The sequence below is a fragment of the Phyllobates terribilis genome, unplaced genomic scaffold (genome assembly GCF_046119375.1).
Source record: "Phyllobates terribilis strain yellow unplaced genomic scaffold, ASM4611937v1 Scaffold_7__3_contigs__length_470593459, whole genome shotgun sequence".
NCBI lineage: Eukaryota > Metazoa > Chordata > Amphibia > Anura > Dendrobatidae > Phyllobates > Phyllobates terribilis.
The window spans coordinates 135478222-135622400 of record NW_027362767.1 but is presented as its reverse complement, the minus strand read 5'-3'; the positions used below and the strand labels follow the sequence as shown (position 1 = coordinate 135622400).

General features: G+C 50.6%; 1 protein-coding gene across 2 annotated transcripts; it reads left to right on the top strand.

Annotated features, from left to right (window-relative positions):
* The first annotated feature begins 81136 nt into the window (after nt 1-81136).
* On the top strand, nt 81137-143809 carry SHE (Src homology 2 domain containing E). 2 transcript variants are annotated; one of them, XM_073639232.1, is made up of 6 exons: nt 81137-81529; nt 126807-126933; nt 141677-141970; nt 142124-142274; nt 142358-142477; nt 143404-143809. In XM_073639232.1, exons 2-6 carry the CDS (start codon nt 126900-126902, stop codon nt 143585-143587), a joined length of 783 nt encoding a protein of 260 aa, XP_073495333.1. In that variant the 5' UTR covers nt 81137-81529; nt 126807-126899; the 3' UTR covers nt 143588-143809. The 2 variants fall into 2 exon arrangements, with proteins under 2 accessions (XP_073495333.1, XP_073495332.1); XM_073639231.1 differs by lacking the exon at nt 81137-81529 and adding an exon at nt 125558-126472.
* Nucleotides 143810-144179: the final 370 nt, after the last annotated feature.

Genomic DNA, 144179 nt, shown 5'->3' with positions numbered 1-144179 from the left:
CTTTGCACAGGCCAACCCTTTCCCTCAGGGTCAAAGACCAACCCCTCCATTGGTCCACTCTTTGGGCGACACCTTTGATTCTGCCTTCCCAGTTTTTCGTGGGGTAATCACCCTGGCCGAATTCGATGCCCAGGACTTTGGCATGTTCTTGGGGTTCGGGGAGGGTGTCCGGAAGATCAAACCCGGGATCTCTGCCTCCCAGCCAGAGACTCTCACACTTATCCTGGTTGACCTTGGACCCGGATGCCTCCGAGTAACGTTCCACTTCTAACATCACCACCACTGCCTCCTCTTGCGAAGAAACAAAGACGGTGACATCGTCCGCGTAGGCCACCACCCTCAGGATAGCCTCCGGCGCCGCCCCGCCCATCCGCACCCCCGCCAACGGTCCACAATCGATCCTTCTGAGGAAGGGATCGATCGCAAACGCGTAAAGCAAAGGGCTAAGAGGACAGCCCTGACGGACACCGGATCCTACCCTGAAAGGTCGTCCAATCCACCCATTCACCAGAGGGAAAGTCTCAGCCCCTGCATACAAGGTCTTAAGCCAGTCCACAAACCCTCCAGGCCGACCATACCTCAAAAGAGTGGACCAGAGGTACTCGTGGTTAACCCGATCAAAGGCTTTTGCCTGATCCAGGGTCAGCAAGAACCCCTTCCAGAGGCCCTCCCTGCCTTGCTCCACGGCCTCTCGGACACCTAGAACAGCACTAAAAGTGCTACGGCCAGGAACGCAACAGTGCTGAACCTCCGAAAGGAGCCGGGGTGCAAACTTCACCAGCCTGTTGAAAAGTATCTTAGCCAAAATCTTCCTGTCCACATTGAGAAGTGCTATGGGACGCCAGTTCTCAATGCGTGACGGATCCTTACCCTTTGACAAAATGATCAAAGCTGACCTCCTTAATGATCTCGGCAGAGTGCCCGAGGAGAGACACTCGTTAAACACCTGAGTCAAGAGGGGGACCAAAGAGTCCCTAAAGGTCCTAAAGAACTCGGATGTTAAGCCATCCGGACCTGGCGACTTTTTGGGCCTAAGCCCATCGATCGCCAGTCTCACTTCCTCTTCTTTGATCGCTTCTGCCAAATCGCCCAGCGAGAGGTCAGCCCCTGGCTCAGGAACAGATTCAGCCAGGAAAGCCGACATCCCGTCACGATCAAGCTCCCTCCTTCCCAAGAGGTGCGAGTAGTAGGAACTGACAACCTCCAAGATCCCTGATCTGGACCTTCTCAGGGACCCCGTACTGTCCACCAGCCCCGTCACTATCTTACTATTCACTGACATCTTACAGTTTCTGTAAGGGTCGGGCGAGCAGTACTTCCCGTAGTCCCTCTCGAAAACCAAAGATGCGTGCCTATCGTACTGACACCTCTTCAGCAAGGACTTCACTCTGGAGATCTCCTCGCGGCTACCTCCAGTCGAGACAAGATGCTCGAGTTTCCTCCTCAGGCTCTGATACAGGCGATCCCTGTTCAGGCTTCTGAGGTTCGAGAGCTGCCGGAAGAATCTCGCCACCCGATGTTTGAACATCTCCCACCACTCCGACTTAGTGTTACTTAGGCCCAGCAATGGTATCTGGCTCTGAAAGAATTCCTCAAAAGACCGTCTTACAGCTTCTTCCTCAAGGAGTGATGAATTCAGCTTCCAATAGCCTCTTCCCATCCGAGGAGTCTCTGTAACGTTGAGAGAAAACATAATCAAACAGTGATCGGAGAACTCCACCTCCACAACCGACAACGGTGAAGAGACGGCCTCCTCCTTCAAATAAAACCTGTCTAGCCTAGACCTGCACTGACTACCTCTAAAAAAGGTGAATCCCGTGTCGCCCGGGTTGTGCCGGATGTGGACATCCACCAGGCGAGCCTCACTCACTATCCTGTTTAACGCGACGCAGTCATAAGCCAGCCGGTCTCCGGAACCTCCTCTATCACAGGATCTCGTGACATTGTTGAAATCCCCTCCGAAGACCACCTGCCGACTCGAAAATAAAAAAGGTTTGATCTTCAGGAAGAGACATTTGCGGTCCCACTTGGACTGGGAACCATAGATGTTAATGAGCCGAAGCTCTTGTCCCCCCATGGAGACATCTAGGATCAAGCATCTCCCCATTTCTAATTCGATCACTCGTCTGCATTCAACCGCTGCGGTCTTAAAAAGGACCGCCACCCCGCTATACGGTTCGGCCGCAAGAGACCAGTAGGAGGGCCCATGCCTCCACTCCCGCCTTGCTTTATGCAAGGTTGATATATCGGTCAACCTGGTCTCCTGCAAAAACAAAATGTCGGCGTCAAGTTGGCCGAGAAAATGAAAGGCCGTGTACCTTGCCGCATCTGACTTTATGCTGCAAACATTAATAGTTGCCAGCGTCAACGGGGTGGGTGCCGCCATCATGATTGATTGAATTAGATAGCCTTTTTCTTCCCACCACTGACAGTCCCAACCTCTTTCTCCGATAATGACGGGTTTTTAGTGCGGTTAAGACAAACAGACTCGTCCATTCTCTCCTTACATACATTCTTGCCCTCGTCTGGTGGTCCTGGGTTAGTCGTCCCCCCAGAGGGCTTTGTATTTGCCCCCCGAGAGGAAGACCCAGCCATCTCCTGAGCCCCAACCACCTTGTCCGCAACCTCCGGCCCCGGGTCCCCACTTCCCCCCTCCAGAGGGAGGTCCTGGAGAGCCCCGAACCGGTTGGAGAGATCCACCAGAGGGGGGGCGGCTGAACCCTCCAATGGCGCTTGGATCACGGCCAGAGAGTCAGAGGGGTCGCACTCCAAAGAGGCAGCTCGAGACCTGGTCCCCCTCCTACCTCTGGCCGTTTTTCTGTTACCCTTTTTCTTTTTCTGTGACCACTCCCCCTCTCCCTCATCTAGACTGTCACCAGAAGAGGGTTCCTGGGAAGACGTGGCGTCCTCTCGCCCTTCCCTTTCAAGTCTCTTGACTTCCTCGCTCAATTCACTGTCTTTAGGATCCTCAGCTGCAAGTGAAGTACCTGGGTCAGAGTTTAGGGACATTACTCCCTGCCCCCTGTCCCCACGGCGCTTCTCCTGCCGCCTGATGGTGGATGGCGGCAGCTTGCTCCTCACCGGTTCCCTGCCTCCCCCGCCCCTAATGGTCCCTTCACCGGCAAGATTAGTTCCAGCTTTCGCCTGTCCCGCACTCGCCGCTTTCAGGACCGCATTGGCGAAGGAACGCGGACAGCGACTGAACGGGTGACCAAGGTCACCACACAAGTTACACCTAATCCTGCGACAGGCAGCAGCAAGATGACCGAGGTCCCCACACAGTGCGCATTTCTGGGTGGTACACTGCGCACTGAAGACCTTAGGCTGCCCCCGGTAGAAAATCAAGATCCTATCCCTCCCCAAAAAGGTTGAGGAGGGGATATGGGTAACAGTGTTTCCCGAAACCTTCAATCTCACCATGAAGGTCCAGGCCCCTGACCAGATACCATGGTCATCCAGATTCTTTTCGGGAATATTGGTGACCTCTCCGTATCGACTCACCCAGGTGGTAATGTCCATACAGGAAAGCGACTCATTACTAGTCAAAACGGTCACTTTCCTGACTGAATCTTGGCGGGTTATTGCCAGGGGAAAGAGACCATGCCATTCGGGGCGACTCCGAGCCAGCTCATGGCGAGACCAGAAAAGCTCAAGGCCCTCCGGTCTCACGAAGCTGACATCGAAGTAGGAGGTCCCGTAGGGATGGATCAAGGCAAAGATGTCATATGCCGCAAAGCCCATCCCCAGCAGGAGCTCAACCACCTTCGACCTATCAGGACAGGCATCCTTGCTTACCCACTGGAGACGGACCACGTTCCTACGGTTACTCCTCTGCCCCGTTGTCGGCAGAGACCAGACAGTCTCTGCCCCTCTATCTCGGAAGGCTGAAAGACCATGTCTCTCTATCCAGAAAGACAGATCAACCTCCCTCCCCTCTACAGTGATGGAGCTCTCCCCTCTCCTCAGGGATTCCAGGAGCTGCTGTTGCAAGTCACCATCCCCAGGGCCACCAGACGAGGGCGCACTACAACCCCCAGCACTGACAGCTCCTGAATAGCTTTGGGCTGAAGCCCCCGCCAATGCTGGGAGGGCAGCGGGACCAGCGCCTACTTCCCCCCCACCAACACCAATGCTGCTCCCACCATTCACTCCAGTACTATTTACACCATTCGCAGGACCATTACTCCCACCATTCATTACACCACTACCCCCAACATTTGCTACACCACAACTCCCACCATTCCCACAACTCCCAGCATTCATTCCACCACTACCCCCACCATTTGCTGCATCATCATTCACTGCACCATTACCCCCACCATTTGCTGCATCATCATTCACTGTACCACTACTTCCACCATTCCTACTACTCTCACCATCTGCTCCACCATTAATCCCATCATTCATTGCACCACTACTTCCATTCCCTTTACTTGTAACCCCATTACCTCTGCTGTTCTCTGCACCTTCCACAGTCACCTCCATTCCTTCCTCCCTTGTGTTTGGTGTCTCTGCACTCACACCTGCTGGGCCGGGGGAGGGGAGCACTCCCAGAGACTCCTTTCCCTGCAGCACCACACCCGTTTCCCTTTGGTTGCTGCTGGCTTTCTGCAGGTCGTCTCCTGGAGCGCCCCGCCCCCCTACTGCAGCATTTTGGTCCTTGTTCTGGCCAGACTGTTTTCTCGGCACCTCTGCCCGCCCTGCACCCACAGACTTTGGGGTCTTAGTGTCCTTTTTGGGCGCTGGGGCACACTGCCCCCCTGTCGCAGCAGTGTGCCCAGTGTTCTTTGCAGATGTGTTTTTCACATCCTTCCCTGCCCCCCCAGCCCCGGTGATAACCGGCTTAGCCGCAGAGGGCAGGGTGGGAAACTCCACAGAACTTCCTATGTCCGGCGCTGTGAGTACCTCCACAGCCTCGCCCCCTGCACTGTTCCCCGCACAGATGGCAGCATCGCCGGACGTCCTCCTCTCCCCACCTTGCCTCTGCCTCGAGCCCACTGCAGAGCCCGTGCCTTTAGGTTTGGTGGGATTTAAACAGAAGGTGGCAGGCGCAACATTAGACATTGGTACATACTTGTAACTCACCACCTCCTGTGCAGCTCCTCCGGTCTTCCTCTTCCTCCTCTTGGTCTCCTCCACTGGTTTGTCCTCACCGAAGGAAAACCGCGTCAAGTCCACTGGAGACTCCAGCAGTCGGATCTCCCTCAGCAGTCCTCCTTCCTCCTCCTCCCCCGACACTCCAGCCTCTGCTGTCGGAGTCCTCTGCCCTGCAGGGAGACCACTTGAGCTCCGGCTCTGCCCCTCACTGGCTCCAGCAACTGAGACTCCAGTCACCTCTTCATCCTCCTCCTCCTCTTCACTAAGGACGCCGGCTGGCGGTTCTCCTGAGGTGTTTAACCCCTTCATTTCTGAGAACCGCCGCTGGTTCTTAAACCTCTTCAGGAAGGGACCTGCGCTTTTCTCAATCCCCTCCCGGAGGAGCACTAGCCTGACCACCTCGTCTCTGAGGGCTTTAAACCTCTGGGAGGTTGCGGGTCTTTCCTTGTTGGACGCCCGGGTGTTCAGGACCCGGGCCTCCCTCAGCTCCTCTTTCAGCTGGGTTAGTGCTTTGCCGGCATCCTCGTACTCTCGCAACGTGGCGACCACTCGGGAGGAGAAGGAACTTGTGGACTCGCTGGAGCTCATCTCCCCCCAGGATCTTGCTGGGCTCTTGTTCCTGGGGCCTGGGGTGCCCCGGTCTCCCTCTCTGGGCGGGCGGTGAACAGTCTCGGGGTTGGAGCAGGTGGATCTGCTCTTCCTCACCCTTCCCGATCTCCTCACTCCCTCCTGAGCCGGTTGTTGAGGCTCCTTCTCCCCCGCCGGCATAGACCGGGGGATAGGAGGCTGGGAAGCCATGCCGGCCTCCCAGTAGGCCTGCCTCTCCCTGGGGAGAAGAGAGGCAGACGACGACCCTCCTCCTGGAAGTGCTTGAGCTCAGGAGGCAGGTGCTACTCTCAGCACCACTCCTCCTGTCTTGTGTTTATACACTGCACAGTACCACATCTCCTGTCCTGTATACTGGGTGTAATTCTCAGTATCTGTATTATTCTGTATATATACACTGTGTAGCATCGGCGTCTCTGCCCCGTTCTAGGCAGAGACGCCGTCCCTCTCACCTCCCCGCTCCTGGCGCGGCGTCCTCCAGCGCTTCTCTCCCCGCTGCTTCCGGCACGCGCTCCTTCCTCGGTAGTGTGCTTAGGGCGCGCGCGCGCGCGCTCCCCCTCTCTTAAAGGAACCGCGCGCGCCGTCCTAAGGAGTCCCCGGCCAATTGCCGGAGGACCTCCCATATAAAAGGCACCTCCTCCAAAATGGAGGTGCCCGAGCAATGTTGTAGCACTGTTCACTACTCTGCTTCAGCCCTCAGGTCCCGTTGCCAGTTACCTGCCAGATACCTGCCAGATTCCTGCCAGTCTGCTGTCTAATTCCTGCCTGATATCCTGCTACCTGCCTGCTAGCCTGAGGTCCGACGGTCTGCCTTCCAACTTCTGTCAGTCTGTCTAAGGACCAGCCTGCCCGCTCACCTGGGAGCGCACATCTTCTACCTGCCTGCTTGCCTGAGGTCCGACGGTCTGCCTTCCAACTCCTGTCAGTCTGTCTAAGGACCAGCTTGCCCGCTCACCTGGGAGCGCTCATCTGCTGCCTGTCTGCTAGCCTACCAGGAGGCTCTGCCGTCACGTGCTGTGACCACCCGCCTGTCCAGAGACTCCTGCCCGCTCACCTGGGAGCGCTCATCTGCTACCTGTCTGTTGGTCTTCCTGGAGGCTCCGCTGTCACATGCTGTGACCACCCGATTATCCAGAGACTCTCGCCTGCTCACCTGGGAGCTCACGTCTATCATCTGTCGCCACAGGTCATACCAATCCTTTACCCAGAGACTGCCCCGGTCACTTGCCGTGACCTCCTGCCCGTTCATCCAGAGACTGCCCCGGTCACTTGCCGTGACCTCCTGCCCGTTCATCCAGAGACTGCCCCGTTCACTTGCCGTGACCTCCTGTCCGTTCATTCAGAGACTGTCCCAGTCACCTGCTGTGACTGCCTGCCCGTCTACCCTGGTCGCCACCCGCTCCCTTACAAGGACCGCCCCCTTGTATAGTAGCTCAGAGGTTCCGCCTCCCAGACCCGTTACAGTTTGCTCGGGCCATGGAACCCGGTGGCACCCAAGCTCCCTCGCTCTCGGACCTGTGTCATGAACTGTCCCGTCAGAGGTCCCAACAGGAGTCCATCCTGGGTCACCTGCGGAATGTCAATTCTCGCCTGGACACTCTGACTGCTCTGCCTGCAACCACCGCCAGTGCCATGACTCGCAATCCGGCAGCTCCACTGCTCACTAATAACATGGTATCCTACCCCGGACCCCGGCTTTCTGCACCTCCTCGTTTCGGAGGCGACTCCGCCCAGGCTCGGGGCTTCATAAATCAGTGCACCCTGCACTTTGAACTCCTGTCTCACCAGTTTTACTCCGACCGGGCCAAAATTGCCTTCATCATGTCCCATCTCACCGGAGAGGCCCTGGCCTGGCTAAATCCTCTATGGGAGAGAGGAGACCCCCTGGTGTCCGACTTGCCTGCCTTTCTCACGGCTTTCCGGAAAGTCTTCGACGAACCCGGACGGAAGACCTCATCCGCATCATCTCTGCTACGCCTCCGTCAGGGAAGTCTCACCGTGGGCCAATATGCCATACGGTTCCGTACCCTTGCCTCGGAGCTGGCCTGGGATAATGACGCTCTGGTTTCCGTCTTCTGGGAGGGTCTGTCCGGCCGTATTAAAGATGAACTTGCCGGTCGGGACATTCCTACCACTCTCGATGACCTAATAACTCTTGCCACCAGGATTGACCTGCGGTTCCAGGAGCGTGCCAAAGAGGTCACCCGTGAGAGGAGGTTTCCACGTCTAGCTCCTACTTTTCAGAAACCCGTCACTCCCTCCGTCTCTCCTCAGCTACACTCTCCTGAGCCTATGCAGGTCGACCAGACCAAGATGGTCGGTTCTCGCCAAGAATCTCGCCGAGCCGAGGGAAGCTGTTTCTATTGTGGCAGTATGAAGCACTTCATCCGTTCCTGCCCGGAAAAGCCGGGAAACGCCAGTGTCTAGGACCACTCGGAGAGGTCGTCCTAGGCAAAAGTAAGCCCTCTCCGTCTCTGACCTTACCGGTCTCTATTGCTTGGGGAGAAAACCGTCTCTTTGAACTCGCCCATCTGGATTCAGGAGCTGCTGGAAACCTCATCTCCCAGTCTCTGGTTGAGAGATACCATATTCCCACCAAGTCCCTGGCTGAACCATTGTCAGTCGCCTCCGTGGATGGAAGACTTCTCTCGGAGACCATCCTGCTCGTCACCGAACCCATAACCCTGCAGGTGGGAATGCTGCACTCTGAGGAGATCTCATTCCATGTGCTGTCCGGACTTTCTCACTCCCTGTTGCTAGGTCTACCTTGGCTCCAGACACATGAACCCGTATTGAACTGGCGGTCCGGTGAAGTACTCCGATGGGGTCCTGACTGCCATAGGACCTGCCTGGTCCCGGTCCGTCCACTTCGCCCTCAGCCTACTCCAGCTAACTTACCTGGTCTCCCGGCTCCCTACTGGCCCTATGCGGACGTCTTCGGTAAGAAGGAAGCTGAGACGTTGCCACCCCATAGGCCATACGATTGCCCGATCGACCTGGTACCTGGCACCACTCCTCCCCGTGGGCGTATCTACCCGTTGTCTGCAGCCGAGACCCGAGCCATGTCTGAGTACATTGAAGAGAATCTGGCTAGGGGATTTATCCGAAAATCTACCTCCCCGGCTGGAGCCGGATTCTTCTTTGTCAAAAAGAAAGACGGCTCGCTACGTCCCTGTATTGACTACAGAGGACTCAATCTCATCACGGTAAAAAACAAATATCCCCTGCCACTCATCTCCGAATTGTTTGACCGTCTCAAGGGCGCCAGGATCTTCTCCAAGCTGGATCTACGAGGAGCGTATAATCTGGTCCGTATCCGTCAAGGAGACGAGTGGAAGACGGCATTCAATACCCGGGACGGTCACTACGAGTACCTTGTGATGCCCTTCGGTCTCTGTAATGCTCCCGCGGTCTTTCAGGAACTAGTCAACGACATCTTCCGTGACCTCCTGTACTCCTGCGTAGTGGTATACCTGGACGATATCTTGGTCTTCTCTCCGGATCTCCCCACACACCGGAGGGATGTTCGTCAGGTCCTGCTTAGGCTTCGGCAGAACCACCTTTACGCCAAATACGAGAAGTGCCTCTTCGATCAGACCTCCCTTCCGTTCCTGGGCTATGTCATCTCCCAAACAGGTCTGCAAATGGATCCCGAGAAGCTCTCTTCCGTTCTAAAATGGCCTCGTCCTGAAGGTTTGAAGGCGATACAGCGATTCCTGGGCTTCGCTAATTATTATCGTCTTTTCATCCCACACTTCTCGTCTCGGACTGCTCCCATATCTGCACTTACCCGTAAGGGGGCTAACCCCAGGACATGGTCGCCTGAAGCCGAGGAGGCCTTCCTTTCCCTAAAGAAAGCCTTCGCCTCTGCTCCCGTCCTGCACCGTCCGGACTGTAATAAACAATTCTACCTGGAGGTTGATGCCTCCTCCTCCGGAGCCGAAGCGGTGCTCACCCAGAAGTCTTCTACCGGGAGAATGGTAACGTGCGGCTTCTTCTCCAAAATCTTCTCCTCGTCGGAGCGCAACTACTCCATTGGAGACCGGGAATTGCTAGCCATCAAATTGGCACTGGGAGAGTGGCGCTATCTGCTTGAAGGGGCTCTCTACCCGGTAATTATCTACACGGATCACAAAAACCTGGCATATCTCCAAAATGCCCAGAGACTCAATCCTCGCCAGGCCCGGTGGTCGTTGTTTTTTGCCCGCTTCGACTTCATTCTTCATTTCCGTCCGGCGGACAAGAACGTCAAAGCTGATGCCTTGTCCCGGTCCTTCCTGTCCTCCGATCAAGAGGAGGAACCTACGCACATCATCGACTCCTCCAAGGTGATGAATGTGGCCCCCTTGGATCTGACTCGTCTTCCACCCGGTAAGACGTTCGTAGCTGTGCCAGATCAGGAGAGGGTTCTTCGCTAGGGACATTCTTCTAAACTAGCTGGCCATGCTGGCCAAAAGAAGACCTTCCAACTTATTACCCGGCATTACTGGTGGCCTACCCTGCGTAAGGACGTGGTAGACTTCGTCGCGGCCTGTTCATCCTGTGCCCGTAACAAAGTTCCCCGACATCTACCTGCCGGCCATCTCCTGCCCCTTCCCGTACCTGCTGCTCCTTGGCAACACATCGCTATGGACTTTATCACCGACCTTCCAGTTTCTGCCGGTTGTACTGTCATTTGGGTTGTCGCTGACCGTTTTTCTAAGATGGCCCACTTCATTCCCCTGCCTGGTCTTCCGTCTGCACCCGAGCTGGCTAAAGACTTTATCCGCCACATCTTCCGTCTCCATGGTCTGCCCCTCCACATCGTGTCGGATCGTGGGGTTCAGTTCACCTCTCGCTTCTGGAGAGCCACATGTAAGCTGCTGGACATTACCCTGGATTTCTCCTCCGCTTACCACCCTCAGTCCAATGGTCAAGTGGAGCGGATCAATCAGATCTTGTCCAGCTACCTCCGGCACTTCGTTGATGCTCACCACTCGGACTGGGTGGATCTCCTACAAGTTGGGTCCTCGATTCATCGGCCCCTTCGAAGTCCTCAGGCAAATTAACCCTGTGGCCTACAAATTAAAACTCCCGGCCACCCTACGGATCCCCAACTCCTTCCACGTATCTCTCCTCAAACCCGTTGTCTTTAACTTTTTTTCCAAAAATCCAGGTGCCCCTCCTGCTCCGGTTTCCGCTGATGACATCTTTGAGGTAGAGAATATTCTGGCCTCCAAGAGGGTAAGAGGAAAAACCTTTTTTCTGGTAGATTGGAAGGGGTTTGGTCCTGAGGAGAGAACTTGGGAACCCAGGGAGAACATCAACGCCCCGCTTCTCCTTGAGAAATTTCTTTCTGACCAAAAAAAGAGGGGGCCTAAAGGGGGGGTACTGTAGCATCGGCGTCTCTGCCCCGTTCTAGGCAGAGACGCCGTCCCTCTCACCTCCCCGCTCCTGGCGCGGCGTCCTCCAGCGCTTCTCTCCCCGCTGCTTCCGGCACGCGCTCCTTCCCCGGCAGTGTGCTTAGGGCGCGCGCGCGCGCGCTCCCCCTCTCTTAAAGGGACCGTGCGCGCCGTCCTAAGGAGTCCCCGGCCAATTGCCGGAGGACCTCCCATATAAAAGGCACCTCCTCCAAAATGGAGTTGCCCGAGCAATGTTGTAGCACTGTTCACTACTCTGCTTCAGCCCTCAGGTCCCGTTGCCAGTTACCTGCCAGATACCTGCCAGATTCCTGCCAGTCTGCTGTCTAATTCCTGCCTGATATCCTGCTACCTGCCTGCTAGCCTGAGGTCCGACGGTCTGCCTTCCAACTTCTGTCAGTCTGTCTAAGGACCAGCCTGCCCGCTCACCTGGGAACGCACATCTTCTACCTGCCTGCTTGCCTGAGGTCCGACGGTCTGCCTTCCAACTCCTGTCAGTCTGTCTAAGGACCAGCTTGCCCGCTCACCTGGGAGCGCTCATCTGCTGCCTGTCTGCTAGCCTACCAGGAGGCTCTGCCGTCACGTGCTGTGACCACCCGCCTGTCCAGAGACTCCTGCCCGCTCACCTGGGAGCGCTCATCTGCTACCTGTCTGTTGGTCTTCCTGGAGGCTCCGCTGTCACATGCTGTGACCACCCGATTATCCAGAGACTCTCGCCTGCTCACCTGGGAGCTCACGTCTATCATCTGTCGCCACAGGTCGTACCAATCCTTTACCCAGAGACTGCCCCGGTCACTTGCCGTGACCTCCTGCCCGTTCATCCAGAGACTGCCCCGGTCACTTGCCGTGACCTCCTGCCCGTTCATCCAGAGACTGCCCCGGTCACTTGCCGTGACCTCCTGTCCGTTCATTCAGAGACTGTCCCAGTCACCTGCTGTGACTGCCTGCCCGTCTACCCTGGTCGCCACCCGCTCCCTTACAAGGACCGCCCCCTTGTATAGTAGCTCAGAGGTTCCGCCTCCCAGACCCGTTACACACTGCACAGTACCACTTCTCCTGTCCTGTATACTGGGTGTAATTCTCAGTATCTGTATTATTCTGTATATATACACTGCACAGTACCACTTCTCCTGTCCTGTATACTGGGTGTAATTCTCAGTATCTGTATTATTCTGTATATATACACTGCACAGAACCACTTCTCCTGCCATGTATACTGGGTGTAATTCTCAGTACCTGTATTATTCTGTATATATACACTGCACATTACCACTTCTCCTGTCCTGTATACTGGGTGTAATTCTCAGTACCTGTATTATTCTGTATATATACACTGCACAGTACCACTTCTCCTGTCCTTTATACTGGGTGTAATTCTCAGTACCTGTATTATTCTGTATATATACACTGCACAGTACCACTTCTCCTGTCCTGTATACTGGGTGTAATTCTCAGTATCTGTATTATTCTGTATATATACACTGCACAGTACCACTTCTCCTGTCCTGTATACTGGGTGTAATTCTCAGTATCTGTATTATTCTGTATATATACACTGCACAGTACCACTTCTCCTGTCCTGTATACTGGGTGTAATTCTCAGTACCTGTATTATTCTGTATATATACACTGCACAGTACCACTTATCCTGTCCTTTATACTGGGTGTAATTCTCAGTACCTGTATTATTCTGTATATATACACTGCACAGTACCACTTATCCTGTCCTGTATACTGGGTGTAATTCTCAGTATCTGTATTATTCTGTATATATACACTGCACAGTACCACTTCTCCTGTCCTGTATACTGGGTGTAATTCTCAGTATCTGTATTATTCTGTATATATACACTGCACAGAACCACTTCTCCTGCCATGTATACTGGGTGTAATTCTCAGTACCTGTATTATTCTGTATATATGCACACTGCACAGTACCACTTCTCCTGTCCTGTATACTGGGTGTAATCCTCAGTATCTGTATTATTCTCTATATATACACTGCACAGTACCACTTCTCCTGTCCTGTATACTGGGTGTAATTCCCAGTATATGTATAATTCTGTATATATACTCTGCACAGTACCACTTCTCCTGTCCTGTATACTGGGTGTAATTCTCAGTACCTGTATTATTCTGTATATATACACTGCACAGTACCACTTCTCCTGTCCTGTATACTGGGTGTAATTCTCAGTACTTGTATTATTCTGTATATATACACTGCACATTACCACTTCTCCTGTCCTGTATACTGGGTGTAATTCTCAGTACCTGTATTATTCTGTATATATACACTGCACAGTACCACTTCTCCTGTCCTGTATACTGGGTGTAATTCTCAGTACCTGTATTATTCTGTATATATACACTGCACAGTACCACTGCTCCTGTCCTGTATACTGGGTGTAATTCTCAGTATCTGTATTATTCTGTATATACACTGCACAGTACCAGTTCTCCTGTCCTGTATACTGGGTGTGATTCTCAGTATCTGTATTATTCTGTATATACACTGCACAGTACCACTGCTCCTGTCCTGTATACTGGGTGTAATTCTCAGTATCTGTATTATTCTGTATATACACTGCACAGTACCACTTCTCCTGTCCTGTATACTGGGTGTAATTCTCAGTACCTGTATTATTCTGTATATATACACTGCACAGTACCACTTCTCCTGTCCTGTGTACTGGGTGTAATTCTCAGTTTCTGTATTATTCTGTATATATACACTGCACAGTACCACTTCTCCTGTCCTGTATACTGGGTGTAATTCTCAGTATCTCTGTTATTCTGTATATATACTCTGCACAGTACCACTTCCCCTGTCCTGTATACTGGGTGTAATTCTCAGTATCTGTATTATTCTGTTTATATACACTGCATAGTACCACTTCTCCTGTCCTGTATACTGGGTGAAATTCTCAGTATCTGTATTATTCTGTATATATACACTGCACAGTACCACTTCTCCTGTCCTGTATACTGGGTGTAATTCTCAGTACCTGTATTATTCTGTATATATACACTGCACAGTACCACTTCTCCTGTCCTGTGTACTGGGTGTAATTCTCAGTTTCTGTATTATTCTGTATATATACACTGCACAGTACCACTTCTCCTGTCCTTTATACTGGGTGTAATTCTCAGTATCTCTGTTATTCTGTATATATACACTGCACAGTACCACTTCTCCTGTCCTGTATACTGGGTGTAATTCTCAGTATCTGTATTATTCTGTATATATACACTGCACAGTACCACTTCTCCTGTCCTGTATACTGGGTGTAATTCTCAGTATCTCTGTTATTCTGTATATATGCACTACACAGTACCACTTCTCCTGTCCTGTATACTGGGTGTAATTCTCAGTATCTGTATTATCCTGTATATATACACTGCACAGTACCACTTCTCCTGTCCTGTATACTGGGTGTAATTCTCAGTATCTGTATTATTCTGTGTATACTCTGCACATTACCACTTCTTCTGTCCTGTATACTGGGTGTAATTCTCAGTATCTGTATTATTCTGTATATACACTGCACAGTACCACTTCTGTCCTGTATACTGGGTGTAATTCTCAGTATCTGTATTATTCTGTATATATACACTGCACAGTACCACTTATCCTGTCCTGTATACTGGGTGTAATCCTCAGTATCTGTATTATTCTGTATATATACACTGCACAGTACCACTTCCCTGTCCTGTATACTGGGTGTAATTCTCAGTATCTGTAGTATTCTGTATATACACTGCACAGTACCACTTCTCCTGTCCTGTATACTGGGTGTAATTCTCAGTATCTGTATTATTCTGTATATATACACTGCACAGTACCACTTCTCCTGTCCTGTATACTGGGTGTAATCCTCAGTATCTGTATTATTCTGTATATATACACTGCACAGTACCACTTCCCTGTCCTGTATACTGGGTGTAATTCTCAGTATATGCATTATTCTGTATATATACTGCACAGTACCACTTTTTCTGTCCTGTATACTGGGTGTAATTCTCAGTATCGTTATTATTATGTATATATACACTGCAGAGTACCACTTTTCCTGTCCTGTATACTGGGTGTAATTCTCAGTATCTGTATTATCTTGTATATATACGCTGCACAGTACCACATCTCCTGTCCTGTATACTGGGTGTAATTCTCATTATCTGTAGTATTCTGTATATATACACTGCACAGTACCACATCTCCTGTCCTGTATACTGGGTGTTATTCTCAGTATCTGTATTATTCTGTATATATACACTGCACAGTACCATTTCTTCTGTCCTGTATACTGGGTGTAATTCTCAGTATCTGTATTATTCTGTATATATACACTGCACAGTACCACTTCTCCTGTCCTGTATACTGGGTGTTATTCTCAGTATCTGTATTATTCTGTATATATACACTGCACAGTACCACTTTTCATGTCCTGTATACTGGGTGTAATTCTCAGTATCTGTATTATTCTGTATATGTACACTGCACAGTACCACTTCTCCTGTCCTGTATACTGGGTGTAATTCTCAGTATATGTATTATTCTGTATATATACACTGCACAGTACCACTTCTCCTGTCCTGTATACTGGGTGTAATTCTCAGTATCTGTATTATTCTGTATATATACACTGCACAGTACCACTTTTCCTGTCCTGTATGCTGGGTGTAATTCTCAGTATCTGTATTATTCTGTATATATACACTGCACAGTACCACTTCTCCTGTCCTGTATACTGGGTGTAATTCTCAGTATCTGTATTACCCTGTATATATACACTGCACAGCACCACTTCTCCTGTCCTGTATACTGGGTGTAATTCTCAGTATCTGTATTATCCTGTATATATATGACGCGCCCCCTGGGCCAGTGTTGTTTGGGGGATACCCGGAGCCGGATCAGATGGGGGTTGTAGTCTCCGAGTGGCTGTGACCCGGTCCGTGCCCAGGGTGTCAAACTCAGTGTGTGGCAGTCCTTATGATGTTACTAGATGTTCTTTTGTGTCGACTACGCCACCCGTTGAATTGCGGTCAGTACGGCCGCCGCTGAAGCAGGGTCCGCTGAGGCTGGTGATGTATGTGCAGCTCAGGTAGTATAACCCCCAACGGGAGGGGTATAGCCTCAGGGGGTCAGTTGCAGAGGATGGGGGTTGTGGTGGTGCAGCGGGGATGGAAATGAGACTCAGAGTGGGGCTGTGCAGTTCAGGGTTTGTTTACTTACTGCAGTTGTTCTGGTCACTCCGGCCTTAAGTGACCACCCGAGCCGTGCTGCATCCACCAGGTCCCGGACTCGGCCAACCCCCAGGTGATTCTGGAGCGTGGTCCTGAGCTCCCTTTCTGTCCTGTCCTCTTCTCTGGCCTTCCCCACCAGGGATCCACCTATGTCCGGCTCCCTCGGGCCTCTTGGTGGTAAACCCTTGTCTCTGGGTTCCCTGACCCTATTCCTGGTCTGCCTTCCGGGTGGATTTAGTGGGTGATCGTGGCAGATCGGTCCTGCCCACGACCTCCGGTTCCTGGCTAAGGTGTGCTGTAGCCTCTGCCAGCTTGGGATCCGGTACCCTGTTGCCAACTCTTCACCCTCTGGTCTAATTTGGGCTCTTGGAGTTCCTTCTTTCTCCCCCTCTGGGTCTTTCTTTCTCCTCTCTCTCTCTCTTGGCCTTGGAGCTGCTCTTCTCCTCTGCTCTGACAGACTGACCTCACTCTGCAAAAGACCATGTCCTAAGATGGTGCCCACCTTATATACTCCCTCTATGTGTGAGCTCAGGTGACCTGCACCCAATGAGCTCCTAGCACTACCCAGACTGCTCCCCCTATCTGCCCCTACACTACTGGGATGTTCCACCCCCCTCCCACTCCAGCCAGGAACAGACACTGTCGTACCTGCACATTTCTCTAGTGGGAGTACCATCGGTCTGTTCCTCGGAAATGGGATGTGTGTAGTGCATGCAGCCTACTGAGCTCAGTTCCACACTCCATCCTTACCCGGGAGTGGAATACCACACCTCTGGGTTGAGGTGCAATACCCCTGTAGCAGCCGAATCCTCAGGGTGCTACATTCCCCCCTGGTAAATCACAGCACGTCCTCGGGCTGTAAGATATAAACATCCACAAACATACATTTTTTTTTTTTCATAAAACATAAACATATAAAACATCATATATTATCAGCATAAACTTTTCATATAAACATTCTTGTTTCTGGTTCCTCCGGTCACGGTGCAACTTGTGACCGGGTAAAGTGCGACAGTCTCTCTTGGAATAAAACAGTTTCCTATAAAACCGGTAGGGGGCGCTTTAGGAAGCGCAACTATATACAAAGGGGTAGTGGCCGCTCTCAGTCCTCGGCCAGGTATTAGGGAGGATTGACCGCTCTCAGTCCTCGGTCAGTGGGAATAGGGACACACGGGGTTAACAGTTCACTCTTGTCCCAACGGGGACATATTTTAAGCAGCAACAGTTCTTGGTACCCCGACGGGCAACTTTATACAGTCTCTCTCTACCGTACTTCAACGACGGCGTCCTCCTGCTCCTTCTTTAGATTCTTCAGACCCGTCTGGGTCCTCTTGCTCCTCCTCACACCGCAGCTCCTCCTCCGTCAGGCGATGCACATGGAGGGCGTAGGGTCCTTTGGCACACTTGTGCCGGGTGAAGGTGACCTCGTCCCCTACATACAGGTCACGACCTCTGTGTCCCTCCGGCAGATGGCTTTCTACATCTCTGCGGGTTACAAAGACGTCGCCGGGGGTATGATGGTCTCTAATGAAGCCCCACCCATGCTGCATGTTGAACTTTATCACAGTCCCGGTGGAAGGGGGACCATGTGCTGCACGGGGATTCCTCCTGGTCCGGCTCTTCTGCTCCGCGCTCCTTATCTGCGCTTGCTGTTCCCGGACCCGCCTCTCTCTCCGCTCCCTCTCGAAGACCTCGAGCTGCTGCCGGCAGCACTCTGCACGCTCTGCTGCGGCCGCCCGAGTCTCCTGAGTGAACCCCATGAGGTCTTCTCCAGTGGGGTCCCACTCGAACTGTGCCTCCTCCAGCGGGGGCGAGGTCCTCTTTACGGGCTTCGGAGCCGGAATCAGGGGCTCGCACATGGGCCTTGCTCTCTGGAGTTCCAGCTGAATGTACTCCTGGGGCCATATGAAGGGCTGCCCATCCGGGCACGTATGCTGGGCAAATAGATTTTCACCCAGGTGCGGCACTCTAGATGTTGAGGGCGCGTTGATGGTAGCGGCGCCCGGGTTAACCAGGCCTTGCGACCAGGCCTGGGGCACCTTAAAGGCAAAGGGCACCGTAAGAACGGCGGCGCCCTGGGTTATTCGGCCCTGCGACCAGGCCGGTGGCTCCGCGGAGGTAGGGGGCGCTGTTGGTATTGCGGCGCCCGGGGGTACTAGGCCTTGCGACCAGGCCGGTGGTATTTCCTGCTTGGCCACGCTCGAGGTCGAGGCGTGTGACGTCACAGGGGTCGCGGCCGCGGTTTCCGGTTGAGGCCTAGTCGGCGGCGGTGACGATGCAGCGACGGGCACGGCAGGGGGAATTTCGGGCTCTGCGACGGGGAGCTGGGGCAGGCACGCGGTTTCCCGGCTCGGGGTAGAGACGTCCCCTTTACCTGCCTCCGTCCGTTCAGCTCCCTTCTCGGCGCCGTCTCCTGCCTTCATTCCTCCTGCGCCATCCTCAGAGGCGGTCTGTCTCCTCGTCTCGGGTGGCGTGCTCCGCTGACGGGTTTCGGTCTGCTGGGCCATCTCTCGGCTCCACTCCGCCAACGTCTCCCGCTGCACCCGGGCCATCCTCCGTGCGAGGCCCTCCAGCGCGGTCTGTGCACACTCCCGGTCTCGGGGGAGCTGTGCTAGGATCTCCAGCAGGCCTTCTGGAGTGGCGACCTGCAACAGGCTCCTGACCACTGGGTCAGTGCTGCCTGACTCTCCCTCCATCTCCGGGTAGGCTCTCTCTGGACTCTCTTCCAGACGTCTTGTCTCCGGGTGCGCTCTCTCCAGACTGCTCCAGGCGACACCCATCTTTGTTCTCTTCTTCTGTCTCCGCCCACATCGAGGGTGGTCCCGGGGCAACTTCAGTTCCAGGGGCAGTTCTCTTACGCTGATGGACACTTCCAGCATCACAGTCTCTGTTGGTGGGCGCGGTTTCCGCTTTTGGCGCCATTCTTCGACCTGGCCCACGATGGGAGGTGGCCTCTTGCCACCCTCTGGCACGCCCATAATGGCGTCCGCTCTTCCAAGGCGGGAAATCTTCGGAAATGGCGGGAATCGTCTCCCAGTGGCGGGAAACTCCATGGATGGCGGGAAAAAGCTGCAAATGGCGGACAACCGGCGGGAAACGACCTGTGATGGGGTCCGTTGGCGGGGACCCTCCGGAACCGGCGGGAGACTTCTTTTTGAGGTAACGGTGAACTTTTCTTCAGGCACGCAGTACCCGGTTGTTGCGGGCACGTTATCCTGCCGACTACGCCAAAGTTGACGCGCCCCCTGGGCCAGTGTTGTTTGGGGGATACCCGGAGCCGGATCAGATGGGGGTTGTAGTCTCCGAGTGGCTGTGACCCGGTCCGTGCCCAGGGTGTCAAACTCAGTGTGTGGCAGTCCTTATGATGTTACTAGATGTTCTTTTTTTGTCGACTACGCCACCCGTTGAATTGCGGTCAGTACGGCCGCCGCTGCAGCAGGGTCCGCTGAGGCTGGTGATGTATGTGCAGCTCAGGTAGTATAACCCCCAACGGGAGGGGTATAGCCTCAGGGGGTCAGTTGCAGAGGATGGGGGTTGTGGTGGTGCAGCGGGGATGGAAATGAGACTCAGAGTCGGGCTGTGCAGTTCAGGGTTTGTTTACTTACTGCAGTTGTTCTGGTCACTCCGGCCTTAAGTGACCACCCGAGCCGTGCTGCGTCCACCAGGTCCCGGACTCGGCCAACCCCCAGGTGATTCTGGAGCGTGGTCCTGAGCTCCCTTTCTGTCCTGTCCTCTTCTCTGGCCTTCCCCACCAGGGATCCACCTATGTCCGGCTCCCTCGGGCCTCTTGGTGGTAAACCCTTGTCTCTGGGTTCCCTGACCCTATTCCTGGTCTGCCTTCCGGGTGGATTTAGTGGGTGATCGTGGCAGATCGGTCCTGCCCACGACCTCCGGTTCCTGGCTAAGGTGTGCTGTAGCCTCTGCCAGCTTGGGATCCGGTACCCTGTTGCCAACTCTTCACCCTCTGGTCTAATTTGGGCTCTTGGAGTTCCTTCTTTCTCCCCCTCTGGGTCTTTCTTTCTCCTCTCTCTCTCTCTTGGCCTTGGAGCTGCTCTTCTCCTCTGCTCTGACAGACTGACCGCACTCTGCAAAAGACCCTGTCCTAAGATGGTGCCCACCTTATATACTCCCTCTATGTGTGAGCTCAGGTGACCAGCACCCAATGAGCTCCTAGCACTACCCAGACTGCTCCCCCTATCTGCCCCTACACTACTGGGATGTTCCACCCCCCTCCCACTCCAGCCAGGAACAGACACTGTCGTACCTGCACATTTCTCTAGTGGGAGTACCATCGGTCTGTTCCTCGGAAATGGGATGTGTGTAGTGCATGCAGCCTACTGAGCTCAGTTCCACACTCCATCCTTACCCGGGAGTGGAATACCACACCTCTGGGTTGAGGTGCAATACCCCTGTAGCAGCCGAATCCTCAGGGTGCTACATTTACACTGCACAGTACCACTTCTCCTGTCCTGTATACTGGGTGTAATTCTCAGTATCTGTATTATTCTGTATATATACACTGCACAGTACCACTTCTCCTGTCTTGTATACTGGGTGTAATTCTCAGTATCTGTATTATCCTGTATATACACACTGTACAGTATCACTTCTCCTGTCCTGTATACTGGGTGTAATTCTCAGTATCTGTATTATTCTGTATATATACACTGCACAGTACCACTTCTCCTGTCCTGTATACTGGGTGTAATTCTCAGTACCTGTATTATTCTGTATATATACACTGCACAGTACCACTTCTCCTGTCCTGTGTACTGGGTGTAATTCTCAGTTTCTGTATTATTCTGTATATATACACTGCACAGTATCACTTCTCCTGTCCTGTATACTGGGTGTAATTCTCAGTATCTGTATTATTCTGTATATATACACTGCACAGTACCACTTCTCCTGTCCTGTATACTGGGTGTAATTCTCAGTACCTGTATTATTCTGTATATATACACTGCACAGTACCACTTCTCCTGTCCTGTGTACTGGGTGTAATTCTCAGTTTCTGTATTATTCTGTATATATACACTGCACAGTACCACTTCTCCTGTCCTGTATACTGGGTGTAATTCTCAGTATCTCTGTTATTCTGTATATATACTCTGCACAGTACCACTTCCCCTGTCCTGTATACTGGGTGTAATTCTCAGTATCTGTATTATTCTGTTTATATACACTGCACAGTACCACTTCTCCTGTCCTGTATACTGGGTGAAATTCTCAGTATCTGTATTATTCTGTATATATACACTGCACAGTACCACTTCTCCTGTCCTGTATACTGGGTGTAATTCTCAGTACCTGTATTATTCTGTATATATACACTGCACAGTACCACTTCTCCTGTCCTGTGTACTGGGTGTAATTCTCAGTTTCTGTATTATTCTGTATATATACACTGCACAGTACCACTTCTCCTGTCCTGTATACTGGGTGTAATTCTCAGTATCTCTGTTATTCTGTATATATACACTGCACAGTACCACTTCTCCTGTCCTGTATACTGGGTGTAATTCTCAGTATCTGTATTATTCTGTATATATACACTGCACAGTACCACTTCTCCTGTCCTGTATACTGGGTGTAATTCTCAGTATCTCTGTTATTCTGTATATATGCACTACACAGTACCACTTCTCCTGTCCTGTATACTGGGTGTAATTCTCAGTATCTGTATTATCCTGTATATATACACTGCACAGTACCACTTCTCCTGTCCTGTATACTGGGTGTAATTCTCAGTATCTGTATTATTCTGTGTATACTCTGCACATTACCACTTCTCCTGTCCTGTATACTGGGTGTAATTCTCAGTATCTGTATTATTCTGTATATACACTGCATAGTACCACTTCTGTCCTGTATACTGGGTGTAATTCTCAGTATCTGTATTATTCTGTATATATACACTGCACAGTACCACTTATCCTGTCCTGTATACTGGGTGTAATCCTCAGTATCTGTATTATTCTGTATATATACACTGCACAGTACCACTTCCCTGTCCTGTATACTGGGTGTAATTCTCAGTATCTGTAGTATTCTGTATATACACTGCACAGTACCACTTCTCCTGTCCTGTATACTGGGTGTAATTCTCAGTATCTGTATTATTCTGTATATATACACTGCACAGTACCACTTCTCCTGTCCTGTATACTGGGTGTAATCCTCAGTATCTGTATTATTCTGTATATATACTGCACAGTACCACTTTTTCTGTCCTGTATACTGGGTGTAATTCTCAGTATCGTTATTATTATGTATATATACACTGCACAGTACCACTTTTCCTGTCCTGTATACTGGGTGTAATTCTCAGTATCTGTATTATCCTGTATATATACGCTGCACAGTACCACATCTCCTGTCCTGTATACTGGGTGTAATTCTCATTATCTGTAGTATTCTGTATATATACACTGCACAGTACCACATCTCCTGTCCTGTATACTGGGTGTTATTCTCAGTATCTGTATTATTCTGTATATATACACTGCACAGTACCATTTCTCCTGTCCTGTATACTGGGTGTAATTCTCAGTATCTGTATTATTCTGTATATATACACTGCACAGTACCACTTTTCATGTCCTGTATACTGGGTGTAATTCTCAGTATCTGTATTATTCTGTATATGTACACTGCACAGTACCACTTCTCCTGTCCTGTATACTGGGTGTAATTCTCAGTATCTGTATTATTCTGTATATATACACTGCACAGTACCACTTTTCCTGTCCTGTATGCTGGGTGTAATTCTCAGTATCTGTATTATTCTGTATATATACACTGCACAGTACCACTTCTCCTGTCCTGTATACTGGGTGTAATTCTCAGTATCTGTATTATCCTGTATATATACACTGCACAGTACCACTTCTCCTGTCCTGTATACTGGGTGTAATTCTCAGTATCTGTATTATTCTGTATATGTACACTGCACAGTACCACGTCTCCTGTCCTGTATACTGGGTGTAATTCTCAGTATCTGTATTATTCTGTATATATACACTGCACAGTACCACTTTTCCTGTCCTGTATGCTGGGTGTAATTCTCAGTATCTGTATTATTCTGTATATATACACTGCACAGTACCACTTCTCCTGTCCTGTATACTGGGTGTAATTCTCAGTATCTGTATTATCCTGTATATATACACTGCACAGTACCACTTCTCCTGTCCTGTATACTGGGTGTAATTCTCAGTATCTGTATTATTCTGTATATATACACTGCACAGTACCACTTCTCCTGTCTTGTATACTGGGTGTAATTCTCAGTATCTGTATTATCCTGTATATACACACTGTACAGTATCACTTCTCCTGTCCTGTATACTGGGTGTAATTCTCTGTATCTGTATTATTCTGTATATATACACTGCACAGTACCACTTCTCCTGTCCTGTATACTGGGTGTAATTCTCAGTACCTGTATTATTCTGTATATATACACTGCACAGTACTACTTCTCCTGTCCTGTGTACTGGGTGTAATTCTCAGTTTCTGTATTATTCTGTATATATACACTGCACAGTACCACTTATCCTGTCCTGTATACTGGGTGTAATTCTCAGTGTAGCGCCGGCGTCCCTGCCCTCTGCTAGGCAGGGACGCTGTTCCCCTCACCTCCCTGCTCCGTGCCCGGCGTCCTCCTCCCGCTCTGCTGGCAGCGCGCGCTCCTTCCCGGCGAGTGTGCTTAGGGCGCGCGCGCGCGCTCTCTCTCCCTCTTAAAGGGGCCGCGCGCGCCGTCCTAAGGAGTCCCCGGCCAATGGCCGGAGGACTTCACCATATATAAGGCACCTCCTCCAAAATGGAGGTGCCCAAGCAATGTTGTTGCACTGTTCACTACTCTGCTTCAGCCCTCAGGTCCCGTTGCCAGTTACCTGCCAGTTACCTGCCAGTTACCTGCCAGATTCCTGCCTGATTATCTGCTACCTGCCTGCTAGTCTGAGGTCCGACGGTCTGCCTTACTTCTCCTGTCAGTCTGTCTAAGGACCAGCCTGCCCGCTCACCTGGGAGCGCACATCAGCCACCTGCCTGCTTGCCCGAGGTCCGACGGTCTGCCTTCCAACTCCTGTCAGTCTGTCTATGGACCAGCTTGCCCGCTCACCTGGGAGCACACACCTGCTACCTGCCTGCTAGTCTACCTGGAGGCTCCGCCGTCACGTGCTGTGACCACCTGCCTGTCCAGTGACTCCTGCTCGCTCACCTGGGAGCGCTCATCAGCTGCCTGTCTACTAGCCTACCTGGAGGCTCTGCCGTCACGTGCTGTGACCACCCGCCTGTCCAGAGACTTCTGCCCGCTCACCTGGGAGCGCTCATCTGCCGCCTGTCTGTTGGTCTTCCTGGAGGCTCCGCCGTCACATGCTGTGACCACCCGTTCATCCAGAGACTCTCGCCTGCTCACCTGGGAGCTCACGTCTATCATCAGCCGCCACAGGTCGTACCAACCCTTTACCTAGAGACTGCCCCGGTCACTTGCCGTGACCATCTGCCCGTTCATCCAGAGACTGCCCCGGTCACTTGCCGTGACCATCTGTCCGTTCATTCAGAGACTGCCCCGGTCACTTGCCGTGACCATCAGCCCATTCATCCAGAGACTGCCCCGGTCACTTGCCGTGACCTCCAGCCCGTTCACTCAGAGACTGTCCCGGTCACCTGCTGTGACCTCCTGCCCGTCTTCCCTGGTCGCCACCCGCTCCCTTACAAGGACTGCCCCCTTGTATAGTAGCTCAGAGGTTCCGCCTCCCAGACCCGTTACAGTTTGCTCGGGCCATGGAACCCGGTGGCACCCAAGCTCCCTCGCTCTCGGACCTGTGTCATGAACTGTCCCGTCAAAGGTCCCAACAAGAGTCCATCCTGGGTCACCTGCGGAATGTCAATACTCGCCTGGACACTCTGACTGCTGCACCAGCAACCTCCGCCAGTGCCATGTCTCGCAATCCGGCAGCTCCGCTGCCCACTAATACCATGGTATCCTACCCCGGACCCCGGCTTTCTGCACCTCCTCGCTTCGGAGGCGACTCCGCCCAGGCTCGGGGCTTCATAAATCAGTGCACCCTGCACTTTGAACTATTGTCCCACCAGTTTAACTCCGACCGGGCCAAAATTGCATTCATCATGTCCCATCTCACCAGGGAGGCCCTGGCCTGGCTAAATCCTCTATGGGAGAGAGGAGACCCCCTGGTGTCCAACTTGCCTGCTTTTCTCACGGCTTTCCGGAAAGTCTTCGACGAACCCGGACGGAAGACCTCATCCGCATCATCACTGCTACGCCTCCGTCAGGGAAGTCTCACCGTGGGCCAATATGCCATACGGTTCCGTACCCTTGCCTCGGAGCTGGCCTGGGATAACGACGCTCTGGTATCCGTCTTCTGGGAGGGCCTGTCCGGCCGTATTAAAGATGAACTTGCCGGTCGGGACATTCCTACCACTCTCGATGACCTAATAACTCTTGCCACCCGGATTGACCTACGGTTCCAGGAGCGTGCCAAAGAGGTCACCCGTGAGAGGAGGTTACCATGTCTAGCTCCTACTTTTCAGAAACCCGTCACTCCCTCCGTCTCTACCCAGGTACACTCTCCTGAGTCTATGCAGGTCGACCAGACCAAGATGGTCAAAACCCGTCAGGACTTACGCCGTGCCGAGGGGAGCTGCTTCTACTGTGGCAGTAAGGAGCACCGGATCCGTGCCTGCCCGGAGAGGTCGGGAAACGCCTGTGTCTAGGTTCGCTCAGAGAGGTCAACCTAGACAAGAATAAATCCTCTCCATCTCTGCTGCTGTCAGTCTCAATCGTCTGCGGGGAAAACCGTTATTTCGAACTAGCCCAACTTGACTCTGGAGCAGCCGGGAATCTTATTTCACAGTCCCTGGTAGAGAAATACCGCATCCCCACCAAACCTCTGGCTGTACCCTTGTCTGTTGCTGCTGTGGATGGGGGCCTCTTACCACGCCCCATCCAACTCATCACTGAATCCATTACTCTGCAGGTGGGAATGCTGCATTCTGAGAGTATCTCCTTTCATGTTCTGCCTGGACTCTCTCACGCCCTCTTGCTAGGCCTACCTTGGCTCCAGAGACATGCACCTGTGCTTGACTGGCAGACCAGAGAAGTCCTTCGCTGGGGACAGGACTGCCATAAGACCTGTCTGGTTCCCGTCCATCCCGTCCGTCCTTCTCCTACCCCAGCTAATCTACCTGGACTTCCGATTCCTTATTGGTCTTATGCTGATGTCTTTAATAAAAAGGAAGCAGAGACACTACCTCCTCATAGACCATACGACTGCCCTATCGACCTGTTACCTGGTACTACTCCTCCCCGTGGGCGTATTTATCCTTTATCCGCTGCTGAGACCCGGTCGATGTCCGAATATATTGAGGAGAATCTGGCCAGGGGATTCATCCGGAAATCTACCTCCCCGGCGGGAGCAGGCTTCTTTTTCGTCAAAAAGAAGGACGGCTCTCTCCGTCCCTGTATAGACTATAGAGGCCTTAACCAGATCACGGTGAAGAATAAGTACCCCCTTCCGCTCATTCCGGAGTTATTTGATCGTCTGAGGGGGGCTAGAATCTTCACCAAACTGGACCTCCGTGGGGCGTACAACCTGGTTCGTATCCGTCAGGGGGATGAATGGAAGACGGCATTCAACACCCGGGACGGCCACTATGAATATCTGGTAATGCCCTTTGGTCTCTGTAACGCTCCTGCCGTCTTTCAAGAGTTGGTCAATGACATCTTCCGGGACCTTCTCTACTCCTGCGTAGTGGTGTACCTGGACGACATCTTGGTCTTCTCTCCGGATCTCCAGACTCACCGGAGGGACGTTCGTCAGGTCCTGCTCAGGCTCAGGCAGAATCACCTCTTCGCTAAATACGAGAAGTGCCTCTTTGAGCAGACCTCGCTTCCGTTTTTGGGCTACATTATTTCTCAGACCGGCCTACGAATGGATCCAGAGAAACTGTCTGCCATCGAGAAATGGCCTCGACCGGAGGGGTTGAAGGCCATTCAGCGATTCCTGGGCTTCGCCAACTACTACCGCCTCTTCATACCGCACTTCTCTTCCCGGACTGCCCCAATTTCCGCGCTCACCCGTAAGGGTACTAATCCCAAAGAGTGGCCGCCCGAAGCAGAGGAGGCCTTTCTTTCCCTAAAACAGGCCTTCTCTTCCGCCCCGGTGCTGCATCGCCCGGAGGGCAACAAGCAGTTCTTCCTGGAAGTTGACGCCTCCTCCTCTGGAGCCGGAGCGGTACTTACTCAAAAATCATCTTCCGGGAGAATGGTAACTTGTGGCTTCTTCTCCAAACTCTTCTCCTCTTCTGAGCGCAACTATTCCATAGGAGACCGAGAGTTATTGGCCATCAAACTGGCATTGGAGGAGTGGCGTTACCTACTCGAGGGGGCTCTTCACCCGGTAATAATTTACACTGACCACAAGAACTTGGCTTACCTCCAGCATGCCCAGAGACTTAACCCGCGCCAAGCCCGGTGGTCCTTGTTTTTTGCTCGCTTTGATTTTGTTCTTCATTTTCGCCCGGCTGACAAAAACGTCAAAGCAGATGCCTTGTCCCGATCCTTTCTAGTGTCCGATCTCGAGGAAGAACCTAAACATATCATCGATCCCGCCAGAGTAATGCAGGTGGCTCCCGTGAGCCTAAATCGTCTCCCTCCCGGTAAGACGTTCGTATCAGTACCTGATCGGGAGAAGATCCTACACTGGGGTCACTCGTCTAAACTAGCTGGCCACGCCGGTCAGAAAAAGACCCTCCAGCTTATTGCCCGGCACTACTGGTGGCCTACCCTGCACAAGGACGTAATAGACTTTGTTTCTGCCTGTGTGTCCTGCGCCCGCAACAAAGTCCCGAGACACTTGCCAGCCGGTCGCCTTCTTCCGCTTCCTGTGCCTGCTACCCCCTGGCAGCATATTGCTATGGACTTCATAACTGATCTCCCCGTCTCTGCCGGTTGTACGGTCATTTGGGTGGTCGCTGACCGCTTTTCCAAGATGGCTCACTTTATTCCCCTGCCTGGCCTCCCGTCTGCACCCGAGCTGGCTAAAGACTTTATCCGCCACATCTTCCGTCTTCATGGCCTGCCCCTCCACATCGTGTCGGATCGTGGGGTACAGTTCACCTCACGTTTCTGGAGAGCCACTTGTAAACTGCTAGACGTCACCCTGGACTTCTCTTCCGCTTACCACCCACAGTCCAATGGTCAAGTGGAGCGGATCAATCAGAACCTGACCAGTTACCTCCGGCACTTCGTTAATGCCCATCATTCTGACTGGGTGGATCTCCTACCATGGGCCGAGTTCTCCTATAACAATCACGAGAGCGAATCCTCCTCCAAATCCCCGTTTTTTGTAGTCTTCGGTCAGCATCCTCGGATTCCTTTTCCTGTCTCCACCTCTGTGGACAACCCGGCTGCGGAATCTCTCGTTAGCAAATTTTCCTCCATTTGGGAGAGTACCCGATCCGCACTCTTTCAGTCGTCCGAACGGATGAAAAGACACGCTGACAAAAAACGCCTGGATCCTCCACAATTTCGTCCTGGAGATAAAGTCTGGCTCTCGTCTAAATATGTCCGATTCAAGATACCTTCTTACAAGTTAGGGCCTCGGTTCATCGGTCCTCTGGAGGTCATCAGTCAGATCAACCCGGTGGCCTATAAATTAAAACTCCCGGCCAACTTACGGATCCCTAACTCCTTCCATGTATCTCTCCTCAAACCTGTGGTACTTAACTCTTTTTCCAAGTCTACAGGTACGCCTCCTGCTCCAGTTTCTGCTGAGGACGAGTTTGAGGTAGAGAACATTCTTGCCACCAAAAGGGTAAGAGGAAAGACCTTTTTTCTAGTAGATTGGAGGGGGTTTGGTCCTGAGGAGAGAACGTGGGAGCCCCGGGAGAACATCTATGCCCCTCTTATCCTAGCTAAATTTCTGTCTGACCTAAAAAAGGGGGGGCCTAAAGGGGGGGGGACTGTAGCGCCGGCGTCCCTGCCCTCTGCTAGGCAGGGACGCTGTTCCCCTCACCTCCCTGCTCCGTGCCCGGCGTCCTCCTCCCGCTCTGCTGGCAGCGCGCGCTCCTTCCCGGCCACTGTGCTTAGGGCGCGCGCGCGCGCTCTCCCTCCCTCTTAAAGGGGCCGCGCGCCGTCCTAAGGAGTCCCCGGCCAATGGCCGGAGGACTTCACCATATATAAGGCACCTCCTCCAAAATGGAGGTGCCCGAGCAATGTTGTTGCACTGTTCACTACTCTGCTTCAGCCCTCAGGTCCCGTTGCCAGTTACCTGCCAGTTACCTGCCAGATTGCTGCCTGATTATCTGCTACCTGCCTGCTAGTCTGAGGTCCGACGGTCTGCCTTACTTCTCCTGTCAGTCTGTCTAAGGACCAGCCTGCCCGCTCACCTGGGAGCGCACATCATCCACCTGCCTGCTTGCCCGAGGTCCGACGGTCTGCCTTCCAACTCCTGTCAGTCTGTCTATGGACCAGCTTGCCCGCTCACCTGGGAGCACACATCTGCTACCTGCCTGCTAGCCTACCTGGAGGCTCTGCCGTCACGTGCTGTGACCACCTGCCTGTCCAGTGACTCCTGCTCGCTCACCTGGGAGCGCTCATCAGCTGCCTGTCTACTAGCCTACCTGGAGGCTCTGCCGTCACGTGCTGTGACCACCCGCCTGTCCAGAGACTTCTGCCCGCTCACCTGGGAGCGCTCATCTGCCGCCTGTCTGTTGGTCTTCCTGGAGGCTCCACCGTCACATGCTGTGACCACCCGTTCATCCAGAGACTCTCGCCTGCTCACCTGGGAGCTCACGTCTATCATCAGCCGCCACAGGTCGTACCAACCCTTTACCCAGAGACTGCCCCGGTCACTTGCCGTGACCATCTGCCCGTTCATCCAGAGACTGCCCCGGTCACTTGCCGTGACCATCTGCCCGTTCATTCAGAGACTGCCCCGGTCACTTGCCGTGACCATCAGCCCGTTCATCCAGAGACTGCCCCGGTCACTTGCCGTGACCTCCAGCCCGTTCACTCAGAGACTGTCCCGGTCACCTGCTGTGACCTCCTGCCCGTCTTCCCTGGTCGCCACCCGCTCCCTTACAAGGACTGCCCCCTTGTATAGTAGCTCAGAGGTTCCGCCTCCCAGACCCGTTACACTCAGTATCTGTATTATTCTGTATATATACACTGCACAGTACCACTTCTCCTGTCCTGTATACTAGGTGTAATTCTCAGTATCTCTGTTATTCTGTATATATACACTACACAGTACCACTTCTCCTGTCCTGTATACTGGGTGTAATTCTCAGTATCTATATTATCCTGTATATATACACTGCACAGTACCACTTCTCCTGTCCTGTATATTGGGTGTAATTCTCAGTATCTGTATTATTCTGTATATATACACTGCACAGTACCACTTCTCCTGTCCTGTATACTGGGTGTAATTCTCAGTATCTGTATTATTCTGTGTATACTCTGCACATTACCACTTCTCCTGTCCTGTATACTGGGTGTAATTCTCAGTATCTGTATTATTCTGTATATATACACTGCACAGTACCACTTATCCTGTCCTGTATACTGGGTGTAATCCTCAGTATCTGTATTATTCTGTATGTATACACTGCACAGTACCACTTCCCTGTCCTGTATACTGGGTGTAATCCTCAGTATCTGTATTATTCTGTATATATACACTGCACAGTACCACTTCTCCTGTCCTGTATACTGGATGTAATTCTCAGTACCTGTATTATTCTGTATATATACACTGCACAGTGCCACTTCTGTCCTGTATACTGGGTGTAATTCTCAGTATCTGTATTATTCTGTATATATACACTGTACAGTACCACTTCTCCTGTCCTGTATGCTGGGTGTAATTCTCAGTATCTGTATTATTCTGAATATATACACTCCACAGTACAAACTCTCCTGTCCTGTATACTGGGTGTAATTTTCAGTACCTGTATTATTCTGTATATATACACTGCACAGTACCACTTCTCCTGTCCTGTATACTGGGTGTAATCCTCAGTATCTGTATTATTCTGTATATATACTCTGCACAGTACCACTTCTCCTGTCCTGTGTACTGGGTGTGATTCTCAGTATCTGTATTATTTTGTATATATACGCTGCACAGTACCACTTCTCCTGTTCTGTATCCTGGGTGTAATCCTCAGTATCTGTATTATTCTGTATATATACACTGCACAGTACCACTTCTCCTGTCCTGTATACTGGGTGTGATTCTCAGTATCTGTATTATTCTGTATATACTCTGCACAGTACCACTGCTCCTGTCCTGTATACTGGGTGTAATTCTCAGTATCTGTATTATTCTGTATAGATACACTGCACAGTACCACTGCTCCTGTCCTGTATACTGGGTGTAATTCTCAGTATCTGTATTATTCTGTATATATACACTGCACAGTACCACTTCTCCTGTCCTGTACACTGGGTGTAATTCTCAGTATCTGTATTATTCTGTATATATACACTGCACAGTACCACTTCTCCTGTCCTGTATACTGGGTGTAATTCTCAGTATCTGTATTATTCTGTATATACACTGCACAGTACCACTGCTCCTGTCCTGTATACTGGGTGTAATTCTCAGTATCTGTATTATTCTGTATATACACTGCACAGTACCACTTCTCTTATCCTGTATACGGGGTGTAATCCTCAGTATCTGTATTATTCTGTATATATACACTGCACAGTACCACTTCTCTTATCCTGTATACGGGGTGTAATTCTCAGTATCTGTTTTATTCTGTATATATACACTGCACAGTACCACTTCTCTTATCCTGTATACGGGGTGTAATCCTCAGTATCTGTATTATTCTGTATATACACTGCACAGTACCACTGCTCCTGTCCTGTATACTGGGTGTAATTCTCAGTATCTGTATTATTCTGTATATATACACTGCACAGTACCACTTCTCCTGTCCTGTATACTGGGTGTAATTCTCAGTATCTGTATTATTCTGTATATATACACTGCACAGTACCACTGCTCCTGTCCTGTATACTGGGCGTAATTCTCAGTATCTGTATTATTCTGTATATATACACTGCACAGTACCACTGCTCCTGTCCTGTATACTGGGTGTAATTCTCAGTATCTGTATTATTCTGTATATACACTGCACAGTACCACTTCTCCTGTCCTGTATACTGGGTGTAATGCTCAGTATCTGTATTATTCTGTATATATACACTGCACAGTACCACTTCTCCTGTCCTGTATACTGGGTGTAATTCTCAGTATCTGTATTATTCTGTATATATACACTGCACAGTACCACTGCTCCTGTCCTGTATACTGGGTGTAATTCTCAGTATCTGTATTATTCTGTATATATACACTGCACAGTACCACTGCTCCTGTCCTGTATACTGGGTGTAATTCTCAGTATCTGTATTATTCTGTATATACTCTGCACAGCACCACTTCTCCTGTCCTGTATACTGGGTGTAATTCTCAGTATCTGTATTATTCTGTATATATACACTGCACAGTACCACTTCTCCTGTCCTGTATACTGGGTGTAATTCTCAGTATCTGTATTATTCTGTATATATACACTGCACAGTACCACTTCTCTTATCCTGTATACGGGGTGTAATTCTCAGTATCTGTTTTATTCTGTATATATACACTGCACAGTACCACTTCTCTTATCCTGTATACGGGGTGTAATCCTCAGTATCTGTATTATTCTGTATATACACTGCACAGTACCACTGCTCCTGTCCTGTATACTGGGTGTAATTCTCAGTATCTGTATTATTCTGTATATATACACTGCACAGTACCACTTCTCCTGTCCTGTATACTGGGTGTAATTCTCAGTATCTGTATTATTCTGTATATACACTGCACAGTACCACTGCTCCTGTCCTGTATACTGGGTGTAATTCTCAGTATCTGTATTATTCTGTATATACACACACTGCACAGTACCACTTCTCCTGTCCTGTATACTGGGTGTAATTCTCAGTATCTGTATTATTCTGTATATACACTGCACAGTACCACTTCTCCTGTCCTGTATACTGGGTGTAATTCTCAGTACCTGTATTATGCTGTATATACACTGCACAGTACCACTTCTCCTGTCCTGTATACTGGGTGTAATTCTCAGCATCTGTATTATCCTGTATATATACACTGCACAGTACCACTTCTCCTGTCCTGTATACTGCGTGTAATTCTCAGTATCTGTATTATTCTGTATATATACACTGCACAGCACCACTGCTCCTGTCCTGTATACTGGGTGTAATTCTCAGTATCTGTATTATTCTGTATATATACACTGCACAGTACCACTGCTCCTGTCCTGTATACTGGGTGTAATTCTCAGTATCTGTATTATTCTGTATATACACTGCACAGTACCACTTCTCCTGTCCTGTATACTGGGTGTAATTCTCAGTACCTGTATTATGCTGTATATACACTGCACAGTACCACTTCTCCTGTCCTGTATACTGGGTGTAATTCTCAGTACCTGTATTATTCTGTATATATACACTGCACAGTACCACTTCTCCTGTCCTGTATACTGGGTGTAATTCTCAGTACCTGTATTATGCTGTATATACACTGCACAGTACCACTTCTCCTGTCCTGTATACTGGGTGTAATTCTCAGTATCTGTGTTATTCTGTATATACACTGCACAGTACCACTTCTCCTGTCCTGTATACTGGGTGTAATTCTCAGTACCTGTATTATTCTGTATATACACTGCACAGTACCACTTCTCCTGTCCTGTATACTGGGTGTAATTCTCAGTATCTGTATTATTCTGTATATACACTGCACAGTACCACTGCTCCTGTCCTGTATACTGGGTGTAATTCTCAGTATCTGTATTATTCTGTATATATACACTGCACAGTACCACTTCTCCTGTCCTGTATACTGGGTGTAATTCTCAGTATCTGTATTATTCTGTATATATACTCTGCACAGTACCACTTCTCCTGTCCTGTATACTGGGTGTAATTCTCAGTACCTGTATTATGCTGTATATACACTGCACAGTACCACTTCTCCTGTCCTGTATACTGGGTGTAATTCTCAGTACCTGTATTATTCTGTATATACACTGCACAGTACCACTTCTCCTGTCCTGTATACTGGGTGTAATTCTCAGTACCTGTATTATTCTGTATATATACACTGCACAGTACCATTTCTGCGCTGTAGGATACCTGTCACCGCTCAGGATGAGGCACCGTGCCCTTGCTCTCTAACCTCCTGGCTGCGCAGGCTTAGATATACGCTCCCCTGGGTCCGCTCTCTCCGACATATGAGTGACATCTCCTCTGATGGCAGCAGACTGACCTCAATCCTCCCTACACTCAGAGCAGAGACTCACAGCGGCATGCATCACCTTGCTGAGAGCCTGGAGGTCACAGCTTCTTCTTTCTGGTATGCCAATATTATATAATAACAACTGTTTATTATAGGCCGCTGCACTCTGGATGACCCGCCAACTACCACTGTAATAACATCAGAATCTACCATTATCCTTGGATCAGAGGCCAATGCCTCGCACTATGTTGTGCATTGCTGGCATGCAACCTGTGCACGTCAACGATGCAACTGCAATACTGAAAGGAATGTCGCTGATTGCTCTGCGTCACCAATTCTACATCCCAGCATCTACTACACAAAGATCAACCAAGAATACAGGAGACGCTTCTCCTTGAAAGACGACCTTCTGTGCAGACTGGCTCATTAATAAATAACTACCATCTCCTGCTGCACAGAAGAGCGAGGCGGAGGAGCAAGGATGAGCGCCCACTATAGATACAATCACTCATCACTAGAGATCAGCGGTGACATCACTGAGAATGCCGCCTATCCATCACTAGAGATCAGCGGTGACATCACTGAGAATGCCGCCTATCCATCACCAGAGATCAGCGGTGACATCACTGAGAATGCCGCCTATCTATCACTAGAGATCAGCGGTGACATCACTGAGAATGCCGCCTATCTATCACTAGAGATCAGCGGTGACATCACTGAGAATGCCACCTATCCATCACTAGAGATCAGCGGTGACATCACTGAGAATGCCGCCTATCCATCACTAGAGATCAGCGGTGACATCACTGAGAATGCCGCCTATCTATCACTAGAGATCAGCGGTGACATCACTGAGAATGCCTCCTATCCATCACCAGAGATCAGCGGTGACATCACTGAGAATGCCGCCTATCCATCACTAGAGATCAGCGGTGACATCACTGAGAATGCCTCCTATCCATCACTAGAGATCAGCGGTGACATCACTGAGAATGCCTCCTATCCATCACCAGAGATCAGCGGTGACATCACTGAGAATGCCGCCTATCCATCACCAGAGATCAGCGGTGACATCACTGAGAATGCCGCCTATCCATCACTAGAGATCAGCGGTGACATCACTGAGAATGCCGCCTATCCATCACTAGAGATCTGCGGTGACATCACTGAGAATGCCGCCTATCCATCACTAGAGATCAGCGGTGACATCACTGAGAATGCCGCCTATCCATCACCAGAGATCAGCGGTGACATCACTGAGAATGCCGCCTATCCATCACTAGAGATCAGCGGTGACATCACTGAGAATGCCGCCTATCTATCACCAGAGATCGGCGGTGACATCACTGAGAATGCCGCCTATCCATCACTAGAGATCAGCGGTGACATCACTGAGAATGCCGCCTATCCATCACCAGAGATCAGCGGTGACATCACTGAGAATGCCGCCTATCCATCACTAGAGATCAGCGGTGACATCACTGAGAATGCCGCCTATCCATCACCAGAGATCAGCGGTGACATCACTGAGAATGCCGCCTATCCATCACCAGAGATCAGCGGTGACATCACTGAGAATGCCGCCTATCCATCACTAGAGATCAGCGGTGACATCACTGAGAATGCCGCCTATCCATCACCAGAGATCAGCGGTGACATCACTGAGAATGCCGCCTATCCATCACTAGAGATCAGCGGTGACATCACTGAGAATGCCGCCTATCCATCACCAGAGATCAGCGGTGACATCACTGAGAATGCCGCCTATCCATCACCAGAGATCAGCGGTGACATCACTGAGAATGCCGCCTATCCATCACTAGAGATCAGCGGTGACATCACTGAGAATGCCGCCTATCCATCACCAGAGATCAGCGGTGACATCACTGAGAATGCCGCCTATCCATCACGAGAGATCAGCGGTGACATCACTGAGAATGCCGCCTATCCATCACTAGAGATCAGCGGTGACATCACTGAGAATGCCGCCTATCCATCACCAGAGATCAGCGGTGACATCACTGAGAATGCCGCCTATCCATCACGAGAGATCAGCGGTGACATCACTGAGAATGCCGCCTATCCATCACGAGAGATCAGCGGTGACATCACTGAGAATGCCGCCTATCCATCACCAGAGATCAGCGGTGACATCTCTGAGAATGCCGCCTATCCATCACTAGAGATCAGCGGTGACATCACTGAGAATGCCGCCTATTCATCACTAGAGATCAGCGGTGACATCACTGAGAATGCCGCCTATCCATCACGAGAGATCAGCGGTGACATCACTGAGAATGCCGCCTATCCATCACCAGAGATCAGCGGTGACATCACTGAGAATACCGCCTATCCATCACTAGAGATCAGCGGTGACATCACTGAGAATGCCGCCTATCCATCACTAGAGATCAGAGGTGACATCACTGAGAATGCCTCCTATCCATCACTAGAGATCAGCGGTGACATCACTGAGAATGCCGTCTATCCATCACCAGAGATCAGCGGTGACATCACTGAGAATGCCGCCTATCCATCACTAGAGATCAGCGGTGACATCACTGAGAATGCCGTCTATCCATCACTAGAGATCAGCGGTGACATCACTGAGAATGCCGCCTATCCATCACTAGAGATCAGCGGTGACATCACTGAGAATGCCGCCTGTCCATCACTAGAGATCAGCGGTGACATCACTGAGAATGCCGCCTATCCATCACCAGAGATCAGCGGTGACATCACTGAGAATGCCGCCTATCCATCACTAGAGATCAGCGGTGACATCACTGAGAATGCCTCCTATCCATCACTAGAGATCAGCGGTGACATCACTGAGAATGCCGCCTATCCATCACGAGAGATCAGCGGTGACATCACTGAGAATGCCGCCTATCCATCACCAGAGATCAGCGGTGACATCACTGAGAATACCGCCTATCCATCACTAGAGATCAGCGGTGACATCACTGAGAATGCCGCCTATCCATCACTAGAGATCAGAGGTGACATCACTGAGAATGCCTCCTATCCATCACTAGAGATCAGCGGTGACATCACTGAGAATGCCGTCTATCCATCACCAGAGATCAGCGGTGACATCACTGAGAATGCCGCCTATCCATCACTAGAGATCAGCGGTGACATCACTGAGAATGCCGTCTATCCATCACTAGAGATCAGCGGTGACATCACTGAGAATGCCGCCTATCCATCACTAGAGATCAGCGGTGACATCACTGAGAATGCCGCCTGTCCATCACTAGAGATCAGCGGTGACATCACTGAGAATGCCGCCTATCCATCACCAGAGATCAGCGGTGACATCACTGAGAATGCCGCCTATCCATCACTAGAGATCAGCGGTGACATCACTGAGAATGCCTCCTATCCATCACTAGAGATCAGCGGTGACATCACTGAGAATGCTGCCTATCCATCACTAGAGATCAGCGGTGACATCACTGAGAATGCCGCCTATCCATCACTAGAGATCAGCGGTGACATCACTGAGAATGCCGCCTGTCCATCACTAGAGATCAGCGGTGACATCACTGAGAATGCCGCCTATCCATCACCAGAGATCAGCGGTGACATCACTGAGAATGCCGCCTATCCATCACCAGAGATCAGCGGTGACATCTCTGAGAATGCCGCCTATCCATCACTAGAGATCAGCGGTGACATCACTGAGAATGCCGCCTATTCATCACTAGAGATCAGCGGTGACATCACTGAGAATGCCGCCTATCCATCACGAGAGATCAGCGGTGACATCACTGAGAATGCCGCCTATCCATCACCAGAGATCAGCGGTGACATCACTGAGAATACCGCCTATCCATCACTAGAGATCAGCGGTGACATCACTGAGAATGCCGCCTATCCATCACTAGAGATCAGAGGTGACATCACTGAGAATGCCTCCTATCCATCACTAGAGATCAGCGGTGACATCACTGAGAATGCCGTCTATCCATCACCAGAGATCAGCGGTGACATCACTGAGAATGCCGCCTATCCATCACTAGAGATCAGCGGTGACATCACTGAGAATGCCGTCTATCCATCACTAGAGATCAGCGGTGACATCACTGAGAATGCCGCCTATCCATCACTAGAGATCAGCGGTGACATCACTGAGAATGCCGCCTATCCATCACCAGAGATCAGCGGTGACATCACTGAGAATGCCGCCTATCCATCACCAGAGATCAGCGGTGACATCACTGAGAATGCCGCCTATCCATCACTAGAGATCAGCGGTGACATCACTGAGAATGCCGCCTATCCATCACTAGAGATCAGCGGTGACATCACTGAGAATGCCGCCTATCCATCACGAGAGATCAGCGGTGACATCACTGAGAATGCCGCCTATCCATCACCAGAGATCAGCGGTGACATCACTGAGAATACCGCCTATCCATCACTAGAGATCAGCGGTGACATCACTGAGAATGCCGCCTATCCATCACTAGAGATCAGAGGTGACATCACTGAGAATGCCTCCTATCCATCACTAGAGATCAGCGGTGACATCACTGAGAATGCCGTCTATCCATCACCAGAGATCAGCGGTGACATCACTGAGAATGCCGCCTATCCATCACTAGAGATCAGCGGTGACATCACTGAGAATGCCGTCTATCCATCACTAGAGATCAGCGGTGACATCACTGAGAATGCCGCCTATCCATCACTAGAGATCAGCGGTGACATCACTGAGAATGCCGCCTGTCCATCACTAGAGATCAGCGGTGACATCACTGAGAATGCCGCCTATCCATCACCAGAGATCAGCGGTGACATCACTGAGAATGCCGCCTATCCATCACTAGAGATCAGCGGTGACATCACTGAGAATGCCTCCTATCCATCACTAGAGATCAGCGGTGACATCACTGAGAATGCTGCCTATCCATCACTAGAGATCAGCGGTGACATCACTGAGAATGCCGCCTATCCATCACTAGAGATCAGCGGTGACATCACTGAGAATGCCGCCTGTCCATCACTAGAGATCAGCGGTGACATCACTGAGAATGCCGCCTATCCATCACCAGAGATCAGCGGTGACATCACTGAGAATGCCGCCTATCCATCACCAGAGATCAGCGGTGTGATGTTAACGAGGTTTCCCTTGAATTTACTTTTTAACCGCGTTGATAAATGAATGAGATGGCAAATATGAGGGTGAATCGGTTCCTTTTATTTGCGGAAGATTAGAGTTGACTTTCCGTGTGTCAGTGAGGACTGGATACTGGGATGCCATCTTCCACCTCACTGATGTAGGCATGTTTACATAGGGTCCTCCTAGGAGAACAATGGCTGTGGGATCAGTTTGAGGAATCAGGCCTTTACACCTGGCCTCCTCCATCTCTGGGTACCTCTGCTGCATGACTCATCCCTAAATGCGGTGAGGATATTCCCTGGGTCATTGTGTGAAGATGTCACGTCTCCCTCCCCCTCAGCCAGGCAGAAGCTGCAGCCGGCGATCCTCTCTGGATTTACACTGCGATGATCTGATCTGTGCTGCGCTCTGCTGCAGACGTCATCATCACCACATTGGGAACAAGAGCAGGGATCCCACGGCCGCCATAAAAGTCTCATTACAGGGGTCCCCAAAGCGGCAGGAGGTGGTCACGCCATGGCCCATTCTAGATGAATCGTGATAAGCAATGCTATCAGAGGCGTCCCAGGGGGCTTGTACCACATCCATGAAGTGGATTCAGTACAGGTTGGATCCTTACAGGGTGGTCCGGACACACGTACCCGCTCAGGAAGTGTGAGGGTCCACATTTGGGGATACTTCTGCCATAGAGAATAAGATAGCACTCAATGCTAGGAGTATGGTGGGGAGACCACGGCACCGCACATGCCATAATCACTCCATTTATTACATAAACCAAAATGTTAAGGAGAAAACAACCAATCAATGGATGAATCTAAACCCAAGTAAGTCCTATAATTAGTCCATCAGCTCCAGTCTCCCAATAATGGAGCACAAGGTGTCCCCCTACACAAGAAGCGGGGGTCCGGGAGCACGCAGACTCCCATGGCTTCAGTCTTCTTTCGGGAGAACAGAAAACTTCAGGATGTGCTGCTGTGGGATAAATACAGGGGTGAGCGCTCCAGAAAACGGATGAGGTCCCAGGCCCATCTGATATGACATCACTGAGCCGTCAATGACTGGGTACTAGCGGGACCAGGGCTGTGGAGTCGGAGTCATGGCGTCGGTGTCCATTTTGGTGGAGTCAGTATAAAATGGGACGGTTGGTGGTTTGACTTACCAACTCCACAGCCCTGACTGCGGGACATCAGTGTGAACAGTGCCCACCATGCTTTCACTTAGTCCATAACTCACCTCTCGGGTGCTCGTGCCACAGATTTGCCCCCGCACCATGGCCCCCAGTAACCCTGCAATGTCAGGCCCTTCCAGCAGAAGGAAAGGTTGTGCCATGGGAGGAGAGCTCCAGTAATGCTCATCATCCAGGGGCCGCAGGGCTCTGATGGGGATGACATCCGTCACACTGAAGTCCAGAAAGAAGACAACCGCAAAGTCACCAGTGACGTCCATCATCCAACATCTGTGCGGGCGGCAGAGGTGGGCATCAATGACCGATCACACGTGACCATGAGGGCGGACATTAGCACCCACCTGCTCCAAGTGCCCTCCTTCTCCGCCGTCAGGACGCAGCGCGCCAGGCATCGAGTCCGGCTCTGTAGCTCCTACTTCTTTACACACGGTAGCTGCGGTTCTGCCTGCACCAGGCTCCGGACCATGGCGGATAACATGGAGTAGGTTTCCTGCAAAGACGTGAAACGTTAGAGGTAGGCATGTACCAATACTAGTCACATCAGTACCCACCTCTGTGATGACCACTGCCCAGAAGCACGGGCAGCCTGGGTATGCATTGGTTATCAGCACACTCAATTCTCCGTTTGTGTTCATGATGATGCCCCCGAGCCAACTCAGGTCACTGAAGCAGCCCCTAAGCATGGCGGCAAGAAAAGAGCCCCTGTGCCACAAGAAAGCGGGAAAGTCACAGCACAGCCGGGAAAATAGCGGCCTTACCAACAATGCCTCCATCTGCTTGACAAACCAGAATTAGCATGCTAATCATTACTAAATCATTACTCCCCCACTGGGGGCGCTGCACAGAGTCTAACATTAGGCAACCACCAAGGTGACATTTACCCCCACCATGTACAGTGGGTACGGAAAGTTTTCAGACCCCTTTAAATGTTTCACTCTTTGTTTCATTGCAGCCATTTGTTAAATTCTAAAAAGTTCATTTTTTTTCTCATTAAAGTACACTCTGCACCCCATCTTGACTGAAAAAAACAGAAATGTAGAAATTTTTGCCAATTTATTAAAAAAGAAAAACGGAAATGTCACATGGTCATAAGTATTCAGACCCTTTGCGCAGACACTCATATTTAAGTCCCATGCTGTCCATTTCCTTGTGATCCTCCTTAAGATGGTTCTACTCCTTCATTGGAGTCCAGCTGTGTTTAATTAAACTGATAGGACTTGATTTGGAAAGGCACACACCTGTCTATATAAGACCTCACAGCTCACAGTGCATGTCAGACCAAATGAGAATCATGAGCTCAAAGGAACTGCCCAAGGAGCTCAGAGACAGAATTGTGGCAAGGCACATATCTTGCCAAGGTTACAAAACAATTTCTGCATTACTCAGGGTTCCTAAGAGCACAGTGGCCTCCATAATCCTTAAATAAAAGAAGTTTGGGACCACCAGTAGTCTTCCTAGACCTGGCCGTCCAGCCAAACTGAACAGTCGTTGGAGAAGAGCCTTGGTGAGTGAGGTAAAGAAGATCCCTAAGATCACTGTGGCTGAGCTCCAGAGATGCAGTAGGGAGATGGGAGAAAGTTCCACAAAGTCAACTATCACTGCAGCCCTCCACCAGTCGGGCCTTTATGGCAGAGTGGCCCGATAGAAGCCTCTCCTCAGTGCAAGACATATGAAAGCAAGCATAAAGTTTGCTCAAAAACACATGAAGGACTCCCAGACTATGAGAAATAAGATTCTCTGGTCTGATGAGCCGAAGACAGAATTTTTTGGTGAGATTTCTAAGCGGTATGTGTGGAGAAAACCAGGCACTGCTCATCACCTGCCCAATACAATCCCAACAGTAAAACATGGTGGTGGCAGCATCATGCTATGGGGGTGTTTTTCAGCATCAGGGATAGGACGACTGGTTGCAACTGAAGGAAACATGAATGCGGCCAAGTACAGAGATATCCTGGATGAAAACCTCTTCCAGAGTGCTCTGGACTTCAGACTTGGTCGAAGGTTCACTTTCCAACAAGACAATGACCCTAAGCACACAGCTAAAATAACAAAGGAGTGGCTTCAGAACAACTCTGTGACCATTCTTGACTGGCCCAGCCAGAGCCCTGACCTAAACCCAATTGAGCATCTCTGAAGAGACCTGAAAATGGCTGTCCACCAACGTTCACCATCCAACCTGACGGAACTGGAGAGGATCTGCAAGGAAGAATGGCAGAGGATCCCCAAATCCAGGTGTGAAAAACTTGTGGCATCATTCCCAAGAAGACTCATGGCTGTACTAGCTCAAAAGGGTGCTTCTACTCAATACTGAGCAAAGGGTCTGAATACTTATGACCATGTGATATTTCAGTTTTTCTTTTTTAATAAATTTGCAAAAATTTCTACAATTCTGTTTTTTTTCAGTCAAGATGGGGTGCAGAGTGTACTTTAATGAGAGAAAAAATGAACTTTTTACAATTTACCAAATGGCTGCAATGAAACAAAGAGTGAAAATTTTAAAGAGGTCTGAATACTTTCCGTACCCACTGTATGTACAGCGGATATTGGGAAAAGGTTAATTTGACAGCAGTTTCCTAAACCAAAAGACACCTCATCTCCGCGGGGATCAGGAGCAAGTTCTTGTTGGCCATGACACGTCCTTGCCTGCTTACTGGAAAACACAACAGAGAGACCCCAGTAAGTGACGTAACCCAGATTCCTTTACCCCTGAGTAAAGGGTGGGCACTGCTTACATGAAGACCACCTGCAATATGCTGCAATATGGGTGGTCTGCCACCCATCGGAGGAGCGTATGCAAACCCTGACCATGGCTGCCACAGACCTACCTGCCTCACCGTCTGCCACAGTCAGAGAGATATCTGGGACCTGCAACAACAGAATGGCTAATACATGTGGCACTTACATACTGCCGTGAGGGGGGAGGACAGGAGGAGGATGGGAAGAACCAGAACAGCAGGAGGACGTGAAGAACCAGCAGAGAAGGAGGAGAGGAGGTACCAGCCCAGGGGAAGTATGGGAGGTATCAGAGCAGCAAGAGGACGATGATGGGAACAACCGGCAGAGAAGGAGGACGGGAAGAACAGACGCAGGAGAAAAAGGAGAGGAGGTACCAGAGCAGCAGGAGGACGAAGACGGAAGAACAGACGCAGGAGGAGAAGGAAGTACTGGCACAAGGGAAGAACAGGAGGTAAAAGGTACAGGAGCAGGACGGGGAGTTACTGGCACAAAAAGGGGATGAGAAGTACCAGCGCAAAAGGTGTGAGGACGAGGACTGCAATGTCCCAGGGGGAGAACAGGAGGTAAAAGGTACAGGAGCAGGACAGGGAGTTACTGGCACAAAAAGGGGATGAGAAGTACCAGCGCAAAAGGTGTGAGGATGAGGACTGCAAGTAGTGGTGCAGGAGAAGGATGAAGGAAGTTCTGGCGCGACGAGGACAGGAGGTACAAGAGCAGGTGGACAGATTACCGCCGGAGATGGAGGAGGCGGAGAGGTACCAGCAAAGATGGAGAAGAGGTTACCAGAGGAGGAGGTGGACAGGTTATCAGCAGAGATGGTGGAGGAGGTCAGCTAACAAGCTGAGGAGGCGGCCAGCTAACAAGCCGAGGAGGAGAACAAATTACCAGCGGAGGAGGACAGGTTTTCAGCAGAGGAGGACAGGTTTCCAGCAGAGGAGGACAGGTTTCCAGCGGAGGAGGACAGGTTTCCAGCAGAGGAGGACAGGTTTCAAGCAGAGGAGGACAGGTTTCCAGCAGAGGAGGACAGGTTTCCAGCAGAGGACAAGTTAACAGCAGAGCACTCTCTTTCTTCTCAGCCTGTCTCAGACTACTGGTCGCTGGTGCCAGGTTCAGCCGGGATTCTTTAGACATGGTGCCATTAAGGTGACTGACTGCCTGGATGACATCATCTGAGGTTTTCACCTGCATGACACCAAGTCTAAAGAGAAAACATGAACCGCTATTATGTATTAGTAGGGATCGGTGACGTGTCCTCTATAGGGGGCCTCATATTAGTGCCTCTGCCGTGGGCTCGGCCGTTCCGCCCATCATACATGACCCACCATAGTGATATCCAGGGCAGCTGAGCTGTATACGCAAGGTGTATAGGAACTAGTGATGAGCGAACAAATAAAGCGTTATCTGAGCATGCTCGTGTATTATCAGAGTATCTCGGGCGTGCTTGGATAATATGTTCGAGTCCCAGCTGTTAGGCAATCCCCGCGTGTGTTGAGGCTGTCTGTAACAGATGCAAAACATGTAGTCACAGGGACTCGACCATATTATCTGAAAACGACCAAGATTTAACACGATATCCGAGCAGGTTCACTCATCACTAATAGAAACGCCTCGGTAAATAGGATGTGACGGGTATTGGGCTTCCGCTAGCTGAGGCTCCTGGGAAACGTCATCTATACCCCCAGAGTATAAAGTTACCCCCCACACGTCAGAGGATCGCAGTCACTGATCTTAAAGTGACATGAATTACCCCTGGTAGGAGGAAGCGCGGGGCCGCACAGGCCAGGCCCAATATTGCAGCACAGCAGCGATGTACGGGGGATCCGGTATCTTTACATACCAAATAGTCTGTAACTCCCAATAATCCAGCATATCAGATTACGAGAAAGATAACCTCACAATCATGTCTGTAGTCCCCATGCAGGGGCTTCTATCAACCATTACAGGGCTCCGATGGAGTGTGCGACCCGTGAGGCCTTTTTGCAGCGACTTTATGCACATACAACCTTACAATAGTCCAGCATATTGTATAATCAGGTTGCTGTATGCGCATATCACCGCTGTACCGTATTTCCAAGTGACGTTCCCTCCGCACCGACACCGGTCTGTATCTCTCAAACAGAAGTAAAAGGTCTTCCTGAAAGCACAAGAGAAAAAGGAAACCGACTATTGTTTTCTGTTATCAGCCATGTCAGACTTGAGGCGGCTAGGTGCCGCGGACTCGCCTCAGTGATGTCTGTAGGGAGGTTGTCCACGTAGATCTTGTTTTCCATTTTTCCTACAGGTAGAAAAAAGCTGGTAAAATCTGAGGGTGAGAGCAAGAACGGAAATTTTTAGAACAAGGAGTCCTTACCGGGGCAGCTGCTGGTGGCCCCTGGTCACGTGTCTTGGATTTTACCACACTGGTGCCGTCGTCCTCACCCCGATCTGTGCACGCACGTGATCTGTGACAACGCTGCCTTACCACCTCCTCTCCAGGGCCCTCCGCGTCTTCCCGGGGATTGTTCTTGTCGCGGTAGACATTGCATGATATGCGATTGACGCGCCCCCTGGGCTGTGGGGTACTCGGTGCCGGGCCGGTCGTCGTTTGGGAAGATGTCACAGTGGCGGTGACCCGGTCTGTGATCCAGGGCGGTCATTCAACAGGGGAATATTTACAGGGGAATTTATGTACAAAGTTCGTGACGCCACCTGTGGTATGCGGCTAAAGGGAGCCGCCGCGGAGGAGCAGGTCCTCTGGAGCTGATGTTAGAGCAGCAAGGCTGGTGTGGCTCTCCACAGGTAGAGCTAGCTTCAGGGCAGTGTAGATGATGTTGGTTGTGCTGGGCGTTGTAGTGCTGGGTTTGATGGCGCAGCAATAATCACAGAGACAATGGGGTGCAGTCCTCAGGGTCTTTACTCAAGGTTATTGCAGTCCAAGTTACAGGTACCATCGTAACTTCCCTCGTCGTGCTGCGCTTACTCAGGGATGGGTTTGGGCAACCCTCAGATATCTCCGGAGTACTTAACGGGACCCCCTTCTGTGTCCTCTCTCTGGCCGTCTCCCTGCACCTCATACCTAGTGTCCCAATCCGGTACCTGCGCGATCTGTAACCAGGTGTCCATTTTCTTTATCAAGGTGCAAACTAGCAAACTTGAATATGAGGGACCCGTCCGAAAACCCTCAACGTAGGCCCTGGGCGTGGCTGCAGGGCATAGGTGATCCAGGTGTTGGACCACGTCTTCGGCCACGCCAAACGGGTTTTTGTTCTGAGGTCATTTTTGTATATATAAAACCAATAAAGGGCACTTTAAGAAGTGCAATTATGTACAATGGAAAGTTTTTAGGGAGATCACCGTCTTCTTCCCTAATGTCTCTATACCCTTACCGGGTAACTAAATGAACAAAACTTCCTATACCTTTCCAGGTAACTTATGTACAGTTTCTGCAACACAAACAGTTTAACAGGGGTGCTCCCTCCGGGGGAACTCTTGGTTCCTGCAGGCTGACCCAGCCGGGCCTTCAGCCTGGGGCTGCGGGGGCATGCTTCCTTTCTTTGCCACACGGTAAACTTGCAGGGCATACCAGCCACGCTCGCCCTTGTGCCAGGTAAATGTGACGTAGTTGTAGCACCCTGAGGACTCGGCTGCTACAGGGGTATTACACCTCAAGCCAGAGGTGTGGTATTCCACTCCCGGGTAAGGATGGAGTGTGGAACTGAGCTCAGAAGGCTGCATGCACTACATACATCCCATTTCCGGGGGACAGAACTACGGTACTCCCACCAGTATATGTGCAGGTATGACAGCGTCTGTCCCTGGCTGGAGTGGGAGGGGGGTGGAACATCCCAGTAGTGTAGGGGCAGATAGGGGGAGTAGTCTGGGTAAAGATAGGAGCTCATTGGGTGCTGGTCACCTGAGCTCACACATAGAGGGAGTATATAAGGTGGGCACCATCTTAGGACAGGGTCAGTCAGTCAGTCAGTGAGTCAGCAGTAACTCCAGGAGAGGAGAAGGAAGAGGGACCCAGAGGCGCAGGACGAGAGGGGACCCCAAGATCCCAGAATAAGGACAAAAGGGTGAAGGGTCGGCAAAAGGGTACCGGATCCCAAACTGGCGGAGGCCAAAGCAAACCTTAGCCAGGAACCGGAGGTCGTGGGCAAGATTTGCCACGACCCTCACCAAATCCACCAGAATGGCACACCGAGCATAGGGTCAGGGAAGCCAGAGAAGGTTCAACCACCAAGAGACCCGAGGGAGCCGGACATAGGTGGATCCCTGGTGAGAACGGCCAGAGAGAGAGAGAGAGAGAGAAGAAGGGAGCTCAGGACCATGCTCGGGAATTGCCCGGGAGTTGACCGAGTCCCGCACCTGGTGGACGCAGCACGGCTTGGGTGGTCACTGCTGTACAGAGTGACCCGAGCAACACCAGTGAGTAAAAACCCTGAAACTGCATTTCATGCCTCTGAGTCTCCTTGCTGCACCTTCACAACCACCATCCTCCACGTCTGACCCCCTGAGGCTATACCCCTCCCGTTGGGGGTTATACTACCACAGCTGCACACACACCACCAGCCTCAGCGGACCATCCTACAGCGGCGGCCTTTTGACCGCAAATCAACGGGTGGCGTAGTCGACACTAAGAACATCTGCAAGGACTGCCGCACACTGAGTTTGACACCCTGGGCACGGACCGGGTCACAGCCACTCGGAGACTACAACCCCCATCTGATCCGGCTCCGGGTATCCCTAACAACATGGCCCAGGGGGCGCGTCAACTTTGGCGTAGTCGGCAGGATCACGTGCCCGCAACAACCGGGTACTGCGTGCCTGAAGAAAAATTCGCATTTACCTCAAAACGAAGTCTCCCGCCAATTCCAGAGGGTCCCTGCCATCGGACGCCATCTCGGATCAGTTCCCGCCATTTGCCCGTCATCTGCAGTCTTTTCCCGCCATCTGCAGTGTTTCCCGCCACTGGGAAGCGGTTCCCGCCATCTGAGAAGATTTCCCGCCTTGGCAGAGCGGACGCCATTATGGGCGTGCCAGAGGATGGCAAGAGGCCACCTCCCATCGTGGGCCAGGATCGGAAATGGCGCCAAAAGTGGAAACCGCCCCCACCAGCAGAGACTGTGATGATTGATATGTCCATCAGCGTGAGGGAACTGCCCCTGGAACTGGCAATCACAAAGTTGCCCCAGGACGACCCCCAATGTGGGCGGATACAGAACAAAAGGAAGAAGATGGGAGCAGCCTGGAGGAGTCCAGAGAGAACACACCCGGAGATGGAGGGAGAGTCAGGCAGCACCGACCCTGTGGTCAGGAGCCTGTTGCAGGCCGCCACTCCAGAAGGCCTGCTGGAGATCCTGGCGCAGCTCCCCGGAGATCGGGAGCGTGCACAGACCGCGCTGGAGGGCCTCGCACGAAGGATGGCCCGGGTGCAGCAGGAAACACTGGCGGAGTGGACCCGAGAGATGGCCCTGCAGGCTGGAGCCTGCCAGCGAAGCATGCCACCCGCAGCGAGGAGCAAGTCCACCTCTGAGGACGGCGAAGGAGGGACGACGGCCGGAGACGACGCCGCGGAGGGAGCCGAAGAGATGAAGGCAGGTAATGGGGACGACAATATCCCGTGCCCAGAAGCCGTAAACCTGCCCCAGCTCCCCGTCGCAGAGCCCGAAGCCCCACTCACCGTTCCCGTAGCCGCTGCGTCATCGCTCCAAGCTAGGCCTCAAGCGGCCGGAGCCGCGGCCACACCCCCTGTGACGTCACGCGCCTCGATCCAGAGCACGGCCAAGCAGGAGACGCCACCGGCCTGGTCGCAAGGCCGAGTGCCCCCGGGCGCCGCAGTGCCAACAGCGCCCTTTACCTCCATTGAGCCACCGGCCTGGTCACTGGGCCAGGTAACCCCGGGCGCCGCCGTCTTCACGGTGCCCTTTACATTCAGGGTGCCCCAGGCCTGGTCGCAAGGCCTGGTGAACCCGGGCGCCGCCACCACAACAGCGCCCTCAACGTCCACAGCGCCACACCTGGGTGAAGACCTATTTGCCCAGCACACATGCCCGGATGGGCAGCCCTTTGTGTGGCCACCGGAGTATTACCATCCCCGACTCCGGAAGGAAAGACCCCTGGATGAGCCCCTGATCCCGGCTCCGGCGCCCGCCAAGATCACCCCACTCTCGTTGGAGGAAGCGCAGTTTGCGTGGGACCCCACCGGAGAAGACCTCATCGGGTTCACCGAGGAGACCCGGGCAGCCGCAGCCCAGCGTGCGGAGTGCTGCCAGCAACAATTGGAGGTTTTTGCTAGAGAGCGACGAGAGAGGCGGGTCCGCGAGGAGCGGCTCCAAGTGAAGAGCGCCGAGCAGAAGAGCCGAGCCCGCAGAAACCCCCGTGCTGCCCACGGTCCCCGTGCCAGCGGGACTGTAATAAAATTCCAGTTGGAGCACGGGTGGGGTTTCATCCGGGACCACAAGCCCCCCGGCGACGTCTTTGTCACCCGCAGAGACGTTGAAAGTCATCTGCCGGAGGGACACAGAGGTCGTGACCTATACCTGGGTGATGAGGTCACCTTCAGCCGGCATCAGTGCGCCAAGGGCCCGTATGCCCTGCACGTGCATAGACTTACTGAGAAGGAGCTACGGGGTGAGGAGGATCAAGAGGACCCGGACGGGTCTAAAGATTACCCTCAGCCAAGAGCACACCGCCACTGATGAACTGTAAATAGAATATCTAAATAGTTACCCGTGTGGGTACAAAAACTGTTGCTACCAAAGTGTAGTCCCCGTCGGGACCAGCAAGTGAATACCCGTGTGTCCCTATCCCTTAACAGGCTGAGGACTGTGAACAGCCATTCCTTTTCCCCACTGGCCGAGGACTGAGAGCGGCCATATTCCCCTTTGTACATAGTTGCGCTTCTTAAACCGCCCCCTACCGGTTTTATAGGAAACTGTGTTTTTTCTACAGGAGACTGTTGCACTTTACCCGGTCACAAGTTGCACCGTGGCCGGAGAAACAAGAATGTTTAATATGAAAAGTTTTATATGAAAAGTTTTATGATATATATAGTGTTTTATATGTTTATGATGTTTTAAAAAAAATTGTATGTTTTTGGATGTTTGTATTCTTTTACAGCCCGAGGACGTGCTGTGATTTACCAGGGGGGAATGTAGCACCCTGAGGACTCGGCTGCTACAGGGGTATTACACCTCAAGCCAGAGGTGTGGTATTCCACTCCCGGGTAAGGATGGAGTGTGGAACTGAGCTCAGAAGGCTGCATGCACTACATACATCCCATTTCCGGGGGACAGAACTACGGTACTCCCACCAGTATATGTGCAGGTACGACAGCGTCTGTCCCTGGCTGGAGTGGGAGGGGGGTGGAACATCCCAGTAGTGTAGGGGCAGATAGGGGGAGTAGTCTGGGTAAAGATAGGAGCTCATTGGGTGCTGGTCACCTGAGCTCACACATAGAGGGAGTATATAAGGTGGGCACCATCTTAGGACAGGGTCAGTCAGTCAGTCAGTGAGTCAGCAGTAACTCCAGGAGAGGAGAAGGAAGAGGGACCCAGAGGCGCAGGACGAGAGGGGACCCCAAGATCCCAGAATAAGGACAAAAGGGTGAAGGGTCGGCAAAAGGGTACCGGATCCCAAACTGGCGGAGGCCAAAGCAAACCTTAGCCAGGAACCGGAGGTCGTGGGCAAGATTTGCCACGACCCTCACCAAATCCACCAGAATGGCACACCGAGCATAGGGTCAGGGAAGCCAGAGAAGGTTCAACCACCAAGAGACCCGAGGGAGCCGGACATAGGTGGATCCCTGGTGAGAACGGCCAGAGAGAGAGAGAGAGAGAAGAAGGGAGCTCAGGACCATGCTCGGGAATTGCCCGGGAGTTGACCGAGTCCCGCACCTGGTGGACGCAGCACGGCTTGGGTGGTCACTGCTGTACAGAGTGACCCGAGCAACACCAGTGAGTAAAAACCCTGAAACTGCATTTCATGCCTCTGAGTCTCCTTGCTGCACCTTCACAACCACCATCCTCCACGTCTGACCCCCTGAGGCTATACCCCTCCCGTTGGGGGTTATACTACCACAGCTGCACACACACCACCAGCCTCAGCGGACCATCCTACAGCGGCGGCCTTTTGACCGCAAATCAACGGGTGGCGTAGTCGACACTAAGAACATCTGCAAGGACTGCCGCACACTGAGTTTGACACCCTGGGCACGGACCGGGTCACAGCCACTCGGAGACTACAACCCCCATCTGATCCGGCTCCGGGTATCCCTAACAACATGGCCCAGGGGGCGCGTCAACTTTGGCGTAGTCGGCAGGATCACGTGCCCGCAACAACCGGGTACTGCGTGCCTGAAGAAAAATTCGCATTTACCTCAAAACGAAGTCTCCCGCCAATTCCAGAGGGTCCCCGCCATCGGATGCCATCTCGGATCAGTTCCCGCCATTTGCCCGTCATCTGCAGTCTTTTCCCGCCATCTGCAGTGTTTCCCGCCTCTGGGAAGCGGTTCCCGCCATCTGAGAAGATTTCCCGCCTTGGCAGAGCGGACGCCATTATGGGCGTGCCAGAGGATGGCAAGAGGCCACCTCCCATCGTGGGCCAGGATCGGAAATGGCGCCAAAAGTGGAAACCGCCCCCACCAGCAGAGACTGTGATGATTGATATGTCCATCAGCGTGAGGGAACTGCCCCTGGAACTGGCAATCACAAAGTTGCCCCAGGACGACCCCCAATGTGGGCGGATACAGAACAAAAGGAAGAAGATGGGAGCAGCCTGGAGGAGTCCAGAGAGAACACACCCGGAGATGGAGGGAGAGTCAGGCAGCACCGACCCTGTGGTCAGGAGCCTGTTGCAGGCCGCCACTCCAGAAGGCCTGCTGGAGATCCTGGCGCAGCTCCCCGGAGATCGGGAGCGTGCACAGACCGCGCTGGAGGGCCTCGCACGAAGGATGGCCCGGGTGCAGCAGGAAACACTGGCGGAGTGGACCCGAGAGATGGCCCTGCAGGCTGGAGCCTGCCAGCGAAGCATGCCACCCGCAGCGAGGAGCAAGTCCACCTCTGAGGACGGCGAAGGAGGGACGACGGCCGGAGACGACGCCGCGGAGGGAGCCGAAGAGATGAAGGCAGGTAATGGGGACGACAATATCCCGTGCCCAGAAGCCGTAAACCTGCCCCAGCTCCCCGTCGCAGAGCCCGAAGCCCCACTCACCGTTCCCGTAGCCGCTGCGTCATCGCTCCAAGCTAGGTCTCAAGCGGCCGGAGCCGCGGCCACACCCCCTGTGACGTCACGCTGTTAGAACCTTGCTGTTAGGTTTTTTTTTCCTTTGCTGGTCACATGACCTTGTTGGCCTATTTAATCCTGCTCCGCCCTTCTGGCTTTGCTGGACTGCATTGTATATCTACTTTCTAGCTAGCCTGTGCTCTGTATCTAACTCTGTTAGTTTGCTTGGTCTACGGACCTCTAGGTTCTATCTATTTTGTTTGTTCGTCTGTCTGCTACTATTTCTGTTAGGAGGTGTCCCATATTCCTCCCAGTCCTTAGTACTTGTAGGGATTCCCTCCCCAAATCTATAGGTCTCCGTACAGACTAGATTAGGACTTTAGCAGGTCTGATCGCAGGATCAGGTTCCCTGTTACATCGTAGGGATTCAGCTGAGTCTTATAGTAGGGACGGATCTCCTCTCTTTCCTTAGCTTTGGTAGCAGAACATAACAGTAAGTCCAGCCTGTAAATTCTCTAAGGAAAGATTTTTTTTTTTGTTCCATCATGGTGTCGGTTCAGGATTTGGCTAAACACCTGCAGGGACTCTCTCTGGAAGTGGCCGAGCTCCGTCAGCACGTGAGTAACTGTCCTGGAGCATATTTCTTGGAGCCTAAGGTATGTTTGCCGGATTTATTTTTTGGTGAACATCGAGAATTTTTTTCATTTAAAAATGCTTGCTTATTGTATTTTCGTTTGAGACCCAAGTCCTCTGGGGATGAATCCCAGCGCGTAGGGTTCATAATGTCACTTTTGCGCAAAGAGCCTCAGGAGTGGGCCTTTTCTTTGCAACCTAGTGATACATGCTTCAGATCAGTGGATAGTTTTTTTTCTGCTTTAGGACTATTATATGATGATCCTGACCGTGTGGCATCAGCTGAGACTGAGTTGAGACGTTTAAAACAAGGATCAGGTAATATGGAAAAATATTGTACACATTTTCGTCGTTGGTCCACTCAAACAGGGTGGAACGATTCTGCTCTGAAAAGTCTATTTCTTGCTGGGCTCAGTGAAAAGGTTAAAGACCTGCTAATTGCTTATCCTACACCTGAGGATTTGCAACAGGCTATGCAATTAGCTATACGGGTGGACAGAAGACTGCGTGCTAGGGTTAATGAGAGCAAATCCTCTGCTATGTCAGTTTCTGGTTATGATAATGTGTGTACTAACAGTGGTGAACCGATGGAGATTGGATCGGTGGCACCTCGCTCTCAAGAAAAACACCGTCGTTTTTCAGAAGGCTTGTGTTTCTATTGCGGGAAATCTGGTCATTTGATTAAAGGCTGTGAGCTTCGTATGAAGAAAGAAAAAAAAATGGTCAGTCACGCCCGTATTGCCTGTTTAAGTTCAAAGGGTATATTTTTAGCTGCTTCCACGATTGCTCAGGAAAAATTAATGGAATTTCGGGTGTTTGTTGATTGCGGGTCTACACTGAATGTTATTGATGGGGGATTCGTGGAAAAACTCAATTTAAAACCTGAACCTTTATCATCCCCCATTGCTGTGGTTTCTGTGGATGGCTCCCCTTTGAAGAATATTACTCTCAAGGTCAGTGAATTTCCTCTCACTATTAATGGTGTTCACCATGAGAAATTGGATTTGGTAGTGTTGAATAACTTGCCTTCTCCAGTAATATTGGGTTTGCCCTGGTTAAAATTTCACAATCCTGTACTGGATTGGTCTACCAGTGAAATTAAATCCTGGAGCCATAAATGTTATGACAAGTGTTGTAACGGGCGTATTGCAGCTTTGGATAGGGGAGAATTGCCTGTTCCTATTCAGGATTTTTGGAGAGTTTTTTCTGAGAAAGAATCGCAGGTTTTGCCTCCCCATAGAGACTATGATTGTTCTATTGAATTTGTCCCTGGAGCGACTCTTCCTAAAAGTCGTTTATTTAACCTTACTATTCCTGAGAGGAAGGCTTTGGAGGAATACATACAGACAAGTTTGGCCGCCGGTCACATTAGGCCCTCTAAGTCTCCTGTGGCGGTTGGATTTTTTTTTGTAAAAAAAAAGGACGGCGGTTTACGTCCTTGTCTGGATTTTCGTGAGATTAACAAAATTACGGTACGCAATCCTTACCCACTGCCATTGATTCCTGATCTGTTTAACCAGTTATTGGGGGCCAAGTGGTTCTCTAAAATTGACCTTAAGGGGGCATACAATCTGTTGCGCATGAAGGAGGGTGATGAATGGAAGACTGCTTTTAACACTCCTGTGGGTCATTTTGAGAATCTGGTTATGCCTTTTGGTCTTACTAATGCTCCTGCATTTTTTCAGAATCTGATTAATGACATCCTTAGACCTTTGATCGGTAAAAATGTGGTTGTGTATTTGGATGACATTTTGATTTATTCGCCAGATCTGGAGTCTCATTGGCGGAGCGTGCGTGAGGTATTACAGTTATTAATGGACAATTCGCTTTTTGCTAAGCTGGAGAAATGTGAGTTCGCTGTACAGAGAATTAGTTTTTTGGGCTACATTATCTCCAGCAAAGGTTTTGAGATGGATCCGGTTAAGGTTCAGGCTGTGCAGGAATGGCCTAGGCCTATTGGTTTGAAATCAATACAGAGGTTTTTGGGTTTCGCCAATTACTATAGAAAATTCATAAAAAATTTTTCTAGTATTGTCAAACCTCTGACTGATCTCACCAGGAAAGGTGCTGATGCGGTTCAGTGGTCTTCTGAGGCCATTGAAGCTTTTGTGTATCTCAAGGAGAGGTTCACCTCTGCTCCCATCCTTATGCAGCCTGATGTTACTAGGCCGTTTTTGGTTGAGGTTGATGCTTCCTCTGTGGGGGTTGGCGCAGTATTGTCTCAGGATAACGGGGATGGATTACATCCCTGTGCATTTTTTTCAAAAAAATTTTCGGAGACTGAATTGAATTACGATATTGGTAATCGGGAATTATTGGCTATTAAACTCGCATTTGAACACTGGCGCCACTTCTTGGAAGGTGCGGAATTTCCCGTTCAGGTTCTTACGGATCATAAAAATCTGATATATCTTGACGCTGCCAAGCGCCTGAATGCCCGTCAGGCTAGGTGGGCACTGTTTTTCTCGCGGTTTAATTTCTCCGTTACTTACATCCCTGGTACTAAGAATGTTAAGGCGGATGCCTTGTCTCGCAGTTTTTCTCCCATAGTCGGTGCTGAGAAAGAGGAAAACATTTTACAAGAAGGTGTTGTGATAGCTGCTTTAGACTCCGTTTTGGAAGATGAGATTCTTAAAGCTCAGGAGAATGCCCCATCTAACACTCCTCATGGGAGGTTGTTTGTGCCTGGGACCTTTAGGAGAGATTTGTTTGTTGAGTGTCACGAATCTCGGTTGGCAGGTCATCCCGGAATCTCTGAGACCAAGAGACTGGTGGGTCGCAGTTTTTGGTGGCCTGGATGGCAGAAGGAAGTCATTAAGTGGGTGCGCCAATGTACTATATGTGCTAGATCTAAGTCCTCACATACTCCTGCTGCGGGGTTGCTTTGTCCTTTGGAGGTCCCCAGTGCTCCTTGGACACATTTGGCTATGGACTTTATAACTGACCTTCCCCCCTCTGAGGGTTTTACTGTCATCTGGGTGGTCGTGGACCGTTTTAGCAAGATGTGTCACTTGGTTCCCTTCGTCAAACTGCCCTGCGCTAAAACTCTCGCTAAGGCCTTTGTCAAGGAAATTGTCAGACTTCATGGCGTTCCTACTGACATTGTTTCTGATAGGGGTCCTCAGTTCGTGGCTCGTTTTTGGCGTGCCTTTTGTGACAGGTTGGGAATTCATTTGTCGTTTTCGTCCGGATATCATCCTGAATCTAATGGCCAGACAGAAAGGAAAAACCAGGATGTTGAGCAGTTCTTGCGTTGTTTTGTGGCAGACAATCAAGAGGGGTGGTCTGAGTTTCTGCCACTTGCCGAATTTGCTCTGAACAATCATACATCTTCTTCTGCTGGTTGTTCGCCTTTTTTTTGTTGTTCTGGGAGACATCCGTCGTTTGGGTCGTTCTCCAAGTTGGGATCTGCCGTGCCTGAGGAGGAGAATTTTTCCGGTGATTTGGAAAGAGTTTGGACGGATGTGCGTGGTAATCTTCAGGAGGCCAACAGAAAATCTAAAGACTACTTTGATAGGAAACGACAGGAGGTTTTGTTCGCTGTTGGTGACATGGTTTGGTTGTCCTCTAGGAATCTGCGGTTGAGGATTCCTTCTAAGAAATTGGGTCCCAAGTTTGTAGGGCCCTTTAAGGTGCTTCAGGTTGTCAACCAATCTGCTGTTAGGTTGGAGGTTCCTACCTCCTGGAGAATTAATCCGGTCTTTCATGTCTCTCTGTTAAAAAAAGCTGTTGTGTCGGATGGTGACGCCTCTGCCTCTGTTCCTCCGGTGGTGGAGGACGGGGAATATGAAATTTCTCGCATCCTTGACTCTAGACGGTATAGAGGTAGTTTGCAGTATCTTGTGGCCTGGAAAGGTTTCGGACCCGAGGATAACTCTTGGGTGAGGTCAGATGATGTTTCCGCGTCCAGACTTATCAGAGCGTTTCACAGGAGATTTCCTGATAAGCCTGGTCCTAGGGGATCCGGAGGATCCTCTTAGAAGGGGGGGTACTGTTAGAACCTTGCTGTTAGGTTTTTTTTTCCTTTGCTGGTCACATGACCTTGTTGGCCTATTTAATCCTGCTCCGCCCTTCTGGCTTTGCTGGACTGCATTGTATATCTACTTTCTAGCTAGCCTGTGCTCTGTATCTAACTCTGTTAGTTTGCTTGGTCTACGGACCTCTAGGTTCTATCTATTTTGTTTGTTCGTCTGTCTGCTACTATTTCTGTTAGGAGGTGTCCCATATTCCTCCCAGTCCTTAGTACTTGTAGGGATTCCCTCCCCAAATCTATAGGTCTCCGTACAGACTAGATTAGGACTTTAGCAGGTCTGATCGCAGGATCAGGTTCCCTGTTACATCGTAGGGATTCAGCTGAGTCTTATAGTAGGGACGGATCTCCTCTCTTTCCTTAGCTTTGGTAGCAGAACATAACACACGCGCCTCGATCCAGAGCACGGCCAAGCAGGAGACGCCACCGGCCTGGTCGCAAGGTCGAGTGCCCCCGGGCGCCGCAGTGCCAACAGCGCCCTCTACCTCCATTGAGCCACCGGCCTGGTCACTGGGCCAGGTAACCCCGGGCGCCGCCGTCTTCACGGTGCCCTTTACATTCAGGGTGCCCCAGGCCTGGTCGCAAGGCCTGGTGAACCCGGGCGCCGCCACCACAACAGCGCCCTCAACGTCCACAGCGCCACACCTGGGTGAAGACCTATTTGCCCAGCACACATGCCCGGATGGGCAGCCCTTTGTGTGGCCACCGGAGTATTACCATCCCCTACTCCGGAAGGAAAGACCCCTGGATGAGCCCCTGATCCCGGCTCCGGCGCCCGCCAAGATCACCCCACTCTCGTTGGAGGAAGCGCAGTTTGCGTGGGACCCCACCGGAGAAGACCTCATCGGGTTCACCGAGGAGACCCGGGCAGCCGCAGCCCAGCGTGCGGAGTGCTGCCAGCAACAATTGGAGGTTTTTGCTAGAGAGCGACGAGAGAGGCGGGTCCGCGAGGAGCGGCTCCAAGTGAAGAGCGCCGAGCAGAAGAGCCGAGCCCGCAGAAACCCCCGTGCTGCCCACGGTCCCCGTGCCAGCGGGACTGTAATCAAATTCCAGTTGGAGCACGGGTGGGGTTTCATCCGGGACCACAAGACCCCCGGCGACGTCTTTGTCACCCGCAGAGACGTTGAAAGTCATCTGCCGGAGGGACACAGAGGTCGTGACCTATACCTGGGTGATGAGGTCACCTTCACCCGGCATCAGTGCGCCAAGGGCCCGTATGCCCTGCACGTGCATAGACTTACTGAGAAGGAGCTACGGGGTGAGGAGGATCAAGAGGACCCGGACGGGTCTAAAGATTACCCTCAGCCAAGAGCACACCGCCACTGATGAACTGTAAATAGAATATGTAAATAGTTACCCGTGTGGGTACAAAAACTGTTGCTACCAAAGTGTAGTCCCCGTCGGGACCAGCAAGTGAATACCCGTGTGTCCCTATCCCTTAACAGGCTGAGGACTGTGAACAGCCATTCCTTTCCCCACTGGCCGAGGACTGAGAGCGGCCATATTCCCCTTTGTACATAGTTGCGCTTCTTAAACCGCCCCCTACCGGTTTTATAGGAAACTGTGTTTTTTCTACAGGAGACTGTTGCACTTTACCCGGTCACAAGTTGCACCGTGGCCGGAGAAACAAGAATGTTTAATATGAAAAGTTTTATATGAAAAGTTTTATGATATATATAGTGTTTTATATGTTTATGATGTTTTAAAAAAAATTGTATGTTTTTGGATGTTTGTATTCTTTTACAGCCCGAGGACGTGCTGTGATTTACCAGGGGGGAATGTAGCACCCTGAGGACTCGGCTGCTACAGGGGTATTACACCTCAAGCCAGAGGTGTGGTATTCCACTCCCGGGTAAGGATGGAGTGTGGAACTGAGCTCAGAAGGCTGCATGCACTACATACATCCCATTTCCGGGGGACAGAACTACGGTACTCCCACCAGTATATGTGCAGGTACGACAGCGTCTGTCCCTGGCTGGAGTGGGAGGGGGGTGGAACATCCCAGTAGTGTAGGGGCAGATAGGGGGAGTAGTCTGGGTAAAGATAGGAGCTCATTGGGTGCTGGTCACCTGAGCTCACACATAGAGGGAGTATATAAGGTGGGCACCATCTTAGGACAGGGTCAGTCAGTCAGTCAGTGAGTCAGCAGTAACTCCAGGAGAGGAGAAGGAAGAGGGACCCAGAGGCGCAGGACGAGAGGGGACCCCAAGATCCCAGAATAAGGACAAAAGGGTGAAGGGTCGGCAAAAGGGTACCGGATCCCAAACTGGCGGAGGCCAAAGCAAACCTTAGCCAGGAACCGGAGGTCGTGGGCAAGATTTGCCACGACCCTCACCAAATCCACCAGAATGGCACACCGAGCATAGGGTCAGGGAAGCCAGAGAAGGTTCAACCACCAAGAGACCCGAGGGAGCCGGACATAGGTGGATCCCTGGTGAGAACGGCCAGAGAGAGAGAGAGAGAGAGAAGAAGGGAGCTCAGGACCATGCTCGGGAATTGCCCGGGAGTTGACCGAGTCCCGCACCTGGTGGACGCAGCACGGCTTGGGTGGTCACTGCTGTACAGAGTGACCCGAGCAACACCAGTGAGTAAAAACCCTGAAACTGCATTTCATGCCTCTGAGTCTCCTTGCTGCACCTTCACAACCACCATCCTCCACGTCTGACCCCCTGAGGCTATACCCCTCCCGTTGGGGGTTATACTACCACAGCTGCACACACACCACCAGCCTCAGCGGACCATCCTACAGCGGCGGCCTTTTGACCGCAAATCAACGGGTGGCGTAGTCGACACTAAGAACATCTGCAAGGACTGCCGCACACTGAGTTTGACACCCTGGGTCACAGCCACTCGGAGACTACAACCCCCATCTGATCCGGCTCCGGGTATCCCTAACAACATGGCCCAGGGGGCGCGTCATAGTCACCAGGATATAGGTTCCGACCGGGATGCCCCTGTTGGAGGTGGGGTTCCACATCCCGCCGGTTCACAAACACATCCCTGTCGGTATGTGGTTCCCTGACAAAGCCTCACGCCACGTTTAGGTCGAATTTAACAACGATCCCCTCCAGACGGGGACTAGGGGTGGTAGCACTGGCTTGGTGGGCCCGGTTTTTGGCCGCCATGTTACGGGCCTCCATCTTTTCCCACCGCACCTATCGGTCATGACGTTCTCGCTCCAGCTGCAAGAGCTCCCTCCTGCAGTGCTCTTCCCTCCGGAGGGTCTGGGCCTGCGTTTCCCATGGGAACCCCATGAGGTCCCTTCCCCGGTTATCCCACCGGAACTCTTCTCCTCCTGGGCAGGTAACCGGGGGTGCAGGCGCAGGGGGTCCTTGCTGGTCCTCATAACAGGCAGACCAGTCATAGCCAGTGTCTCCGTAGATCCACTCAGGCGCGGGGGCAGGTGGCTCAGGTAGGGGTCCCAGGAGCAGGTCGGCGGAGCAAGCGCCTGGGTACGGGGTTTCCGCCAGGGGGTCTGGGAGCCAGTCTGCGGAGCAGGTGTCCGGGACAGGAAATTCCGCCGGAGGATCGGGCAGCGGATCGGCAGAGCAGGCGCCCGGTGTTGGAGGTTCCGCTGGGGAGCCCAGGAGTAGGTCGGTGGAGTGGGCGCCCGGGATCAGAGGGTCCACCGGGGAGCCCATGGGCAGGTCGGTGGAGCAGGCGCCCGGGATCGGAGGTTCCGCCAAGGAGCCCAGGAGTAGGCTAGCACTCTCAGCGCCCGGGACAGGGAGTCTCTTCTTACCTGCTCCCGCGGCGGCGCTTGTGCCGTCCTCTGCCTCCTGGCTCCGTTCAGGTTCCTCCGGGGCTGGAGCGCTGCTGGTGGAGTGCAGCGCTGGCTGCTGCCGGATCATCAGCTTCTCCAGCAGCTCCTTTCTCCAGCCGGCGATGGCGTCCTACTGGGCCCTCTCCATTCTTCTTCCCAGCTCCTGGATCTCCGCCTGGAGGAATTCAGTATCCTCCAGGGTTAGCTCTGCCATGGCCTCCTCTAAGGTAAGAGGCCTTGCCGCCTGTTGCCGACCACAGATGGGAGCTGGCTCCTGTCTCTCCATCTTGCCCTCCGGGTGCGGTCTGTCTGGACTCTTGGAGACCACACCCTGTCTCCCAGGTTTCTTTTCTCCTCTCCCCTTTCGGGGGGCGGTTCCATAGCAACTTGCTGTCGGACACACCTTGGGGCGGCCCCCCCCAGCTTGATGGACACATCCACATACATAGTCACTGTTGCTCGGGGCGGGCCTCGCTTTTGGCGCCATTCTGGAACCCGGCCCACGATGGGAGGCGGTTTCTTGTTGTCTTTTGGCTCGCACATAATGGTGCCCGTTCTTCTGGGGCGGGCGCCACATTCAGTACAAAACACAGTCCTTAGGCGCACAATACCCGGTGATAACAGGTAGGTTCATATCCTGTTCGTGACGCCAAAGATGACGCGCCCCCTGGGCCGTGGGGTACCTGGTGCCGGGCCGGTAAAGGCTGGGGGATGTGACAGTGGCGGTGACCCGGTCCGTGACCCAGGGCGGTCATTCAATAGGGGAATATTTACAGGGGATTATAGTTTATAAAGTTTGTGACGCCACCTGTGGTATGCGGATAAGGGAGCCACCACTGCGGAGCAGGTCCTCTGGAGCTGATGTTAGTGCAGCAAGGCTGTTGTGGCTCTCCACAGGTAGAGCTTAGCTCCAGGGCAGTGTAGATGGTGTAGGTTGTGCTGAGCGTTGTAGTGCAGGGGCTGATGGCGCAGCAAAAAAACACAGAGACTAGGAAGTGCAGTCCTCAGGGTCTTTACTCATGGTTATTGCAGTCCAAGTTACAGGTGCCAAAGTAACTTCCCTCGTCGTGCTGCGCTTACTCAGGGAGGGGTTCAGTCCACCCTCAGATATCTCCGGAGTACTTAGCAGGACCCCCTTCTGTGTCCTCTCTCTGGACGTCTCCCTGCACCTCATACCTAGTGTCCCAATCCGGTACCTGCGGGCCTCGTCGGGCAACGTCTGTTCCGTCCCCTGGGTCCTATATAGCTACCTTCTTGGTGAGACTGGTATGGACTGTTGGCTGCAGGACTTGAAATACTGCAGCCTCCAGTTTCTAGTTGAGTCATAAAGTTCTCTGCTAGTTGAGGGACCGGTCCCCTTTGTGTGGCCTGACCCCTCCACCCCCCGGTAGATTCGGGCGTATGGGTGGCTTCCAGCACTGCTCATACCCCTGGGGTCCCTTCTTCCATTCCTGGAGCCTTCCTGCTCCCTCTCCTCTTTCTTCAGTCCTGGGCCTCTCCTCAGGCCCTCTGCCTGAGCAGAGCTCCTGCAGAGCCCTGCTCCACCCCTCTTTCTTCAGTCTTGGGCCTCTCCTCAGGCCCTCTGCCTGAGCAGAGCTCCTGCAGAGCCCTGCTCCACTCCTCTCACTGTAGACTGTTCTCTCTCTCTCCTCCTCTGACTGGCTTCTCTTTCTAAGATGGCTTCCCTTTTTATACCTTCCTCTCATGTGCTCCCCTAAGCTACATCCTCCACCCACACCCACTAGATAGTTCCTTCCCCCCAGCTAGGGACCCGGGACTGTGCTCTCCCTTAGGAGCAATCTCACCCTACCCCCACTGCGGGTATGTGTTGGATGCAGGTGTTAGGGTCCCGAGCTGTACTCCCTCCTTACCTGAGAGTGAGATACCACACCTCTGGTTGAGATGCAGTACCTCTGTGGCGACCGAACCCTCAGGAGCACCACAGCTGCAGGACTTGAAATACTGCAGCCTCCGGTTTCTAGTTGAGACATAGAGTGCTCTTCTAGTTGAGGGACCGGTCCCCTTTGTGTGGCCTGACCCCTCCAGCTCCTGGTAGATTCGGGCGTACGGGTGGCCTCCAGCACTGCCCGTACCCCTGGGGTACCTTCCTCGTTCCTGGAGCCCTTCCTGCTCCCTCTCCTCTTCCTTCAGTCCTGGGCCTCTCCTCAGGCCCTCTGCTGCAGAGCCCTGCTCCACTCCTCTCACTGTAGACTGTTCTCACTTCTCCCCTTGGACTGAACTGACAAAACAAGATGGCTTCTCTATTTATACCTTTCTTTCATGTACTCCCCTAAGCTACGTCCTCCACCCACACCCACTACATAGCACCTCCCCTCAGCTAGGGACCCGGGACTGTGCTCTCCCTTAGGAGCAATCTCGCCCTACCCCCACTGCGGGTATGTGTTGGATGCAGGTGTTAGGGTCCCGAGCTGTACTCCCTCCTTACCTGAGAGTGAGATACCACACCTCTGGTTGAGATGCAGTACCTCTGTGGCGACCGAACCCTCAGGGGCACCACAGCTGCAGGACTTGAAATACTGCAGCCTCCTGTTTCTAGTTGAGACATAGAGTGCTCTTCTAGTTGAGGGACCGGTCCCCTTTGTGTGGCCTGACCCCTCCAGCTCCTGGTAGATTCGGGCGTACGGGTGGCCTCCAGCACTGCCCGTACCCCTGGGGTACCTTCCTCGTTCCTGGAGCCCTTCCTGCTCCCTCTCCTCTTCCTTCAGTCCTGGGCCTCTCCTCAGGCCCTCTGCTGCAGAGCCCTGCTCCACTCCTCTCACTGTAGACTGTTCTCACTTCTCCCCTTGGACTGAACTGACAAAACAAGATGGCTTCTCTATTTATACCTTTCTTTCATGTACTCCCCTAAGCTACGTCCTCCACCCACACCCACTACATAGCACCTCCCCTCAGCTAGGGACCCGGGACTGTGCTCTCCCTTAGGAGCAATCTCGCCCTACCCCCACTGCGGGTATGTGTTGGATGCAGGTGTTAGGGTCCCGAGCTGTACTCCTTCCTTACCCGAGAGTGAGATACCACACCTTTGGGTGAGATGCAGTACCTCTGTGGCGACTGAACCCTCAGGGGCGCCACACGATGACCTTGGAAAACAAAGCCGTGCATTTTGCAGATCGTCCTCTGTGCGTCATCCATGCTGTGCAGCATCACAAAGGCGAAGCTGGAGAACAAAATGTTGCGGTGGAACCCCCAGAGGTCAGAGCAGGTTATTCCCTACACACGCTGTGCGATTTAGGTTCCTGGTACCTGTAGCTTTCTCGGGTAAGAATTTTTATTTTCTCCGGCCTAAATTCCTTGAACAGTTGGAGGAGCTCGACCTGAAATTCAAACTGCATTGAGTGATCAGCAACACCTGGCGCCTCCAGCACTAACGTGACCGGAACTTACCTCCGAGACCAGGAAAGGGAGGTTAGTGACGAAGATCAGCTCATCAGATCTGTCTGCAACATAAGAGCCAATGTGATGATGGCGTCACCAGTGAGAACGTCCCGTGTACCCGTGATACGGGGCTTACCTGAGCCGCTGGGCATCCACACGGGCACTCTATCCTGCAATTACGACAGCAGCATGTTCAGACTATGGTCTGCCCGGCCCAGACTTATCTCGGCGGCCATTATCATTACCTTCTTCTCATCATCTTGGGTGGGGAACTGCCTCAGCACCAGGGTGCGGCCCCTCAGGGCAGTCCTATTCAGCTCAGCGCTGGCCAGGGACGCGTTTTCTGCTGAAGAAAAGTGGACGAAGGCGAAGCTGTGGCAAACAGACACGAGATAATCATCTCTCCCAACCCTATGGTCTCAGCGGCTCGAGCCCACCCTACCACTTCCAGCTCTTCTGTATCTTCTTCACATGTAGAGGATTGTAGTTATGGAGGAAAGTCATAATCTCATCCTACAAATAGAAAAAAAAAATAGGTTGTCAGGGCTGCCTTTTACCGACAACCAGCCTGTATACATATGAAAAAGGTGGTCAACCCCGCCCGGCCAGTTTTACCGTTGTCACATCATATGGAAGGTTCCCGACATAAATCCAACAAGGATTCTCTAAAACACAAAAATATATATCAAGTCACTATAGATACAGCAACCCCCCTCTCCTCCCCCCCGGAGATCACACTATCAGAACAGCACCCCATCCCGGAGGACACACTATAGGTGCAGCCCCCCACCCATAAGGCTCACACTATAAGTACAGCCCCCCCCCCCAGAGCTCACACTATAGGTACAGGGCCCCCCGGAGCTCACACTAAAGGCACAACGCCCCACATTGCTCACACTATAGGTACAGCCCCCCCTCCGGAGCTCACACTATAGGTGCTGCCCCCCCCCCCACCGGAGCTCACACTATAGGTACAGTCCCCCCTGGAGCTCACACTATAGGTACAGCGCCCCACAAAGCTCACACTATAGGTACAGCCACCCCCAGAGCTCACACTATATGTTCAGCCTCCCACACCCAGAGCTCACACTATAGGTACAGCCCCCTGGCCCCGGGAGCTCACGCTATAGGTACAGCCCCATCCCCCGGAGCTCACGCTATAGGTACAGCCCCCCACCCCTGGAGCTCACATTATAAGTATAGGCCCCCTTTCACAGAGCTCACACTATAGGTACAGGGCCCCCCGGAGCTCACACTATAGGTACAGCCCCCCTCCCCCGGGAGCTCACACTATAGGTACAGCCCCCCTCCCCCGGGACCTCACGCTACAGGTACAGCACCCCTCCCCCGGAGCGCACACTAAAGGTACAGGCCCCCTCCGGAGCTCACACTATAGGTACAGCCCCCCACAAAGCTCACACTAAAGGTACAGCCCCCCCCGGAGCTCACACTATAGGGTACAGCCCCCCCTCCCCCAGAGCTCACACTATAGGTACAGCCCCCCTCACCCGGGAGCTCACGCTATAGGTACCGCCCCCATCACACGGGAGCTCACGCTATAGGTACAGCCCCCCTCCCCCGGGACCTCACGCTATAGGTACAGCCCCCTCCCCGGAGCTCACGCCCCCCTCCCTCGGGAGCTCACACTATAGGTACAGCCCCATCCCCCGGAGCTCACACTATAGGTACAGCTCCCTCCCCCTTAGCTCACGCTATAGGTACAGCCCCCTCCCCTCCCCCGGAGCCCATGCTATATGTATAGCCCCGCTCCCCTGGGACCTCACACTATATGTACAGCCCGCCTCCCCCGGGACCTCACGCTCTAGGAACAGCCCCACTCCCCCGGAGCTCACGCTATAGGTACAGCCCCCCACTCGAGCTCACGCTATAGGTGCAACCCCTTCCCCCGGAGCTCACACTATAGGTACGGCCCTCATCGAAGCTTATACTATAGGTACAGCCCCATCCCCTGGAGCTCACACTATAGGTACAGCCCCTTCCCCCGGAGCTCATGTTATAGGTACAGCCCCCACCGGAGCTCACACTATAGGTATAGCCCCCCCCCACAGCACACGCTATAGGTACAGCCCCCCTGGGAGCTCTCACTATAGGTACAGCCACCCACCCGAGCTCATGCTATAGGTACAGCCCCCCCCCGGAGCTCACGCTATAGGTACAGCCCCCTCCCCCCGGATCTCACGCTATAGGTACAGCCCCCTCCACCCCAGAGCTCACGCTATAGGTACAGCACCCTCCCCCCCCCCCGGAGCTCACGCTATAGGTGCAGCCACCTCTCCCGGAGCTCACGCTATAGAATGCCAAGAGTGTGCAAAGCAGTCATCAAAGCAAATGGTGGCTACTTTGAAGAGCCTAGAATATAAGACATATTTTCAGTTGTTTCACACTTTTTTGTTAAGTATATAATTCCACATGTGTTAATTCATAGTTTTGATGCCTTCAGTGTGAATGTACAATTTTCAGTCATGAAAATACAGAAAAATCTTTAAATGAGAACGTGTGTCCAAACTTTTGGTCTGTACTGTATATGTCATAGTGCCCCCGTATATCACTGCCCCATATATGTCATAATGCCCCCGTATATCACTGCCCCATATATGTCATAGTGCCCTGTATATCACTGCCCCCATATATGTCATAGCACCCCCGTATATCACTGCCCCCATATATCACTTCCCCATATATGTCATAGTGCCCCTGTATATCACTGCCCCCATATATGTCATAGTGCCCCTGTATATCACTGCCCCCATATATGTCATAGTGCCCCCATATATCACTTCCCCATATATGTCATAGTGCCCCCGTATATCACTGCCTCATATATCACTTCCCCATATGTCATAGTGCCCCTGTATATAACTGCCCCCATATATGTCATAGTGTCCCCATATATGTCATAGTGCCCTCATATCACTGCCTCATATATGTCATAGTGCCTCTGTATATCACTGCCCCATATATGTCATAGTGCCCCTGTATATCACTGCCCCATATATGTCATAGTGCCATTGTATATCACTGCCCTCATATATGTCATAGTGCTCCCGTATATCACTGCCTCATAAATGTCATAGTGCCCCTGTATATTACTGCCCCCATATATGTCATAGTGCCCTCGTATATCACTGCCCCCATAAATGTCATAGTGCTCCTGTATATCACTGCCCCCATATATGTCATAGTGCCCCTGTATATCACTGCCCCCATATATGTCATAGTGCCCCTGTATATCACTGCCCCATATATGTCATAGTGCCGCCGTATATCACTGCCCCCATATATCACTTCCCCCATATATGTCATAGTACCCCCGTATATCACTGCCCCCATATATCACTTCCCCATATATGTCATAGTGCCCCTGTATATCACTGCCCCCATATATGTCATAGTGCCCCTGTATATCACTGCCCCATATATGTCATAGTGCCCCCGTATATCACTGCCCCCATATATCACTTCCCCATATATGTCATAGTGCCCCTGTATATCACTGCCCCATATATGTCATAGTGCCCCCGTATATCACTGCCTCATATATCACTTCCCCATATATGTCATAGTGCCCCTGTATATAACTGCCCCCATATATGTCATAGTGTCCCCATATATGTCATAGTGCCCTCATATCACTGCCTCATATATGTCATAGTGCCTCTGTATATCACTGCCCCATATATGTCATAGTGCCCCTGTATATCACTGCCCCATATATGTCATAGTGTCCTTGTATATCACTGCCCTCATATATGTCATAGTGCTCCCGTATATCACTGCCCCATAAATGTCATAGTGCCCCTGTATATTACTGCCCCCATATATGTCATAGTGCCCTCGTATATCACTGCCCCCATAAATGTCATAGTGCTCCTGTATATCACTGCCCCCATATATGTCATAGTGCCCCTGTATATCATCACTATATCACTGCCCGCCAGGGCCGCCATCAGGGTATTACTGCCCTTACTGGCGTATGGGGCCCGGTGAGCAGAAGGGCCCGGTCGGGCCCCTGCTTTTCTGCTCACCGGGCCCCAGAGGCAGGATTCTGCTGGTTCAGTTACTGTGAACGTGCTTCCTCGGACTCAAGTTCACTTTAAATCTATTGCCGTGCGGGAAACTTCCCGCACAGCAATAATTGACAGCCGCCGGCCAATCACAGGCCGGCTGCTGACGTCAGCGCGCACGTCACTGGCGTATGACGTCACTGTCATGCGCCAGCTACCGTGATTCGGATGATCGGACAGCCGGGCGCTGCTGGAACACTCCAAGGTAAGGAGAAACTTGTAAAGTTGCACTATAGGGGTAGGATGGAGACATAGAGGCAGAATGGGAGACATTGGGGGCAGAATGGAAACATGGGGCAGGATAGAAACATGGGGCAGAATGGGGAGAGATTGTGGGCAGGATGGAAACATGGGGCAGAATGGGGAGAGATTGCGGGCAGCATGGAAACATGGGGCAGAATGGGGAGACATTGGGGGCTGAATGGAAACATTGTGGGCAGGATGGAGATATTGCGGGCAGGATGGAGACATTGCGGGCAGGATGGAGACATGGATGGCAGAATGGAAACATGGGGCAGAATGGAGACATTGGGGGACAGGATGGAGACATGGGGGGCAGTATGGAGATATTGGGGGGCAGGATGGAGGCATTGGGGGGCAGGATGTAGGACATTATTACTGCAGGGGCTAATTATGGAGACAATGGGGGCACGATGGAGACAATTGGGGCAGGATGTGGGATATTACTGCAGGGGCTAATTATGGAGACAATGGGGGCAGGATGGAGACATGGGGGAAGGATGTAGGACATTATTACTGTAGGGGCTAATTATGGATATTATTACTGCAGTGATGTATGTTAAAAGTGTCTGGGACCCTAGGAGGCAGCGATCATGCTATTATAGAATTTTGGATAACTAGAGGAGGAAGACATGTGAAGACTCAAACTTCAAGGTTAGATTTCAGAAAGGCAGATTTTAAGCAACTCAGAAAGAGAATAGGAGGGATCCAATGGCTGGATGTCCTTAAGGACAAAAATGTCCAGGAAGGATGGGAAATTTTTAAAAATGAGATTCTCAAAGCACAATCGTTAACAATCCCGAAAAGTAGGAAGAATGGGAAGCATTTAAGGAAACCAGGATGGATGAACACAGAACTTAAACACATGCTAAAAAGAAAGAAAAAAATGTTTATCAAATGGAAAGAGGGAGGCATATCTAAAGAAGATTATAATGCAGTCTGCAGAACCTGTAGGGCACGTATCAGGTTAGCTAAAGTTGACAATGAATTAAGGCTTGCAAGAGATGTCAAAAGCAATAAAAAAGGATTTTGGGGGTATGTCAAAAGTAAAAGAAAAGTCAAAGATGCTATAGGATTTTTACAGGATGAAAATGGTGAAATGGTAAGAAAGGATGTTGAGAAGGCCGAACTTTTTAATTCCTATTTTGCATCAGTTTTCTCTCAGAAAGAAAATGTAACATCAACTGATCTTCACTGTCCTATTAAAGGAATAGAAGAATCCAGGTTATCTGCAAACAGAAAGATTGTGAGGGAATATTTAGCTAACATAAATGAGTTCAAGTCTCCAGGTCCAGATGAATTACACCCCAGAGTAATGAAGGAGATCGTAGAAGAAATTTTAGAACCACTCTCCATAATCTTTGAAAATTCTTGGAGAACAGGAGAAGTCCCAGAAGACTGGAGAAGGGCAAATGTTGTTCCTATCTTCAAAAAGGGGAAGAAGGTGGACCCATGGAATTATAGGCCGGTGAGTCTGACTTCTATATCAGGAAAGATCTTTGAACAAATTATTAAACAACATGTATGTAAGTACCTGGATAAGAATGAAGTGATTAACCAGAGTCAGCATGGGTTTGTAACTAACAAGTCATGTCAGACTAACTTAATTTCCTTCTATGACAGAATCACTGACTGGGTGGATCAGGGAAATGCTGTAGATATAGTATATCTTGACTTCAGCAAAGCATTTGACAAAGTATCTCACACCATCTTTATTGAAAAAATGACCAAGTATGGAATGGACAAGGCAACTGTTAGGTGGATTCATAACTGGCTTAGTGATCTGACTCAAAGAGTGGTCATAAATGGCTTCACATCCAGTTGGATGAATGTCTCAAGTGGGGTACCACTGGGCTCTGTCCTGGGACCTGTATTGTTCAACATCTTTATCAATGATTTAGATGAAGGAATTGAGGGTAAACTGATTAAATTTGCTGATGACACAAAGCTAGGAGGGATAGCTAATACTAGAGAAGAGAGAGAGAGGATTCAAAAAGACCTAAATAAACTGGAGCAGTGGGCAGCAACTAACAGAATGTTTTTTTAACAGGGAAAAATGCAAAGTACTACATCTGGGCAATAAAAATGAAAAAAGCATATACAGAATGGGAGGAATAGAGCTAAGCAACAGTACATGTGAAAAAGACTTAGGTATACTAATAGATCATAAACTGAACATGAGTCAACAGTGTGATGCAGCAGCAAAAAAGGCAAATACAATTCTGGGATGTATTAACAGAAGCATACAGTCTAGATCACGTGAAGTCATTATCGGTCTTTACTCCTCTTTGGTCAGACCTCATCTGGAATACTGCGTCAAGTTTTGGGCACCACATTTTAAAAAAGACATTGATAAACTGGAGCAAGTTCAGAGAAGAGCGACTAGAATGGTGACCAGTCTGCAAACCCTGTCCTATGAGGAACGGTTAGAGGATTTGGGAATGTTTAGCTTGCAAAAAAGAAGACTGAGAGGAGACTTAATAGCTGTCTACAAATATCTCAAGGGCTGTCACATTGTAGAAGGATCATCGTTATTCTCATTTGCACAAGGAAAGACTAGAAGCAATGGGATGAAACTAAATGGGAGGAGACACAGATTAGATATTAGAAAAAACTTTTTGACAGTTAGGGTGATTAATGAGTGGAACAGGCTGCCACGAGAGGTGGTGAGTTCCCCTTCAATGGACGTCTTCAAACAGAGGCTGGACAGACATCTGTCTGAGATGATTTAGTGAATCCTGCTTTGAGCAGGGGGTTGGACCAGATGACCCAGGAGGTCCCTTACAACTCTACTATTCTATGATTCTATGATTTTTGAGGATACTGTTTTCAGTGGGGGGGTCCTGTTACTGTGCAGGGCGGCACTATGTAATTTTTTTTCTTCATCTGGTGCAGTGTAGAAGTTGGGGAAAAATTGGGGAATGTGCTCTGTAAGCTGCTCTATATAATTGTGTTATTTTCTGCAGAGACGAGTCCTGGAAGAAGTGATGGCGGTCTGTGCTGGATTAAGAGAAAAAGCGAAGATTAAGGACTTCAACTCGAGACGTCACCGGTGAGTCAATGTGTTACCTGTACACTGACACTGTACACTATATACTATGTACTGAGCTCCTGTGTATAATGTCACTTATGGTAATATTAGTATTGTGTTTTTTTTATTCATGATCAGTATTGTAGTATTCAGTCACTATGTGATAGTAATGTGTGATCTGGTTATGGTGTGGCGGTATTTGTACCTTGTGTGTACCCATACCTCCCAACTGTTGAAGAACAGAAATAGGGCCAAGCCCACTTAGTGTGCCTTGGCAAATTTTAGCCATGCCCTGGCCACAGCCTATCCACACCCATTTGCCATTATCTTTCTCCCCTGGCAGGAGGAGTTGGCAGAGGGGCACTGGCAGTGAGGGAAATTCAGCAGACGCCCGAGACTGCAGGGCGTAGGCTCAAATCCGGGACTGTCCGCTGTATCCAGGACAGTTGGGACTAGAGATGAGCGGATGGATTCCCAGGTCTCTGGTCCAGCGTCCAGGTCAGTGCTACCTGGCGACTTGATGGGAGGCCATGAATCTCTAACCATCCGGCGGCATTTGATCAGCCAGGGCAGCGCGACGTCATCTGTGTGTCCTGCTCATCTCTAGTTGGGACCTGTGGATTATTTTTTGTTCCCTCATTCACAGTCGGAGCCGCCGGGACTTTCTCATCTGTATGTAGCTTCATTGTACGACATCTGTTTTCTCCAATCCCCTCCACAACAGCACCACCTGGAGGTAGCCTCTCCATCCTAATTAGGGACAGGAAAACAAGAGGTTAAATGGCCCCTACCCGCTACCATCCCCAGTGTTTTCCTGTCCCTATGGGATGAAGAGGTTTCCTAGGGTGGCTGTGGCCGGCGAGCAGGGCCCTATTAAATTTACCTGTGCCGGGCTGCAGGGAGCGATCGCCTCTGGCCTTCCTTCCCTGGCAGCTCCCATTCCCTCTGGAGCGGGACCCCCTCACTCGCCTGCACCTACGGGTAAAGCTGAGTGGAGTTTGGGGGTTTGGGGCCTCTTGTAGCTCCCCAGCCGGAGTCTCCTCTGTCTTCCATGGCAGCGTTCTGGCGCTCATGCAGGATGCGCCAGAAGTCTGGTATTCGGCCTGCGGGATGTCACTTCCGGTTGCATTCCACCGTGGAACGCATGGGGCCGCGGCGGGAAATTCAAACTGAAAACCGTGGTTTTGCCCAGGAATGGAGGATCTTTCACCGGATAGGTGGAAATTTGGCGCTGGATCTCGGTCTCCTCTATAAAAGACCCAGATGTGAAGACACCATTAAGGTAGGACAGAATATTCTGTTGCTATGGAGGGTGTTATTTCAAAGCCTGCGTCTGCAGAGCCCAGCCCTAACCCGGCCCCAGTAAGTACTTAGGGGCAAGGTTGTTCCCCACTCTCTTTTGAGCAGGATCCCAAAATGTATTTTAAATCTCCCCATTTTAATTTTAGGGAGACAAGGATCCTGCACTGAGAGTGGGAGAAAATGCTACAATTCGTAAATGTGGCATTAGTAGGAAAAAGCTTGCTTCAAGGCATAAGAAACCCCTATGCCAGAAATGCGCTAACAGCATTGTGAAGGAGGAACAGCCTTCCCTTATGGAAGAAGTCAGGGGAATGGTTCGGCAGGAAATACAATCCTCCCTAGCCTCCTTCTCGCAGTCATTCTCGCAAGCCCAAGCTGAGGGTCCATCTCCACCGAAAAGGAGAAAGTATACGATTAGGGATACCTCTGATTCAGAAGAATTGGGATCCATGGAGGCACCTGAGGAAGGGGTCCTAAGTGAAGATCATGAGGAGGATAAGAAATATTACTTTTCTGCCGAAAATATGGAAGAAATTTTGTCGCAGGTGAGAGACACTATGCATGTGGAAGAGGAGAAGAAAACCCGTACAGTTCAAGACGAGATGTTTGGGGGTCTGAAATCCAAGAAGAAGTTAGTGTTCCCGGTGCATGACAACATTCGGAGTCTAATAATGGATGAATGGGAATCACCTGAAAAAAAGGCTTAGTGTTACGGGAGAAATGAAGGATAGATTCCCTCTGGATGAAAATACGGCTAAACTATGGACGGAAATTCCGAAAGTTGATGTGCAAGTGGCAAGGGTAGCGAAGAAAACAACCCTTCCCTTTGAAGACTCGTCCCAGCTGAAGGATCCTATGGATAGGAAGATGGACAGTCTGCTAAGGAAGACATGGGAAACATTGGCGGCTTCACTGAAGACGAATATCGCTTCGACTTGTGTAGCTCATTCCATGTTTCTCTGGCTACAACAACTAGACAAACATCTCTGGAAAGGAACTCCTCGGGAGGACCTCCTGGCATCTCTTCCTTTGCTGCAAAAGGCCACTGGATTCCTAGCTGATGCCTCAGCGGAGTCTGTCAAGATTGCGGCAAGATCGGCGGCCTTATCTAATTCCACAAGAAGAGCTCTATGGTTGAAGATGTGGAGTGGGGACAACACATCAAAGTCTAAGCTTTGTTCCATCCCGTTTAAAGGAGAGTATATGTTTGGAGCAGTCTTGGACAAGCTGTTGGAGAAAGCATCCGACAAGAAGAAGTCTCTGCCAGAGCCGAAGATTCCAAGAAGCTTCAGGAAGAGACCATTTCTTCCCCCGCAGCAGCAACAGCAACAAGCATTTCAGTATAGAGGCAAGGGTAAAACCGGTCACTGGAGTTACCCAAAAGGGGGAAGAGGAAAGAATATCTTTCAAAGTTCTAGGCAAGACAGACAATGACGTCAAGAAGGTATGAGGCAGGATTGCAAGCTTCCTTCCACAATGGCAGCTAATATCTTCAAACAGGAAGATCCTGGACATGGTGGCGGTAGGAGCCGAAATAGACTTTGCTACCTACCCTCCAAGAAGGGTAGAAGTAACGTATTTACCATCTGCAAGATTACACAAGTTCCTAATGACAGGTATTCAGAATATTCAAAACTCGGGAGTTATATCACCAGTGCCTCGCATGGAATAAGGAGAAGGTGATTATTCTCGAGTTTTTCTGTTGAAAAAGGTTTCAGGTTCCTACAGGATAATACTCAATCTAAAACATCTCAACCAATATGTGAAATACAGAAGGTTCAAGATGGAGTCGATAAGGTCCACGATTCTGTTGATTGGGAAAGGATTTGTCATGGCAACAATAGACCTGCAAGAGGCATACTACCATGTGCCAATTCACCCGGCCTACAGGAAATTTCTCAGATTTGCCATAAATCAGAACCTAAATGTACTTCATTTTCAATTGAATGTACTCCCCTTCGGAATTTCGTCAGCACCCCGTCTGTTTACAAAGATCATGGCGGAGGTGGTAGCTTGTCTAAGAAGACGGAATATCAGCATCGTCCCCTATTTAGACGATATTTTAGTGATGGCTCCCTCAGTTTCAAGTTTAGAAAGAGACCTTCAGATGACCCTCCAGATTCTGGAATCATTGGGATGACTGATAAATTACAAGAAGTCAGATCTGATTCCCTCTACCAGGAAGACTTTCTTGGGAATTCTCCTGGATTCTCAGCAGCAAGCCTCTTTTCTGCCAAAAGAGAAACAAATTCAGTTAAGGTCAAAAGTTTATGCACTGAAGAATCGGAGCAGAGTTTCAATAAGATTCGCCATGTCCGTCCTTGGAACCATGACCTCCTCTATTCAAGCGGTACCTTGGGCTCAAGCACATTCAAGGGTCCTTCAAAACTACATCCTCTCCTGTTGGGACAGATCTCCAAGTTCCCTCACCAGCAGGATTCATCTGCCAGAGAAGGTGAAAGCATCTTTAAGGTGGTGGCTCTATCCAGGAAATCTGGAGAAAGGTTCGGCATGGATTCAACTTCCCTTGTTATCGGTCAAGACAGACGCAAGGAAAAGGGGATTGGGAGCAGTAGTCTCCCACGTGGCCTTTCAAGGAGTCTGGTCAAAAGAAATAGCAGAACAATCCTCGAACCTAAGAGAGCTGAAAGCGGTGGAGGAAACCCTATGGACAGCCAGTTCTCTACTTCAGGGGTCACATGTCAGGGTCTACTCGGACAATATGACAACTGTAGCCCACTTAAGACATCAGGGAAGTACAAAAAAACAGGAGATTGCAAATGATCTCAGAAATCTACTATCCTTGTCGGCTCTGCACCTGAGGGGCTCCGACAACTATCAGGCAGATCTGTTGAGCAGAAAAGACATTCATCCAGGGGAGTAGAGGCTGAACTCGAAGATATTTCAGTTGATTGTACAAAAGTGGGGATACCCAGATGTGGATCTGTTTGCGAACCAGAAAAACGCAAAAGTAAGAGCCTTTTTCTCCTTGGACTCCGAGGATTCAGCAACAGGGATAGATGCATTTGCTCACCCTTGGGAAGTCGGGCTCGCTTATGCTTTTCCACTGATTCCGTTAATACCAAGGACCTTACAAAAAATCAGGTCGGAAAGAATCAAGACGATTCTAATAGCTCCAATGTGGCCAAAAAGAGCATGGTTCGGAACATTGAGCAGTCTAAAAATGGAGGATCCGTTGATGCTTCCTCAAATCCATGATCTGCTGCATCAGGGCCCGATCTACCATCCGGCCCCTCAAAATTTGTCTCTAGCGGCTTGGCTTGTGAGACCGCCCTCTTAAGAGCCAGAGGATTCTCAGTAGAGGTGATCCATATGTGGCGCCCCTGAGGGTTCAGTCGCCACAGAGGTACTGCATCTCACCCAGAGGTGTGGTATCCCACTCTCAGGTAAGGATAGAGTGCTGCCCGGTACCCTAACACCTGCATCCAACACATCCACTTCAGTAGGGCAGGGCGAGATTGCTCCTAAGGGAGAGCACAGTCCCTGGTCCCTGGCTGGAGTGGAGGGGAACCTAGTGAGGGGGAACCATGTAGTGGGTGTGGGTGGAGGACGTAGATCAGGGGAGCACCTGAAAGGAAGCTGTATAAAAAGGGGAGCCATCTTAGACGGACAAGCCAGTCAGAGGAGGAAAGTGAGGGGAGCAGAGGTTCTGCAGGAGCTCTGCTCCAGAGGCGGGCCTAGTGAGAGGCCCAAGACTGAGAGAGAAGAGGGAGCAGGAGAAAAGCTCCAGGAACAGAAGGGATCCCAGGGGTACGGGAAGTGCTGGAGGCCACCCGTACGCCCGAATCTGCCAGTCGGTGGAGGGATCGAGCCGCAGAGGGGACCGGCCCCTAAACTAGTGGAGAACTACAAGGCTCAGCTAGGAACCGGAGGCTGCTGTACTTGTAAGGTGTAGTGACCACATCCACAATTATATCGCTGAAAAGGTGGCCACAGAGGGTCCAGGGGACTGCAGGTCGCCCGACAAGACCCGAGGCTACCAGATTGGGACACTGATTGCGAGGCGCACGGCAGGAGGGCGAGAGCCAGCGCAGGAAGATGACTGAGGAAGGCACATAGAAAGGGGTCCTGTCAGGCACTCTTGAACTACCTGAGGGATTGCTGAACCCCTGCCTGGTGAACGCAGCACGACGTGGAAGGTTGTAGTCCGGAACCTGTAACCTGAGGAACTTATCAACTGTGAGTAAACTCGGAAGACTGCACCCCACTGCCTCTGTGATTATTAACTGCGCCATCACCCCCTGCACTACAACACCCAGCACAACCTATAACATCTACACTGCCCTGGAGCTAAGCTCTACCTGTGGAGAGCCACACCATCCCTGCTGCAGTAACATCAGCTCCAGAGGACCTGCTCCGCAGCGGCGGCTCCCTTAGCCGCATACCACAGGTGGCATCACAAACTGTGTACATAAATCCCCTATAAAAATCCCCTTTTGAATGACCGCCCTGGGTCACGGACCGGGTCACCGCCAGTGTGACATCTCCCCTAGCAACGACCGGCCCGGCACCGAGTACCCCATGGCCCAGGGGGCGCGTCAACTTGGCCTCACGAACAGGATATGAGCCCACCTGTTATCATTGGGTATTGTGCGCCTAGAGACTGTGTTTTATACTGAATGTGGCGCCCGCCCCAGAAGAACGGGCGCCATTATGTGCGAACCCAAAGACAACAAGAAACCGCCTCCCATCGTGGGCCGGGTTCCAGAATGGCGCCAAAAGCGAGGCCCGCCCCAAGCAACAGTGACTATGTATGTGGATGTGTCCATCAAGCTGGGGGGGCCGCCCCAAGGTGTGTCCGACAGCAAGTTGCCATGGAACCGCCCCCGAAAGGGGAGAGGAGAGAAGAAACCTGGGAGACAGGGTGTGGTCTCCAGCAGATCAGACAGACCACACCCGGCAGGCAAGATGGAAGGAGGCGAGCCTGGAACTCCAGCCTACGGCCTGCAGCAAGACGAGACACCTCTTACTTTGGGAGAAGTGATTAGTAAGCTGTCCCTGGAGGATGCGGAGTTCCTCCACGCCGAGATGCAAGAACTAGGTCGGCGGATAGAGGAGGGCCAGCAAGCTGCAATCGCTACCTGGAGAGCTCTGCTCTGGAGGCGGGCCTAGTGAGAGGCCCAGGACTGAGAGAGAAGAAGGAGCAGGAGAAAGGCTCCAGGAACAGAAGGGATCCCAGGGGTACGAGAAGTGCTGGAGGCCACCCGTACGCGAGAATCTGCCCGTCGGTGGAGGCATAGGCGGATTATAATGAGGGCAATCTGGGCTACCGCCCGGGGCCCCGCGCCTCCAGGGGACCCGGGGCTCCGGGGTGTCAATGGCCAGATTGCCCTCATTATATGTGCGGCGCCGCGGCACATACCGGCAGACAGTGGCGCGGGGGGGCCCCTGACCGCTCACCCAGCAGCGCCGCACGGCCGCTACTTCTTCTTCGGCCGGGCCAGAACTGCAGCAGTTAACTTCCCTGTGCTTGCCCGGCCGCGTCACAGCTAGGAGATACGGCCCTGTGCGCAGCCGTATCTCCTAGCTGTGACGTCACGCAGTGCGCGCCCGGCCTGCACTGCTGCATCGGAGAGGAGCAGGAGGACTGGAGCCGAGCCGGGGGATGGTGAGTGTGTGTGAGAGTGTGTGAGAGTGTGTGCAGGCAGATATCATTGTGTGATGTCTGTTTATATGTATTTTTGTGTTTCAAATGTGTTTATGCGTGTATGTATGTATGTATATGTCTGTATATGTTTGTGTGTGTGCGTGACGCCTCCTGCTGTGTATAGATGGCGCCGTGCGGCCTCCCGCTGTGTATAGATGGCGCCTTGCGGCCTCCCACTGTGTATAGATGGCGCCGTGCGGCCTCCCGCTGTGTATAGATGGCGCCGTGCGGCCTCCCGCTGTGTATAGATGGCTCCGTGCGGCCTCCCGCTGTGTATAGATGGCTACGTGCGGCCTCCCGCTGTGTATAGATGGCGCCGTGCGGCCCCCTGCTGTGTATAGATGGCGCCGTGCGGCCTCCTGCTGTGTATAGATGGCTACGTGCGGCCTCCCGCTGTATATAGATGGTTACGTGCGGCCTTCCGCTGTGTATAGATGGCTACGTGCGGCCTCCCGCTGTGTATAGATGGCTACGTGCGGCCTCCCGCTGTGTATAGATAGCTACGTGGGGCCCCCTGCTGTGTATAGATGGTACCGTGCGGCCCCCTGCTGTGTATAGATTACACCGTGCGGCCTCCTGCTGTGTATAGATGGCACCGTGCGGCCTCCTGCTGTGTATAGATGGCTACGTGCGGCCTCCTGCTGTGTATAGATGGCTTCGTGCGGCCTCCCGCTGTGTATAGATGGCTACGTGCGGCCTCCTGCTGTGTATAGATGGTACCGTGCGGCCCCCTGCTGTGTATAGATGACACCGTGTGGCCTCCTGCTGTGTATAGATGGCACCGTGCGGCCTCCTGCTGTGTATAGATGGCTATGTGCGGCCTCCTGCTGTGTATAGATGGCTTCGTGCGGCCTCCCGCTGTGTATAGATGGCTACGTGCGGCCTCCTGCTGTGTATAGATGGCTACGTGCGGCCTCCTGCTGTGTATAGATGGCTACGTGCGGCCTCCTGCTGTGTATAGATGGCTACGGGTGCTCCATATTGAGTCATACAATTAATGTAAGGCTATGTGCCTACGATGCAGAAATGCTCCGGATTTTTTTTGAGCGTTTCTGCATCTCCCTGGCAGAAAAAACGCATGCGGATTGTACATGCGATTGTACATGCGGATTTTACATGCGTTTTTCTTGCCAGGGACAAGCGGATGTGAAGCGTTCTTCACATGCATTTCTGCATGCGGGTTGACAAGCGCTTTCCAAGCGATTTTAGCATCACTTGGAAAGTGCTTGACAACTTGGTCACACTATATAAATCCATGCAACCAGCATGGATTTATATAGTGTGACCGTAAAAGAATGGTAAAAAATAAAAAATATATACTTACCTTCTGCTGGCCTGCCGACGTCAGCGGTCGCATGACCCGTCACATGACTAAATGACGTCACGGCAGGTCCTTTTCAGACCATCGCAAGCTGCCGGCAAGCCAGGACGCATTGGATAAAGACACCGGGGGCCATTAGAAGGTAAGTATAATATTTATTTTTTATTTTATTCTTTTTTTTACAGGTTCTATGGTACCCGGGTCCGGAGGAGAGTCTCCTCTTCTCCAAACCCGGGTACCATCCCCACATTGAAACGCATGGATTCTGCATGTACAGATCCAGTGATGCGGAATCCATGCGTTCCAATGCAAGTCAATGGCGGCGAAAACGCAGCGCTTCCGCAAAATAATTGGTAATGCTGCGGATTTTTCCGCAATGATAATCCGCAGTGGAAATTTTTGTAGCATGTGCACAGCACATGCGGATTATCATTGGGGAACATTGCTGCCCTTCTACCATTCGTTTTTTAAGTGTTTCTGCAGCAGAATTGCTGCTGCGTAAACGCTTAAAAAACGCATAGTGGGCACACAGCCTAAAAAAAAATTATTATAATTAATATTGTGCCAAATTAATTTCATGTGAACTATCACATGATCTATCACAGGGGATCATGTTACATGTCACGTGATACATCAGGTGTGTGTAGGTGTGTGTGTGCCCGCACCTTCTAAACTGCCCGGGGCCTTTGCTGCTCTTAATCCACCCCTGGGTGGAGGGATCGAGCTGCAGAGGGGACCGGCCCCTAAACTAGTGAAGAACTACAAGGCTCAGCTAGGAACCGGAGGCTGCTGTACTTGTAAGGTGCAGTGGCCACATCCACAATTATATCGCTGAAGAGGTGGCCACAGAGGGTCCAGGGGACTGCAGGTCGCCCGACAAGACCCGAGGCTACCGGATTGGGACACTGATTGTGAGGCGCACGGCAGGAGGGCGAGAGCCAGCGCAGGAAGATGACTGAGGAAGGCACATAGAAAGGGGTCCTGTCAGGCACTCTTGAACTACCTGGGGGATTACTGAACCCCTGCCTGGTGAACGCAGCACGACGTGGGAGGTCGTAGTCCGGAACCTGTAACCTGAGGAACTTATCAACTGTGAGTAAACTCGGAAGACTGCACCCCACTGCCTCTGTGATTATTATCTGCGCCATCACCCCCTGCACTACAACACCCAGCACAACCTATAACATCTACACTGCCCTGGAGCTAAGTTCTACCTGTGGAGAGCCACACCATCCCTGCTGCAGTAACATCAGCTCCAGAGGACTGCTCCGCAGCGGCGGCTCCCTTAGCCGCATACCACAGGTGGCGTCACAAACTGTGTACGTAAATCCCCTGTAAATAACCCCTTTTGAATGACCGCCCTGGGTCACAGACCGGGTCACCGCCACTGTGACATCTCCCCTAGCAACGACCGGCCCGGCACCGAGTACCCCACGGCCCAGGGGACGCGTCACTTACACTGCAGAAAAGCAGAAAACAGGTTACGAATTCAATCTATGACAAAATCTGGAAAGCTTTCAAACTATGGTATGAACCTCATCCATTAGATCCCTTTCGGCCTGACATGGCCAGAATCTTGAATTTCCTACAAAACGGTCTGTCTAAAGCAGGGGTCCCCAAACTACGACCTGCGGGCCACATGCGGCTCGCCGAGGTTTTTTATCCGGCCCGCCGGGTGTTTTTGTCGCTGCTGCCTGTCCTGCTTAGCAGCGACAGTTCAATGCCGGCGGGCCCTGTAATCGTGGGCGGAACGACGAGGCAGCGAGTAAAGGCGATGCGCTGCCACTCTGGAAGACTTGCTGCCCTCCGTATACAGCACAGACGACGTGATGACGTCACGCGCCTGTGCCAGAAGTAGACGGAATTGAGCTGGCGCCTATTCAGAGCAGCGGGTACATAGGTGAGTACTGGTATTTTTTTTATTTTTAACGCTGGGTCCGGTCTATCATGCATATTGGGGACATTTACTTACCTATTGGAGACCTATGCTGCCTATTGGGGACATTTACCTGCCTATTGGTGACCTATGCTGCCTATTGGGGGCATTTACCTGCCTATTGGGGACCTATGCTGCCTATTGGGGGCATTTACCTGCCTATTGGAGACCTATGCTGCCTATTGGGGATATTTACCTGCCTATTGGGGACCTATGCTGCCTATTGGGGATATTTACCTGCCTATTGGGGACCTATGCTGCCTATTGGGGATATTTACCTGCCTATTGAGGACCTATGCTGCCTATTGGGGATATTTACCTGCCTATTGGGGACCTATGCTGCCTATTGGGGACATTTACCTGCCTATTGAGGACCTATACTGCCTATTGGGGATATTTACCTGCCTATTGGGGACCTATGCTGCCTATTGGGGATATTTACCTGCCTATTGGGGACCTATGCTGCCTATTGGGGATATTTACCTGCCTATTGGGGACCTATGCTGCCTATTGGGGATATTTACCTGCCTATTGGGGACCTATGCTGCCCATTGGGGATATTTACCTGCCTATTGGGGACCTATGCTGCCTATTGGGGATATTTACCTGCCTATTGGGGACCTATGCTGCCTATTGGGGATATTTACCTGCCTATTGGGGACCTATGCTGCCTATTGGGGGCATTTACCTGCCTATTGGGGACCTATGCTGCCCATTGGGGATATTTACCTGCCTATTGGGGACCTATGCTGCCCATTGGGGATATTTACCTGCCTATTGGGGACCTATGCTGCCTATTGGGGGCATTTACCTGCCTATTGGGGACCTATGCTGCCTATTGGGGATATTTACCTGCCTATTGGGGACCTATGCTGCCTATTGGGGGCATTTACCTGCCTATTGGAGACCTATGCTGCCTATTGGGGATATTTACCTGTCTATTGGGGACCTATGCTGCCTATTGGGGACATTTACCTGCCTATTGGAGACCTATGCTGCCTATTGGGGATATTTACCTGTCTATTGAGGACCTATGCTGCCTATTGGGGACATTTAACTGCCTATTGGGGACATTTACCTGCCTATTGAGGACCTATGCTGCCTATTGGGGATATTTACCTGCCTATTGGGGATATTTACCTGCCTATTGGGGACCTATGCTGCCTATTGGGGACATTTACCTGCCTATTGGGAACCTATTCAGCCTATTGGGGACCTATGCTGCCTATTGGGGATATTTACCTGCCTATTGAGGACCTATGCTGCCTGTTGGGGACATTTACCTGCCTATTGGGGACCTATGCTGCCTGTTGGGGACATTTACCTGCCTATTGGGGACCTATGCTGCCTATTGGGGGCATTTACCTGCCTATTGGGGACCTATGCTGCCTGTTGGGGACATTTACCTACCTATTGGGGACCTATGCTGCCTATTGGGGGCATTTACCTGCCTATTGGGGACCTATGCTGCCTATTGGGGGCATTTACCTGCCTATTGGAGACCTATGCTGCCTATTGGGGATATTTACCTGCCTATTGAGGACCTATGCTGCCTATTGGGGATATTTACCTGCCTATTGGGGACCTATGCTGCCTATTGGGGATATTTACCTGCCTATTGGGGACCTATGCTGCCTATTGGGGATATTTACCTGCCTATTGGGGACCTATGCTGCCTATTGGGGATATTTACCTGCCTATTGGGGACCTATGCTGCCTATTGGGGACATTTACCTGCCTATTGGGGACCTATGCTGCCTATTGGGGGCATTTACCTGCCTATTGGAGACCTATGCTGCCTATTGGGGATATTTACCTGTCTATTGGGGACCTATGCTGCCTATTGGGGACATTTACCTGCCTATTGGAGACCTATGCTGCCTATTGGGGATATTTACCTGCCTATTGGGGGCATTTACCTGCCTATTGGGGGCATTTACCTGCCTATTGGAGACCTATGCTGCCTATTGGGGATATTTACCTGTCTATTGGGGACCTATGCTGCCTATTGGGGGCATTTACCTGCCTATTGGGGGCATTTACCTGCCTATTGGAGACCTATGCTGCCTATTGGGGATATTTACCTGTCTATTGAGGACCTATGCTGCCTATTGGGGACATTTACCTGCCTATTGAGGACCTATGCTGCCTATTGGGGACATTTACCTGCCTATTGGAGACCTATGCTGCCTATTGGGGATATTTACCTGTCTATTGAGGACCTATGCTGCCTATTGGGGACATTTACCTGCCTATTGAGGACCTATGCTGCCTATTGGGGACATTTACCTGCCTATTGGGGATATTTACCTGCCTATTGGGGATATTTACCTGCCTATTGAGGACCTATGCTGCCTATTGGGGACATTTACCTGCCTATTGGGGACCTATGCTGCCTATTGGGGACATTTACCTGCCTATTGGGAACCTATTCAGCCTATTGGGGACCTATGCTGCCTATTGGGGATATTTACCTGCCTATTGAGGACCTATGCTGCCTATTGGGGACATTTACCTGCCTATTGGGGACCTATGCTGCCTATTGGGGACATTTACCTGCCTATTGGGAACCTATTCAGCCTATTGGGGACCTATGCTGCCTATTGGGGATATTTACCTGCCTATTGAGGACCTATGCTGCCTATTGGGGACATTTACCTGCCTATTGGGGACCTATGCTGCCTATTGGGGACATTTACCTGCCTATTGGGGACCTATGCTGCCTATTGGGGACATTTACCTGCCTATTGAAATACCAGTAAGTTTGTTTTTTTAATTTTACTTGTTCTTCATTTTAAATATTGTATTTGTTCCCGTTTTGTTTTTTTTACTTCACAATAAGGTATGTGCAGTGTGCATAGGAATTTGTTCATAGTTTTTTTTAAAACTATATTCCGGCCCTCCAATGGTCTGAGGGACAGTGAACTGGCCCCCTGTTTAAAAAGTTTGAGGACCCCTGGTCTAAAGGATTGAGACCAAGCACACTTAAGGTCCAAGTCTCGGCTTTAATTTGGCCCAAAACAGATGGATTAAGAGGTTCATGATAGCTGCTTCTCAGATAAATCCAACAAGAGCTAAAATAGTTCCACCTTGGGATCTCAACATACCGTATTTTTCAGACCATAAGATGCACCCTTTTTCCCCAATATTTGGGAGGAAAATGGGGGGTGCGTCTCTTGGTCCGAACGTTACCTGCGGTGGTGGTAAAGTGGGATTGCAGGGCCCTCCAGGAACGCGGCGGTGGTGGTAGTGGCGGCGTCAGCAGAGGTGAGCGGCTGGGACCGGGACCTGTGCCTGGCCGGTACTGGGGCCGGTGTCGGCCTGTGAGCGGCGTGCGGCCTGCGCAGGTTTCCGGTGTGCGCGGCCATCTTCCTAGAGCTGTGATCTACAAGAAAATGGCCGCCCGAGCTGGCGCATGCACGGACCGGTAGCTCCGGCGGCCATTTTCCTGTAGATCACAGCTCTAGGAAGATGGCCGCGCACACCGGAAACCTGCGCAGGCCGCACTGCTTCGCCGCTCACAGCCCGGCACCGACTGCAGCCCGGTACATGCCCCAGCCCAAGACCCCGGACCCAGCCCCGGCCCCGGCCAGAGTCCCCGGCCCCAGCCATGTGATATTTCAGTTTTTCTGTTTTAATAAATTTGCAAAAATTGCTACATTTCTGTTTTTTTTTTTCAGTCAAGATGGGGTGCAGAGTGTACTTTAATGAGAAAAAAATGAACTTTTTAGAATTTACCAAATGGCTGCAATGAAACAAAGAGTGAAAAATTTAAAGGGGTCTGAATACTTTCCGTACCCACTGTACACAGTAATATAGAAGAAGGGGGGAGACATTATAAATACACAATAATGTGGAAAAAGGGGGAGACGTATTATAAATACACAGTGATATGGAAAAAAGGGGGAGACATATTATAAATACATAGTAATATAGAAAAAGGGAGGAGACATTATAAATGCACAGTAATAGAGACGCAAACAAGAACAAAATAAAAGCAAAAAAGCAAAATTTAAAGGGATGAAAGATATAGACAAAATAATGGCTGGAAAGGGTTAAGGATGAGAAGGGGGGAGGAAAAATATGGTTTATTAAGGAAAATGGGAAAAAAGGAAAAATAAAAAATTTAAAAGGATAGAAGGAAAATGAAAAAGATTGGTATGTTCAGGATAGGTGAGGAAAGGGGTTACAATACACATATAAGATACCTTATATATAAAACATTTAAGGGGTAGGAGGGGAAGAAAAGGAACGGGAAAGGCAAGGAAAGAAAAGAGAAAGGAAGAACACCTGTAAAAACAGGTGAAGAGACAAGAATATAGATAAATACTAACTTCTAAATAATGTAAAATGCTGTTTGCTGAATTCTAATAGCGGGTGCAGTTTTTATGAAATCACATCCACTTTGCTTCGATAATTAAACACCGCAGAATTTTTGTGCAAAAAAAGCAGCAGAAAATATGCAGCATTTACACTACATGTGAACACGGTCTAAATCTTGAAGCAAAGTGGACGTTATCCCATGAAATCTCTGCCCTCCTTGGTCTGAAGATGCTGCTGAACTCTGCGGTTTTGGTGCATTTTTTTCTCTATAGGCTTCTGAAAAAAACGCATGAAGAAAAAAACGCCGCTGCATTTTTAAGTGCAAAATCAAAGCTTTTCTGTACTATTAAAAAAGAGTTAAAAACTCTGCTTCATATCTGCCCCGCATCAAATAAGCGGGAAAACGCAGAAAAAAACAATAATCAGAGAAAATAGTTATTGTGTCATGTGGTGCAGACACCCGCAGGAAAAAGCAGCAGAAAGAACTCAGCATTTATGCTACATGTGAACACAGCCTCAGCATTACAGTTTTATTAAATTTTTTTATGGGTTTAATAGAGAAAAAATATCAATGACACCATTTTTTACGCCATTTACCGATCCCTGTAAATAATCTGATCGCTGTGTTGTGCGGGTCATTACAATTAGACACCAAATATGTCCGTGTTATTTGCCGATTTGTGATGTTCATTATTTTTTACAAAACGCATTAAAAATGACTATTTTTTTCATTATCGAATGTTTTTCATTATTATTTTTTAGCAATTTTATAGACTGAAAAAATCTCTTATTCTCCCTGTAGAATAAAAATACATATATTGTACACAACAGTGTATTTCTATCAGTACAATAAGCCTATAGTCAGATCCTGCAGTACAGATCAAGTAGACAGAATTCTAGTAATGACATCTCTAGAGCTTGTGGCTCAGCAGTTAAGTGTCTGTGTCAATAATGATTTAAGGTTGTGGGTTCAAGACCAGGGATGCACAGAAAAAAAACAACTTTTTTGTAATTGCTCATAAATTTACTACTTTTATAGGACCAAAAAAAACCATTTTCTTCAGCTCAGTATACAGGCACCATAAAAATACATTGTTAAACACTAAATACCCTTTATTATTTATTATTATTTTTGCACTGTGCGATTTATACATCTACTTTCAGTTATTTGGGTATTTTTCTTGTTCTTGGTTTCTCTCTGTTTAATGGCCTTGTGTGAACATGCATTTACATTTTGCATGCACATCAACTTACGTTTCAGTTCAGACCTTCAGGTTTTTTCTTTGCAGTCAGTATGCTTTAGTGCATATAAAAGGGTGTGGCCGCCCTTTGTCTGGGCTGAGACGGTCATTCTGCCTCGGTTTTATGCTTACACTAGGGATCAGTCTCTCTGCCCTTGTCCATATGTATGTCACTTGACAAATGGTAAGGTTTTTAATATTAGGGTTAGGACTGTCCCATAAGGGTTGCCGTGAAGTGGCGGGATGGCTTTCACATTATTTTGATCAAAATTATGTTAACTAAATACCCTTTATTATTTATTATTATTTTTGCACTGTGCGATTTATACATCTACTTTCAGTTATTTGGGTATTTTTCTTGTTCTTGGTTTCTCTCTGTTTAATGGCCTTGTGTGAACATGCACTTACATTTTGCATGCACATCAACTTACGTTTCAGTTCTGACCTTCAGGTTTTTTATATATTGTACACAGCAGTGTATTTCTATCAGTACAATAAGCCTATAGTCAGATCCTGCAGTGCAGATCAAGTAGACAGAATTCTAGTAATGACATCCCTAGAGCTTGTGGCTCAGCAGCTTAAGTGTCTGTGTCAATAATGATTTAAGGTTGTGGGTTCAAGACCAGGGACCCACAGAAAAAAAACAACATTTTTGTAATTGATCATAAATTTACTACTTTTATAGGACCAAAAAAAAAAATTTTCTTCAGCTCAGTATACAGGCACCATAAAAATACATTGTTATACACAATGTATTTCTATGGACTTGTATGAGCTGCTTCTGGATTCATTGCCTGCAATGATAGAGTCAAGATAACCAAATTCTCCTATGTTTATCATGGACACTCTGGACACTGAGATCCCAGTTGGATGTAAGTTCGAGTCTTGAGGAGATGCGATCACAGGAGAAAGAAGAGGCCAGTGATATAGTTTAATTTATTCAATGACCAGCAAGCAGCCCTGCCCCGAGGAGGAGGAGCTACAGAGTGATGAAAACATCGGAGAGGTGAACTTAAATAGAACCCACAGCTGAGCCGTGACGGGACAGTCCCACCAAATACGGGATGGTTGGGAGCTATGTATGTGGTAGTATTCGGTCACTATGTGGTCTGGTTCATGGTGTGGCAGTATTTCTCCCTTGTATGTGGTATTATTCGGTCACTATGTGGTGGTAATATGTGATCTGGTCATGGTGTGGTGGTATTTGTTCCTTGTATGTGATATTATTGGTCATTTTAAAAAATGTCAAAGTGCCCCATATATCACTGCCTCCATATATTTCATAGTGCCCCTGTATATCACTGCCCCATAGTAGTCCTTGAGGAACCCCGACAGTAAGGGGAAGGGGAGAGAAAGAAGAGCCAGCAAGACACACAGGGAAGGGGCGGTCGGACAGGTAGGAGGAGAACCAGGAAAGAACTGTGTCCTCGAGGCCAATAGAGCAGAGCATAGTAAGGAGGTAAGCTGGTGATCCACAGTGTCGAATGCTGCAGAGAGATCCAGGAGAATCAGTAGGGAGCAGTGACATATGTGGGGGCAGTGATATACGGGGCACCATGATATACAGCGGGTGAAATAGAAAATTGGTGACATGTTCAATACTTAAGTAAATATATTTCTAAAGGTGCTATTGACATGAAATTCTCACTAGATGTCAACAAAAACCCATCTACAGGCAAAGAAATCCAAACCATAGATATCCATAAATTAAGTTATGTGTAATAATGAGAAATGGCACAGGGAAAAAGTATTGAATACATGAAGAATGAGAGGTGCACAATGCCATGGAAAGTTATGACACCAGCTGAAATCTATCAGTAATTAGAAAGCAATTCTGTCTCTTAGTGAGAAATATCAGCTGATTCAACTGATTACCATAAAAAGGTGTATCATTACCAAGGTGCCACACAAGAAACATCTCATTATGGGTAAAATCAGTGAGCTGTCTCAAGACCTTTGCAACCTTATTGTTGGAAAACATACTGATGGCATTGGTTACAGAAGGATTCCTAAACTACTGAAGGCTCCAGTGAGCACTGTTGGGGCCATAATCTGGAATCTGGAAGTGGAAAGAACATCGTTTCACCATAAGCCAGCCACAACCAGGTGCTCCCCGCAAGATTTCAGACAGAGGAGTGAAAATAATTATCAGAAGAGTTGTCCAAGAGTCAAGGACCACCTGTGGAGAGCTACAGAAAGACATGGAATCAGCAGGCACAATTGTTTCAAATAAAACAATAAGTAATGAACTCAACCTCCATGGCCTGTATACACGCTCACCACATAAGACTTCATTGCAGAGCAAAAAGCATGTTCAAATGCGTTTAAAGTTTGCTCACCAAAATTTAGACAAGCCTGTGAAATACTGGGAGAATATAGTCTGGTCAGATGAGACCAAAATTGAACTCTATTGATTCTTGGGGGCCAAAATGCACTGCGTATCACACCAAAAACACCATACCAATAGTGAAGTTTGGAGGTGGGAGCTTCATGGTGTGGGGCTGTTTTTCAGCATACCGCACTGACAAACGTCATCTAATTGAAGGAAGGATGAATGCACAAATGTATTGAGACATTCTTGATACGAATCTGCAGCCATCTACCAGGATGATGAAGATGAAATTAGGGTGGACATTTCAGCAAGACAATGATCCTAAACACACAGCCAAGGAAACTCTCGATTGGTTTCAGAGAAAGAAAATAAAGCTGCTAGAATGGCCCAGCGAGTCATAGGACCTGAATCCAATAGAAAATATATGGAAGGAACTAAAGCACAGAGTCAATAGAAGAAGCCCACAGAAGCTTCAGGATGGGAAGCATGTTTATGTGGAAGAATGGGCCAAAATCACACCTGAGCAATGCGTGTAACTAGTTTCTCGATACAGGAGGTGTCTTGAAGCTGTCATCACCAACAAAAGCTTTTGTACAAAGTATTAAATACATTTCAGAAAGCATGTTCAATACTTTTTTCCTGTGTCATTTCTCATTATTACACACAACTTAATTTATAGACATCTATGGCTTGATTTCTTTGCCTGTGTGGATTGGATGGGTTGTTACCGACATTTGGTGAGAATTTAATGTCAATAGCACCTTTACAAATATACTTAGAAAATTGGTGACATGTTCAATACTTATTTCACCCTCTGTATATGGGGGCAGTGATATTCAGGTGCACGATGACCTATATGGGGGGCAGTGATATACGGGGCATGAGGACATATATGGGGCAGCGATATACAGGGCACTATGACATATATGGGGCAGTGATATACATGGGCATTATGACATATATGAGGGCAGGGTCGGACTTGGCTGGCGGGGTATCGGGAAAATCCCCGTTGGGCCCTTGCTGTGGACGAGAGAGGGGGAAGAAGAAGAATTCCAAAAAAAAGGCCTGTGGTTTTTAATGGTGCAGGGGCGAGTGCACATAGCGTTCATTACCTGCAACGCCACGTTGCACATCTCGATGAAGCTGACAATTGTGCGTCTGACGTCGTATGACGTCACTGTCATGCGCCGCCTGCGACAGGTGCACTCACGTCAGCTGCTGGCCTTTGCTAGGTCGGTGGCCATTTTAACTGGGCGTGACGGATCTAGGAAGAGGACGCCAGGAGCGCAGGAAGGTAAGAGGAATCTTTTTTTTTTTATTTGTGTGGTTGCAGCGTGGGATGGGGGCCAGGCTGTATATATGGGATGGGGGGCACTCTGTAGTGTTATAGTATGCAAACATGAAATATATGAAATTTCAATTCCATTACTGCTCTAGAAAATAGAAATAACTGAGAAATCTTAGCGCATAAATTGGCCAATTCATGTGCACCCGGCAGCCACGATAAGGCGATTCTCGTTGCTGGGAACCTACCTAGTGTGAATCCTCTCTTAGACTAAAGTCTACATGTATATGGGAAGTATCCAAAAAAGAGAGAAAACCGGTCTCAGTAAATGCTCTTCCACAAGAATATATGACGCAATAGAAAAACAGAATTAGGAGCAAATAAAATAAAATAAATTTTTATTGTAAATAAATAATTAAAAACAGACATGATTTATTAAAAAAATTCCAGGGAGATATTATATGACACCAAAGTGCCACGTAACAACAGGAGTTATACAACGTAGGGTAGAAAGAATTGTGTATATTGGATAATAATAGGGTGAATCTGACTAGAGTCTCACATGATAACAGAGCTAGCTATAAGATGTAACATAGTTCATCCCAATGAATATAGTCTCAATGCAATCAAATCAAGTGATTAAGTAACCTGCTCAGTATATTCTATATGGAGAGAAGGAATCTATAACACATAAGACAAGGGTCCAAATAAAGCAACTAAGGATGGTATACAAAAGATTTATATAATGAAGCCCAGTTCAAAAAAATACAAACTTTATAAAGTGCATGTGCATAACAAGATTAACTAGGCTATAAAACGAGTTGCTATGTCCAAATTAGGAAAATGCCATGCCCATGTCACATATACCATAATATAGAGGGAAGTCTCCATTCAGTAAATACAATCATAATGGCACATGTGAAGGATAATGGTCCCACATTACCTATACAAAGTAAAACCCAATATATGACCTGTTGGTAGTGTGGAGAACGGCCCCGACGCACATTTTGCGTCCGGCTTCTTCGGGGGGTGGAGGGGACGGTATAGTATGCAAACATGAAACATATGAAATTTGAATTGCATTACTGCTCTAGAAAATAGAAATAAATGAGAATTCTTAGCGAATAAATTGGCCAATTCATGTGCACCCGGCAGCCGCGATAAGGCGATTCTCATTGCTGGGAACCTGCATAGTGTGATTTTCATGTCTGCATACTTAGCATTACAGATTACTACTTTTTTGTTGGTTATATATAGAGATATGAGAAATGGAGTATCTGCGCTGGTCTTGGCTTAGGTACTGGAAAAAATTAAATATAGGCAAATCGGTAAACAAAATTATGTTTTATTTTTAATGATAATTCTTCAAATTGGGAAAAACAGTCGTGTGTTTAAAAATATACAGGGGATGGTGGTTTATCTGCTTCGTGGATATAAAGCTTGCTAGGATCAATCTAGAGGGAGAAAGGATGAGGGGTTATTACCTGATACTGTTGCTAGTTCCAGGAATACTAATAGGTGTCAAGGGTGGTTACCTTCTTAGCGGTCTAGATGTATTTTCAATAGATGTGTTCTAGTCCGTGGGGGTGCACTCGGGGATTCTGTGAGAACAATGGGATTTTTGAGAGAGTGGTATGTGTTTAAGGATAATGGTCTCTATTCCTATAGTTCATACCTGATTTAGTGGGATGGTGGGAATACCGGCAGGATTACTAATGTTGTTATCCAGAAGGTTGTGTTGCTGCCGTTTTTCTGTGATATAGAAAGTTAATATTTCTTAGCACAATAGACAGGTGTGACTATGTCCAATAGATTAGATTACCTGATTAGATTTACCTTGTATGGTGCGACGCTTCGTCTGACAGAGGCACCTTTTGTGGTATCTGCAGTGGATGTACCACTAAGTGACTGCAAGGAAAGAGTTGAAACTCTCTCCCTTAATTTCCTTGGAGGCTGCAGCAGCTGCCAGGAGGAGCTGTAGAGGGTTGTGCTCCTATGTGCTTTGTAGGCAGTATTGGCAGTCTATAGTTTCACATGGGCACCTTCCAGTGGTGTCTGGAGTGGGTGATGCACAGAAAGTTGTGTGGCTGCTGTGTTCCTGTGACATAGAAAGTAATTATTCCTTAGCACAATAGACAGGTGTGACTATGTCCAATAGATTAGATTACCTGATTGGATTTACCTAGTATGGTGCGACGCTTGGTCTGACAGAGGCACCTTTTGTGGTATCTGCAGTGGATGTACCACTAAGTGACTGCAAGGAAAGAGTGGAGACTCTCTCCCTTAATTTCCTTGGTGGCTGTGACGCGCCCCCTGGGCCAGTGCTGTTTGGGGGATACCCGGAGCCGGATCAGATGGGGGTTGTAGTCTCCGAGTGGCGGCGACCCGGTCCGTGCCCAGGGTGTCAAACTCCGTGTGTGGCAGTCTTGATAGATGTTATTGATGTTCTTAGTGTCGACTACGCCACCCGTTGATTTGCGGTCAAAAGGCCGCCGCTGCAGAAGGGTCCGCTGAGGCTGGTGGTATGTGTGCAGCTGTGGTAGTATAACCCCCAACGGGAGGGGTATAGCCTCAGGGGGTCAGATGTAGAGGATGGTGGTTGTGAAGGTGCAGGATGATCAAGCAAGAAGACTCAGAGTCGGGCTGTGCAGTTCAGGGGTTTTTACTTACGGGTGTTCTTATGGTCACTCTGGCCTGAAGCGACCACTCGAGCCGTGCTGCATCCACCAGGTCCTGGACTCGGCCAACCCCCAAGCAATTCTGGAGCGTGGTCCTGAGCTCCTTTCTGACTGTCCTTTCTACTGGCCGTTCCCACCAGGGATCCACTTATGTCCGGCTCCCTCGGGTCTCTTGTTGGTCAAGCCTCCTCTGGGCTCCCTGACCCTATGCTTGGTATGCCTTTCTAGTGGATTTGGTGAGGGTCGTGGCAGATCCTGCCCACGACCTCCGGTTCCTGGCTAAGGTGTGCTTTTCTCTCTGCCAGCTTGGGATCCGGTACCCTGGGTGCCAACCCTTCACCCTGCTGTTTGTATTCTGGGGTCTTGGGGTTCCTTCTTCTTCTCTCTGGGTCCTTCTGACTCCTCTCTCTCTCTCTCAGACTTGGCCTTGGAGCTGGGCCCAGCCGGAACCACAACTCCCTGTCAGCCCTTCTGGCTGAGCTTCTCTGCTCTGCTCCTCAGGCTAAACTCTGACAGACTGACTCTGATCTAAGATGGTGCCCACCTTATATACTCCCTCTATGTGTGAGCTCAGGTGACCAGCACCCAATGAGCTCCTAGCCTTACCCAGACTGCTCCCCCTATCTGCCCCTACACTACTGGGATGTTCCACCCCCCTCCCACTCCAGCCAGGGACAGACACTGTCGTACCTGCACATATACTGGTGGGAGTACCGTCGGTCTGTCCCCCGGAAATGAGATGTATGTAGTGTATGCAGCTATCTGAGCTCAGTCCCACACTCCATCCTTACCCGGGAGTGGAATACCACACCTCTGGCTTGAGGCGTAATACCCCTGTAGCAGCCGAGTCCTCAGGGTGCTACATTCCCCCCTGGTAAATCACAGCACGTCCTCGGGCTGTAAGAGAATAAAAACATCCACAAACATACAAATTTTTTCAAAAACATCATAAACATATAAAACATTATATATATCATCAGCATAAAACTTTTTCATAATAAACATTCTTGTAAACTTTCTTGTTCCTCTGGCCACGGTGCAACTTGTGACCGGGTAAAGTGCGACAGTCTCTTGTAGAATAACACAGCTTTCCTATAAAACCAGTAGGGGGCGCCTTAAAAAGCGCAACTATATACAAGGGGAAATATGGCCGCTCTCAGTCCTCGGCCAGGTATTAGGAAAGGAATGACCGCTCTCAGTCCTCGGTCAGTGGGAATAGGGACAGACGGGTTTCAGTTTAATTTGCTGGTCCCAACGGGGACTATATTTTAACTAGCAGTAGTAACAGTTCTTATACCCTGACGGGTAACTATGTACAGTCTCTTTACCGTACTTTAATGACGGCGTACTCCTGCTCCTCCTTCAGACCCGTCCGGGTCCTCTTGCTCCTCTTCACACCGTAGCTCCTCCTCCGTCAGCCGGTGTACATGGAGGGCGTAGGGTCCTTTGGCACACTTGTGCCGGGTGAACGTGACCTCGTCCCCTACATATAGGTCACGACCTCTGTGTCCCTCCGGCAGATGGGACTCCACATCTCTTCTGGTCACAAAGACGTCGCCGGGGGTGTGGTGATCCCTGATGAAGCCCCACCCGTGCTGCAATTGAAACTTAATCACAGTCCCGGTGGTACGGGGACCATGAGCTGCACGGGGGTCTCTCCTGGTCCTGCTCTTCTGCCCTGCGCTCTGTTCCTGCAGCCGCTGCTCACGGACCCGCCTCTCTCTCCGTTCCCGGTCGAAGACTGCCAACTGCTGGCGGCAGCACTCCACACGCTCCGCTGCGGCTGCCCGAGTTTCCTGAGTGAACCCCATGAGGTCTCCTCCGGTGGGGTCCCACTCGAACTGCGCTTCTTCCAGCGGGAGCGGGGTCCTCTTAACGGGCTTCGGAGCCGGAATCAGGGGCTCGCACAGGGGCCTTTCTTTTCGGAGTTCCAGTTGGTAATACTCCGGTGGCCATATGGAGGGCTGCCCATCCGGGCACGTATGCTGGGCAAATAGGTCTTCACCCAGGTGTGGCGCTGTGGATGTTGAGGGCGCGGTGGTGGTGGCGGCGCCCGGGTTCGCCAGGCCTTGCGGCCAGGCCTGGGGTACCCTGAACGTAAAGGGCACCGTGAAGACGGCGGCGCCCGGGGTTACTTGGCCCAGCGACCAGGCCGGTGGCTCAGTGGAGGTAGAGGGCGCTGTTGGTACTGCGGCGCCCGGGGGTACTAGACCTTGCGACCAGGCCGGTGGTGTTTCCTGCTTTGCCGCGCTCAGGGTTGAGGCGCGTGACGTCACAGGGGTCGCGGCCGCGGCTTCTGCTTGAGGCCTTGTCTGGAGCGGTGACTATGCAGCGACGGGCACGGCAGGGGGAATTTCGGGCTCTGCGACGGGGAGCTGGGGCAGGCACGCGGTTTCTCGGCTCGGGGTTGTGACGTCCCCTTTACCTGCCTCCATCTGTCCAGCTCCCTTCTCGGCGCCGTCTCCGGCCTTCACTCCTCCTGCACCATCCTCAGAGGCGGTCTGTCTCCTCGTCTCGGGTGGTGTGCTTCACTGGCGGGTTCTTGCCTGCAGGGCCATCTCTCGGCTCCACTCCGTCAGCGTCTCTCGCTGCACCTGGGCCATCCTCCATGCGAGGCGCTCCAGCGCGGTCTGCGCACACTCCCGGTCTCGGGGGAGCTGTGCCAGGATCTCCACTAAGCCTAGTGGGGTTGTTGCTTGCAGCAGGCTCCTGACCACAGGGTCGGTGCTGCCTGACTCTCCTTCCATCTCCGGGTACGACTTCTCCGGAGTCCTCTCCAGACTTCTTGTCTCCGGGTGCGCTCTCTCCAGACCCCTCCAGGCTGCACCCATCTTCGCTCTCTTGTTCTGTCTCCGCCCACATCGAAGGTGGTCCCGGGGCAACTTAGTGATTGTCAGTTCCAGGGGCAGTTCTCTCACGCTGATGGACATTTCTAGCATCACAGTCTCCGTTGGTGGGGGCGGTTTCCGCTTTTGGCGCCATTCCTTGACCTGGCCCACGATGGGAGGTGACCTCTTGCCACCCTCTGGCACGCCCATAATGGCGTCTGCTCTTCCAAGGCGGGAAATCTTCTGGAAATGGCGGGAATCGTCTCCCAGTGGCGGGAAACTCCGTGGATGGCGGGAAAAAGCTGCAGATGGCGGGCAACCGGCGGGAAACGATCCGTGATGGCGTCCCATGGCGGGGACCCTCTGAAACCGGCGGGAGACTTCTTCTTGAGGTAAATTTGAACTTTTCTTCAGGCACGCAGTACCCGGTGGTTGCGGGCACGTGATCCTGCCGACTACGCCAAAGTTGACGCGCCCCCTGGGCCAGTGCTGTTTGGGGGATACCCGGAGCCGGATCAGATGGGGGTTGTAGTCTCCGAGTGGCGGCGACCCGGTCCGTGCCCAGGGTGTCAAACTCCGTGTGTGGCAGTCTTGATAGATGTTATTGATGTTCTTAGTGTCGACTACGCCACCCGTTGATTTGCGGTCAAAAGGCCGCCGCTGCAGAAGGGTCCGCTGAGGCTGGTGGTATGTGTGCAGCTGTGGTAGTATAACCCCCAACGGGAGGGGTATAGCCTCAGGGGGTCAGATGTAGAGGATGGTGGTTGTGAAGGTGCAGGATGATCAAGCAAGAAGACTCAGAGTCGGGCTGTGCAGTTCAGGGGTTTTTACTTACGGGTGTTCTTATGGTCACTCTGGCCTGAAGCGACCACTCGAGCCGTGCTGCGTCCACCAGGTCCTGGACTCGGCCAACCCCCAAGCAATTCTGGAGCGTGGTCCTGAGCTCCTTTCTGACTGTCCTTTCTACTGGCCGTTCCCACCAGGGATCCACTTATGTCCGGCTCCCTCGGGTCTCTTGTTGGTCAAGCCTCCTCTGGGCTCCCTGACCCTATGCTTGGTATGCCTTTCTAGTGGATTTGGTGAGGGTCGTGGCAGATCCTGCCCACGACCTCCGGTTCCTGGCTAAGGTGTGCTTTTCTCTCTGCCAGCTTGGGATCCGGTACCCTGGGTGCCAACCCTTCACCCTGCTGTTTGTATTCTGGGGTCTTGGGGTTCCTTCTTCTTCTCTCTGGGTCCTTCTGACTCCTCTCTCTCTCTCAGACTTGGCCTTGGAGCTGGGCCCAGCCGGAACCACAACTCCCTGTCAGCCCTTCTGGCTGAGCTTCTCTGCTCTGCTCCTCAGGCTAAACTCTGACAGACTGACTCTGATCTAAGATGGTGCCCACCTTATATACTCCCTCTATGTGTGAGCTCAGGTGACCAGCACCCAATGAGCTCCTAGCCTTACCCAGACTGCTCCCCCTATCTGCCCCTACACTACTGGGATGTTCCACCCCCCTCCCACTCCAGCCAGGGACAGACACTGTCGTACCTGCACATATACTGGTGGGAGTACCGTCGGTCTGTCCCCCGGAAATGAGATGTATGTAGTGTATGCAGCTATCTGAGCTCAGTCCCACACTCCATCCTTACCCGGGAGTGGAATACCACACCTCTGGCTTGAGGCGTAATACCCCTGTAGCAGCCGAGTCCTCAGGGTGCTACAGCTGCAGTAGCTGCCAGGAGGAGCCGTAGAGGGTTTTGCTCCTATATGCTCCGTAGGCAGTATTGGCAGGTATAGTTTCACATGGGCACCTTCCAGTGGTGTCTGGAGTGGGTGATACACTGCGTTACTGCAGAGGATGGAGTAGAGGGTTTCACTCGAGATCCTATTTGGTTGAGAGGGTTACCAGGAGGAACCAGAGAGGGTGCTCCACTCCAGACACCACTGGAAGGTGCCCATGTGAAACTATACCTGCCAATACTGCCTACGGAGCATATAGGAGCAAAACCCTCTACGGCTCCTCCTGGCAGCAACTGCAGCCACCAAGGAAATTAAGGGAGAGAGTTTCAACTCTTTCCTTGCAGTCACTTAGTGGTACATCCACTGCAGATACCACAAAAGGTGCCTCTGTCAGACCAAGCGTCGCACCATACAAGGTAAATCTAATCAGGTAATCTAATCTATTGGACATAGTCACACCTGTCTATTGTCCTAAGAAATATTAACTTTCTATATCACAGAAAAACGGCAGCAACACAACCTTCTGGATAACAACATTAGTAATCCTGCTGGTATTCCCACCATCCCACTAAATCAGGTATGAACTATAGGAATAGAGACCATTACCCTTAAACACATACCACTCTCTCAAAAATCCCATTGTTCTCACAGAATCCCCGAGTGCACCCCCACGGACTAGAACACATCTATTGAAAATACATCTAGACCGCTAAGAAGGTAACCACCCTTGACACCTATTAGTATTCCTGGAACTAGCAACAGTATCAGGTAATAACCCCTCATCCTTTCTCCCTCTAGATTGATCCTAGCAAGCTTTATATCCACGAAGCAGATAAACCACCATCCCCTGTATATTTTTAAACACACGACTGTTTTTCCCAATTTTAAGAATTATCATTAAAAATAAAACATAATTTTGTTTACCGATTTGCCTATATTTAATTTTTTCCAGTACCTAAGCCAAGACCAGCGCAGATACTCCATTTCTCATATTCCTAATCCCTGCAGCCTTCTTTGGTTCACTGCCTGTTAGTGTTGAGCCACCCCCGTAGTGTTCGAGTTCGGTTCGGTTCGTCGAACACCCGTGTGTTCGCCGAACTGTTCGTCGAACACCTTCGAACACCGTTAAAACCAATGGCAGGCAAACAAAAACACATAGAAACACATAGAAAACACCTTCAAAGGTGTCCAAAAGCTGACAAACTGCTCAGAAGACACAACTAACACATGGAAAAGTGACAAGTACATATAGTCATGCGAAAAGAAAAGAGGTGGAGGAGTAAAAGGAGGGGGAGACACAGATATAGGCATGTCATGCCCTTCTAAAATCCAAAAAGTGAGAAGCCGACACGGCCAGTTCGTTCCTGCCCGTGCCACCTCCGTGTCGCCGGGTTTGTGCCAGAGCCGCGGTGGACCCTGACGGCCAGCCCCCCTCTCCCAATACTGGTGCCTGTCCGCTGGTGGGTCGAGCCCCCCGCGGTGGGGGGGGGGTAACATCTGCAGAAGAAAGACCATCTTCCAGCCAAACTAAGATGTCGACTTCTTTTCGTGGACAATGTGATACGATCCCTTTCTTACGGACACGCCCATTGCTACAAATTCCAGATGAGGCACAAAAACAGCAGGTGCTTCAGCGGATATCAAGTGCTCCTTCAAGTGGGCTCTCCTCCACCTCAATTTCAACATCATAAATACTCCAGTCCTCAGAGGTGTCACCCCAATCGCACTTGCTTCCTCACAGCTCCCAAGTCTCCAGCTTCCCGTCTGAGTATGGGGTAACACAAATGGTTGAGTCTGCATAGCTGTTTACTCATACTATAGCCTGGGAAACGTAAGTCTGCTCCAGAGCTTCTGTTAATCCAGACGAGGAAATGATCTGCACTGATGCCCAAAATCTTTATGAGTCGGATCCAGGACCAGATGAAGAAGGTTCTGAGCATAATGTAGACCCTCGTTCCCAAACTGTAACTCCTGTTGGTGGAGACAATGATGAAGACGATGATGAGACTCAAATACATGATTGGAGCGACAACTTGACTTTTCGGTCAGGGCAGGAAGAGGTTGGCTTTGAGGACGACGGGTGTGATAATGACTCGCCCCCTGGGCCGTGGGGCACTCGGATCCGGGCAATAGGGAACGATGGGAGTAGTAGTGGCAACCCGGTTCCGTGGCTCAGGGTGGTCAGGCCAGTGGTAGTCCGTTATGTGCTATTGATTATGTCCGACTACGCCACCCGTGGATTGCGGTTGTTAGGAACCGCCGCTGCAGGGCAGACCGCTGGGGCTGATGATGTATGCAGCTGGGATGATGTGACTCCCCACGGGAAGAGTGCGGCCCCAGGGCAGTGTAGTGGATGGTGGGAATGATGGTGGTGAGAGTCCCAGTACCGGTAGTGCCGGAGGAGCGAAAAAGCACACAGACAACGTACTGCATGTAGCATCGACGTCTCTGCCCCGTTCTAGGCAGAGACGCCGTCCCTCTCACCTCCCCGCTCCTGGCGCGGCGTCCTCCAGCGCTGCTCTCCCCGCTGCTTCCGGCGCGCGCTCCTTCCCCGGCAGTGTGCTTAGGGCGCGCGCGCTCCCCCTCTCTTAAAGGGACCGCGCGCGCCGTCCTAAGGAGTCCCCGGCCAATTGCCGGAGGACCTCCCATATAAAGGGCACCTCCTCCAAAATGGAGGTGCCCGAGCAATGTTGTTTGCACCTGTGTCTCACCTGTGCTTCAGCCCTCAGGTCCCGTTGCCAGTTACCTGCCAGTTACCTGCCAGATTCCTGCCAGCTTGCTTCCTTTGTCCTGCCTGATATCCAGTCACCTGCCTGCTAGCCTGAGGTCCGACGGTCTGCCTTCCAACTCCTGTCAGTCTGTCTATGGACCAGCTTGCCCGCTCACCTGGGAGCGCACACCTGTTACCTGCCTGCTAGCCTACCTGGAGGCTCCGCCGTCACGTGCTGTGACCATCTGCCTTTCCAGAGACTCCTGCCCGCTCACCTGGGAGCGCACACCTGTTACCTGCCTGCTAGCCTACCTGGAGGCTCCGCCGTCACGTGCTGTGACCATCTGCCTTTCCAGAGACTCCTGCCCGCTCACCTGGGAGCGCACACCTGTTACCTGCCTGCTAGCCTACCTGGAGGCTCCGCCGTCACGTGCTGTGACCATCTGCCTTTCCAGAGACTCCTGCCCGCTCACCTGGGAGCGCCCACCTGTTACCTGCCTGCTAGCCTACCTGGAGGCTTCGCCGTCACGTGCTGTGACCACCTACCATTCCAGAGACTCTCGCTTGCTCACCTGGGAGCACACATCTACCATCTGCCTGCTAGCCTACCCGGAGGCTCTGCCATCACAGGTCGTACCTACCCTTTACCCAGAGACTGCCCCGGTCACTTGCCGTAACTCCCTGCCCGTTCATCCAGAGACTGCCCCGGTCACTTGCCGTAACTCCCTGCCCGTTTATCCAGAGACTGCCCCGGTCACTTTCCGTGACCTCCAGCCCGTCCACTCAGAGACTGTCCCGGTCACCTGCTGTGACTGCCTGCCCGTCATCCCTGATTGCCACCCGCTCCCTTACAAGGACCGCCCCCTTGTATAGTAGCTCAGAGGTTCCGCCTCCCAGACCCGTTACACTGCAGTCCAGGGTCTTTACTCACGGTTAATATCCAAGTCACTTCTGCAGGGAATGACTGCCCGAGCCGTGCTGCGTCCACCAGGTGAGGGGCTCGGTCAACTCCCAGGCAGTTCAGGAGCATGGCACAGGACCCACTTTAATCCTTTCTCTGGCCTGCCTCACCAGTGACCCACTTTTGTCCAGCTGCCGCGGACTTGTGCGGGTAAACGTGGGCCCCGTCCTCCGCTGTCCTATATGGTGCCTTCCTAGCAGGTTTGATGAGGTGTCGCACCAATAAATGATCACGACGACCGGTCTTTGGCTGAGGGTAGTTTCTCCTCCACCAACTTGGGATCCGGTACCCTTAATCTGCCTGACCCTTCACCCTGGATTCTCGTGGGTTCTTAGGGTCCCTTCCACCTTCTTGTTCCTGAGCCCTTCTGTTTCTCTCTCTCTTCTCCTTCTTTCCTGTTCTGTCTTCTCCTCCTTCCCTTGGCCTCTTCTCCAGGCCCACTTCTCCTTCTCCTCTCAGGCTCCGGCCTCTTCTCTAGGCCTGCCTCTGGAGCAGCACTCAGCCTGAGCTGCTGCTCCCTGTCAGCTCTCCTCTCCTCACAGACTGAACACTGTTCTAAGATGGTGCCCACCTTTTATACCTCCCTCTGACCATGAGCCCAGGTGACCAGCAACCAATGAGCTCCTATCTACGCTCAGGAACCAACCCCTATCTGCCCCTACAGCACTGGGTGTTCCACCCCCCTCCCCACTCCAGGCAGGGACATAGTCGGTCGTGCCTGCACTTCTGTCTAGTGGGAGCACCGTAGAGCTGTCCCTCGGAAATGGGGTGTGTGTGCTGTATGCAGCTAACTGAGCCCTGGACCATACTCCATCCTTACCCGGGAGTGGAATATCACACCTCTGGGCTGAGGTGCAATACCCCTGTAGCGGCCGAACCCTCGGGGCGCTACATTCCCCCCTGGTAAAGCACAGCACGTCCTCGGGCTGGAAAAGAGCAAAAACAGTCAATTACAGGACATGCAAAACTTTTTAAAACTTTTTACATTTAGAAACGGACGACATTGTTCAACTCCCTTTATGGGACACACTTTTCTTTTCTTGTCACACTATTATAAAACACATACTAATACTTCTGGAACTCTTTTGTCACTTATCATATAAAACGGTCTCAAAATTATGTAAAACATTTTCTAGCAGCATATTAAACTCTTCATATGAAACATTTTTTAAATAAGACACATTCTTGTATCCTTGGATCATGGCCGCGGTGCAACTTGCGACCAGGTGTTCTTTCTTCTTCTAAGTGCAACAGTCCAGCAAATTTGCCTTGAGGTAGACGTTGCAGTCTTTTTTATAAAACCAGTAGGGGGCGCTTTAAGAAGCGCAACTATATACAAAGGGGTGGCCGCTCTCAGTCCTCGGCCAGTTTTGGGAAGGGAAATGGCTGCTCACAGTCCTCAGCCTGGTAGGGGATGTAGGGGATAACTTTCACACAGTCCTATATCAGTCCCAACGGGGACCACACTCAATTTGAAACAGTCCCACACAGTTCTCTGTACCCTGACGGGTAACTATGTACAATTACACTTTACCGTTCACTGGTAACGGTGTCCTCCTGATGCTCCTTCTTCCTCATGATCTCCATGCCCGTCCGGGCCCTCCTGGTACTCAGAGTCCGAGTAGTGCTGCTCCTCCTCCTCCTCTACTACTCTATGGACGTGGAGGGCGTACCATCCCTTCACGCCTTGGTGTCGGGTGTAAGACACCACATCCCCTGGAAACAGATCTCGCCCCCGATGACCCTCCGGCAGGTGGCTCTCCACATCTCTCCTCGTCACGAACACATCGCTGATGGTCTCAGGGTCTCGGATTAAACCGCAGCCATGTTCCATGTGAAATTTCACGACAGTCCCTGTGACTCGGGGACCGCGGGCAGCTCGGGGATCTCGTCGGGCCTTCATCTTCTGCTCCGCACTTTGGGCCTGCAGCTTCTCCTGTTTCATGCGCCGCTCCCGCTGCTCCCTCTCGAACACCTCCAGCTGTTGGCGGCAGTACTACCGTCGACGGGCGGCGTACGGGGGCGCTAGGCCTTGCGACCGGGCCTGCGATTGTGGTCTGCTGATCACGCCCGGGGTCAGAGGGCACGGCGTGGGGCGGGGCTCGCTGGTGGTGTCGATGGCCTGGGAACCGGTTGGTATCGGTGGAGGCACGGTGTCGATGGCGGGTTCAGGTACGTTGGGCTCCGCAACAGGGTGCAGGGGCAGGTTGGCGGCCCCAGGGTTCGGGGTGGGGGCGTCTCCGTTACCTGCCTCTGCTGTTGCGGCCTCCTCCGCGGCGTCATCCTCGACCTCCGCTCTGCTTTCACTGCCCTCGGTGGCTGGTGTGCCGCTGGATGTCGACGGCGCCTCCTGCTGCAGGATCACGGCCCGCCGGGCCATTTCTTCTTTCCACCCGGCAATCACGTCCCGCTGCGCCCGGACCATCCTCCGGTCCAGCTCCTCCAGCGCAGCCCGCACATACTCGGGGTCTTCCTTGGGGAGGTGTGCTAGCAGCTCCGTGAAGCTGCATGGGGATTCGGCCTGCAGCAGGCCACGCGCCAGGGCGCTGGAGCTGGTTCCTGTCTCTATCTTTGGGTGTGGCCTGGCCAGACTGATCCAGACCGCACCCTGCCCCACAGTTTTCTTCTCTTCCCACCCCCATTGGGGGTGGTCCCGGGGCAACTTGGTGACAATCACTTTCAGGGGCAGCGCCCCCACCTTGATGGACATCTCCACAGCCGTGCTCAGGGCTGTTGGGGGCGGGCTCTTTCTTTGGCGCCATACTGGGACCTGGCCCACGATGGGAGGTGGCTTCCTGTTGTCTTTTGGCGTGCACATTATGGCGCTCGTTCTTCTGGGGCGGGCGCCATCTTTCGTACAATAAAACAGTATTTTTTCAGGCACGCAATACCCGCTTGTGGCGGGTGGGTAACGATCCTGCCGACTACGCCAAAGCTGACTCGCCCCCTGGGCCGTGGGGCACTCGGATCCGGGCAATAGGGAACGATGGTAGTAGTAGTGGCAACCCGGTTCCGTGGCTCAGGGTGGTCAGGCCAGTGGTAGTCCGTTATGTGCTATTGATTATGTCCGACTACGCCACCCGTGGATTGCGGTTGTTAGGAACCGCCGCTGCAGGGCAGACCGCTGGGGCTGATGATGTATGCAGCTGGGATGATGTGACTCCCCACGGGAAGAGTGCAGCCCCAGGGCAGTGTAGTGGATGGTGGGAGTGATGGTGGTGAGAGTCCCAGTACCGGTAGTGCCGGAGGAGCGAAAAAGCACACAGACAACGTACTGCAGTCCAGGGTCTTTACTCACGGTTAATATCCAAGTCACTTCTGCAGGGAATGACAGCCCGAGCTGTGCTCCGTCCACCAGGTGAGGGGCTCGGTCAACTCCCAGGCAGTTCAGGAGCATGGCACAGGACCCCCTTTAATCCTTTCTCTGGCCTGCCTCACCAGTGACCCACTTTTGTCCAGCTGCCGCGGACTTGTGCGGGTAAACGTGGGCCCCGTCCTCCGCTGTCCTATATGGTGCCTTCCTAGCAGGTTTGATGAGGTGTCGCACCAATAAATGATCACGACGACCGGTCTTTGGCTGAGGGTAGTTTCTCCTCCACCAACTTGGGATCCGGTACCCTTAATCTGCCTGACCCTTCACCCTGGATTCTCGTGGGTTCTTAGGGTCCCTTCCACCTTCTTGTTCCTGAGCCCTTCTGTTTCTCTCTCTCTTCTCCTTCTTTCCTGTTCTGTCTTCTCCTCCTTCCCTTGGCCTCTTCTCCAGGCCCACTTCTCCTTCTCCTCTCAGGCTCCGGCCTCTTCTCTAGGCCTGCCTCTGGAGCAGCACTCAGCCTGAGCTGCTGCTCCCTGTCAGCTCTCCTCTCCTCACAGACTGAACACTGTTCTAAGATGGTGCCCACCTTTTATACCTCCCTCTGACCATGAGCCCAGGTGACCAGCAACCAATGAGCTCCTATCTACGCTCAGGAACCAACCCCTATCTGCCCCTACAGCACTGGGTGTTCCACCCCCCTCCCCACTCCAGGCAGGGACATAGTCGGTCGTGCCTGCACTTCTGTCTAGTGGGAGCACCGTTGAGCTGTCCCTCGGAAATGAGGTGTGTGTGCTGTATGCAGCTAACTGAGCCCTGGTCCATACTCCATCCTTACCCGGGAGTGGAATATCACACCTCTGGACTGAGGTGCAATACCCCTGTAGCGGCCGAACCCTCGGGGCGCTACAATAACACACAGGGTGATGATGACGAGGTTGGAGATCCCACTTACTGTCAACCCACAGTCAGCCAGTCGATGAGGTCAACGGAGGAGGTGGAGGAGGATGTGACTAGCCCAGGGGATGGGGATGACTCGGTACCCAGGCCTTTACCTGGCCTTGGGGATGTCGCGGTGGTCGGCTCCCTGGCCCGCACCCTGGGGTCACTCTTTAAAAGAGTGGATAATTGTTAATTTTATAAGAGTTCGTGACGCCACCTGTGGTATCTGGTGAGAAGCACCAGCGCTGCAGCAGTCCACTGAGACCCGTGATAAGGCAGCTCGATGGTATAGCTCCCCACAGGTGGAGCTAGGTCTCAGGGCAGCGTATGCAGGGGGAATGCAGGACAGGCGAGACCCAGCTGGGTCAGAGCAAGAACGGGAACGGACACGGTAGTCACTTCAGTACCTTTTACTGGAGGAAATTCAGGCACATCCCAGTGCACTGTAGGGTGAAGGGTGAATATCAGGATCCTCCCCAATGAGCGGGTGTAGGGCCTCCTGTTTCTTGCCTCTGCGTAGTAAGTTTCTGACCTGCCTGGAGCTAGGCCTAACTTTGTCTCTGTCCGGCGCTGGCTGACCTTGTGGTAGGGCCTTCTCTTGGAGTTCACGCTCCCACTATGCGGGACCTAAGCGTCTCCTGGCTCTGTTACGTATCAGCACCTTAGCGATCCTGGGACTTGTAGTTCTCCAGGGATTCCGGTTATGCCTTACTGAATCTAGCTAGCAGGAGCCTCGTGATCCACTGCTGAACTATTAACTGAGTTCTCTAGACTAGACTGAGCTCCACTGCAGACTGACCTCTCTTAGGCTTCTCTACTGCAGGAACTCTTCAGAGGAACTGAACTGCCTAGCTCCACCTTCCCTATTTATATCCCTAACGGGCTCCCTCTGCTGGTCTGAGGTGGAAGGTGGAGATGTGTGAATGTTTATGGGGGCCTCTTGTGGAGGATTCCATCAATACACTCTTCTAGGATCTGTGATACCAAGCACAGCGGGGCGTCACAGATGCTATTGACGACGAGGTTAGGTTGCGCCTTCCTGGACAGAGACGGAGTACTGGAAGCACGTCAACAACTGCATCCTCAACCACAACTCTGCCTCTGACCACAAGTCGTAGTGGCTCGTCAGGTCGAATGGGCTCTAAGCCTTCCATAGCCTGGGCATTTATTCAGAATGATAAGGATGACCCAACTCGTGTTATCTGTAATATTTGTCACCAAAAGCTAAGTAGAGGCCAAAAAATCCATAGTTTGAGTACTTCATGCATGTACCGTCACATGGATATGAAGCACAAGTTGCAGTGGGAAGCTCACTGTGCTACAATGCGGCCTAGCAGGCTGGGCCAACCACCGTCTGCCCCATCTTGTGCATCCGCGGCCTCTTCATCCTCTGTGACTGAGGGGACAGCAGTCAAACATGTTTTTGGACGCAGACCTGCCACCTCTTTACCTGCAACAGCCAGTGTGATTGGCAGGTCATCAGTTCATTGGGAAGTGGAAACACCTGCTGGTGTTGAGCGCTCTCTGACATCGAGAGCACCACGTTTGGATCAAGGCAACCTAACATGTCCGCCTGCATCTTCCTCACAGACCGGCAGTTTGCCGGGGACACCCTACTCAACCCCGTCTAAGCACAACAGTCAGCCCTCGGTCCCTCAGATGTGGAAAAGTAAAAGACCATTTCCTCCTAGCCATGAGAAAGCTAAGAGGTTGAATTTCACCATCTGCAAGCTCTTGGCTACAGAAATGCTGCCTTTCCGCCTGGAGGACACAGTGGATTTTCGAGACCTTATGTCCGTCGCAGTGCCCCAGTACCAGATGCCCAGTCGGCACTACTTCTCAAAGAAAGGTGTGCCTGCGCTCCACCAGCATGTCGCACACAACATCACCGCTTCTTTGAGAAACTCTGTGTGTGACAGGGTGCATTTCACCACAGACACTTGGACGAGTAGGCATGGACAGGGGCGTTACATGTCGCTGACTGGGCACTGGGTAACTATGGTGACAGCAGGACAAGGGACGGTGACCCGGTCCGTGATCCAGGGCGGTCAATCCAAGGGTAATTTGTATATATGGGTTTTATAATGTCCGACTACGCCACCTCTGGAGTGGGGCAAAAGGGGCCGCCGCTGCGGAACAGTCCTCTGAAGCTGGTGGTTTTGTAGCAAGGGTATTATTACTCCCCACAGGAAGAGTGTAGCTTCAGGGCAGTGTGGGTGGATGATGGTGATTGTAGTTCAAGGAGTCAGTAATGAACACAGAGTCCGTGTGATGCAGTCCCAAGATCTTTACTCACAGTTGTTGCAGTCCAGATTACAGGTACCAGAGCAATCTCACACGTCATGCTGTGCGTACTCAGTGAGGGGCTCAGTCCACCCCCAGATAGCTCCGGAGTACTTAGCAGGACCCCCTTCTGTGTGTCCTTTCTCTGGCCTTCTCCCTGCACCTCACACCCAGTGACACTTCTATCCGGTATCCTCGGGCCTTGGCGGGCGACTTGTGTTCCGTCCCCTGGGTCCTATGTGGCTACCTTCTTAGTGAGACTGGTGTGGACTTTTACCTGCAGTACATGAAATGCTGCAGCCTCCGGTTTCTAGTTGAGCCTTGCTGTTTCTCCGCTAGTTGAGGGACCGGTTCCCCTTATCTGGCCTGACCCCTCTACATCCTGGTAGCAGCAGGAGTACGGGTGGCCTTCTGCACGGCCCGTAGCCCTAGGGTCCCTTCGGTTCCTGGAGCCTTCCTGCTCCCACTCCTCTCTTCTCTCCTTCAGTCCTGGGCCTCCCAGGCTAGGCCCGCCTCTGGAGCAGAGCTCATGCCGAGCCTCTGCTCCTGTCACTTTTCCTCCTCTGACTGGCTTGCTCTTTCTAAGATGGCTTCCTATTTATACTCTCCCTGTCATGTGCTCCGCTAAGCTGCTCCCCTAAGCACCCACTACATAGGACCCTCCCACCAGCTAGGGACCTGGGACTGTGCTCTCCCTTAGGAGCAATCTTGCCCTACCCCCACTGCGGGTATGTGTTGGATGCAGGTGTTAGGGTCCCGAGCCATATGCCTTCCTTACCTGAGGGTGAGATACCACACCTCTGGGTGAGATGCAGTAACTCTGTGGCGACTGAACCCTCAGGGGCGCCACACACCCTTCTGCACAGTTTTGAAATGGCGACGAAGATGTTTAGTGCTGACGACGATGCCATTATCAGCATGACTATTCCGGTGATTTACATGCTGGAGCACACATTAAACAGCATTCAGAGTCAGGTGGTGGGACAAGAGGAGGTGGAGGAAGTAGAGGAGGAGTCGTATGCGGAAGGGATAACATCTCCAAGGTCCAGACGGTTGGCAGCACCAAGGCGGCAGGCATGGGAGGGTGGGGGAGAGGGATTAACCAGGGCGCATGGTAGCAGCCAAACTGTTGAGGAAGGTGCAGGAGCCGAGGAAGAAGTGGAGGACGAACTGGCGATGGGCATGGAAGATTCATCAGATGAGGGAGACCTTGATCACATTTCTGTTGTGCGAGGTTGGGGGGAGAGGGCAGAGGAAGGAAGCATGATTCTTACCTCGCTACCAACACAACAAGGACTTGGTCCTCCTGGATGCGCAAGACACATGAGTGCCTTCTTGCTGCACTACCTGCAACATGACCCTCAGATTGTCAGAATTCGAAGTAATCCCGACTACTGGGTTGCCACACTGTTAGATCCCCGGTACAAAAGTAAATTTGCCGAAATAATTCCTGCCATAAAAAAGGATTGACGCATGCAGGAGTATCTGCAGACGCTGTTGCAGAATCTTACATGTGCTTTTCCACAAAACACCAGTGGTGCACGTAGTGAATCTCACAGTTCTAACTTGCCAACCGTGGGACTGTCGAGTCTTCATCACTCAAACCGTAACAGTAACACAGTATCTGCTGGTAACAGCAATTTTGTGGAATCGTTTCACCACTTTTTTAGACCATCCTTTGCAAGGCCACAGGAGACAAGAAGTCTGACACATAGTCAATGCCTAGAGAGGATGGTGCAGGAGTATCTCCAAGTGAACATCGAAGCCATGACTGTGTCACTGGACCCTTGCTCATTTTGGTATTCCAATCTGGAAAAATGGCCGGAGCTCGCCACTCATGTCTTGGAGATCTTGTCATGCCCTGCAGCCAGTGTTCTCTCTGAACGTGTGTTCAGCGCTGCTGGTGGTGTGCTGACAGATAAGCGCACGCGGCTCTCCACTGAGAATGTAGACAGACTCACGTTCATAAAGATGAACAAATCATGGATTCCCAAGGACTTTTCTACCCCTGTGTTATCCTTGGGAGACTAAAACCTTGAGGATTTGGTAAAATCACCTCACCAACCATTTTAAGCAACTGTGGGGCAATTGATGCCACTTAACCCTAGAACGCATGACCATAAAAATCTACACTTTCATATACCTGGGGCCTTTTAGGCCCGTGTGCAAATAACATGGAATAACTCAAACTCAAATGACAAACAACTATATACATGAAGAATACCTAGAGTTTCAAAATTCTAACTAAAGTAATCTTGCAGAAAATAGAAAACAATTAACAGGGCGGGCCTGCGAGGCCCCAGGTATGCGTTCTAGGGTTAAGTGGTGTCTGTGCCACAATTTTGGGAAAAAATGGAGACTCTTTTTGGAGTCCCCTTGCTGTGTCTTACGTGACGTTGGCATCATCAATTCCAGGTGGGTTGGGTCGCTCCCCCCCCCCCCTTTTAACTGTAAGAAACTACATACACTATGGCTTGGGGTAACACAGATGGTTGAGTCTGAAGAGCTGCTTACTCAGAGGTCTGCTCCAAATCTTCAGTGTCTGCTAGTCAGCGTAGAATTTTTAACTGCATCTAGCCTAGGCAATACTTTGGGCGTAGTAGCCCAGCTGTGAAGCAAGCTGCACCGCCTGTGTATCTAATAAGAATTTTTAAATGCATCTAGCCTAGGCAGACTGTGGGGACCCCCAACCAAACCCAGACGCTCAGCCCCCCTACCGCCCCCCTTTCCTTGACAATACAATAATGTAACTCTTACAATTGGATGGGTGAGGATCGGTCACAGCTTTATTAACTCTTTATACTCATTCCATTAGAAAGGCATTTTATTTCTAAAATAATTCAGCTTGTTGCAGCATGCCCTGGGTCTCCACTCCGGCAAGTTGGCCAACAAGTGTAATTCTCCAACATGTCCTTTCTATTTCCAGGCCACGGAGGATCCTGCGTACTCGTATGCAGGACTCTGACCCCCACCCATCACTCTTAACGCTTGTTCCACTCCATCCTGGAGTCCTGACAGGAATATGTCCAGTACAATATCCATTAAGTGAACAACGTCGGGCCGTATGAGGCCTGCTTTATCTCCTTCCAGTTGTCGGTAACGTACCACTACACCGCCTCTGTCTCTTCTAAATTTTGCCATCCGAATATTTATTACCCGCCTTGTCCGTTCGATGGCCGTGATGTCTCGCGCACCTTGCCATACCGCTATCGGCACAATCTCTGACCATACTATAGCTAGTTTTATGAAAAATTCTCTGAAGCGCTAAGTGTCTAGTTTCATTATTGCCATTAGTTATGCGCTGTTGTGATGACCTAGGTTGTTTCCCCCGGCCTGTATAACTAAGATGACCGGACATCTTGCCTCTCTCCCTACCTTGATTACCTCTATTAGTACCTGTGGCCATAGCAGGCCTCTAATACCTCTCTAGTTGAAATATGTGTTATGAAACTCTAATTTCCTCCCGCCTGGGCAGACTTTCGCCCATTTTTCTGCCCAATACATATACGAGTGGCCTATCACCCACACTGTTGGCTTAGCGTCACCTGTAAAAGAAACAAACCACGTTAGGATAACAAGTCCGGTCTTATGTATCTTGCCAAACACGTGGATCGCCATCTCCCTATCCTCTGAACTTCCGTTTCTGACAGTCCTGCTCTTGCTGCTTCCGTGGCCGCGCCTATGCGTTATGAGTGTGTCCCGTAATCTTTGGGGTGGTTCCCTGCCGATGTTATGCATTTATTAAATATAGCTTGGAACTGGTATCTTGATAATGGCATTCCATCAATGTGTGATAGGAAGAAATTACTTTGTGATCTGATGGTTAGATATGTTTTTACTATTGTTACCCGACTCAGTGTACTGTTTGCGGGTTGTAGAAGTACCCAAGTGCCCCTGCCCGCTGGAACCGTTTTTGATTTGTGTATGTGTAGACGTATTGCATTATTGACTATGACTACGTCCTGGTGTAATAAGCCTCCACTGGTGGTAATTTTGGATTGAGGGACTAATTCGCTTATGCATAGCGCCCCGAAGAAGGCGATCATAAATGCAGTAGACAGTAGTGTTGCCTTAAATTGTGAGTGTCATGTTAATGGTGTTAGGGATATGATGTGAGAAATCAGTTTTAGTGACACGGGACGGGACGTCTACACTCCTGACTTGGCTGACCCCTTTTCCACCCTTTTATGAATTGTCTGATGATGAACCTTTGTCATATCTCCCCAATTCAGTAGTTGAAAGTGAAATGCTACTCCGGTCAGACACCGCTGCGCTGACGCCCCTGATATGCCCCTCATAATTAGCTGGTGGAGAAATTCTATGGTGACTTGTGATCTGGCTTGTTCACATTGGTCAACCCGTCTGCCTGCTACTAGTCGTGTCCACTTTTCCCATGCCTTACCGTATGCTTGCCACGTCGACGGGGCAACTGACGCTCTGATTAATGGCATCAACTATTCGCCACTAGATCCCATAGGGAAGGTGGGCAACTGTTGCCCGATGGGTGGGCGTTGTGGAAGAGCTCTGTGAAAATCTGCCAATTGAATTGTTATAAAGCGTTAGCAGCAGCTTTAGACCCCTCAGCATAGTGGCTAGCGCGGACCCATACATTGTGTTTTAGGCACAGGAATGCTAGCCTGGGTAGTAGGCCTAGCACTGGGAGAGACGATGATGCCATCTTATTAATGCAGTGCGCTAGGCTGGTGTTTTTTGTTATGAAGCGTATATTTTTGTAAGCCAGGCGCGCGCCCCATATTTCTATTGCTACCACTATTGGGAAGAAAAATTATTTTCAGGGCTAGATGCAGCTAAAAATTATTATTAATTTAAAAGCTGGTGGAGCTTGGTATAGATGGCCTAATACAATGAGACCCACACACTGCTAGAAGGCCAAATATTTTTTCAGAGCTAGATGCAGATAAAAATTATTTTTAATTTGCAACCTGATGGAGGTCAGTATAGATGGACTAATAGAATGATGCTATGCCCAAAAGGTTTTACTTCACTGGGTGCAGTAAAAAAATTGGTATTCTATACACAGGTGGTATATCTTGCAACACAGATAGGCTACTCCACTGACTAACACACTCTGCAATAGGCCAAAAAGGATTAGCTTTGCTAGATTCAGCCAAATGCTGTGAAAAAAACTTGCACAGCACTGGCACAGACCTGCCTGGCAAAAACTGATAGGAACTGATGTAACCTAGTCCTGAAAAGGACTCCAATTACAATTAGTCTTTACTCCCACAACCTATCTATTTAAGAGCACAGACCTGCCTGATAAAAGTCGTAGGAAATGCTGTAACCTAGTCCTTAAAAGGACTGCAATCACAACTATTCCCTACTCCCAAGCTATCTGTATATTTGTGCGAAAATTGGCTTGAAATTAACAAGGTATAGCGCACACAGCAACAGCGGTGCCGTCTAACACGCAGCTGCAGCAGTGAGAAAATGGTGGCGACGGGGAAAATGGCTTGGTCTTATAGGGCAAGGACATGTGACATACACTGCCAATCACACATGCCCTTGCTTGTGTGAAAAAAAGCACTTCGCTCCGTGTGTGTGCTGCTGATAGGCTGACAGATTGCACCTCCCCACTGCAAAAGCGGGAAAGAGAAAAAAAAATGGAGATCTTCATTGTTCCTGCAGAGATCCATCCCCTGCCCCTCCCCCCGCCCCGCTGTACACTCAAACTGCGTATTAACATTAATTTTCATCATTACTGAGAAAAAATCCAGTTATGATTTTGGTGCACGAACAGTTATCGAACATAACATCGAACAGCCGAATTTTTCTCAAATCGTTCGTGTTCGCCGAACGGCTCGAACACCGCCCAAAACAGCTCGAATTTGAGATTGGCGAACAGTTCGAGTAGAACAACGCTCATCTCTACTGCCTGTATCAGCTGCAGGTCTAGGCCACAAGTCGGATAGCGCCTTCTAACACTTTCTATTTCTCTCTTATATATAGAGATGACTACTGTTAGTAAGCACTTGTACACACTAGTTTTCTGTTTTGAAAGTGAAGGTCAGTTTTTGATATTTATATGGGATGGGGGCCATGATGGATATATGGCATGGGAGCCAGGACGGATATTTGGCATGGGAGCCAGGAAGGATATGTGGCATGGGGGCCATGACGGATATATGACGTGGGGGCCATGACGGAGATATGGCGTGGGGGCCATGACGGAGATATGGCGTGGGGGCCATGACGGAGATATGGCGTGGGGGGCAGGATGCACATTTGGGGGCATAATGGATATATGGGGGGACATGATGCACATATGGGAGCCATGATGGATATATGGGGAGGCAGGATGCACATATGGGGGCCAGGACAAGAGATATATGGGGGACAGGACGGATATATGGCATGGGAGCCAGGATGGATATGTGTCATGGGGGCCAGGGCGGACATATGGCATGGGGGGGCAGGATAAACATATGGGCGCCAGGACAAGGGATAAGTGGGGACCATGATGGATATATGAGAGCCAGAACAAAGGTCATATGGGGGGCAGGATGGATATAAAGGGGGCAGGATGCACATATGCTGGCCAGGAGAAGGGATATATGGGGGCCAGGATGGATATATGGGATGGGGGCCAGGATGGATATATGACATGGGGGCCAAGATGGGTTGGGGGCCAGGATGGATATAAGGGATGGGGGCCAGGATGGATATATGGGATGGGGGCCAGGATGCACATGAAGGGGGGCCATATGCACATATGGTGGGGCAGGACAAGGGACATATGAGGGCTATGATGGATATATTGTGGTCAGAATGCACATATGGGAGCCAGGACAAGGTACATATGGGTACATATGGGGGCCAGGATGGATATATGGGGGGGCAGGAGGGATATATGGGGGCCAGGACAAGGAGCATATTGGGGTCAGAATGGATATATAGTGGGGCCAGGATGCATATATGGGAGCCAGGACAAGGGACATTTGGGGGCCAGGATGGATATATGGTACTATGTGGTCTGGTCGTGGTGTGGCGGTATTTGTTCTTTGTATGTGGTATTATTCGGTCACTATGTGGTGGTAATATGTAATCTGGTCATGGTGTGGTTGTATTTGTTCCTTGTATGTGGTGCTATTTGGTCACTATGTGGTGGTAATATTTGGTTTGGTCATGGTGTGGCGGTATTTGTTCCTTGTATGTGGTATTATTGTGGTGGTAATATGTAGTCTAGTCATGCTGTGGCGGTATTTGTTCCTTGTATGTGGTATTATTCGGTCTCTATGTGGTGGTAATATGTGATCTGGTCATGGTGTGGCTGTATTTGTCCCTTGTATGTGGTATTATTCAGTCACTTTGTGGTGGTAATGTGTGGTCTGGTCATAGTGTGGCTGTATTCATTCCTTGTATGTGGTATTATTCGGTCACTATGTGGTGATAATATGTGGTCTGATCATGGTGTGGCGGTATTTCTCCTTTGTATGTGGTATTATTGGTCGTGGTATAGTGGATTGTGTTGTGCAGGGCTGTGGAGTCGGTTAGCCAAACCACCAACTCCGACTCCTCAATTTCCATGTCTTCCAACTCCACAGCACTGCCTCACTACTGAGCATGTACATAAAGTGCAGCACAGATTTTTTTCAACTAAATGCCGAGATCCTTAGATCAGGAATAAAACAGACATTTATAGGACATTTCATAACTTTTCCAAATTCTTATTTACAGAACATCCTGCACTGAACTACTGAAACCAATTTACTATATGTTTTAGGAGTCGAAGTCGATCCATTTTATACCGACTCCACGACTCAGACTCCACAGCCCTGCTGTTGTGTATGGCGGTCATTTGTTCTCTCTGATATTAATTAGGAGAAGATTCTTTATTTCTATTAGAGATTAAATACATGGAACAAGATGTGACGCGCCCCTGGGCCTGTGTCGCGCTGCGTTGCGCACGCGGGAGCTTACCCGGAGCCGGATCTGTTGAGGGTTGTAGTCTCGTGGCAGTGATCCGGTCCGTGCCCAGGGAGTCAGACTAAGTGGCGCTGTTTTAGCGGTAGATGTTGGACGACTACGCCACCCGTTGAGTGCAGCCAGGGAGCTGCTGCTGCAGGGCAGACCGCTGAGGCCGGTGGTAGGATTGTGCAGCGTGATAGTATAACCCCCAACGGGAGGGGTATGGCCTCAGGGCAGCCGACGTGGATGATGGGGGTAGCAGGAACCACTCGGAGACGGTACGGTGTAGTTCAGGGTCTTTACTGGTCACAAAGATAGACCCTCCCGGAGTACTGGCTAGCGATTGGGGCCTGGTCAGTCCTTGAGCAGATGGGATCTCCCCTGGCCAGGCGGAGTTGTAGGCCTCCCAAACTAACGATACTCTTCTGGCTACCTTGCTAGAGGCAGGTATAAGTAGTCCACGTCCCTGAGTGTACCGTGTGGTGCTCACCCGCATGGCCGGTGACTCGGGGCCTTCGGGTTTCTGGGCCAGAGGACCTGCAATCCCCTGCCGGTCGGTTTCTGCTGCTGGATAGGAGTTAGTCCCCACAGCCTCGGACTCCGGGTCCGGTGATCACTTCTCAGTCAGGGCGAGCTCTGCAGCTGCCAGCCCCTGACTCCTTGTAACACTGCTCCCACAGAGCTCCTGTTGTTTCTTCCTATATTTGCTTCTTTTCTCTGCTTCTTCTCTACTCACTCACCCTGCCTCAGCCCTAGGTTTATATAGGGGAATTTCTTCCCCTCCCAGGACTGGGCAGGAGGTGTGGCATGCATAGGATCCCTGACCAAGAGACCTCCCACCTGCTCTCAGACATAACATTGCTGTTACTGTGGAAAACCAGACCCCTGGGGTGCCACATTCCCCCCTAGTGAAATTTAGTACTCCGGGACTAAACATATTTTAGAAAAACATAACAAGATATAACAATAACAATAAAGAAACACATAAAGGTGGTCACGGCATGTCCGTAACCGGGTGCAGTCTTTGAAGAAAGCAAGGTGTCCATTTCACCAAAACAGGGAGACGTAACCAGGTAGGGGTCTGTCCTGCCCCGAGTCCTTAACAGTCTTTAGTCCGTCCTGGGTTACGCTCCAACTATGTACAAAGGATTCCCGGTAAATCCACCAAGGACTCCTAAAAATAACTAGAAACACATAATTATACACAAGCAACAATAAACAGGTAACCACAAATAAAACAATTTATACACTTCAAATCCTCCAACGTGCGGGTAACTGGCCCCTAGTGGCCCTAGTGGACCTACGGAGCTGACTGTCTGGCCCTGAACTACAGGGTGTAGGAGCTGTTAAGGGTAAACTGGGTAGCGGTCTACGGGCCCTTTGGCTCACTAGGGATATGGCAGGCTCACTGCAAGCAGAGGGTTGATCCTCCTGGTCTGCTGGTGTGGGGTCTTCTGCCTCCTGGACCGGCTGTTCTTCCAGCTCTACCTGTTGCTCCGTAGGTGCTTGGGATGCTGGTTGGAGGAAGGTGAGTACGGGTACCACAACTGCACCATTGACTTGAGTCCAAGACCGAGGGAAGTCTCCGAGCACAGTATTAACCATGTCTTCCCTTTCCTCTACGGGTCGAGGGTCTTCTTGTTCCTCTTCAGGGTTCCGTAGCTGTTCAGGACACTTCTTCAGGTGATCCCGGGATACAATGGTTGTGGTTTCCCCTCCGTCTTTACTGATGGTACAGACCTTTGGGTTGTCGTGGCTTGAGGGCAGTACGGTGTACGGGTCCTTCTCCCACTGGTCGTCCAACTTGTGGAGCCGTCTTTTTCTCTTCAAGACCTGCTCTCCGGGTACCAGGGGAACAGCGGGAGCATACTGGTTGTAAGTTTTCTCTTGTCTTTCCCTAGCCTGACAGAGACTTCGCTCCACGCTCTCCTGTACTCTCCGGTACTGCTGCTGCCTCTCTGTGTCCCAGTCTGCTTCTGGTGAAGTGTCCTCGGGTGTCAGGACTCCCATTTCCAGGTCAACAGGTAACTTACCAGGTCTCGCCCTCATTAGGTAAGCCGGGGTACAGTTGGTGGAACCTACCGGGATGTGGTTGTATAGGTCCACCAGATCGGGCAGCTTCTCAGGCCACAGACCGCGTTCTTCCAGGGGCAACGTTTTCAGAAGATCCATTACCACCTGGTTCATTTTCTCACAAAGTCCATTAGTTTGCGGATGATAGGGTGTCGTCCTTATCTTCCGGCAGCCATACAGAGTGCAGAATTCTTGGAAGACCTCCGCTTCAAAGGCAGGTCCCTGGTCTGTCAACACTTGGTCCGGGTACCCGTGTGGACGGCAGAAATGCTGCTGGAAGGCTCTCGCTGCTGTTCGAGCTGTTAAGTCCTTGACGGGGACGACAACCAAGAACCGGGAGTAGTGATCCACGATGGTTAGTGCGTAGACGTAGCCACTTCTGCTTGGGGTCAGTTTTACATGATCCAAGGCTACCAGTTCCAACGGCTGCCGGGTGACGATGGACTGCAGGGGAGTCTTCTGGCTGGCACGGTCCTTCCTTCTTAGGTTGCACGGGCCACAGTCTCTGCACCACCTCTCGATGGTTCCCCTCATGCCTACCCAGTGGAACCGCTCGCGCAGCAGGAACTCCAGCTTCTTCCATCCGAAGTGTCCAGCCCCGTCGTGGTATGCCTCCATCACCATGGCTGCGTCTCTTCGTGGCACCACTACTTGCCAGATTAGTTCATGCGTCCGGGAGTTAACCATTCTGCGGCACAACTTCCCCTTGTAAAGGAACAGTCGACTCTTCTCAGCCCACAGTTGCTTTGCTTCCTCCGGAGCGTCTGGGTCAAGGCGAGCCTCTGGCCGAGTCAGCATCTCCTTCACCAGCCGGACGGCAGGGTTACTGTCTTGCGTTTCCGCCCAGTTGTAGTGAGGTAAGGGGTTAAGCGTAGCGCCTTGCTTACTCCTTACCCGATGGGAATACTGGATAGTCCCATGACGGTGAAACGCGGGGAGTTCGACTTCTTCCAGTCCCTCTGGATCTTCTCCTACGTCCGGTAGGTTTGGCATCCTGGACAGGGCGTCCGCGTTGGTATTGGAGCATCCTGCCCGGTATTTGATGGTGAACTCGTAGTTGGACAGGCGGGCCATCCATCTCTGCTCTAGGGCACCGAGTCTTGCCGTGTCCAGGTGTGTCAACGGGTTGTTATCCGTGTACACGACGAACCGGGAAGAAGCGAGGTAGTGCTTAAAGCGTTCGGTGACTGCCCACACCACTGCCAGGAACTCTAGCTTAAATGAGCTGTAATTCTCAGGGTTTCTCTCGGTGGGTCGCAGTTTTCGGCTGGAGTAAGCGATTACTCGTTCTTTCCCCTGCTGGATCTGGGACAGCACGGCTCCTAGCCCGATGTTACTTGCGTCAGTGTAGAGGATAAAGGGCTGGTTGTAATCCGGGTACGCCAGGATTTCATCCCCCGTGAGGGCCATCTTCAGCTGGCGGAAGGACTCTTCTTCCAACTTCTCCCATCTGAAGGGCGGCTTCTGGTTCTTGGCCTTCCGGGACTGGCCTATCAGGAGGTCCTGCATAGGAGCTGCCTTTTTGGTGAAACCGGGGATGAACCTGCGGTAGTAGCCTACCAACCCGAGGAACTGCCGCACTTCCTTTACACTGGAGGGACTTGGCCATTCCTTAATTGCGGTGATCTTATCAGGGTCGGGAGCCACTCCGTCAGCGCTCACCACGTGTCCCAGGTACTGCACCTTTGGTTTCAGGAGGTGACACTTGGAGGGTTTCACCTTTAGGCCGTAGCTTGCCAGAGCTTCGAACACTTCCGCCAGGTGTTTCAGGTGGTCCTCATAAGTCTTAGAATATACGATAACATCGTCCAGGTACAACAGGACCGTTTCGAAGTTTCTGTGGCCCAGACAGCACTCCATTAATCGTTGGAAGGTTCCTGGTGCGTTGCAGAGTCCGAACGGCATGCAGGTAAACTCGCTAAGTCCCATCGGGGTGGTGAATGCGGTCTTCTCCCGGTCCGCCTCTGCTACAGGAACCTGCCAGTACCCACTAGTGAGATCCAAGGTAGAGAAGAAGTTAGCAGATCTTAAAGCAGCCAAAGACTCCTCTATCCTTGGTAAGGGGTACGCATCCTTGTGTGTGATACGGTTGATTTTCCGGTAATCTACACACATCCTCATGGTGTTGTCTTTCTTTTTGACTAAGACTAGTGGAGCTGCCCAGGGGCTACAGCTATCCCTGATCACCCCAGCCTCCTTCATGTCTCTAAGCATCCCCTTGGCGTGTTGGTAGTGTGCAGGGGGTACGGGTCGATACCTCTCTTTTATGGGAGGATGGTCTCCCGTGGGGATGTGGTGTTCTACCCCCTTGACTCGCCCGAAGTCTAACGGGTGTTTACTAAACACTCTCTCGTACTCTTGAACCACCCGATAGACTCCCTGTTTCTGGTGTGAGGGAGTGGAGTCAGTACCCAAATGTAGTTGCTGACACCAGTCCTCCATTGTTTTCTTAGAGCCGTTACCTTCCTCCGGGTGAGATGGAGGCAAGGGTTCCACAGATTGTATAGCATTTTGGTTAATGGTATATAATTTGGCTAGCGTGGCATACCGGGGCAGGTACACTTCCCTCTTCCCGATATTGATTATGCGAACGGGCACCCTCCCATGGCGTACATTAACCACCCCCGGTGCTGTCAAGATGGTGGGCCTACTGTCTGAGTAAACTGGTTCTACCATTGCCTGGTAATCTCTACCTCTCAGACCAATAGCTGCCCGGCACCAAATCATCATTTCACTTTTTGGGGGCATGGCAATAGGGAAAGGGTCACACATTCTCACGCTACCAATCTCACCGCCGGAGAGTTCCACCTGTTGCCATCGCATCAGTGCCCGGATCTCTTTTTGGAGCACTCGCTGCTCGCCGGAGCTGGCGTTCTTGGCAACCTGCTGTAAAAGGAAAATCACCTCTGCAAGACAATTTTCAATTACATTAGTTCCTAGAGTTATCTTTGGGTGACTCTCGTGTTTGTCAATGTCTACAATGATCAGTCCCTGTGCTGCCAGTTCAACTCTACCAATTTTAATGGTCACCTCTTTAAATCCGATCTGTGGCACGGGCTGACCATTGCTGGCGATGATACTCAAGTCGTCGTCAGGGTAGCGGGTAATATCCGAGTCATTCCAGTACTGCTTGAAGAGCACGTACGGGATGGTGGTGACCTGTGACCCGGTGTCCAGTAGGGCACTCATAGGAATGCCATCCAGTACCACTGATAAGACTGGACATCCTCCCACATATTTGTCGCGCCAGTTCGATGGGCCTGATGATCTTTTTCCTAGGGGTTGGCCCTCTACCCTAGGTTGTGCCAGTTTAAAGGACAGTACCTTGCCATATGTCCGGGTTGATTGCAGCGGCGGCAGATGGGTTGTCCGTCCTCGTTGTATCGGTCGCTGGGTCTTCCTCTGGCCGGTGGGGTCCTCCTTGGTCGACGCCAGGGGATGTCCTCCGGTCCGGATGCCAGCTGGATCTTCCCTGGAGTGGAAACCTGTAAAGACTGCACAGTTCGGGTTAGCGCAGCAACGCTTTTAGCTAGCTCCTGGACCTGATGGTGCAGGTCTGGAGCCGAGTCATTGTTCAAAGCCTGCGCATCAGCTCCCACAGGCCCTGCCGACAAGGGCGCCGCCTCCTGGTGGTAGGTGGTAGTGGGGCGTCTGTGGGTCACAACGCCACCTGGTGCCGGTTCTCGGAGCACCCGGATGGCTCTGTCCTTGAACTGTGCAAATCCCAGATGAGGGTCCTGTAAGGCCATTGCCCGCAACTGGGTTCGGTGGGCATTGCAATATAAACCCTCTATAAATTGTTCAGTTAACAGCCTGTCCTCGTCTCCCACGCCGTCAGGGTCGGTCTGCTTAATGGCTCTCAGGGCCTCTTGTAGGTTCAGGGCATAGTCCCTTATACTCTCATGTGCCCGCTGTTTGCACCCGTAGAATCTAAGCTTGATCTCGGCTGAGGTGCGGGTATCAAAGGTGTCCCTCAGCCGGGTTAGTATCCCTGCGACAGTCCTCCCCCCAGGTGGCCAGGAGTTTACCTCCCTTTGGGCTGCCCCGGTTAATTGGGCCACCAGGATGCTTACTTTTTGCTCTTCTGTGAGGGGGTACACCTGGAAGAGGCTATCCAGTTTTTCTCTAAAGTCCTGCAGGGTATGTGACTCCCCTGAGTACTGGGGTAGCCAGGCTGCCCCCGGGATATAGGGCATGGTGAAAGGCATGACCGCAACAGCGGTGGCGCTGGCGTGGGTTGAAGCGGTGAAGCTCTCCTCCGTACCCGACATCCTTCTCCCCCCTAGTGGACTGTGGCCTACCTTGCGATGATCCTCTTCCGTAGGCCGCGGCTCCGCAGTGGATCGTCAGGGTTGAGGACCTTCCGTCGCGCTCCTGTGACGTCGGCGTCTGCTGGGCTCCTTCCAGGACCTTACGCAACGTCCGGACGTGAGGCGGGGCTTTAGTTCTCGCGCGCTTTCGGAGTCCACGCCCCTCTTCTTCCCGCGCGGCGTCCTCAAGATGGCGTCCAATGGCGGGAAACCTCCACGGATGGCGGGAAGAAGGCCGAAGATGGCGCCGGATGGCGGGAAAACTTCGCGGATGGCGGGAAGAATGTAGAAGATGGCGCCGGATGGCGGGAATCTTCACCACTGGTAAGTTTGAACAGTCTTTTTCAGGCACGCAGTACCCGGTGGTTGCGGGCACGAGATCCTGCCGACTACGCCAAAAGTTGACGCGCCACTGGGCCTGTGTCGCGCTGCGTTGCGCACGCGGGAGCTTACCCGGAGCCGGATCTGTTGAGGGTTGTAGTCTCGTGGCGGTGATCCGGTCCGTGCCCAGGGAGTCAGACTAAGTGGCGCTGTTTTAGCGGTAGATGTTGGACGACTACGCCACCCGTTGAGTGCAGCCAGGGAGCTGCTGCTGCAGGGCAGACCGCTGAGGCCGGTGGTAGGATTGTGCAGCGTGATAGTATAACCCCCAACGGGAGGGGTATGGCCTCAGGGCAGCCGACGTGGATGATGGGGGTAGCAGGAACCACTCGGAGACGGTACGGTGTAGTTCAGGGTCTTTACTGGTCACAAAGATAGACCCTCCCGGAGTACTGGCTAGCGATTGGGGCCTGGTCAGTCCTTGAGCAGATGGGATCTCCCCTGGCCAGGCGGAGTTGTAGGCCTCCCAAACTAACGATACTCTTCTGGCTACCTTGCTAGAGGCAGGTATAAGTAGCCCACGTCCCTGAGTGTACCGTGTGGTGCTCACCCGCATGGCCGGTGACTCGGGGCCTTCGGGTTTCTGGGCCAGAGGACCTGCAATCCCCTGCCGGTCGGTTTCTGCTGCTGGATAGGAGTTAGTCCCCACAGCCTCGGACTCCGGGTCCGGTGATCACTTCTCAGTCAGGGCGAGCTCTGCAGCTGCCAGCCCCTGACTCCTTGTAACACTGCTCCCACAGAGCTCCTGTTGTTTCTTCCTATATTTGCTTCTTTTCTCTGCTTCTTCTCTACTCACTCACCCTGCCTCAGCCCTAGGTTTATATAGGGGAAGTTCTTCCCCTCCCAGGACTGGGCAGGAGGTGTGGCATGCATAGGATCCCTGACCAAGAGACCTCCCACCTGCTCTCAGACATAACATTGCTGTTACTGTGGAAAACCAGACCCCTGGGGTGCCACAGATGCACTTACTGGGGTTCTTCAGTTAAAACAAGTAATCACCTCTCCACAGGATAAGTAATAACTTACTGATTGGTGGGGGTCTGACTGCTGGGACCCAATTGTTAGAATGTGGAGCTTTTATCCCCATTAGACTGGAGCTCATGTGCGACTCGACCACTGATCCATTCATTCCCTCAGTAGCTGCGAGCGCTGCTCTTGTTTTTTTCTGGAAGCCCCAAAGAGAATGAATAGAGCTGCGGGTAGATGTCCTACCTGCTGCTGCATTATAAAATGGGGATAAAAGTGTCCTGTCAGGGATAAAACGTCCCAATTTTTCCGATCGGTGTGATTTCCAATGATCGGTCCCAAACGATCAATAAGTTGTCACCTATTCTGTGGAGCCCATGGATCGGTGATGATAACTTGTTTAACCAAAGAAGCGCTTTAATGCAGACTCCAGTAATTGTACATCCCAGTTATAGTGTGTGCACAGTAGATGTGCAGGAGCCGCCAGTCAATGCTCCACTATAACAGGGATAGCGGATAACAGATATTTTTATGTAGCTGTAGGGTGGGCCCCTTGGGTCAATTCCCCCTGTGGGCCCCAGACACCCCTGTATGGGGGCAGCGATATACGGTAACATTATGACATATATGGAGCAGTGATATACAGGGGCACTATGACATATATGGGGGCAGCGATATGCGGGGGCACTATGACATATATGGGGGCAGTGATATACAGGGGCACTATGACATATATGGGGCAGTGATATATAGGGCACTATGACATGTGGGGGGCAGCAATATACACGGGCTGCTGTATATCTGCCATCCACCTCACAGGATCATTTCTAAACCGTCTAGTCCCCGCCTTCCATTGAAACATGGAGGAAACGCACTTCCTTCCCTTGGGAGAGACTGTTTTCTGTGGGATGTCTGACGTGACTGTGACTTGTAATCAGTCACATATCTGCTTCCAGAGCCCCCAGACCTCTGCCCCTGCCATTGTTCATATCTATACAGCTGATGGTCCCAGACTGCCAGGCTGCTTTCGTCCTGAGCTGCCAGTGAGTGCAGACCATGCAAAGACCTCCAGAGCTTCTGTAGACCTCCTCCACGAGACGCCTGACGTGCCTAGACCCCATACCTTCCCAGGAAAGAACTGGAAAACAATCACCATACCATCAACGGAGCACCCCAGCGGTCAGCCACCACTACGAGGACGAAGCTGGGACAGGAACGACCCCTGAGAGACCCTCAACCAAGCATAAAATCAAATTTGGGGACCCTGGCAGAGGTGGGGGCCGGCGAAGCGGGCATTAGTCACTGGATCCTGGGCACACCTGGATAGTGCAAGCCCTTCACTTGGGGCCCCTGTGGCCCTTGTGCCATAGGAATATTTCTTCCAGGGTGTGCCCCATCATGGCCAAGTGGTTTAAGGATCTACCCCTGTCATTGAAGAATGTCTCAGACCGAGCCAAGCCCGGCCTTCCAGGAGCCCGGACCCTCCCGAAAGTAGGGGCATCCCGCAAAAACTCCTGCCCAGATCCCACCGGTTCCCAAAGTTCCTTTGTAAAGAACCGAAAGAACTCTTCATCTGATGGGCAGGGGAAAGGGATCAAAGATGGCACACGACTGTCCAGAGAGGGCATTCAGAGTTTTCTGCAGGGCAAGAGTCGCAAAAACTCAAGGGATGAGGTAGGAATCCCTCGGGCCCCTAAGGGACACAGTACATACATCAACCGCCTGATTAAGGTGGACCCTAGCCTGCAGGAGAAGAACGGAACTAATCTGCCAGACACTGAGGAACCTGGACAAGACCAGGAGAAAGGCGTCAAGGAGGACACGGTGAGTCGGCGACATGGTATTATCCATGCATACTGTATATGTCCCGATACAACTCCGTGTATGGAGCACTGCCTCAAGTGGTCATAGTGTATAATGGCCTCATGCCACCAGCCCAGCTGGTCATTACAAGCCAGTAACTTGGAAGCAAAATGGCCCTCGGCGAGTGAGTTTTTTTGGTGCCGATTGCAATATTATCATTTCCGAGTTGTGTGCGAGATTTTATAAAAATGTACCGTTCCCTTAAACTCTGCCCGGACTGATTATGGGCCGGTCGGCATCAGGGTCAGGCTTTCAGCGATACTGATGGTTGTATTTATATCCATTCCCCATGCAGATCATTATATTAGAGGATTATGCTGATCCGTACGACGCCAAGCGGACTAAAGAGCAACGGGACGCCGAGAGGGAGGGCGAAAATGATGGGTACATGGAGCCATACGACGCCCAGCAGATGATAACCGGTGAGTGATATCACCATAGTATCACCGAGGAGCATATGTCTTCCATCACTTAATGATATATTACAGCGGTGACATCACCGCTCTCCACATATAATGATATATCACAGCAGTGACATCACCCCTCCTCACATATAATGATATATTACAGCAGTGACATCACCGCTCTCCACATATAATGATATATCACAGCAGTGACATCACCGCTCCTCACATATAATGATATATCACAGCAGTGACATCACCGCTCCTCACATATAATGATATATTACAGCGGTGACATCACCGCTCCTCACATATAATGATATATTACAGCAGTGACATCACCGCTCCTCACATATAATGATATATTACAGCAGTGACATCACCGCTCCTCACATATAATGATATATTACAGCAGTGACATCACCGCTCCTCACATATAATGATATATCACAGCAGTGACATCACCGCTCCTCACATATAATGATATATCACAGCAGTGACATCACCGCTCCTCACATATAATGATATATTACAGCAGTGACATCACCTCTCCTCACATATAATGATATATTACAGCGGTGACATCACCGCTCCTCACATATAATGATATATTACAGCAGTGACATCACCTCTCCTGACATATAATGATATATCACAGCAGTGACATCACCGCTCTCCACATACAATGATATATTACAGCAGTGACATCACCGCTCCTCACATATAATGATATATTACAGCGGTGACATCACCGCTCCTCACATATAATGATATATTACAGCAGTGACATCACCGCTCCTCACATATAATGATATATTACAGCAGTGACATCACTGCTCCTCACATATAATGATATATTACAGCAGTGATATCACCGCTCCTCACATATAATGATTAGTGTTGAGTGAACATGCTCGACACTGCTCGGTACTCGCCCGAGCATCACGCTACTCGGGATGTTCGGCGAGCACCGAGCATTTCCGGGTTACTCGGGCGGGAGCTCGGGTCTCCGCCCTGCATGTTTGGCGCTCTTTACAGAGCCAATGAACATGCAGGGATTGCCAGCCAGTCACTGTAATGCCGCAGCCATGTTGGTTGTGGGCATTACAGTGATTGGCTGGACGCACAGCGTCACCTCGAGTATTTAAAACCGGGCGCCGCCATCTTGGACACAGTCGCTCCGGATCAGACAGTGTAGGGACAGCGCTGCTGAGCTAGGGAGAGATATAAACTGCAAAATAGTTAGTGTAGGGTCTGTAAAGGCTGCCAGATCAAACAAACAGTCCTTCTCACGACTAATATCTATCCCAGATATCAGGCAGGCAGGCTGTATAGGAGAAGCAGTGGTTATACCAGCAAACGCTGCATTACAGTCCTGTGTGCTCCTGTTGCTGAAATTGCTGGACTTAGCTCCAGGTCTCAGGGGACAGGAAAAATCCTTTCTTTTTTCATCTAAATCCTCTTTTTTTTTTCCTCCTTCACACTGTACAAATACCCGTCTTATTAACCTTTTGGTGTCCCCCCCCCCCCCCCCCAAAAAAAAAAAAAGTGTGTCTCTGATTTTTCAGACACAAATATATCTGTTGAAAATAGTCTGGTGTAGGCCAGAGAAACAGAAGTGTTGTTTTGCAGTTCCACGGGTCAAACCTCTGTACTATCCATTTTGGGCCATTTGGTATCTAAAAAAACACAGTTTGAGTGTGTCGCTCACTGTTCAGCCGCAATTAGATCTATTTAAAAAAGTCTGGTATACACCAGTTAACAATAACTGTGGTTTTGCCATCCCACGGTAAAAAAATCTCTATTATTCAGCTTTTGGTATTTTTTCCGTAAAGAAAAACAGTAATAGTTTCTCCCTGATTGTTCAGATTGTTTAAAAGAGTCGGGTGTAGGCCAGAGAAATAGAACTGTGGTTTTCCTCTTCCACGGTTCTAATCTACTTTTTATTACCCTTTTTCCATTGATAGTGCAAGTGTAAGCTATTTTACTTCATTTACAATGGGCAAGGCAAGTGGCAAGGGACGTGGAACTGGACTTTCTGGTGATGGTTCGTGCAGAGGACGGGGCCGTGGCCAAGGTGAAAATGTGCCACAACCAACAGCCACATCTTCTCGCTCCCACTTCTTGACCGAATTACTAGGGAAGCACAGAACAACACCAGTATTGCGAACTGATCGGTGTGAACAGGTTATTAATTGGATAGCAGATAATACTTCCAGTTACCTGGGCACCACCACCTCCGGTCTGTCTTCCACACGGTCAACTCTTAGTAGCCGTGAGTCTCGACCGCATACTCCTCCTCACCCTGATGCTCCTTCCTCCCACCATGCCGAGTGTCGTCAGACAGCAAGTGATCCCACACTTGGACACTCTGAAGAGCTGTTCACTGGTCCATTTCCATATTTGGGCCCCTCGCCTGATACGCTTGAAGTGGTGGAAGAGGAGATCCCATGTTGCGATGCCCAAATATTTGAACAGCCACGGCCACAGGAAGTCGACGCTGGCAATTTGTCACAAGAGGTGGACGATGACGAGACACAATTGCCAGCAAGTGAGGAGGAGCATCGTGGTGCGCAAGTGGAAGAGGAGGAGGTGGTGGATGATCTAGTAACTGACCCAACATGGCAGGAGGACATGCAGAGTGAGCCCAGCAGCACACAGGGGGAGGGAGGCAGAGTACCCCAACAGGCAGGAAGAAGCAGTGTGGTGGCCGCAGACAGAAGGCGGGCAACCGTTCCCCGTAACTCCAACACGAGGGACGTTGCCAGTACAAGCGCTAGATCTTCCAGAGTCTGGAATTTTTTTAAAGACTCTGCTGATAACCCCATGCCAGCATCAGCAGGGGTGACAAAACTACCAGCCTGACCACCACCAGCATGATCAGGCACATGGCAGCAAAGCACCCGACTTTGTGGGGAGAAACCCAGGGTCCACGACCAGTGTCAGCGGGTGTCACCACTGCTTCTTCCACTGTTGTGCGTGCAATAGAACCCCCTGTTGTGTGCAAGGCAATCCCCTGTCCATACTGCATGTAAAGATGCCCCCTCCTCTCAGTCTTCACTTGTTATGGCAGTTTCTCAAGAAACTGCATCAACGTCCACGTCCACGTCCCACCGCAGCGTTCAATTGTCCATATCCCAGACCTTTGAACGAAAGCGGAAATTCGCAGCTAACGCCCCACAGGCCACAGTCCTAAATTCGCACATTTCACGACTGCTTGCGTTGGAAATGCTGCCTTTTAGGCTGGTGGAGACGGAATCCTTCCGCAATCTTATGGCGGTGGCCGTCCCTCGGTACTCGGTCCCCAGCCGACACTATTTTGCCCGGTGTGCCATCCCCGCACTACACAAGCACGTGTCCCAAAGCATCTGCCGTGCCCTCAACAACGCAGTTACTGGGAGAGTCCACCTGACAACGAACACATGGACAAGTGCTTGTGGCCAGGGACGGTACATCTCTCTGACGGCACACTGGGTAAACATAGTGGAAGCCGGGACCCAGTCGGACCTTGGGACGGAACACGTCCTCCCCACACCGAGGATTGTGGGCCCTATGTCAGTCATAGTTGCCCTCACAGTGTATAGCTCCTGCGCATCAACCTCCTCCTCCTCCTCCTCATGTTCAGCCTCCATCTCAGATATCACCACATCAATTACAAGCTGGAAGCACTGCAGTACTGCCTCCGCCAAGCGGCAACAGGCTGTGCTGAAACTCATAAGCTTAGGTGATAAACCTCACACTGCTTGTGAGTTGTGGACAGCTGTGAAAGAGCAGGCAGATCTGTCGCTGAGACCGCTGAACCTACATCCCGGCATGGTCGTGTGTGACAATGGCCGTAACCTGGTGGCGGCTCTGAGGCGAGGTGAGATCACACACGTACCATGCCTGGCTCATGTGCTTAACCTCGTGGTTCAGCGGTTTCTTAAATCGTACCCCGAGTTGCCAGATCTGCTCGTGAAAGTACGCCGCCTGTCAGCTCATTTTCACAAGTCGGCTACAGCTTCCGCCGCCCTTGCTGTGTTGCAGCAGCGTTTGCAGCTTCCGGCACACCGACTGGTGTGTGATGTCCCCACACGTTGGAACTCTACCCTCCACATGTTGCAAAGGATTTGTGAGCAGAAGAGAGCAGTTGTGGAGTACCAGATGCAACAAGGCCGTTGATATTCAGGTCAGACTCCACACATAAGACCTCAGGAGTGGACCTGGATGTCTGACATATGTACCATCCTGACAAACTTTGAGGAGGCCACCAAGATGGTGAGAGGCGATGACGCCATCATTAGTGTCAGCATCCCTCTTGTCTGTCTTTTGCAACGCTCTCTGCAGAGAATTAAAGAGGAGGCATTGCAGCCAGAGTATGATGAGATGGATCATGAAGCCGTAGTGGGCGATTACACACAGCCCAGCCTCATCTCATCCCAATGTGCATTGGGGGACAATGAGGGAGAGGAGGAGGAGGAGGAGGAGGAGGAAGAACAGGAGCTGCTATCATGCGCTGTAGACGGTAGTATCTGTACAAGTGTCATACCGTCGGTTCAGCGTGGGTGGCCTGAGGACAGGGGGGAGGAGGAGGAGGAGGAGGAGGAGGAGAGCATGGTCAGTCATCATCTTGGTGAGGACACGGAAATCTTGCCCGTTACCAGTCTGGCACGCATGGCTGACTTTATATTACGCTGCCTTAACCGTGACCCTCGCGTTGTCAAAATGTTGGGTGACAGTCATTACTGGTTGGTGACACTTTTAGACCCCCGCTACAAGGAGAGCTTTCACTCTCTTATTCCTGAGGTGGAGAGGTCTACAAAAATGGGGCAGTACCAGAAGGCCCTTGCTGCAGAACTCTTAAAAAAATTCCCATCTGAACACGCTAGCGGCAGAGGTCACAGTTCGTTGCCCAACCAAGGCGTACAGGCGAGAGAGATGCAACTCCAATCCAGCAGAGGCAGGGGAACACTGTCAACGTTCTGAGACAGATTTCTGACACCCGCCCAGCTTACAGGCCCTGAGGCGCGGGGTACTCTCACAAGGAGTGGAAAGTTTCAAAAGATGGTGAGGGAGTACCTTGCCGACCGTACCAGCATCCTCCGTGATTCCTCTGTGCCTTTTATTATTGGGTATCCAAGCTGGACACTTGGAATGAAATTGCTCTGTACGCCTTGGAGGTCCTGGCCTGCCCTGCCGCTAGCGTGTTATCGGAGCGTGTTTTTAGTGCCACTGGGGGAATTATAACTGATAAGCGCACTCGCCTGTCAACTGACAATGCTGACAAGCTGACCCTTATCAAAATGAACAAGGGCTGGATTGGGCCAGACTTCTCATCACCACCAAATGACAGCAGAGTAACATAAAGTCAAATCCACTGTGTTATTTCGGGAGGTGTATTCACATGCACCGCTTCACATCCACACATGGGTATACGCTTCCTCATTTCGGCTGTTTTATGTTCTTCTCCTTATCCTCAGCCTCCACCACCAATATACCACCAGAGTGCCAGCATTGCAAGTTCCTCTGTCCTTATTTTTGTCAGATTTTGCTTGGAAGGCATAAGCAAATCCTATGGGATACCCACTCCGCAATAATGTGACTTATGTTTGTAATATGCAGTACTGCATGGTTCTTGTAAGGGGCATTGCAAGTTGCTCCGTCCTAATTTTTGGAAGCTTTTGCTTGGAAGGCATAAGCAAATCCTATGGGATACCCACTCCGCAATAATGGGACTTATGTTTGTAATATGCAGTACTGCATGGTTCTTGTAAGGGGCATTGCAAGTTGCTCCGTCCTAATTTTTGGAAGCTTTTGCTTGGAAGGCATAAGCAAATACTATGGGACACCCACTCCCCAATAATGGGACTTATGTTTGTAATATGCTGTACTGCATGGTTTTTGTAAGGGGCATTGCAGTTCCTCATAATTTCTGGAAAGCCTTCCATTCATTGCTTAGGCCAACAGTGCACAGGAGACTCAGTTGCTATAAATGGAAAAAAGGTTTAGTTAAGGCCCTCTGACCTCCATGTCATTTCCAAGGGGCATTGGAGTGCCTCGAAATTTTTGGTAGGCATTGCACTCACTGTATGCCCTATAACTGTGTAGCCGAACCGCTCCTTTTGTTACAGAAACATATCCTACAAGACATATCTGGTTGACTGGCCTGATATTGATGTGAATGGTCCCTGTTCCTCCTGCTCTTTCTCCTTTGCCACCACCTCATCCATCATTTATCACCTGAAGCTTTGTTTTAACTGGAGTCATAGAACTTGGATAGTAGCAGGAAAACATCCAGCAATCCTCGGAGGAGGTAGGATATGCGCCAAAACGCTGACCACCTTAGGCCTAGCCACTACTACATACATGCGCTTGCATTCCAACAAAACAAAGCAGATGCTAACTTCTATCATCCTCATCATGCTCCTCACCTTGGCACTCTCAACTCCCCTGATGGAGAAGCCAGGGCCCACCGGAGGAGTCTGGTTGTCTGGTGGGCTCGGCCAATGCTGCCCTAAAGCAGGCCAGGCTAAGAAAAGTGTGGGAAAGGTTACCGGGACAAATAGGGGTGGCTGGGGATCGAGTATGGACACCCGGCCGCCCCCTGGAGGCTGGGGAGCAAGCGGGGACATCCGGCCACCGGGCGGCTAGGGACTGAGTATGGATACCAGACCACCGACGCAGCCATGGCGTGGTGGCCAGATTCCGCCTCCACATGCCTAAAAGGCCCAATTTAAAGGGCAAGCAAGCAAGCAGTATGGTTTTGCAGCCTGGGGGTGGGTGGGTGGCAGGCTGCATACTTGCGCTTGCATTGCAAGGAATGGGAGAGGTACAATTGAACACTGCCCTGGGACAAGGACTTGAACGGGGATAGTTGCAAGTCTGCAACGACAGGTGCAGGGTGGGAGGCATCTTCGCATGTACCATGAACAAGGGTTTGGCATGCACACACTACAGCGGAATAGGCTCTCCTTCCCACTAAATGCACTGGGGAGGGCTCAGGTAATGTTTTGTTATACGCGCTTAATCTTATGTATAAGGCACACCAGGACAAATAGGTGCGGCTGGGGACTGAGTATGGATACCTCGCTGCCGAAGCAGCCATGAGGTAGTGGCCAGCTTCGGCCTCCTCCAAACTAAAAGGCCCCATTTCAAGTGCAAGCTAGCAGTATGGCATTGCAGTCTGGGGGTGGGTGGGTGGCAGGCTGCACACTTACACTTGCATTAAAAGAAAACAAAGCAGATGCTAACTTCTGTCATCATCATCATGCTCCTCATCTTGCCACTCTCAACTCCCCTGATGGAGAAGCCAGGGCCCACCGGAGGAGTCTGGTTCTCTGGTGGGCTTGTCCAATGCTGCCCTAAAGCAGGCCGGGCTAAGAAAAGTGTGTGGGGGGATGTTCCAAGGAGAAATAGGGGCGGCTGGGGACCGTTTATGGACACCCGGCTGCCCCCAGGCGACTGGGAACCGTGTGTGGACACCCGGCCGCGGGGCGGCTGGGGACCGAGCATGGACACCCGGCCGCCGGGCGGCTGGGGACTGAGTATGGATTCCAGGCCGCCAACGCAGCCATGACGTGGTGGCCAGATTCCGCCTCCACATGCCTAAAAGGCCCAATTTCAAGTGCAAGCAAGCAAGCAGTATAGTATTGCAGCCTGGGGGTGGGTGGGTGGCAGGCTGCATACTTGTGCTTGTATAGCAAGGAATGGGGGAGGTACAATTGAACACTGCCCTGGGACTACAACTTGCACGGGGATAGTAGCAAGTCTGCATCTTCTGATGCGGCAAGGATCACTTCTGATGGGCACACTTTTAGGCAGTGACCTGGGTGTCCGAGATGCTTCCAGGGGTCTTCCCCATGCTGTTCCCATGTCTTTTCAGCACTGTATGCATGTGTCACACAGCACATGGCCAGATAAGGTTGTAAAATGTTAAAATTACATTTCCCGGTGAATGCATTTGTCACAGTTGAAAGCAATACAAAAGTGCAAAAACGCATAAAAAATACTACTTGTGAACACAGCCGAAGGTGTGGAGGAGTATTTTTGTTTTTGGTTATTTATTTTACCTTATACACAAGTCTTTACCCTGGAAAAGAAATTCCTTAACATATTTCACAGGAAAAAAGTTTCAGTTTCGTTTTTGAACGTTTTATTGTGAGCCGGTAAAAGTGGCTTAATACCTCTAACCACGTTGTTGACAGCAGTGACCTGGGGGTCAGGAATGCTTCCTGGGGTGATCCCCATGCTGTCCCCATGTCATTTGAGCACTGTCACTATCGTTTTGGGCAGTTGTTAGGCTTTTAAAAGACTGCCGGGGGTGCCGCCGCAACAATGCTCGGGTCTCCCATAGACTAACATTGGGCTCGTTGCTCGGGTCGAGCACCCGAGTATCACGGCGAGCTCGGCCCGAGCTTCGAGCACCCGAGCATTTTATTGCTCGATCAACACATATAATGATATATTACGGCGGTGACATCACCACTCCTCACATATAATGATATATTACAGCTGTGACATCACCGCTCTCCACATATAATGATATATTACAGCAGTGACATCACTGCTCCTCACATATAATGATATATTACAGCAGTGACATCACCGCTCCTCACATATAATGATATATTACAGCGGTGAAATCACCGCTCCTCACATATAATGATATATTACAGCGGTGACATCACTGCTCCTCACATATAATGATATATTACAGCAGTGACATCACCGCTCCTCACATATAATGATATATTACAGCAGTGACATCACCGCTCCTCACATATAATGATATATTACAGCAGTGACATCACCGCTCCTCACATATAATGATATATTACAGCGGTGACATCACTGCTCCTCACATATAATGATATATTACAGCAGTGACATCACCGCTCCTCACATATAATGATATATTACAGCAGTGACATCACCGCTCCTCACATATGATATATTACAGCGGTGACATCACTGCTCCTCACATATAATGATATATTACAGCAGTGACATCACCGCTCTCCACATATAATGATATATTACAGCGCTCCTCACATATAATGATATATTACAGCAGTGCCATCACCGCTCCTCACATATAATGATATATTACAGCGGTGACATCACTGCTCCTCACATATAATGATATACTACAGCAGTGACATCACCGCTCTCCACATATAATGATATATTACAGCAGTGACATCACCGCTCCTCACATATAATGATATATTACAGCAGTGACATCACCGCTCTCCACATATAATGATATATTACAGCAGTGACATCACCGCTCTCCACATATAATGATATATTACAGCAGTGACATCACCGCTCCTCACATATAATGATATATCACAGCAGTGACATCACCGCTCCTCACATATAATGATATATCACAGCAGTGACATCACCGCTCCTCACATATAATGATATATTACAGTGGTGACATCACCGCTCCTCACATATAATGATATATTACAGCAGTGCCATCACCGCTCCTCACATATAATGATATATTACAGCGGTGACATCACTGCTCCTCACATATAATGATATACTACAGCAGTGACATCACCGCTCTCCACATATAATGATATATTACAGCAGTGACATCACCGCTCCTCACATATAATGATATATCACAGCAGTGACATCACCGCTCCTCACATATAATGATATATTACAGCGGTGACATCACCGCTCCTCACATATAATGATATATTACAGCAGTGCCATCACCGCTCCTCACATATAATGATATATTACAGCGGTGACATCACTGCTCCTCACATATAATGATATACTACAGCAGTGCCATCACCGCTCTCCACATATAATGATATATTACAGCAGTGACATCACCGCTCCTCACATATAATGATATATTACAGCAGTGACATCACCGCTCTCCACATATAATGATATATTACAGCAGTGACATCACCGCTCTCCACATATAATGATATATTACAGCAGTGACATCACCGCTCCTCACATATAATGATATATTACAGCAGTGACATCACCGCTCCTCACATATAATGATATATCACAGCAGTGACATCACCGCTCCTCACATATAATGATATATTACAGCGGTGACATCACCGCTCCTCACATATAATGATATATTACAGCGGTGACATCACCGCTCCTCACATATAATGATATATTACAGCAGTGACATCACTGCTCCTCACATATGATATATTACAGCAGTAACATCACCGCTCCCCACATATAATGATATATTACAGCAGTGACATCACCGCTCCTCACATATAATGATATATTACAGCAGTGACATCACCGCTCCTCACATATAATGATATATTACAGCGGTGACATCACCGCTCCTCACATATAATGATATATTACAGCGGTGACATCACCGCTCCTCACATATAATGATATATTACAGCGGTGACATCACCGCTCCTCACATATAATGATATATTACAGCGGTGACATCACCGCTCCTCACATATAATGATATATTACAGCGGTGACATCACCGCTCCTCACATATAATGATATATTACAGCAGTGACATCACCGCTCCCCACATATAATGATATATTACAGCGGTGACATCACCGCTCCTCACATATAATGATATATTACAGCAGTGACATCACCGCTCCTCACATATAATGATATATTACAGCAGTGACATCACCGCTCCTCACATATAATGATATATTACAGCAGTGATATCACCGCTCCTCACATATGATATATTACAGCGGTGACATCACCGCTCCTCACATATAATGATATATTACAGCGCTCCTCACATATAATGATATATTACAGCAGTGACATCACCACTCCTCACATATAATGATATATTACAGCAGTGACATCACCGCTCCTCACATATAATGATATATTACAGCAGTGACATCACCACTCCTCACATATAATGATATATTACAGCGGTGACATCACCGCTCCTCACATATAATGATATATTACAGCAGTGACATCACCACTCCTCACATATAATGATATATTACAGCAGTGACATCACCGCTCCTCACATATAATGATATATTACAGCAGTGACATCACCGCTCCTCACATATAATGATATATTACAGAGGTGACATCACCGCTCCTCACATATAATGATATATTACAGAGGTGACATCACCGCTCCTCACATATAATGATATATTACAGCAGTGACATCACCGCTCCTCACATATAATGATATATTACAGCAGTGACATCACCACTCCTCACATATAATGATATATTACAGCAGTGACATCACCGCTCCTCACATATAATGATATATTACAGCAGTGACATCACCACTCCTCACATATAATGATATATTACAGCGGTGACATCACCGCTCCTCACATATAATGATATATTACAGCAGTGACATCACCGCTCCTCACATATAATGATATATTACAGCGGTGACATCACCGCTCCTCACATATAATGATATATTACAGCAGTGACATCACCGCTCCTCACATATAATGATATATTACAGCAGTGACATCACCGCTCCTCACATATAATGATATATTACAGCGGTGACATCACCGCTCCTCACATATAATGATATATTACAGCGGTGACATCACCGCTCCTCACATATAATGGTATATTACAGCAGTGACATCACCGCTCCTCACATATAATGATATATTACTGCAGTGACATCACCGCTCCTCACATATAATGATATATCACAGTGGTGACATCACCGCTCCTCACATATGATATATTACAGCAGTGACATCACTGCTCCTCACATATAATGATATATTACAGCAGTGACATCACCGCTCCTCACATATAATGATATATTACAGCGCTCCTCACATATAATGATATATTACAGCAGTGACATCACCGCTCCTCACATATAATGATATATTACAGCAGTGACCTCACCGCTCCTCACATATAATGATATATTACAGCAGTGACCTCACCTCTCCTCACATATAATGATATAGTACAGCAGTGACATCACCGCTCCTAACATATAATGATATATTACAGCGGTGACATCACTGCTCCTCACATATAATGATATATTACAGCAGTGATATCACCGCTCCTCACATATAATGATATATTACAGCAGTGACATCACCACTCCTCACATATAATGATATATTACAGCAGTGACATCACCGCTCCTCACATATAATGATATATTACAGCAGTGACATCACCACTCCTCACATATAATGATATATTACAGCGGTGACATCACCGCTCCTCACATATAATGATATATTACAGCGGTGACATCACCGCTCCTCACATATAATGATATATTACAGCGGTGACATCACCGCTCCTCACATATAATGATATATTACAGCAGTGACATCACCGCTCCTCACATATAATGATATATTACTGCAGTGACATCACCGCTCCTCACATATAATGATATATCACAGCAGTGACATCACCTCTCCTCACATATAATGATATATTACAGTGGTGACATCACCGCTCCTCACATATGATATATTACAGCAGTGACATCACTGCTCCTCACATATAATGATATATTACAGCAGTGACATCACCGCTCCTCACATATAATGATATATTACAGCGCTCCTCACATATAATGATATATTACAGCAGTGACATCACCGCTCCTCACATATAATGATATATTACAGCAGTGACCTCACCGCTCCTCACATATAATGATATATTACAGCAGTGACCTCACCTCTCCTCACATATAATGATATAGTACAGCAGTGACATCACCGCTCCTCACATATAATGATATATTACAGCGGTGACATCACTGCTCCTCACATATAATGATATATTACAGCAGTGACATCACCGCTCCTCACATATAATGATATATTACAGCGGTGACATCACCGCTCCTCACATATAATGATTTATTACTGCAGTGACATCACCGCTCCTCACATATAATGATATATTACAACGGTGACATCACCGCTCCTCACATATAATGATGTATTACAGCAGTGACATCACCGCTCCTCACATATAATGATATATTACAGCAGTGACATCACCGCTCCTCACATATAATGATATATTACTGCGGTGACATCACCGCTCCTCACATATAATGATATATTACAGCAGTGACATCACCGCTCCTCACATATAATGATATATTACAGCGGTGACATCACCGCTCTTCACATATAATGATATATTACAGCGGTGACATCACCGCTCCTCACATATAATGATATATTACAGCAGTGACATCACCGCTCCTCACATATAATGATATATTACAGCAGTGACATCACCGCTCCTCACATATAATGATATATTACAGCGGTGACATCACCGCTCCTCACATATAATGATATATTACAGCGGTGACATCACCGCTCCTCACATATAATGATATATTACAGCAGTGACATCACCGCTCCTCACATATAATGATATATTACAGCGGTGACATCACCGCTCCTCACATATAATGATATATTACAGCGGTGACATCACCGCTCCTCACATATAATGATATATTACAGCGGTGACATCACCGCTCCTCACATATAATGATATATTACAGCAGTGACATCACCGCTCCTCACATATAATGATATATTACAGCAGTGACATCACCACTCCTCACATATAATGATATATTACAGCGGTGACATCACCGCTCCTCACATATAATGATATATTACAGCAGTGACATCACCGCTCCTCACATATAATGATATATTACAGCAGTGACATCACCGCTCCTCACATATAATGATATATTACAGCAGTGACATCACCGCTCCTCACATATAATGATATATTACAGCAGTGACATCACCGCTCCTCACATATAATGATATATTACAGCAGTGACATCACCTCTCCTCACATATAATGATATATTACAGCGGTGACATCACCGCTCCTCACATATAATGATATATTACAGCGGTGACATCACCGCTCCTCACATATAATGATATATTACAGCAGTGACATCACCTCTCCTCACATATAATGATACAGCAGTGACGTCACCGCTCCTCACATATAATGATATATTACAGCGGTGACATCACCGCTCCTCACATATAATGATATATTACAGCGGTGACATCACTTTCTCGGCTTGTCTGTGCCGCTGTCGGACACTTTTCCCCCTGCGCCTCGGTCCACATAGTAAACTGATGAAATTAACCAGCTGTCAGGACGTATATAAACATTAACCCTTTCATATCTATCCTGGGGACAGTTGTGGCTGAGGTTGTATCCTCCAGTCTTTGCTCACTATCGCCCCCTGCAGGAGGGAACTTCAGTTTTCAGTTACCGCTCTGTAATTTACGGGGCGCCTCGCCGTGTGTTTACATGAACCCCTGCTTCTCTCCATGATCCCAGACCGTTCATTAAAGGTATTTTCCAAACTCCGCGAGGCTGGGTGTGACTTCCCCCGGCCATTTCCTGCCTCTCAGGACGGCTTCCGATGGAGAGTAGCTCTGCTCCAAGAGGAAGGATGCAGTGGCGGCAAACAGGATGGGCTCCGTTGCCATGGCGCCAAGACAATCCAGACCATGGAGCAGGGTGCAGGAGAACGGACGGAGGCGGCCGGGGAGAGCCCATCTGGCTTCTGACTCTAGAGCATCTTCCTTCTTATAACAGATCCTATAAGATCCAGGTGATCGAGGGCATGAATGGAGCACACGGCTCTGCCTGCTGGCTGCATAGAGTATGACACTCTTCCTTCTTGCATTATGTAGGCGCCCCCCTATAACGCTGCCCTCTTACATTTCAGAGATCCGGCGGCGGGGATCCAGAGATCAGCTGATCACCGAGTTCCTCCTGATTGAATTTGGCTCCCAGAACGAGGGGAAGACAGAGGTGAAGCGGCAAGGATCGCAGGAGCTCCTGGTGAAACCCCCCCAGCTGTACGATACGCCATACGAGCCCCCTGAGTCCGAGCTGAACGTGGAGGAGCATAAGCAGCGACCTGCGGACGGACAGCGACCGGAGAACGACGAGCGTCCTGCGGAGGAGTACGAGCAGCCGTGGGAATGGAAGAAGGAGCACATCGTGAGAGCACTCTCCGGTAAGCACCACACCCCCCTAGTCCTCACAGAGCTGAGGGTTTGTCACAGTGTGTCAAAATATTAATAGGTGCCATGTTCAGCTCTAGGTGGGGTGAGCATTGACCACACAGCTGCATCTCACGTCTTCCCCGTCTTGTGTTCATCTCCTATAGTCCAGTTTGAAGGCAGCGAGCGCAGCCCCGTGAAGGAAGAGGCCGGCCGGCTGCACCAGCGCCAGAAGAGCTGGACCGCTAAAGTCCTGAAGCAATCGCAGCCGGATCTGATTGAGAAGGTGGATCCTACGTTGCCTTTGGAGAAGCAGAGGTGAGCGCTGGCGCTCCGCGGGGGCCGGTTGTCTGGATTAACCCACAGTTTCTAACATATTGTGCTCCCTCTTTTGGCCGCAGTTGGTATCACGGCGCAGTGACGCGAGTGGAGGCAGAGAGTCGGCTTCAGTCATGTCGCGAGGCAAGCTACCTCCTGCGCAACAGCGAATCTGGCAATAGCAAATACTCCATCGCCCTAAAGTGAGTACAACCGGGGGGCAAGACCCCCAACCCTAATCACTGCATATGGAAGCTGTACTGGGAACAAAGCAGAATGCTGCGGATAATGGGCCCCCAACCCAAAGCTTCAGACTGTTATACTGTATAAGGGGGGCGTCAAGAGCCCAGTCCTCGAATTAGGACAATCCAATGAGATAAACTTGGCACTTCTGCCATCTGGTGCCCAAGTAGGATCCAATCCCGTTAGAGATTCATATAAAAAAAACTTGGCATTCAGGTGAATTGAAGATGAATGATTTAAAAAAAATGTTAGCAATAAGATAAGATGAGAAATCTGAGTGTAGTGACCCCAGTATCCACCGTTGAATGAAGGATGGCAAGCGCTTCTGTGCCCGCAACCAGGGGTGCATACATAACACTGATGAAGGTCTAATACAGACTGAAAGGTTTGTGCATCTTTGGGATTGCTAATAAAAATGTATAATTAGTCATCTTCAATTCACCTGAGTGCCAAGTTTTTTTTTAAGTATTCTCAAATTAAGACAAGGCTTCTGAACTGATCAGGCCCCAAACTAGACCCCCCAAAAAACATTTAGACCCCAAGACCAAGCCCCTAAAATTATTATTTCTCAAGACCAGACCCCTAAAATTATTACGATCCCTCACTAGGCCCCTAAAATAATCAGTTTCCAGATGCTAAAATTATTCCAGTCCCATACAAGACCATTAAAATTAATTCAGACCCTATACCAGCCCCTTACAATTTATTCATCCTCCGGGCAATGAAGACCGGGGCACAGGGCCCTGACGGTGTCAGCCCTCCACCGGTGCATGTATGGCGGCAGGTCTGGGGTCCGGCAGCCTTCGTCCCAGTGATGGACCCCTGTCCTGTATAGTGCGGAGGTGGTGGATGTCGGTACATTGACCCTTTCTCCGCTTCCTCTTAGGACCAGCCAGGGGTGCGTCCATATTATCGTGGCCCAAACCAAAGACAACAAGTTCACCCTGAACCAGACGAGCGGCGTCTTCTGCAGCATCCCTGAGGTCATCCACTATTACTCCAGCCAGAAGCTGCCCTTCAAGGGGGCCGAACACATGAGCCTGTTATATCCAGTGCCGAGGGGCCCGTGACCTCACCCCCTTCCTGCAATGGCTGCCCCCTCTTTTCAGCTTTTTTCTATATATGATGAAAGTAAAGTAAGTGATGGAAGGTCTGAGGAGGTGAGGAATGGAGCCATGACTGAGGGTCTGAGCTGTACGTGTGGCCCCCCGGAGTCTGTGTGCAGGGCAGCGAGCCTTTGCCATGTATCTGCTTGTATTATACCTGTATACTAATAAAGACATTGTACATTCTGTGTCTGTCTGTGAGGATGATGATGGTGGTTGTAGTGATGTGGGGAGAAGGAGGTGGTGGGAATAAGGAGCAGTACCCTGTGTGTGGAACTGTGGTGTATCATGGTCAGAGCTGATCTATGGAGGTGCCAGTTGTCAGGTAGAAGACGTGGTACGTACAGATCCCTTCACTTCCCGATGGCTCATTCCTATTTCGTCATGAGACTTTAGGGTTCTTTCGTGCCCCAAGGATTCGCCCCTATTGGGCCGTGATGTTACAGACACGTAAGAACTGTCGCCTTCCATTTTTATTCCCAGAAAGCAATGAACATGACACAAGCAACAAGTCCAGAAATAGCGACATGACTGATCAGGGGTAAAGATGGTTCAA

Excerpts from the sequence above, each read along its gene's own strand:
- SHE (XM_073639231.1), top strand. The coding sequence starts at position 126,047 with ATGGCCAAGTGGTTTAAGGATCTACCCCTGTCATTGAAGAATGTCTCA. Across the intron at positions 126,934-141,676 it reads CGCCCAGCAGATGATAACCG|AGATCCGGCGGCGGGGATCC; the intron begins GTGAGTGATATC and ends CTTACATTTCAG. Across the intron at positions 142,275-142,357 it reads TTGCCTTTGGAGAAGCAGAG|TTGGTATCACGGCGCAGTGA; the intron begins GTGAGCGCTGGC and ends TTTTGGCCGCAG.